The sequence below is a fragment of the Anomaloglossus baeobatrachus genome, chromosome 6 (assembly GCF_048569485.1).
Source record: "Anomaloglossus baeobatrachus isolate aAnoBae1 chromosome 6, aAnoBae1.hap1, whole genome shotgun sequence".
Lineage (NCBI taxonomy): Eukaryota > Metazoa > Chordata > Amphibia > Anura > Aromobatidae > Anomaloglossus > Anomaloglossus baeobatrachus.
Window position 1 is genome coordinate 134,166,383 of NC_134358.1, and position 129,927 is coordinate 134,296,309.

Consider the following 129,927-nt stretch of genomic DNA (forward strand, 5'->3'; position numbering starts at 1 on the left):
GACCGGACATCAGGCTGTGCTGGGCATATAGTGCACCATAACAGACATTCAGCAACAGGCATCAGACTGTCCACATATGCCTGTTATGATGCACCACTAAGTACAGTGCACCACTGAGCACAGAAGATGCCAGCGCGTGTGCATGACGTAGGACGCGTCATACACCCCGGCTTCAGAAGAAGGAGGACAAAAATGACCGAAAGAGGAGGCACCGTACCCGGAGAAATGAGACACCCATCTGACCCATGTGCACCAGACTGCCTGTTAGATGAGTATATAAAGTGATTTTTATGTTCTACACAGCGGCCTGGGATCTTATATACAGCATGTTAGAATGCTGTATATAAGAGCCCAAAGGTGGTGGCCACAGCTTATAGTCACCAAATCTGCGGACAGGTTCCATTTAATAGCCTGAACATATGCATAACAATTGGTTTTTACATAGAAATGCATATGTTCATTCTTTTGAGTGTTCTCTGATAGGTTTTTTGGGTGGTTTCCATGGCGGAATCCACCTGAAAAAGACATGTGCACATTCCCTAAGGGTTTGCTCACACTAAGGGATTTTTTTTTAAAGAATTTTAGAAGCAGAAACTTTCCAAATCCTCCTTGAAACTTGTCAAAAACTTGGAATTTCTGCCAAGTTTCCTCTCCAAAAACTAACTAAAAACACGTCCAAAGCTAGTATGGTCCACTACACCTGTGTGATATTGGCTCCATATAGAAACCTTATCTATGTTCAAGTACAATAGTAAACAGCCATCAACTCATGAATAGTAGGGCTATGAGTTAAGGGTGCTTTACACGATGCGACATCGCTAGCCATTGCTAGTGATGTCAAGCGCGATAGCACCCGCCCCCGTCGTATGTGCGACATGTGTTGCTCGCTGCCGTAGCGAACATTATCGCTACGGCAGCGTCACACACACATACCTGGTTAGCGACGTCGCTGTGACCGCCGAACAATCCCTCCTTCAAGAAGGAGGTGCGTTCGGCGTCATAGCAACATCACTGCGGCGTCACTAAGCGGACAGCCAATAGAAGCGGAGGGGCGGAGATGAGCGGGACGTAACATACCGCCCACCTACTTTCTTCCGCATTGCCGGTGGATACAGGTAAGGAGATGTTTGTTTCTCCTGTGGTGTCACGCATAGCGATGTGTGGTGCCGCAGGAACGACGAACAACATCGTACCAGCACCAGTAACGATATTAAGGAAAGGAGCGACGTGTCAACGATCATCGTTTTTGAACGATTTTGCGATTGTTGATCGTCGCTCATTTGTGTCACATGCTGCGATGTCACTACCGGCGCCGGATGTGCGTCACTAACGACGTGACCCCGACGATATATCGGTAGCGATGTCGCAGCGTGTAAAGCACCCTTAACTGTTGCCTTAATTGCCTTTTCTGTGATTCTTTTCTCTACTTATCCACGAGTGTGCATGAAATCTAATTCTTTCATTGCTATCAATAAACTATGTTTTTTTAGTAATTTCTCTAGCGTTTCTCTCCTGATGCCTCAATAATAATGAGTTTATAGACCCCTCAAATCTAAATTTTAACCGGTTCTTGATACATGATGAAAACGTACATCATGTTTAGCTGCCACCTGCTGCACCATTTGCGAAACTACGGATAAAAGCGCAGACAGGGTCTTACCAGATAAATTAAGTGAATTAATCAAGGAGACTGAACTCACCTATTAGGGTTGATTTTTCTTGATTGTCCTGATGGAGACTGAGCTATACGAAACGTGTAGACCTGAAGAAGTTATTAATACAATCAACATTTGTCATTCTGGCGACAGCACGGCATACACCCCGATTCTCTACTCTGGTACCGATTTCAGCTGCTGCACCCTGACATACATTTTTATTATGTGCATCTAACGGACACTGCCAGTGCACCCATGTGTTATACACATACATTGTAAGGTCCCCTTCACATGTCCGTGTCTCCAGTACGTGTTGTGTCCATTTTCACATGAATTAGGCACAGTCACAAGCATACATGTCTGATTTTTACCGACAGCACAAATGAAACACCTACGTACTGGAAAAAAGCGCATGATTCTGAAATGAATGGTTTTTTATGTGTTAAAGATGTGCAAAGAATAATTAAATGAAGAAATGGTGTGGGGACCACCCAATCTTTGATAACCTGCAGAGGTAAAGCAGACAGCTATGAACTGTAGCCATCAGCTGTTTGTTGTACCTTGGCTGGTTAGCAAAAATAGAGGTGGTCCCACGCTGGTTTGTTTTTGTTTTTTTGTTTTTTTTTTAAAAGATTTTAAATAATTTTTTAAAAAATGGGGTGGGGTTCCCCAATATTTTTGATAACTAGCCAAAGTAAAGCAGACAGCTGGGGGCCGTAATTATCAGGGTGTCCCATGGTTTATAGAGCACTTCACAGCCTAAGAAAAGCCCGCAGTCACCCCAGAAGTGGCACATCCATTAGATGTGCCATTTCTGGTGCTTTTCCGGATTGCCCTTGTGCAGTGGTAATAAGGTAATGGTTTATGGGGTTGACGTCAGCTGTGAATTGTCAGCGGTCCTCAAGCTAAAGGGATAGTAATGGAGAGATGTCTATCAGGCACCTCCATTACTAACTCAGTAGATGTAAAAAAATAAAAACACACGAAAAATCTTATTTGTCAAAAACACTACCCCCCCCCCATCCCCGGGCCCCGACTCTAGGCCTTTGTCACCAATTTATAAAAAAAAGCCATGAATATCCAACGTAGTCCAACCAATCCGAAGAGGTCCATAAAAGCGAACCTGAAAGACATAGAAAGAGAGAATTAAAAAAATAAATACACACAGTGCCTCATTCACCAATTTATTCCCAAAAGAACTCCCACGCAGCTCCGACATAGTCTACATGGAGGTCCTACGACATCCCTCAACTCAGTCGCCCAGCGTATGGAGATGGTTCAAAGAACGAAGACCTATAGACTGTAACAGCAGCCATTGTCGGGTCTCACACTGTGTTCAGCGAGAGCTGGCGAGTGTGGCGAGCAGTGACATCTTAAGGTTACTGCAGGTCACATAAAAGGTAGCGCAAGAGCTGGTGAATTACTTGTAGCTCTATACTGAACTGTAGAGAGTTGCTACTAGACAGCCTATAAGTCCATGCACTTTAATGATACTGCAGATCTGATTCTCCTACAATGTGTTGCACTGATTCAGGGAGATTTAAGGGGTTTTAATAATCATTTCCGCTACAGATCATCATTTCTTTGGCACAGTAAGGTGAATGTGGTTATAAGTTACAATGGCTCAGAGAATAATATCATATGTCAAAAATATTGTCACCTGAGGCCATGGTAACTATAGGCATCTCTGTATTATTAATATGTAACCGTTTGACTTGCCTAAATCAGAAGTTGGGTGTTAGGACTTCTGAGCCCTGACATGCACTTTGGGGGGTTACTGTACAGTAATTGTCTTAGCTTTCATAGACTTTTTCTCTTAAATAAGCCATTTAATCCATTTCTGACCTATAGACTTGAATAATGTATAAAGGCAGAAGGTCAGTACATTGTAGTCGTTGTACTTTTACTGCTTCACTCAGTGGCTTTTAATGAGCATTTTATAGTTTTCCTCTCTTACCATTAAAGGATGACCTCATTTACAAGTTTGGGAAGAAGGGAACCAAGCCGTGTGTCCTAGACGTAAATGGCTGTAAATTGCTTGTGGGTTATATTTATAAACCAGGAGTCCTTCATGGTAGTTGTGTCGGCTGCAGTGATGACTCACGTACTTCCTAACAATATCCTATATGTTTCTAATTGCAGCACTCAGCGCTCGTGAACTCCCCGCACACGGCTGCCTGGACTAAACGCTTTTTATGAATGAGTCAAGGAAATTGTTCTCGGGGACTATTCCAAGGAACAGAGAGAAGGTAGAAAGTAGCGTAAACTTCATGAGAACCAGATGTGCGGCCAGAGTTGTGCTGTTAATGATAAGCATAAAAAGAGTTCTAACAGCAAATGTAGAAAGCCAATTATTGGGAAGTCATAGACGTATTTGCTACATCTCTGTGCATTCAGTATTATTCAGTATCAAAGAGACTTGTTAATCAGAACAATGTGAGCAGAACAGAAAGGTTTTGTTTCAGCTCCAGTCACAGGAAATGATGGAGCAGCCAGTGGAATGTGTATGTTTAGTCAACCAAAGATAAACTCTGCAATTTGATGTCCATAAGAAAAAAGATGTAATGTAATGCTGGTACATGTACACTTTGAAGCGCTGCCCGGGCCACTACTTGCAGAATGTGTCTTGTACCAATAAATTCCACATGGTGCGTAAATCCAAGTGTGAATGCACTGAATGACCGTATCCAACACTGTGCCCATCATTCTAAATATCCAGAAACATATGGAACTTGTAAATGAAAAAAAAAAAAAAATGGAGTAACCAATGAAGTCATGGGGGCCAATTTATCAAAGCCTTTATGCCACAAAAAGTGGTGTAAAACCTTTGAAAAGTCTTTTGTAATGCTCACTCCAGTTTGAATCAGCTCCAGGGGAAATAGGTGCAGCTAGGGAGCAGCCATGCCCCCCCATATAATTTGTCAAAAAGACTGACGCTTTTAAGGCACAAATGGTAATTTCTGACTGGAGTAGCATTTTGTAGCGCCAGCATCCCTGCACTGCTCGCCCTACTCCCTGCAGGAACACCCACTCACTGCCGCGATAGTCTGCACCATGCTGCACAGCTTCCACACAGTCCTCCATGTGGGTGTTTCCTTCTTTTCTCTCCCAGTACCTGTTCATGCCGCACAGGCCCTTTGGGAGTGCTCATAGGGCGTGCACGTGCACCGCTGCTCTTCTTTTAAAAGGCCAGCACGTCATTCCCTGAAAGTGCCTCTCAGCCTATCGCTGAGAGGCACTGGGTACTTAAGGCACTCTCCAGTTAGGGGAGATTCAACGCTATTAGTTAATTAGTGTTACGTCCCCACCAGAGTCCGCTCCAGCGACTTCTACTTCGATCACCAGGCGACGCCGTGTTTCTGCCGTGGATAGTGCTGGTGATGGGAGAGGAGTTGATGCCAGCGGCGCTGGTTGGCGCAGGCTCCGCTCATCCACTGGGCTGGGTTTCCTTGGGATCTGCAATACTACTCGCTGACTGTAGGTGGCGTGTGTCTTCCAGCTGAGGTTACCATCATTCAGGTACAACCAATGGGAAGAAACCACACCCTTCTTATTTCCCCTCCTGTCTGCTGACCACTGCCAGAGATAGTTCTGCATTCCTGGTTTCTGTCCCACCCTGTTCTGTTTAGTGATTCTGATACCTCACTGCCCGATCCGGATTTAACCTCTGCTTTGTTTTCTGATTACATCCTGCCTGATGATTCCCTGTTTTGCATTTCCCAGTTTGACCCTGCCTGACCACTACTCTCATCGGACTGCAGCCTTTCACAGGTAGTGATCACCTTGGGTCCTGTGTAATTCCAAATCCCTGAATAGGGGTTAAAGGGTTTCAGGGTTCTAGAGGTCCTGCTTGGCGAGTGGCTTCCGTCTAGCCTGTCCATTACAGCCCGTCTGAGTCTGTGAATCCAGGCAGGCGTTACAATTAGTGGTTTGTTCCCTAGCTAGCTAGTTGTCAGGTCCCCTTGAACACTGCCAGTTCCATAACCAGTGTACATTCCTGTATCCTTACCCTGTTGGTACCCTGTACCTGTCTGTCCTAGCCATGCTATCCGCCTCAGCAGTACAGGTGTTTTCCTGTCTATACTAGTGACTCTACCTGGTCATCCTGGCTGTACTACTGGCCTCAGTCGGTGGTCCCTGTTTACACTAGAGACTATGTCTGTTAGCATCTGTGTCCGGCTTTACCCTGGGGGTCATATGCCTCTGTCCCGGTCACTCCCCTGGGAGTGGCACCTGGCGTCTGCCTTCTTCAAGTCCCTCCCACTAAAGGATAAGACCGGGGTCCCGCTGTGGTCCCCTGGGTCCATGCCTGTTCACCGCTTTACCATCTCCAGCGGCAAGCATTTCACATTTCTAGCACACTGCACGGAGGAGTACGCTACTTAGAAAAGGTGTCAAATTGATTAAGTGACATATGGTTCTTAACTAATTCAGAGCCTCTTGTACTCCATCAATATTGATGTAGCACAAGTGTGCACTATACTAACTAACAGAATAGCAATGTATCTGTTTTTTGTCTCGCACCCATAGACTTGCATTGGTGAGTCTCGGCAATTTTACGCGACCATACACAGCCATAATTTTTTCTCAGGCTGAATACACCTGAGGAAAAAAAATCACAGATCAGCCTTGACTCATTGAATATTATTTTTAATCATTATTTATCGGATTGCACATGTCATATTTATACGCTAGCGTGAGCGAACCCTAAGATGTTGACTGAAAAGCTGTGCCTGTAGCATCTTCAGCGTTATCACCTGAAACATACAATTGAGCCCTTACTACAAAGATTGGGATGGCAGTTAAGTCAAATACTGGTTGTTTTATCCTTAAGAAGCTACAGTCACTACAGAGTGTGGCACTTAAAGGGGTTGTCCACTACTTTTACATTGATGCCCTGTCCTTAGGATAGGTAATTAATGTCAGATTTCCAGAAGTCCAACACCCCGCACCCCTGATGATCATCTATTCTTCGAGGTGGCAGCCGACGGCCAGAAATGCTCAGTTCCGGAGCTGTCCTGTCTTCTAATAACGACCTCCTCCCAGTCAAATCAATGGGAGGAGGATGTGCAGTACCCGGCAGTGGCCGCTATCAGTTGAAGGGGCAGCTCTGGCCCTGATCATTTCCAGGTGGCTGCTGCCAGCGCCAGCCCCAAGAACAACTGACTGGCAGGGGTGCCAGGTGTTGGACCACGGCCGATCAGACATTGATGACTTATCCTAAGGGTAGGCCATCAACGTAAAAGTAGTGGCCAACCTCTTTAAGTTGTTCTACAGGGGAAATGGACTCCCTCATTGTGATCACAGTGTGCCATCAAGACTGCCTGGTGAATAAAAGCGCAACATAAGTTCCTAGATATCCCATGTACCGGAACCTGTTAGTTTCCACTTCAAGTTGGACTTCAGAACTTAAGAAGCATAATAGATGGCAACAAGTACTTCAATGTAATATTAAAGCTACCCTATATAAGATTCACAGGGGAAGTCTCTTAATAAGAGTACGAATGTAAAACTATTTCAATAGATTTTACAGGAGAATTTTTTTTTTTTTTACTCAGTTTATTGTTATAGAAATAAAATAAACAGATTAAAGAAATTACACCTAAGAGATGTTTAGCCCACATGGTCAATACCATGAAAGAAAACTAAAGAAAACGTACCAGAATAACTACTGTCCTTTGTTCTCACTAAAACAGAAATATAAGGTAACCAAAAAAAAATCCTACAGATTCCAAACTGGTATTAATGACTGCTAGGTATCCTGCAATAAGCAAACCCATATAAGCCTATATTGATGTAGAAAAAAAAATATATCACGAGTGTTGGAATGTTAGTCCGCAAAGTGAATGTCGTAAACACAAATTCAAGAAAATAATTGCAGTATTTCTTTTTCTCCTTCTCCACCCCCAAAAGAAAATTAACAAAAGTTTATCAATGTACCTAAAATGTTGCCATTAAAAAAAAAATCTATCTTCTCAACGGCATTGTTCACTACAATGTAACATAAGCCAATGTAAAATACTATAAAGAGTCTCATTTAGATGGCTTTAGTGTCGTCAATATTTTACAGAAATAATTTTAAGCCAAAATCAGTAATAAAGCCCATTGAGAGAAGGTATACTGGGAGGATTCACTGCTCGTCTGAGCTTTCATCCTGCACATGGTTTTGGCTTATAAAATTTGATGCAACATACTGAGTAAGATATAGATCTGTTCATGGTTGACATAAGACTCATTGTGACTGTCTTCGAAATACCGCCTTTATAGCATTTCCACAGATTTCTATATGTCTATCCTATACATCAGGGGTGCACAACTGTTTTGGGTGTTTGAGGGCCATTGTTGTCGATTGAACCAATTCCAAGGGCCACTGTATTACAACAGAATTATCTTCTAAGACATTTATTGTGTATTGAAATTACGTACTATAAATATCAAATAGGTGCTGGTTCCATTTTTAGGGTTCTCCCATTTTAGGATGGTAGAGATACCCATCTTATGTATGGCAAAAGGAAGAGACTGTACATTCAGCTCTCGCCTTTATAGTATATAACAGACGTTGAAACAGTTACGTGTAAAGGCCCATTTACACGCTACGATATCGCTAGAGATATCGCTAGCGAGCATACCCGCCCCCGTCGTTTGTGCATCACGGGCAAAGCGCTGCCCGTGGTGCACAAAATCGCTAACACCCGTCACACATACTTACCTTCCTAGTGACGTCGCTGTGGGCGGCGAAGAACCTCTTTGTTAAGGGGGAGGTTCGTGCGCCGTCACAGCGACGTCACACAGCGGCCGACCAATAGAAGCGGAGGGGCGGAGACCAGCCGCATTAACGACACGCCCACCTCGTTGCCGGAGGACGCAGGTAAGCTGTTGTTCGTCGTTCCCGGAGTGTCACACGTAGCGATGTGTGCTGCCTCAGGAACGATGAACAACCTATGTCCACAACGACCAACGAGATTTTGAAAATGAACGACGTGTCAACGATCAACGATTAGGTGAGTGTTTTTGATCGTTAACACTCGCTCTGAGCTGTTACACGCAACAACGTCGCTAACGACCCCGGATGTGCGTCACGAATTCCGTGACCCCGACGACATATCGTTAGCGATATCTTTATGTGTAAATTGGCCTTAACTCTTCACCTATAAACTACAAGGAATATATCAGTGGCTGCTTCTTTATCCCGTCTATTCATTTAATTGGTAAACGAGAGCCAGGACCATTCTGTCAAAATATGGCTGCCAAGATCTTCTCCACGACTTTGCAAATACATAGGACCACACACTATCATGACTGTGAGCAAATGGTTGAGGGCTGTGAATTGTGCACACCTGCCGTAAAGTATACCATGGTTTACCAGCAAACAAAAACTATGTTAAGTGATATCTACTGCTGTGGTGAGGTGGATCCTCTAGGGTCCAGGTGGGCACATTGGTGATGGATATTAGTACAGTAGGCAAGTGAAGGCACAGACAGCAGAACGACTGGAGAATGCAGACAGTTGAGATCCTGGAAATTGAATGCAGGCAGGAGACATCCTGGAGACCACAGAAAGGTACTGTAGGTCTGATACCAGAAACCTCAGGCAGGTAGGTAGATGTGGAAATGGAATCCACGGACAGGTTGTAGGTCTACTAGAAGCCACAGTTAAGCAGAAAATATCCTGAGAATTGCAGACAGGTTGCTGTACACAAACAAACTAAAAGTCTTAATACCTAAACCAAGGTGTGTGTCTTGGAAAGCCTTATATAAGCCCAGGAAATTCATTACATGATGGCACGTCGAGCCACTTCTAAAGACCAACGTGGAACCCAAGCAAGTTCAGTGGACCAGGTCAAAGAAAGCAGAGATCAGACCAGGGACATGGGTATAACATGCTGTAATACAGAGTTGTGATCCCCTAAAAGTACAGCATAAGTAATTATATAGTGTCTCTTCCAGGCACAGGGATTATCTACCTTAGGTCATGTATGGCTTTAAAATGTTTGCCTGCTCTTTAAAGGGAACCTGTCTCCAGGTTTTTCCCCTTATAAGCTGTGACCAACACCGGTAAGCTCTTATATAAAGCATTCCAGACTACTGGATATAAGAGCCCAGGTCTCTCTGAAGAAGATAAAAAACATCTTTATTGTACTAACCTAGAGGTCCGGTCCAATGGGCGTCAATGCTCTCGGTCCAGTGCCTCCTCCATCTTGTGCGATCACCATCATCCTGCCTGGTTCTATGTGCATGACGCATCCTGTGTCATTCAAACATAGAGGCCGCCATTGTGCTCCTGCGCATGTGCACTTTAATCTGCCCTACTGAGGGCACAGCAATGTACTGTAAGGTAGAGGTCCGAGAAAAGGTCAAAAACCGACCACAGGAATGCAATTTAGGCCTCTATGTGAATGACGCAAGACGCGTCATGCAGACGGGGCTGGGAAAAAGGACGGCGATTGCCCAATATGGAGGAGGCGCTGGACCGAGAGCAGCAACACCTATTGGACTGTAACGCCCCCTAGCTCAGTATAATAAAGGTGTTTTTTATGTTACACAGAGCAGTCTGGGCTCTTATATACAGTATTCTAGAATGCTGTATATAAGGGCTCACTGGTGGAGGCTGAAGCTCATAAGGAAAAACACATGGTGACAGGTTCTGTGGCACCCCTGACCTGGTCAGGAACCACTGAGTACTGTACCCACGCTGGGTGAGTGCAAACAGGTAATCCTAAAGGCTGAATAGGGTGTGTACGCACAGACATAGTAACCAGGTCTCACACACACCTTAGAGGGGACCCCCTGGGCAGACCCAGGAGGGGGTGTGGCCTCCACATCTCAGCTAGTGGTGAGGAGAGGGACTGGAAGCTAGAGAGTTGCAGTGGCAGTCAAGGGAAGAGGAGCTGGAGGTAGCCGAGTCTGAAGTGCAGACGCAGGAGAGCGAACACACTAGTCAGACCCTGCAAGTGAAGTGGCTGCTGGCGGGGGAGTACATTGCCACACAGTCAGCCTGAAAGACTCCTGCAGAAGAGAAAGGACATGCAGTTGAGTACGGGGACTCCTGGTAATGAAGCACGCACGGGGGACAGGTCCCTAGAGCCAGACATCCATTTAGTGGTCTGCTAAATCCTGGAGGTGGTGGGACTAGAGGTCCCACACCAACCAACACAGAGTCCGACCATCAGCAGCAACGAGGGGGCCCATAAGGAGGATCGAGCCTGAAGCTATCCACCTTGGTCCACGCTGCCAGCAAACGGGCGAGAAAGGCAAGCCAGCAGTCACCCCTATACCAGCCTGAAGGATACCTGGTTCTCTCTGGTCTATCTCATTATCGCCCGGGTTACCTCACATAACCAGCTGAACGTGAGTAAACAAGTTGAAAGACATTCTTGGACTGTGCTTGAGTTATTCTGCGACCTGTGGTTCCACACACACACACACCTGAGCCCCTGGGGCCAGCCTCACTCTCAGGAGGCCCCACCACCAGACTGCAGACACCATCAGCCCCAGACGCTCGTTAACTGCAGTGGCGGCCACCCATCACCCTGACCGCAAAACCGAGAGTGGTGCCACGACTCAGCAGTAAGCAAAATGACATACCTGTTGCCAGCGGTAATCAAGTGGAGCCCCTGTGGCATCCCGGAAGGTAGAGGGGAGTCCCCGGGGCGACCCCCGCAGCTGGCGGGCTCCACAACAGGTTCCCTGTAAAATATTTTTCAATGAAAAGCTACAAATCTGCCCAAAGTCACTGAGACTAATTAACGTATAATGGGTGTAGTCAAGAATATGTGGTGCACCTGAGGCTCAGTCGCCACAGGGCATTTCATTTCATTTGGGGTGCAATGCTTGGACTTGGGTGAGGAAGGGGTTAACCACTGGTGTTTGTTTCACTTACACAAAGCATCTAGCTATGAGTCACCACTTACACAGGAAGCTAGGCAATCTGGGGAAATCCAGGTTACCAGGGCAACAGTTACTAAGAGTCATCCCAAGGGTGGGGGCACAGAGTGAGGGAGTGAAACACACAACCAGTTTTTAGTCAGAAGAGTCTGAGACGCTGAACAACACGGTCGCAAGAGAGAGTGCTGCTTTGAGAGCTTCTCCTGCTAGAACCGGCCAGACTGTAAGAGGGCGAAAGGCAGCCGGTGGAGCTAGTGAGACAGAGGAGAACATGGTAGCTGGAGGTGGAGCCTAACCATTCCCAAAGTGTCAGCGCTGACAGGGTGCAAAAGCCCTAGGGCAGATTATACTGTATGTTATCTGCCAGAATCTGCAAGGTATTGTGTCATCTCTGTCTTTGTCGACACCATCGCCCCGCGCATTGGTGCTCCCGTGTACTACTGTCCTCATTACCCACCCGGGGCCTGCTCCACCTGTGAGGAGCGACACCATCCCGGCTGCCATAACAACTGCCCTTGTGAGGAATTCGCAGTGGCGGCTACTCCCTGGCCGCTTACCACAAGTGGCATCACGATCCTAAAAAGACTTTCCTAACCATCACTATCACCCTCATCCTCCCTCCAGTCCACCGCCATCCTTCCCTTCCTGTATGCCTCGGGGCAACAGAACCGGGCCAAGCCACCCCGTGACGACGCAGAGGATCTGCACCCCCGGCCCGGCAACGAGTAGGTTAAAACACCTGCCCCGTGGGGCACTACAAATACAGCTATTGAACCAATTAAGGCCTCCTTCACATATCCATGTCTCCGTAACGTGTGACGTCCATTTTCACATGTACCGGAGACACGGGCACACATAGACCCATTAAAATCACTGGGTTTGTGCACACGTGTGTGTTTTGCCATGAACCGTGTGGCAATGTGGCAAACGTGTCCGTGTGCTCCACATGTAGACATGTCCATTTTCCTCCTGCAGCACAGGTGTCGCATGGACCGCACGGACCGCACGGATGTGTTCCGTGTGACATCAATGTGGCACGTACCTGAGAAAACACACGTGTCTGTGAAATAAAATGAATTTCTACACTCACCTTCTCCAGCGCTGCTGTCTCTGCCGTTGCTGTCACTTGCTTCCGACCCCGCTCATAATGCTCATCGCATATGCACGGCAAAGAGAACCGGAAGCAGCAGCAGCGGGGAGTCGACCAGGCCGAAGACCGTAAATCAGCACCACAAACAGCAACGCCAGGGACAGGAGAGCAGAAAGTTCCTGTTCTCCGTGTGTTATCACATGGAGAACACACGTGTGCCAAAATCACGACACAGGGATGGCAATACGCACCTTTTACACATCCGTGCAAAACGTGCGTGGTTTTTACGAACGTGTGAAAGAGGCCTAAAAGAAATTTCACATGCCATAAATAAACAAGAATATTTAGCTTTATTATTAACATATAAAAAAAGTAAAACATGTACGACGTGGAGACAATCAATCATACAAATGCAAGAAAGAAGTAAGTGGTTATTCTTGTAATAAACCTATGAATAGAAAAATATCCAAAAGCAAGGCTCCAAAGTATGGCAATTGGTATATGGTGTTAAAAGGATAGAAAAAAAAATAATGGAATAGGCGAGGGATGAATCCCCTAAAAAATTGGGGCAATTCCTACAATATAGACTACTAGCTGTAGAACCCGGCGTTGTCCGGGATAGTATCTGTCGCTCTCTGTCTCTCTCCCTGTCTGTCTCTCTCTCTGTCTGTCTCTTTCCCTGTCTGTATGTCTCTTTCCCTGTCTGTCTCTTTCCCTGTCTGTCTCTTTGTCTTTGTCTCTGTGTCTGTCTGTCTCTCTCCCTGACTGTCTCTTTCTTTCCCTGTCTCTTTCTTTCCCTGTCTGTCTCTTTCTTTCCTTATCTGTCTCTTTCTTTCCCTGTTTGTCTCTTTCCCTGTCTGTCTGTCTCTTTCCCTGGCTGCATTGTGACACGCCAACATTCCATTTAAGGGCGTGGCTGCGCATTCTTCTGAAGTTTTGGCTGCATAATGACTCCCAGCTCCATTGACTTTAATGGAGGCAGGTTTTTTGGCGAATAACTGTAAAGCGCGGGGTTAAATAACACTATACAAATTTCAAATAAAGTACAGAGGGATAAAAAAAAGAGAATATACAAAAGGTAAGTGTATACATAAACCGTATTATTGATAATATGCTGCATACTACGGCATAAATAACCATGTCGCTCAATGATCATAAGTCCATAGTTGGTGACCCAAGTAAAATACCAGACCGATGGGACAAAAGATAAGAAACAGTAAACATAATAAGACTAGCACAAACCAACCACATTATCTTATGCACCCAAATGTCATAAATCTGTTGCATGAAGTGTGATTTGTTGTGGCCCATATGTTGGAGCTTTTCTCACCTGACTCTTCCATGTTTAGAATCGCTTCTGTTTTCTCTGTCAGAGAAGCGCTGCCAAAAATCTCTAGTGACGACTTATGTCGTAAAGAACAAAAGTATCTGAATTCAGACATGCTGTATCCTTCTTTTGTCGTTTGTTGAGGGCCCACATACACCATAGACTGTCGGATGATATTGAGATCAGCAGGTTCTCCGTACGTTAGCCTCATTGGGTGTCCTCCTCAAACCCCCAGATACTAGAAGTATTTAATTACCACATAAATATGTACCATTTATGTAGAAATGCATAGTGATTATCCAGAAATGGAAACACTTTCCAAGCTTTTCCCACTGTAATAAGGCTGGGAATCACTAGTGTGCATGGTGAAAAACCAGTGATAACTTTAGCACTCCACTAGATGGAGCTATGCCATTAAATAGAAAGTAGAGCGACATTATAGTCCTCATCCTCACCAGCCGTATAGTTAAGCATCACCAACATATAGTATAACTATATGTATCAACTCCATATAAATACTAATTCACTCAGTTATAGGATTTCCTCACAGGACATACAGATGCAATCAGAATTATTCCACTCCATTGTAAATTAGATTTATAAGTCAAATTTACCAAATTACTGCTGTTTGCAATAAAATAATGAAACAAGAATGATTTAAATATCTCAACACAACTAATATAACAAGTAGTTTCTCCAACTTAAACTCTAAAGGGGGCTTTACACGCAACGACATCGCTAACAAGATGTCGTTGGGGTCACGGAATTTGTGACGCACATCCGGCCTCGTTAGCGACGTCGTTGCGTGTGAAACGTACGAACGACCGCTAACGATCAAAATTACTCACCTAATCGTTGATCGTTGACACATTGTTCTAATCCCAATTATCGTTGCTGTCGCAGGACGCAGGTTGTTCGTCGTTCCTGAGGCAGCACACATCGCTATGTGTGACACTGCGGGAACTAGGAACATCACCGTACCTGCGTCCTCCGGCAACAAGGTGGGCGTCACTTTCTTTCGGCTGCTCTCCGCCCCTCCGCTTCTATTGGACGGCTGCCATGTGACATCGCTGTGACGCCGCACAAATCGCCCCCTTAGAAAGGAGGCGGTTTGCCGGCCACAGCAACGTCGTTAGGCAGGTAAGTACATGTGACGGGTCCTAGCGATGTTGTGTGACACGGGCAGCGATTAGCCCGTGACGCACAACCGATGGGGGTGGGTGCTTTCACAAGCGACATCGCTAGCGATGTCGATGCGTGTAAAGCAGCCTTAAATGCCACCATTACTGACTCAGAATTATTCAACCACTTCATACGCTAGTGTATCTATAGGGGGCAAGTAGGGGACGGCAGAGGGGTGGCTCACCTGGGACCATTCTTAAAGGGAACTTGTCAGGTCCAATATGTACCCAGAACCACGAGCAGTTCTGGGTGCATATTGCTAATCCCTGCCTAACTGTCAATGTATGCACTAGCATAGATAAAGGAATCTTTGGAAAAAATATTTCTAAAGATCTTTTATCGTATGCTAATGAGCTCGGGCACCAGTTCCAAGGGTGTTGTTTCCCTTGCTAGTTGACCCTATTAGCATGTTAGTACACCCCTGTGGGCATGCTAACATGCTAATAATTGCGCAGTGTCATAGGATGATCTCCGCTGCCATCCCCGCCTGACGCTAGATTTCGGCTCAATTCGCATGATCCCGGACTTTCGGTCATGCAGAGATGTGCAGAGATCACTGCCGGCTAACCGCGGCAGCCGACAGGGATTAACCTGACACGATCCATGATGTACTAAAGTCATGTGTCGTGAAGAGGTTAAAAGAAATCTGCTTCCTTCCTTTCCAGGACTAGAGATAAGTGAACCTGAGGTTCGGTGTTGATTTTCGACTTTTTTTAAATAAAACCCCAACAAAACAGAGTTCAGGTTTGGAGGTCAGATGTTTTACGCACGAACTTCACTTGCGCTATGCTGGGGTACGCTTCGTGCTCAGCCCAGTACGAGCTGCTTGCAGTGTTTGATCGGCTCACACTGGGGGTAACAATAGTGTTATTAGATGTAGTGTGCACAAAAATAAAATAAAAAAAATTTAAAAACATCACCCACTCTTTGAAGTGTTCTACTTATGACTGGATGCATGTAGGCGCGAACCCAAACTGCTAATCAGTGACTTCCATTGTGGTTCGGGCCAAGTCCAAACTAATGGAGGTACGGTTCAGCTGCACGCGCCAAACCAAACTTCACAGGTTCACTTATTTCTAGCAGGAGTGATCATTCATTTTCAAAATTCTCAATTCAGAGGTAAAATCTGTATTTAGTGAAAACAGATTATTACATTACTGATATACAACTCTGGCTTGATTCATGCGTCCTTCACAAAGTTTAATCTTCCCAATTCCAGCCTTGCTGAAGTATCCCCAGATCATCACCGATCCTCCACCAAATTTCACAGTGGGTGCAAGACACTGTGGCTTGTACGCCTCTCCAGGTCTCCATCTAACCATTAGATGACCAGGTGTTGGGCAAAGCTGAAAATTAGACTCATCAGAGAAGATTACCTTACTCTAGAAATTGGCCAGATTAAACTTTGAAAAGGACATATGAATCAAGCTGCATACAAGATTATCCATTTCAATTTAAACCTCCTCTCCTTACTATGCTTGGTCTTCTTTATTGGTGGTCAGAATGGGGTATGAAATTTGCTACTTTTTTTTATATGAAATATCTCTCAGAACCCTGGAAGCACGTATTCCGGTCAGCTTGTCTACATTGTTGGGTCTGGTGTCTCTCATCTTCCTCTTGACAATACCCCATAGATTCTCTATGGGGTTTAGGTCAGGCGAGTTTGCTGGCCAATCAAGCACAGTGATACTGTGGTTATTAAACCAGGTATTGGTACTTTTGGCAGTGTGGACAGGTGCCACGTTCTGCTGGAAAATGAAATTTCCATCTCCAAAAAGCTTGTCAGCAGAGGGAAACATGAAGTGCTCTAAAATTTCCTAGTTGACAGCTGCACTCACTTTGGTCTTGATAAAACACAGTGGACCTACACCAGCAAATGACATGGCTCCCCAAACCATCACTGATTGTGGAAACTTCACACTAGACCTCAAGCAGCTTGGATTGTGGCCTCTCCACTCTTGCTCCAGACTCTGGGACCTTGATTTCCAAATGAAATGCAACATTTACTTTCATCTGAAAACAAAACCTTGGACCGCTGAGCAGCAGTCCAGTTCTTTTTCTCCTTGGCCCACGTAACTTGTTTCTGGCGTTGTCTATTGGTCATGAGTGGCTTGACATAAGGAATGCGACACTTGTAGCCCATGTCCTGGACACGTCTGTGTGTGGTGGCTCTGACTCCAGCAGCAGTCCACTCCTTGTGAATCTCCCCCAAATTTTTGAATGGCCTTCTCTTAACAATTCTATTCCGGTTGCTTGTGAACTTTTTTCTACCACACTTTTTTCTTCCATTCAACCTTCCATTAATTTGCTTGGATACATTACTCTGTGAACAGCCAGCTTCTTTAGCAATTACCTTTTGTGGCTTACCCTCCTTGTAGAGTGTGTCAATGACTGCCTTCAGGACATCTGTCAAGTCAGCAGTCTTCCCCATGATTGTGTAGCCTACCGAACCAGACTAAGGGACCATTTTAAATGCTTAGGAAGCCTTTTCTGGTGTTTTGTGGTAATTATTCTAATTTTCTGAGATAAAGACTTTTGGGTTTTCTCTTGAAATAGATAACTCTGTGTGTAATGACTCTATATAATATATGTGTTTCCCTTTTTGCATTAAATTACTGAAATAAATGAACTTTTTGATGATATTCTAAGTTATTGAGATGCACTTGTAGCAATTTTACACATAGGCTTGAATAATCTTCCAGTGGTTCTGAGATGGTCTATCTCACATATTATAATAGCTGCTTGGCAGCCAAATGGAAAGATCCAAAGGCTCCGTCCCTTGAAGATATTGTAACTAAAATAATACTCATTTTCAAATGGTGACTTTAGATTCTACTGCTTATAAAAAAATCTTGCAGAATGAAGCAATGGGCCTCTTCCACATTGGCACATTAATTATTTAGTAAATCTGTATTTGTGCTATTCTCACGTGTTTTATATACCAGATGCCTGCCTTATAACCCTAACTAGTTCTTTCTGCATGCTATATTGGATGTTATTCAACGTGTTCCTCTTAAAGGTCTTACAAGGTTGCCCTGTGTGCCCCCCCCCATTATTCTTCATCTTTTTTCTTTAGGTTTTTTTGTTGTTTTGTTTCTGTGTAACATTTTGCTAAGCTCTGTATTTTCTTGGTTGGTGTATTGTTTGAGTTTATGTAATGTAAATTTGTATACAGTAGAAAAGCTATTGGATAAAATATGTCCCTCACACCTGCACATGGGGTGAATCAGCCATTTTTCGAGACTCCACCATAAATGTGCACATACTCCACATAAAATCAGCAACTTATCTCCCGTGGGAAATCCTTCATACCCAATCCCTCTTTGCTCAAATGTTAGGAATGGGCTTGAAAGTTTAATAACAAATATAGGTTAAAAAAAACCATCATATTGGTGAAGCTGCCTTCCTTGGGTCCCTTACATTTTTCCTAACTAATGTACAGTTAGGTCCAGAAATATTTGGACAGTGACACAAGTTTTGTTATTTTAGCTGTTTACAAAAACATGTTCAGAAATACAATTATATATATAATATGGGCTGAAAGTGCACACTCCCAGCTGCAATATGAGAGTTTTCACATCCAAATCGGAAAAAGGGTTTAGGAATCATAGCTCTGTAATGCATAGCCTCCTCTTTTTCAAGGGACCAAAAGTAATTGGACAAGGGACTCTAAGGGCTGCAACTAACTCTGAAGGTGTCTTCCTTGTTAACCTGTAATCAATGAAGTAGTTAAAAGGTCTGGGGTTGATTACAGGTGTGTGGTTTTGCATTTGGAAGCTGTTGCTGTGACCAGACAACATGCGGTCTAAGGAACTCTCAATTGAGGTGAAGCAGAACATCCTGAGGCTGAAAAAAAAGAAAAAATCCATCAGAGAGATAGCAGACATGCTTGGCGTAGCAAAATCAACAGTCGGGTACATTCTGAGAAAAAAGGAATTGACTGGTGAGCTTGGGGACTCAAAAAGGCCTGGGCGTCCACGGATGACAACAGTGGTGGATGATCGCCGCATACTTTCTTTGGTGAAGAAGAACCCGTTCACAACATCAACTGAAGTCCAGAACACTCTCAGTGAAGTAGGTGTATCTGTCTCTAAGTCAACTGTAAAGAGAAGACTCCATGAAAGTAAATACAAAGGGTTCACATCTAGATGCAAACCATTCATCAATTCCAAAAATAGGCAGGCCAGAGTTAAATTTGCTGAAAAACACCTCATGAAGCCAGCTCAGTTCTGGAAAAGTATTCTATGGACAGATGAGACAAAGATCAACCTGTACCAGAATGATGGGAAGAAAAAAGTTTGGGGAAGAAAGGGAACGGCACATGATCCAAGGCACACCACATCCTCTGTAAAACATGGTGGAGGCAACGTGATGGCATGGGCATGCATGGCTTTCAATGGCACTGGGTCACTTGTGTTTATTGATGACATAACAGCAGACAAGAGTAGCCGGATGAATTCTGAAGTGTACCGGGATATACTTTCAGCCCAGATTCAGCCAAATGCCGCAAAGTTGATCGGACGGCGCTTCATAGTACAGATGGACAATGACCCCAAGCATACAGCCAAAGCTACCCAGGAGTTCATGAGTGCAAAAAAGTGGAACATTCTGCAATGGCCAAGTCAATCACCAGATCTTAACCCAATTGAGCATGCATTTCACTTGCTCAAATCCAGACTTAAGACGGAAAGACCCACAAACAAGCAAGACCTGAAGGCTGCGGCTGTAAAGGCCTGGCAAAGCATTAAGAAGGAGGAAACCCAGCGTTTGGTGATGTCCATAGGTTCCAGACTTAAGGCAGTGATTGCCTCCAAAGGATTCGCAACAAAATATTGAAAATACAAATATTTTGTTTGGGTTTGGTTTATTTGTCCAATTACTTTTGACCTCCTAAAATGTGGAGTGTTTGTAAAGAAATGTGTACAATTCCTACAATTTCTATCAGATATTTTTGTTCAAACCTTCAAATTAAACGTTACAATCTGCACTTAAATTCTGTTGTAGAGATTTCATTTCAAATCCAATGTGGTGGCATGCAGAGCCCAACTCGCGAAAATTGTGTCACTGTCCAAATATTTCTGGACCTAACTGTAGGTTCCAGAGATTTCTGAATCCGGTCTACCAGCACCAGTGCTACCTACACAGCTGCTTTACAAGGCACATATGGATTTTTTTCTTATAGCATCAGCTTATTGGTGTCCCCCTCTCCTTCAGACCCTGAATTGCATTACTGGGTCCTACATTTATTTTCACTTAATAGAACTATTACAGTTACTATAAAATTGTAATTTATTTAAAGGGGTTTTCTGCTATAGAGAGTGATTGTATATTACTGGAGTAGCAGTTACTATGGTCTATCAGTTTCAACAGCAACTATCCCTGGAAGAAGCTGATAAAGAATTGTAACCTCAGTGCAACATATTTACTAATGACTAAACATTGGGCTGTGCTGTGTTTGTTCAGCTGAAGTTATCAACTGCAACCTTTCGCTTTTTGTTATGTTTAGTGAACTAGTAAGTAACTCTAGGAGTCTAGGGATTACTTAATATCAAAGATAACAGAAATAAGGAACCATGTTGCCCTCTAGTGGCTGATTAATAAAATGAACACTGCTTAGGGAACCTTTTTTTCTTCTTGATTCAATAACCTAAGAAAACTTTAGATAGATAGATAGATAGATAGATAGATAGATAGATAGATAGATAAAAAGAGTAAGCATTCGGTAACATCCGGGCAAAGAACCAGAAACGGCGCGTATAATGGATGTGCCTCTTCTGGGGCAGCTACAAACCAAGAAGCAAAGCAATGCAAAAAACGATGTGCACACCTATATATATATATATATATATATATATATATATATATATATATATATATATATATATATATACATACAGCACAGACCAAGTGTTGGGACACACCTTCTCATCTCTAGAACAACTGTTAAGAGGAGACTTTGTGCAGCAGGCCTTCATGGTAAAATAGCTGCTAGGAAACCACTGCTAAGGACAGGCAACAAGCAGGAGAGACTTGTTTGGGCTAAAGACCACAAGGAATGGACATTAGACCAGTGGAAATCTGTACTTTGGTCTGATGAGTCCAAATTTGAGATCTTTGGATCCAACAACCGTGTCTTTGTAGAAAAAGTGAACGGATGGACTCTACATGCCTGGTTCCCACCGTGAAGCATGGAGGAGGAGGTGTGATGGTGTGGGGGTGCTTTGCTGGTGACACTGTTGGGGATTTATTCAATATTGAAGGCATACTGAACCAGCATGGCTACCACAGCATCTTGCAGCGGCATGCTATTCCATCCGGTTTGCGTTTAGTTGGACCATCATTTATTTTTCAACAGGACAATGACCCCAAACACACCTCCAGGCTGTGTAAGGGCTATTTGACTAAGAAGGAGAGTGATGGGGTGCTACGCCAGATGACCTGGTCTCCACAGTCACCAGAGCTGAACCCAATCGAGATGGTATGGGGTGAGCTGGACCGCAGAGTGAAGGCAAAAGGGCCAACAAGTGCTAAGCATCTCTGGGAACTCCTTCAAGACTGTTGGAAGACCATTTCTGGTGACTACCTCTTGAAGCTCATCAAGAGAATGCCAAGAGTGTGCAAAGTAGTAATGAAAGCAAAAGGTGGCTACTTTGAAGAACCTAGAATATAAGACATATTTTCAGTTGTTTCACACTTTTTTAAATATTTCATTCCACATGTTTTAATTCATAGTTTTGATGCCTTCAATGTGAATCTACAATTTTCAGAGTCCTGAAAATAAAGAAAACTCTTTGAATGAGAAGGTGTGTCAAAACTTTTGGTCTGTAGTGTATATGTATATATTATATATATAACTACTTTTCAGTTTCTCAGATTTTTCTCTTTATAGGTATATTTTTGAGTAAAATGTAAATTGTTCTTTTATTCTATAAACTGCTGACAACGTCTTTGAATTTCCAAGCAGTTCATAATCTTTTAGACACAACAATACTAATGTTTTAACTCACGAAAAGTTCATAAATCAATATTTTGTGGTATAATCATGATTTTTAATCACAGCTTTCATGCGTCTTGGCTGCTTTCCACCAGTCTTTCACTCTGCTTTTGGGTGACCTTATGCCACTCCTGGTTCAAACAGTTAAGCAGTTCTTCTTTATTTGATGGCTTCTGACTATCCATCTTCCTCTTCATTACATTTCAGAGGTTTTCAATGGGGTTCAGGTCTGGAGATTGGGATGGCCATGACAGGGTTTTGATTTGATGGTCCTTCATCCACACATTGATTGACCTAGCTGTGTGGCATGGCGCATTGTCCTGCTGGAAAAAACAGTCCTCAGAGTTGGGGAACATTTGCCTGAGCAGAAAGCTACTGTTTTTCCAGGATAACCTTGTATGCGGCTTGACTCCTATGTCCTCCCCAAAGATTTATCTGCCCAATTTCTAGAGTAAAGGGTACTTTACACGCTGCGACATCGCTAACGATTTATCGTTGGGGTCATGGTGTTTGTGACGCACATCCGATGTCATTAGCGACATCGCAGCGAGTGACACGTACGAGTGACCTTAAACGATCGCAAAACAGACAAAAATCGTTGGTTTTGGAGAGGTCGTCCAAACACCAAATATCGTTGTCTGCTTAGTTGCGATGTTGTTCGTCGCTCCTGCGGCATCACACATCGCTATGTGTGACACCACAGCAGCGACGAACATCTCCTTACCTCCGTCCACCGGCAATGAGGAAGGAAGGAGGTGGGCGGCATTTTCCAGCTGCTCATCTCCGCCCCTCCTCTTCTATTGGATGGCTGCCGTGTGACGTCGCTATGACGCTTCACGAACCGCCGCCTTAGAAAGGAGGCGGTTCGCCGGCTAGAGCGACATCGCAGGGAAGGTAAGTCCGTGTGACAGGTGTTAGCGATGTTGTGGGCCATGGGCAGCGCTTTGCCAGTGCCGCACAACCGACGGGGGGCGGGTACGCTCGCTAGCGATATCGGTAACGATATCTCAGCGTGTAAAGTACCCTTTAGGTAATCTTCTCTGATGAGTCTAATTTTCAGCTTTGCCCAATACCTGGTTGTCTAATGGTTAGACGGAGACCTGGAGATGCGTACAAGACATGGTGTCTTGCACCCACTGTGAAATTTGGTGGAGGATTGGTGATGATCTGGGAAGGCTTCAGCAAGGCTGGAATTGGGCAGATTAAACCACTCTTCTTATAAGTTATTAGTTTTTGTATTTAGTTTCCCTGAATTATTTCTTAATTTGCTTGGTGTAATCATATGTTTAACAGTAGATCTTCAATGGAACTAAATACCTGCTCCTCCTAGAATAAGTTCCTTGAGAATAGGATTATTTTTAAAAACACATCAATATTTTTCAAGGATTTTTTGCATAGTTTGATTTTCCTTATTATAAGTGGTGATATAATTATATGTTTCATATTTTTTTGTTCTTTTTGGATTATTTTTACCATATTTTTTAGACTATAAAATGCACCGGACCATAAGACGCACCCTGGTTTTAGAGGAGGAAAATAGGAAAATAAAATTTTAAGCTAGAAATATGGTCATGACACACTGTTATGGGGCGAGGATCTGCTGCTGATGTGGCGCCCCTGACCTGGTCAGGCACCACTGAGTACTGCACCCCTGCTGGGTCAGTACAAGCAGGTTATCCTGATGGCTGAGTAAGGTGTGAACACACAGGCACCCTTTAACCAGAACACATATACACATTAGAGGGGACCCCTGGGCAGACCCAGGGAGAGGGCGTAACCCTTTAATCTCAGTTAGTGTGGTGCTGTAGTGTAGCTGGGAGGAGAGTTGTGCAGTGGCAGTCAGCCTACCCCAGACAAGCAGAAAGAAGAGGTGATAGCCCGAGATTTGGAGGAGACGCAGTCTCTCAGAAGAGCCAAGCACCAGGTTAGAGGTCCTCTCCACCACGGAGTGGTTGAGGAATTCAACCTGAAAACCGGCTACGGGTTTATAGTGGCGCCTGGCATCAAGGAGGGCATTTTTGTAAGCCGAAGAGATGTCCGGTCCCACCTGCGTAGAGGACACCCTGGTCGTGACCTAAGAATGGGAGACCTAGTGGAATTCACCAGGCAGAAAGGTGAAAGGGGCTGGTATGCTCTGGAAGTAGTGCCATGCCCGAAGAGCTCCAGCTACTGCCCTGCTACTCCCACTCAGTCCCCAAGGTTATCATCATCAGAGGAAGAACCACAGCTAGCACAGCAAGCTAAAGACACAGCTAAAGATACTGAAAATGAAGAAGCAGAAACCTCCAGGTGTCAGAGCCCTGCAAGTAAGAGCCCTGGTTGTGAGAGGAGAAAGTCTGTGTAACGTAGAGCCAGTAAGAAAGTTAGTTACCAGTTAAGCAACGTTTTAAGTTCAAGATAATGTGCCCACAAGTACTGTTGTGAGAAACCTTTGAAACAATTATTTGCACCTGGTTTGTGCATTTCTAAAGGACCATAAGGCTATGAACTGGCTATAGCCACAAACTCTCGCAGTGTTTATAGTTAGCCCAGCGGTACCAGCAACAGAGCACACCTGATTATGGGCCCTGGCTCGCCTACAACAAGGGAGCACGCCTGTTTATGGGGCCTGGCTCTCCACCACAAAGTGGGTACCCTGCTTGAAGTGACCCTGACCGTGAACGCCGCCTCTACATTCCTGCCAGAAGTGGCCGAAGACGCAGCTCGACAAGGGAAGCTTACCCTTTAACCACCATCCTGAGAAGATCAGAGGGTTTTGGGTGGGTTAAGGACTTGTGGGTGGAGGGTGGTGATGTATGGTACCTGGTTTGAAGTTTTATGATGTTTTATACTATTTGAAATGTTTTACAAGTTTGCACTTTAAAATGTTTTTGTCTTTACAGCCCGAAGATGTGCTGTTGATAACTAAGGGGGAATGTGGCGCCCTTGACCTGGTCAGGCACCACTGAGTACTGCACCCATGCTGGGTCAGTACAAGCAGATAATCCTGATGGCCGAGTAAGGTGTGAACACACAGGCACCCTTTAACCAGAACACACACACACATTAGAGAGGACCCCTGGACAGACCCAGGAAGGGGGCGTAGCCCTCGCATCTCAGTTAGTGTGGTGCTGTAGTGTAGCTGAGAGGAGAGTTGTGCAGTGGCAGTCAGAGGAGAAGGTGGTGAGGAGCCATGTCTGAAGTGCAGGGCCGAAGAGCGGAGCACTGTCAGACCCTGCACGTGCAGTGGCTGTTGATGGAGGAGAGCATCACCACAAAGTTGCTTTGAAAGACGCCTGAAAAGAGGGAGAAGTACGGATTCGAGTACGGGAACTCCTGGTGATGAACGCACACACGGGGTACAGGTCCCCAGAGCAGAAATGTATTTAGTGGAGCTGCTTAATCCTGTCGGTGGGGTGGATAAGAAGTCCCACACCAACCATACAGAACCCGCAGCACCAACAGCAACGAGGGGGCCCATAAGGAGGATCAAGCCTGGAGCCATCTATCCTTGGTCCACGCTGTCAGCAAACGGGTCAGAAAGGGGAGAACGGCAGCAGCGACTTCCCTGGACGCATCCCACGATACACTTCAAGTCAGGGGTGATCAGAAACAAAGGTGCAGGAAGGCGAGTCAGCAGTCATCCTTATCTCAGCCTGAGGGAAACCTGGTTCCACCTGGTTCATCATAGCATCGCCCGGGTATCTCCCATCTACCACCAGAAAAGTGAGTAAAAACCCTGAAAGACATTGCTGCCTGTGTGTGAGTTCTTCTGCGACCTGTGGTACTACACACACTGAGCCCCTGGGGCCAGCCTCACTCTCGGGAGGCCATAACATCAAACTGCATTTACCATCAGCCCCAGAAGCTCCCTAAACTGCAGTGGCGGTCACCCACTGACCGTAAATACCGAGAGTGGCGTCACGATTCCCATTGAAGTTAACCTGACTTACCTGTGGCCAGAAGATTCCCAACACGTGAAGTCCCTGAAGACCCGGAGGCGACCTGAAGGTAATGGGGCTTCACACTGACACATTATGGGGGTAATTTCCACAAATTCCCTACTAAGGTACCCCATCCTGGTAATGATCCTCCTGCCTTGTATATTATTCCCATCCTTGTATATATGTCCCCATCACATAAAAACATAAACGTTTAGGCTATGTGCGCACGCTGCGTTTTTTGCCGTGCTTTTATGCATTTTTTGGGTGCAGTTTTGGCCTCAAAACTGCATGAATTTTCTTCCCCAGCAAAGTCTATGAGATTTCATTTTTGTTGTTCGCACATTGCAGGTTTTTTTTTAGCTGCGTCTTTGTAGTGACCACAAAGATGCAGCATGTTAATTCTTTTTGCGTTTTGTCCCTGCATTTCGGAGGGCTGGTATTTGTCCAGATACTGCTCCCCATATAAAGTCTATGGGGACCAAAATCAGGCGCAAAGGGGTAGGAGCAAGTGCTTCATACTCACTGATCACCAGTCGGTTGTGACACTGCTGCCGCGACAGCTCTTTCACCTTCCAGTCAGCCGCTCATTAGGCTCATAAGATATTCACTCCTTCCCTGCTCACCGGTGGCTGTGATTGGTTGCAGGCAGACCCGCCCCCATGCTGAGTGACAGACTGAGTCTGACTACAGCTAATCACAGCCGCTGGTGGGTGGGTCTATATTGTACAGTAAATTAAATAAATAATTAAAATAAAAAACACGTGCGGTCCCCCCAATTTTGATAATCAGCCAAAATGAAGTCTCACAGCCTTTTCCTGGCTCATCCCTATTGCTCTGGTGCGGTGGCAATCGGGGTAATAGGGAGTTAATGGCAGCAGCCCATAGCTGCCACTAAGTCCTAGCTTAGTGATGGCAGGCGCCTATGAGACATCCCCTCATCACTAAGCTGTAAGTGAAAGTAAATAAACACAATCACCCAAAAAATCCTTTACTTGAAATAAAACACAAAAAAGCCCCCTCTTTCACCACTTTATTAACCCCTAAAACACACCTCCAGTTCCGAGTAATCCACACTAGGTCCCTGTGCGCTTCGCACTCCCCACACATCATCGGGCCGGCAGACAGGAGGTCATCGTGATGCTGCAGGGAACGGTGACCGGTGGGTATACTTATTCACTGCCCCCCGCACTGATGAAGATACGCGGGGGGCAGTGAATAAAGCCAAACATGTTCACTTAAGGCTGTAGGAGCCAGGGATGATCACGCGGATCGGCTGTTTAGTATGCGCACACCACTGCCCATCATCCCGCCCACCTATCAGCGCCGGCTTCAGGGCTGAGAGATGATGGGCGTCGGGATGCAGTGCATATGAAATGAGGGTAATGAGTGGGCTCATGTGGTCACGATAGGCGCTGCTACAGCCTGCTCCTGCCTGTGATGACCCGCTCCACCACCACCGTGTGGCATCCCAGGGTGTTCAGTTGCCACAGATATACCTGTAAATGAGGCATGGAAGGATCTCCGCATCAGGTAATCCCACAAACAACACCTTCCACTCCAAGCCTGGAGGGGGAACTCTACAAGCTGAACTCAGGTGAAATCCCCTTTAAATCCAGGTCTGAAGGCAGAGTCAGAGAGTAACAGTTGACAGTTGAGCTCAAGTGAGGACTGTGATGACATTGAGATGGAGAGGGCTGTGCTAAGCCCGTACGAGTATCTGTGAGACAGACTGAGGGATCCAGGCGAGAGAGGCAAAAGAGGAGTGACCGGGGAGGTGGAGCCCGACCGGTTCATCCCCGAGGAACAGTGCTGACTACCGGACACTGGCGTCCGAGATTGTGAGGGATCTAATCTGCTGAGCAACAAAGACCGGAGGCCAGGGAGACTACAGATCTCCTGGCCGCAGCAGCACCTGAAGGCAAAGCTGCTTCACAGAGCTTAGGGACCGCAGTGAGTACAGCAGTGCCACTTAGAGGAGCTCCCGCCACCTGCCATACAGGTGAAGAGAGAAAGAGGGGGTCAAGGTATAGCTCTAGGCAGCCTAGGACCAAGGAGAGACACAGAGCAGCAGGGAGGCCTCACAACTCACCTGGTGTAGAGATCCTGAACTGTTCCTGTACCGCCCTCGTGCCAGCGGCCGAGCCGCTCGGATCCGGAGCCGCGGTGGCTCCAGGGGTCTCCAGACCCCGAGGGGGGTCTGCGCGGAGACTCGAATTAAAAGAAGAGGGGTAGTATGTACAGGGGATTAGGAAGTTTGTGACGCCACCCACGGTGTGTGGTAATGTAGGAGACCACCGCTGCTGTTGGGGGATCCCGGTGGTGATGGTGTAGCAGCAGGATATTTAACCCCTCCGTGGGTAGGGGGTTTGTGCCCCGGGGCCCGTTGGGTGTTGGGGTTTGGGGGGCCATTGGGTAGAGGTAAAGGGCTTTTTAGCGTACTCACTCAATCCAGGAATAATAACACCGACAGCTTGTAAACCAGAATTCTGAGCACCACTGTAGCATGGAGGGAGCACGCTGGGATCAGTGCCATTGGTGTTGCTGTTAGCCTGTGGCCTTTTCCGTGGCACCTTCTCACTAGTTGGACCCTCAACCTTGAAACTTTTCGGGTCCCGCTCACCCGTATGGCTAACGGAGTGAGCTTGCTCTCAGGGTTCACACGTCGGATTTCTTTGGACTGTATTTGGGAAAGTCCTATCCCATCGGTGCACTAGTACCCCAATTTTGGAGCGGGTTGGGGATGAATCTTGAAGTCTTCACCCAAGGCCCAAGGCCACCGGCTGCCCTCCTCAGCAGTCCGTGCCCCTTAACATGCTACCCTGCGACCGGGGTTCCAGCTCCTACCAGGCCCAGACCAACGTCTGTCACCTAGTAAACTCCAGGAGCCCTGCTTCGGACCGGTGACCTCTCTCTCCCAGAGAGTCACATTCCCACCTCCTATTCCTTTCACTCTTGTTTCACTTCTCTGTCACTTTCTCACTTTCCCATACCAACCCCCCATGTGGGCGGCCCTATTCCCTTCAGGCCCACCAATGGTGTGTCTGGTGGGTTCGGTGCAAAGCGTTCCTAGGATTTTGACTGGCTAAGCTGTTAGCAACACCAAAGGACCAGGATCCGTAACCAAGGAGGAGTGGATACTGTGCAGAAGGGCAGATTGCACAATACCCTGTGACGACCTGATAGGCCAGGGCGTCACATTCCCAGATCACCAAAAATGGTCACATCAGAAACTGTACCCTGAATAATACCTGAATAATACCTGCAAGTAAAACCTGGTCAGCGTTAATGAATTGTTGTGACATACTTTATTTCTTTCATCTGAGGAGCCATAGGCTGCTGCACTAAAGTGACAGTTGAAAAGGCTGTGAAGAAAAACTGCCATATCTATGTAAAGACTACTAAAACCCTGGGGATTCCACTTCACCTACAGGAAGCGTAAACAACTGGCTGCCTAACCATCACCCCGGAGGTCTGACCTGCAGCCCCAGTAACCATACTGGAACCGTAGGTGGCGCCACAAAATACTTTTATTTTATTTATTTAATATTTACTAACTTTCAGCAACCACCAGGGCCACGGGACCGGGCACAGGCCTCCGTGACATTATCCCATTAACCAACGCCCGAAACCTAGTACACCATGGCCCTGGTGCGGGTCAGCTGCACCCCCCTTCACCGCAGCCATTGGACTATAAGATGCACCCCCCACTTTCCCCAAAAAATTTGGGGGAAAAATATGCATCTTACAGTCCAAAAAATACGGCAGTTTATTTTGTAGTCAGTTCAAGATTGTTTTCAAAAAGCTGTCTCCCTTTAGGATACTTTTCCTAAAAACCTTTTCTTTAGCAATTCAGATTGGTTGACATAGTCTTCTGTTAATGAACAATTCCTCCTGATACAGCGAAATTTACTGAGAGGTATATTTTTCTTCCATGTAGGAAAATGTGCAGTTTGATCATCTAAAATAGGCATTTCCATCAAGTGGATTAAAATGTGTTTTTGTTCTGTTTGTTTTCTCCAAAAAATGATCTTATCATTAGCGATATGTGCAGTGAAGATGAAGAATAAACGCCACTTGATGTGATTTAGGAATTTGATAACTATATGAATTTCCGGAACAGTGCTATAACAAATTACAAAGAGATCGGCTATATAAACACAATAATATTTTATATATTTGTTATAGGTATTGGATGAAATAGGGGACAAGAACGCTAATAATATACCATTATATAGTTCTAAAAAATAAGAGGGAGTGAAATCTACTCTACCATTATTTTATAGAACTCTCCTGTATACCCATCTGGGCCAGGAGCCTTGTGATTGTGCACTGACTTGATTATACCCACTATGTCTTCTTCTGTAATTTTAGCATTTAAGAAGGTTCAGTGTTTTTCCGTGAGCTTTGGTAGTGATATTTTAGTTAAGATATTATTTTCAGCGCCTCACATGTCTGACGAGTAGAGATTTTTGTAATATAAACCCAATATCTCGATTATTGTGAACCCCTCCCTCTGTTCTCTTATTTGCATGGGACCTTGTGCTATGATCTTATTTTTTACCAGATTGACCATTATTTTCCCAGACTTGTTCCGAACCGATGGAGCGTTGCGCTTCTTGAGCTGATCTGAAAAACTGTTCTCTTTTTTTCCGGCCTTGTGTTGAAGGCCCTTTGTTCTATTATCCATTTTTCTTTATGTTCCCTATCTGTATTGTTCTGAAAGGACGTATATGCCTGCCATAACTTGTGTTACGCTTCATTAAATTTAGTTTGGACCTTTTTTTTCAGCAAGGAGACATACGCTATAACCTTGCCCCTTATTACTGCCTTTACTGTATCTCAGAATTGCATGGGTATATCTTTATGTTGTTCATTGCATAGAATATACTCCACCCAGCATTCCTTAATTCACAAAGAGAAATCCTGGGGTGAATATCCGCCAGGTCCAACATCACCGGAGCATGGTCCGATATCACCATGTCACACATTGTTGCAGAGCAAAATGCTCACATCAGATTTCTGGAGATAAAAAAAGTAATCGATACGGGACCAGAAGTTATTTGCATGAGAATAGTGTGTGAAGTCCCTGTCTTATGGATGTAATACTCTCCATGCCTCTTAATAATAGAATCATAGAATGGTAGTATTGGAAGGGACCTCAAGGGCCATCGGGTCCAATTCCCTGCGAGAACAAGTTTTCCTAAATCACCCCAGCTATATGTTTATCCAGTTTCCATTTGAAGATTTCCAGTAATGAAGAGCTCACCACCTCCCACAGTAGCCTGTTTCACTGCCTGTCTGCCCTCACTGTCATAAAGTTTTTCCTAATATCTAATCTCAATTGCTTCGTGTGCTTCCCTGTAGTAATGAAAATAGGGTGGTTCCCTCTGCACTGTGACTACCTTTCAGATATTTGTAGACCGCTATTAAGTCTCCTCTCAGCCTTCTCTTTTTCAAACTAAACATTCTTAGTTCTTTTAGCCGGTCTTCATATAACTTGGTTTGCAGACCTTCTACCATTTTGTTGTTTCTTTTCTGGACTTGCTTCCATATATTAATGTCTTTCTTGAATTGGGGCACCCAGAACTGTACCGTATTCCAGATGGGGTCTGACCAGGGCAGAGCACAGGGGAATAATTAACTCTCTCGATCTAGATTCAATGCTTGTCTTGACACAGCCCAGAATTTTGTTGGAATTTTTAGCTGCAGCTCTGCACTGTTGGCTCATGTTGAATCTGGGATTCACTATTATGTCCAAGTCCTTTTCCCCGGTACTATCACCTAGTTCTATTCCTCCCATACTATATATGCTTTTTACAATTCTTTTACCCAGATGTAGGACTTTGCATTTGTCCCTGTTAAATACCATCTAGATCCTTTTGAATACGCTCTCTTTCCTCTCTAGTGTTGCATACTCCTCCTATCTTGGTATCATCTGCAAATTCTGAGTTTCCCAATAATTCCGTTATCCAGATCATTTATAAAGATATTAAACAGCACTGGCCCCAGGACAGAGCCTTGCGGCACCCCACGTTTTACTTTCCTCCAGGTCGATGTGTATCCATTTAGTATTATTTGTGCCCGATCATTAAATCAGTTTTGAATCCATCTAACTGATTTTTTTGTCAATTCCATAATTGATCCATTTTTTCAATGAGGATGTCATGTGATACTTTATCGAATGCCTTAATGAAGTCAAGGTATACTATATCCACAGCATTCCCCTGATCCAACCATTCAGTGTCTTTGTTATAATAGAAAATCAGGTTGGTCTGACAAGATTTATTGGTCATAAGGCTGTGCTGGGTTTGGTTAATTAATGTCTTCCCATCCAGGTATCTAAGTAAATGTTCTTTGACAATTTGCTTCAAGATTCTTCCTGCTATGGAAGTCAGGCTTACTGGCCTGTAATTACCTGGATCCTCTTTTTTTCCCTTTTTGTGGCTAGGAACTATATTTGCCCTGTTCCAATCTAGCGGGATCTATTCTGTTTCCCATGACTTATTGAAGATTATGGCAAGCGGTACTATTATTTCCTCAACTATCTCTTTCAGGACTCTAGAGTGTAAATCGTCTGGACCTGGGGACCTGCTTTCTTTTAACTTGGCTAAGTGCTCGAATATCAATTCTTTGCTTATTGTCAACCTTGATTCCTCCTGACCATCATTTATGTCATGATTATTGTTGATGCTTGCATTAGTTTTTTGGGAGAAGAGATACAAAATACGAATTTAGCAGCTCCACCTGCTGTTCCACCTTGTTGACGGTTTCACCTTTTTGATTGTGCAGAACTCCAATAGTCTCATTCACTTTTCGTTTGCTTTTAACATAAGCCCAAAATCCATTTACCTTACTCTTGGCATCTTTTGCAAGCCTCAATTCGTGTTCGGCCTTAGCTCCTTTGACGCTTGTCTTGCAGAGTCTGCAAACTGCCATGTATTCTTCCCTAGGTATAACCCCTATCTTCCATTTGATGTACGTTTAATTTTTCTTTTTACTTGTAAGGCTGTGGCGTGCAGCACAGGGCGTACAACCGTATCCTGACTACGCAGTAATTTTGGTGGGACAGCAGAAATCCCCCTGTCCTCTGATACAACTGAGTTAAAGCCCACTCCTACTATTATATTGTTGTACGTGTGCTCTAAAATGTTGTCTTCAAGTTGGTGGAAGAATGATTTGCTATTTTCATTTGGGGCATAGATGTTAAAGATTTTGTAGACTCCTCCTGGTACCTCCAGTGTAATCATCTGGATCAAACCCTCCAGATCTGTGTGTTTCTAAAACTTGATGTTGTAGCTTGTTACTTACTAGCGTGATGACCCCCACCTTCTTTTTAACCGAGGGGGAGCCATAAACGCCACCAACCCAAAACCAATACATCCTTTGCATGTCAGACCCTTCAAGGTGTGTCTCTTGCAGGAGTACCACATCTGGTTTGAAGCAATTTAGGTGGAGCAAGACATTAAGCCATTTTTGGGGGAAACGCCATCCCAATTCCAGGTGACTACCCGCATAAGTTACCCACAGATAAATTGTACTCCTGCCATGAATTAACATTATCCCTGCTGCCAATCCTTGCTGAACCGCAAGCTAAAAAGATTAAAGCAAAAAAATATGCAACATATATGTTGTAACCCAAAATGACCGAACATTTGACATTCGCTTTTCTCCTTTGAACAAAAAACAGTGGCAAATGTCTCTCTCCAACTCCTACAGCGCTTTTCCCAAATATTTGGACTCCACTTCTTCCTGGTCATTACTCCGAGCTTGGTCAAACCCCTCCATAAATACATTATAACTTTTAAGAAAGAGGAAAGTCTTCCAAGATGGGAAGGGGGAAGGGGGAGGGCACGAAAGAGGGGGGGGGTTAGAAACCTCAGAACGTTTTTCTTCTCTTCTCCTTTCCTTAGGGGGGTAGGGATCCCTCTCGGCAATCCACAGCATTGCTTCCACTCTTTTCCAAAAAATCTTCTCATACGTTCCAACGATGGGCGATAATAAATCATAACAATGTGCCCACTCTTGGCATAACATTTTAAGGTGTGGTATCCTTTAAGGCGGCTTTAAACTGCTTGTGGTTTTGCCTTGGTTCTTTCGGGGTAGCTGGGGAAAACCTTCCGGAACCTCCATTAGCTCCTCTCAGGTCTAGCGAGAGGTTACGGCCTGGTTTTGGAGATTTTCTAGCTTCACAGGGACTGGCAATTGTCTCGACAAAGGCCTCCACCTCTTTCAAATTCTAAAAGGTGTTAGATGATTCATCCTTGTGGAGGATGATCAACGTCACTGGGTATTTTAGCTGGAAGCAAATGTTTTTAAATTGACATTTTTAGTGATACCATTTTTTTTTTCTATACAGCTTCTTATCACTTTTAAAAAAAAATTGTAATTTATTTTAGATTTTTAAATTGCGTGTGGAGATAACAAATGTATACTTTGTTTATTTTAATGTATGTATGTTCCTGCAGTACACCAGGTCGGCTGACAAACCATTTCCAGTGTTGTGCCTTTGTCAGCACAACCATCTCAAGTGAGGATTTATGTCAGTTCTCACCTGTTGAGGTTACTAACCTATATAACTACTATGATCAGGTAGCACCACTTTTCCTCCAATTCTCTAGGAATTGCCCCTCGTTTTATATATGCTGTCATGCCAGGCCAGCTAATAAGAGGCAGTACTCTCACTCTCCCATCCAGTGGCCACAGTCCACTGTCATAGCTAAAGCAATGGTATGTGGGGGAAAAATAACCATCAACTATTACCGCCTCTCCATTTCATCCTTCATATACAGATTACTAGCTTTACTCATTTTGTAGTGTATTTTTAAATTGTTAAACTCTTACTCTCTTTAAAAACAGCGCAAAAACGTGTGCTCATTTATCATGAATAATGATCCCTTTAAATGAGCCAATCTAGAATGTGAAATAACCCACAATTGGCTATATACAAACCAATGCGTCGTTTTGTGACCCATTTAAGATGGGATAAATAGACACGTGGTAATTTGGGATCGTACTTTACGTAAGTCTGCCTGGTTATAATAAATATAAAAGAGGACCTCAAGTTGTTTGTAAGATTATTTAAATAAATATTTTCCCCACAAAAAATAGCTTGAGCTCCACCCTATGTTTACTAACCAGCTAAGGTATAGCAGACAGCTGGGGGCCGGTATTATCAGGCTGGGAAGGTCCATTGTTATTTGGCACCTGTCAGCCTAAAAAGAGCAGGCCACAGGCGCCACAGAAGTGGCACATCCATTAGATTCTGGTGCTTTTCTCGCCTCTTACTGAATGCCCTGGTGCAGTGGCAATCAGGGCAATACTTTTGGGGTTGATGTCAGCAGTGAATTAACAGCTGGCAACAAGTCCAAGGAGTAGAAATAATGTAGTCTAACCCCCCAATTAGCAAACTGGCAAATGTAAAAAAAAAAAAAAAAACATTATTCGCAGGAGAAAAATACATATGGTTTTATTCACATTAATTCACACTCCACCAATTTATTTAATAATAGAAAGAAAAAAAAAATCCTCGAAATTCCGATGGAATGTGGGGGGAGTCTTCACCAATTAGATTATCTTATTCACCAATTTATAAATTAAAAATAATTCCTATAGGTTCCAACATAATACAATAGAGTAATGTCCCACGACGCCCATCGATTTCTATGGAGCTTCGTTCTCAGAACAAAGGTCTATAGGTCACTGCCTGTCAGCGGCAACCAAGAATTTCTCATGAACAGCGACATCAGAGAGTTGCTGATGTCACCGTCCATGAGTAATTCCAGGTCTGCCGCTGAATAGCAGTGACCAATGGAAACTTGTTCTCAGAACGAAGCTCCATAGGAATCGATGAGCATTCATGAGACATTACGCCATTGTATTACATCGGAACTTCCAGGATTTATTAATTAATAAATTGGTGAACAAAGAGTGTGGGGGAATGTTTATTCACCCATTTGATTATGGTGGAAGAGAATTTTTTTTTTTTATTTCATAAATTGGTGAATGAGTGTGTATGGTTGGTGGTTTTTTGTTTGTTTTTTTTTTTCCTCTACACTTACAGGGTTAGTAATGGGGGTGCCTGATAGACGCCTATCGATTACTAACACCTGGGCTTGATGCCAGTTGTCAATCCACAGCTAACATCAATCCCAGAAGTCTTACCCCAATTGCCATCGCACCAGAGCAATGGAGAAGAGCTGGGCAAAGAAACATAATTGGTGTATCTAACGGATGTGCCACTTCTTGGGTAGCTGTAGGCTGCTATTTTTAGGTTGGGAAGGGCGAAACAAAGATGGGACTTCATAGCCTGATAATAACAACCCCCCAGCTGTCTGCTTCTGCGATGTGGGATCCCCTTTATTTTGATAATCAGCCAAGGTAAAGCTGATAATTGAGGGCTGCAGTTTACAGTTGTCTGGTTTACCTTGGCTGAATATAAAAAATAGGCAAGAGCCCCCCCCCCCTTTTTTTTTCTCCATTATTGTTCACAGCAGCGTACAGACATCTTCCGCACAAAATAAAGCTTGCTGACTGGTTGTACTGCACCCTCTCACTAAACTTTAAAAACAGTACCCGAACAAAACATGGACTTTTTTTTTTTTTTTTTAAGTCCATGTTTGAGTTTGAGATCGGGACACCTGGTGCTGGTGTCTAGTACGAAACCCAAACTTTACCATTCGGGTTCGATAATCCCTAGATGCAATGAATATAGCTGGTGTCACACACAGCGACGTCGCTGCTACGTCACCATTTTCTGTGACGTTGCAGCAACGTCCCGTCACTGTCGCTGTGTGTGACATCCAGCAACGACCTGGCCCCTGCTGTGAGGTCGCCGGTCGTTGCTGAATGTCCAGCTTCATTTTTTGGTCGTCACTCTCCTGCTGTGACACACACATCGCTGTGTGTGACAGCAAGAGAGCGACGAAATGAAGCGAGCAGGGAGCAGGAGCCGGCGTCTGGCAGCTGCGGTAAGCTGTAACCAGCGTAAACATCGGGTAACCAAGGGAAGGCCTTTCCCTGGTTATCCGATATTTACCTTCGTTACCAGCCTCCGCCGCTCTTGCTGCCAGTGCCGGCTCCTGCTCTGTGCACATGTAGCTGCAGTACACATCGGGTAATTAACCCGATGTGTACTGTAGCAAGGAGAGCAAGGAGCCAGCGCTAAGCAGTGTGCGCGGCTCCCTGCTCTCTGCACTGTGACATGTAGCTGCAGTACACATCGGGTTAATTAACCCGATGTGTACTGTATCTAGGAGAGCAAGGAGCCAGCGCTAAGCGCGGCTCCCTGCTCTCTGCACATGTAGCACAGCGACGTTATGATCGCTGCTTCTGCTGTGTTTGACAGCTAAGCAGCGATCATAACAGCGACTTACAAGGTCGCTGTTACGTCACAGAAAATGGTGACGTAACAGCGACGTCGTTGTCGCTGTCGCTTAGTGTGAACCCAGCTTAAGTTCAGCAAAAAAAAAAAGATCATTAATACAATTGTTCTGTGCGCTTAGCATATAGTTCTGAGCAGTACATCTCCTGTTTACACAGGACGATGTGCAGCCCAGAACAATGAATTTAATCTTACAAATCTTCACATCCATTAATTGAGTATCTTGCTCGTTTCTCAGGTGATTGTTGGCCTGTTTAGACAAGTAGATACTCAGGTAAGAGAAAATTTAGTTATACAAGAGGGATAAGTGACTTTGCATTAAGGCCCCGTCACACTAAGCAACATCGCTAGGAACATCGCTGCTAACGAACAACTTTTGTGGCGTTGCTAGCGATGTTGCTGTGTGTGACATCCAGCAACAACCTGGCCCCTGCTGTGAGGTCGTTGGTTGTTGCTGAATGTCCTGGACCATTTTTTAGTTGTTGCTGTCCCGCTGTGAAGCACAGATCGCTGTGTGTGACAGCGAAACAGCAACAACTAAATGTGCAGGCAGTAGGAGCCGGCTTCTGCGGAGGCTGGTAACCAATGTAAACATCGGGTAACCAAGAAGCCCTGTCCTTGGTTACCCGATATTTACCTTTGTTACCAGCCTCAGCCGCTCTCACTGTCAGTGCCGGCTCCTGCTCTGTGCACATGTAGCTGCAGGACACATCGGGTTAATTAACCCGATGTGTGCTGTAGCTAGGAGAGCAAGGAGCCAGCGCTAAGCAGTGTGCGCTGCTCCCTGCTCTGTGCACATGTAGCTGCAGCACACATCGGGTAATTAACCCGATGTATTACCCGATGTGTGCTGTAACTAGGAGAGCAGGGAGCCAGCGCTCAGTGTGCACTGCTCCCTGCTCTCTGCACGTGTGGCTGGTCACTGGTTGCTGGTGAGCTCACCAGCAACTCGTGTAGCGACGCTCCAGCGATCCCTGCCAGGTCAGGTTGCTGGTGGGATCGCTGGAGCGTCGCAGTGTGACATCTCACCAGCAACCTCCTAGCAACTTACCAGCGATCCCTATCGTTGTTGGGATCGCTGGTAAGTTGCTTAGTGTGACTGGACCTTTAGGCTACATTCACACATTCAACATTATACATCAGTATTTGTAAGGCAGAACAGGAGTGGAAAAATCAGAGAAAAAGTATAATCGAAACACGGGCACCACTTCTGCATTTTTCAGCCACTCCTGGTATTGGTTTACAAATATTGGAGGTAAAAAAAAAAACAAAAACCCTCACCAAATACTGAATGGCGAGCGTGAACTTTTAAGGTCAAATTGGTCCCTCTGTCTCTAGTGCATGATGCCTGAAGTAGTTACACGAAGCCAAGGGGAAGGTTTTCACTTACCCCCTCCTGCCTTATGCTTTGATCCTGTATGTTTTATATATGTAATGCCTATTACCAATGCTGCAAGTAATTAAGCTCACATGACTGTATTTTATTGTATTTTTACTGTTTTTAAAAGGTGTTAGAGTCTATATGAAATAGGATCCTACCACCCCCTCATTAGACTTTGACCATGCATTGCCTCCTTTTTCATGTGTTTATAACTCTTTAGATTTATTATTTTAGCAGCACTTTTAGATTTCCAGATTTTTGTTTTATTATTCCTACATAGTCAGACCAGACGGCTGTCAAACAACCTAGATTTTGATGACAGCAGCAGGTGAGATTTCACAATACACGCTGCACATCTATGCAATGCAATTATCCTACCCTACAAGTACTACTCCTATCACATCACCTCTTATAAGGGAACCTGTCATCAGAAATTTCGCCTAAAACCTAACAGATTCCCCCTCTGCAGCTCCTGGGCTGCATTCTATAAAGGTCCCTGTTATGATTGTGCCCACTTTCTGACCGAAAAAAAGTGTTTATAAAGTTGTACCTTTTTGGCTTCTGATTCTGTAAATCCGTCACGGGGGCGGGCTGCCTGATGGCCGTTATTCTGCCCCCTGGTTCTGTATGCCGCCCCCATCGCTGATTTCAATACTTCTGGACGCCGCCCACTGCTCCATAGGATAGTGTAGACATCTCGACTACTAAGTTTTAAGGCCACGTCTCACTAAGCGACATCGCTAGCGACATTGCTGCCGATTCACGGTTTTTGTGTTTTGTGACGCAAAAGCGATCCTGCTAGCGATGTCGCTGTGTGTGACATTCAGCAACGATCTGGCCACTGCTGTGAGGTCGCCGGTCGTTGCTGAATGTCCTAGACCATTTTTTGGTAGTTGCTCTCCCGCTGTGAAGCACACATCGCTGTGTTTGACAGCAAGAGAGCAACGATCTGAATGTGCAGGGAGCCGGCTTCTGCGGGCGCTGGTAACCAAAGTACACATCGGGTAACCAAGCAAAGCGCTTTGCTTGGTTACCCGATATTTACATTGGTTACCAGCGTCCGCAGCTTCTAGAAGCCGGCTCCCTGCACACGTAGCCAAGGTACACATCGGGTAACTATAAGTAAAGCGCTTTGCTTAGTAACCCGATGTGTACTATGGTTACCAAGCACAGCGTCGTTACACGGGTCGCTGGTGGCTGATCTCTGAACGCTGTGGAGATCTGCCTGATTGAGAGCTCACCAGCGACCATGTAGCGACGCTTCAGCGATCCCTGCCAGGTCAGATCGCTGGTGGGATCGCTGGAGCGTTGCTAAGTGTGACGGTACCTTTATACCTGTCCTGTGTGGCTTGATTGATGTCCCTAACCATGCGGTGTGACCAAGCCTCTTGTCCTGGGGACTTTAATGATGTTGTAGTGTGGTCAGCCACTATGGGCAGGAAAGATAATTACTTACCGGTAATTTTATTTTCCAGAATCATAACAGCACCATACATAGAGCGTGTCCGGTCCCCAGAATAGGAAACCTACAGAATAAAAAAGGCAAAACCTCTCCGTAAGCCTCAATGTGTTTACAGAGCACAATAGGTAGCCATAAACATTCATACCTGAACCTAAGACTAGAGCTATTTTTTTTATACACCCAGTGAATATGGAGAAGATATTCCACCACCTGAAATGTAAGGGGGAAATGAGCATAGTGTGCTCATGGTTTGGGATAATCCAGTTACTGGTAAGTAATTATCTTTTCCCCACGCCCTGACAACACCATACAGAGAGATTAAAATAGCAAAAATCCATAGGGGAGGACCATCCGCTTAAAGAACCCTTCTTACAAAAGGAGAGGTAAGAGCATGCCAGATCCAACCTGCAGTGTTTAATGAAGGTAGTGGGAGACGAGTGACCAGACTGCAGCTTGCAGCTTTGCAGATTTGATCAACGGAAGCATTAGCTCTTTCTGCCCAGGAGGTAGCCATGACTCTTGGAGAAGGAGCCTTAATATTCTGGAGGAATCTGACCCAAGAGAGTAAGCCAAGGTTATGGACTTTCTGACCCATTTAGCTATGGTGGATTTAGTAGCCTCCTTACAATTCAGACCCCGAAACAATACAAACGTGGATAAAGACTTTTGCCAGGGGCCCGTGTCTTTGAGGTATTTAATCAGGCACCTCCTGATAAAGGAATTAAGCACTGCCTCTCCCTGAGATTAAATATTCTCACAGGAAAAGGGAGGATCATTTCCTGGGATCTATGAAATCTGGAGATAACTTTTGGGAGCAAAACTGGGTCAAGCTTTAAAGATTTCTGTCTACCAGACAGGTTGTGAAGGGTGGATAAACTAAGATGGCCTGTAATTCACCCACACACTTACCAAAGGTTAAGGCCACTAAAAGGACAGTATTCAGAGTGAGTACCCTAATGTTGGTAGACAAAATTGCCTCAAAAGGGACCTCGCGTAAGGGCATTAAATGATAGATTCAGATCCCGGGGAGCTAATCTAGGACCACTTACTGGCCTAGAAGCACAGTGAGCTGTTTAAATCTATGCACCCAAAGGATGGGCAATGATCTTTCGGTCACACAAACACAGCCTCCAGGGCAGAAACATGAACCTTTATTGTACTGATGGAAAGGCCCTTCTGATGAAACTCCAATACTTGTAGTTGATTGTCTCCACCCAGAGAACTGTAGGAATTTACCCCAAACTTTAGCATTTTTTTAAAGAGGTAATTTTTTTTTCCTGCTTAAAAAGTCTCGGGAAAACCACCTGAATGATAACAATCCCCTTTCAAATTTTTCCAAGGAGCCAGATGTAGGTTGCAAACCTGAGGATGGAGGGCTGGGCCGTGTGACAGAAGATTGGGAATGTCGGACAGCATTCAAGGGTCTAAAACAGACAACTCTCAGCCAAGTAAATCATGCCCTTCTGGGCAAAAAAAAGGGCAATTACTATGACTCTTTTCTCCCAGATTTTGAACACAATTGCAATTGGAGTAAAGAGTGGAAAAGCATAGGCTAGGCGAAAGTACTACTTCTGCAGTAGGAAATCCACCACACTCGGGGATTCCCCTGGATTCAGAGAAATAAATTTGTTTCCATGAGACCCCACAAGCCACAAATCTGGCTGGAGGCCTCTTGATTCAAAGTTAATTCTGCTTGGTTGAGTGAATAATGACTTAGGTAGTCGGCTATGACATTTCTGACTCTTAAGTGATGGGGATGAAATATTTTTTTTTTCCTTTCCGCCAGCCAAAAGGTCATCTCTATCGGTTATTAGATTACCTGACCTGGTCCTCCCTTGACTTGCTTTTGTTCACTATGCAACCTAAAGCGGATAAGATAGCTATGACCTATTTGACTGCTTTTGGAGTTGTCCTTTGAATTTTGTATTAAGACATTACCCAAAAATACAGAACTATTAAACGGACCTTTTTCCTTATGAAAATTACATTTCTGCTACTATTTTGGTGAAATTCCTGGGTGCTACAGGAACACCAAACGGAAGACATTGGTATTACAGCTGAAGTAGGTCTTCTCTGATTTTTACTGCTACCCTGAGATATTGCTGCTTACCTGGGTGCATTGTGATGTGGTAATAAGCATCCTTTAGGTCTAATCAGTAACATGAAACAAAATGGGCATAATGGTTTTACTGTAGGTTTACGGAATTTCCATTTTGAATTTTGTGGCTGGCAGTGAGGCCCACTGATATGAAAAGAACTTTAGCCTTCCCCCAACCCAAGCTGGGTGTGATGATTGTTTGCATCTTCCCTTAATGCAGTTAGGCTTCCTGAACAATGTTTTGGTCATTATCCTTTCTTTTTCCACAAATACATCCTTCCAGCTTTCTTCTCTCTGGATTCTCCCAGAACGCCAAAAGGATTCTTTGCATTTAGAAAAAAAGGAAGAAAAATAGCTTCAGATAAGAAAAGGTTTCTCCAAGATTCCATACAAAGCAGAGCTAGAACAAATAAACATCAATTTTAGCGGATTTTTCCCAAACCTCATACAAATTTTCTTGAAACAGGTATTTCTTCTTAAGTGTGTTAGGAGCAGAGACCTTCCTTATGGGTTTTTATATCCCTTCTTAAATTAAAGTAAACTCTTATGAAAGTAATTACTCAATGTCTACGCCTCTCTAACCCACTAAAAAAAAAAAAAAAAAAAGTCCTGAAGAGACATGGGTTATCTTGGAAATTCAACTCCCATGGAAGATCTGATCTCTTTAAGCAATTTTCCCGTATCTTCAACAGGGAAGCATGGATGCTCATATTTATCATCATCAGAAGATGATATAGAAGAATGATCAACTATTTCCCCGGTATCCTTTACTTCTTCATCAGAAATAGTCAGATGGAACATAACGTTTACTTCAGGAGGAAGAAGGAACATTGGTTTGACGTTTTTTTCCTTCTGACTACTCAATTTAGTCTTCAAATTATCGATTCTATCTCCTAAAACAGGGATGAGATTCTTCCACCACTATTTATCTATATAGGAGTGATAGAGCTCTTAAGTATACCAGTTGGGCAACTTTTCTCTATATAAGGCATATTCCTTGTACTTACTCTTTGAAAAAGCCTTCCTAATGAATATACCAATAACAATCAGCAAGCTTGACACCTACTCCTTTTTAGTACTCACCCCATCCTATATTTTGGAAACTACCATGCTAGAAGGTTTTGGCTTATTTGCAGTATCATCGCTAGGCATCACTAGATCATCCATTCTGCCACCATTTTCACCATAGCTGGAAAACCACTGCCAGCAGGAGGGAGTAACTGCAGATTATGCGATGTGGTGGGGCAAGAGTACTATCCATCGTGGGGGCACTAAGTCAGTTAGGGTTTCAGGGCTCACCAAGGTGACCCCAAATCACTCTTAATCCTGTCCAGTCTTCCAAACTCTAAAGCAGCCAGTTCGACTGTGTGCATGCGCTTCCAGAAACACCACCATTTGCAGAGCAAGCAAGCGTCGGCATACCACATCACATCCGGCTATAACTGCGGATTCTGGAAGGAGCCTGCCAGAAGCAGTATGGCATCCCTTCCCTATTCCAGCAATTGCCTGGAAAGACAGCAGACCACCACCTCCCAGGTAGCTGGGATTACAGGCACACATTACTGCAGACGGTGTGTCAACAGAACCCATCAACTACACCTCCTGGGGACGTCTGCTGCAACCCTAAATAAATTTCTAAAAGGTACAGTACATTAACTTTTCATCCCGCAGGAGTGTAGGTCTCCTCTCACAGGAACAATAAACAACACTGAGGGGTATGGAGAGGTTCAGACTTTTTATTTTGAAGGTTTCTTGTGGCAGATATCCTCTCTGTATGGTGCTATTAGGGTGTAGAGAAAAATCAATTTTGATAAATCTTCCCCAAGAAATCTGAATAAATCTGCTGGGTTATAGGAATGGATTCTACTAGAATTATTTGGCACTCTTGATCAGTAATTACTATAAAACCATCAACTGTGCTACTCACATATAGACTGATAGTTTGGGAACATTTCAACATTATTGCCTACAATTATTGTAGAAAATTCACCATGTAAGTGCAGCTGTAAGTAAAATTAAAACAATATGACAGACATTTATGGGCCATGAATACAAGAATCGCTCAGTATGTAAAATCACATATAACGACGTAGTACCCTCAACACATTAGAACTTTCTTCATACAAAAAAAAAAAAATAAAATAAAAATTAAATGAACTTTTGAAGGGCAAATAAAATGCAAGGAAAAAAAAAAGGCAAATGGTTCTTCAGTATGGCAGCTGATGCAGAGATGCCAGAATTTGCTTTCTTTCTTCGGCAGTGGGCATCGCAGGGCTCACACCATCTCCTCTTCTTTTCATCATAATCGTGTGCTGCAATAACAGATGTCAAATATTAATATTCCTACAATGTATAGCACGAGTATAGGTAGTCCGCCATCATCGAGCCTCAGGCCACACATTGACATACTGTGGTCAATATATTACCTTAGTATTTGTAAACCATAGACAAGAAGTGAATCTCTAATATACTTTAACTTTGTAAAACCAAAGCCTGGTTTAGGTTTTCAAATTCTGATGCAAAATAAAAAATAAAAAAAAAAAAAAAGTGTACAAAAAAAATCCCTAAACACCCATTTACAAAAGGTAAATGCTGAAAATTGACAATCAGTGCTCCTTCATCTGGCAATTGTATCATTCATTCAGGTCATTTCATGACTGTTGCTGGCGGCACATCCCAATGTGTGTCGGACAGTGTGTTCAGCCCACTAACTGAGCGCTGCATGAATTGTATATAAACAACAAAAATATTATCACAGCTCACCTAGACCTATATGTTTCCCAAATGGTGGACGGTTCCATGAATTGTATATAGTTGGTGTTTGTTTAGGAGCAGAAATCAGACCCTTTAAGTGGGCCTATACTGTACTTTCACCTGACTGTAATAAGGATGAATGTTAGGGTCCATATTACAGTCACAATACCTGCTGTTTTACTAAACCAAACATATCACCTAATGACCATATTGTTTAGACTGGAAATTTGGGTCCCATTGAATTCTGAACAAATTCTCCCACTACCCCAGAGTGCTGAATTGAGTTTTTTCTAAGTGGACTTAATGGTTCAGTAAGAAATTATCTTAGGTTTATTTCACATATGGAAGAAAAAAAAAGAAAAAGAAAAAAAAAAACACAACAATTCGACCATTATTTATTAGTGTCATGGGTCAGATTTTCATAAGTGTGTCAGTTTAGGCCACCAGTGAGAAGCTTTAAGAAATCTCACATAACAGTTTAAATTGGACAGCTTGATGATGCCGCTAGGATGCCATCAGTATGCGGTCCAAGTTTTTCATACACTTGTATTGACCCATGGCTATAAAAAAAAAAGATAAGCCACTTATTTTAAAAATAAATGGGCACATGTTCTATTAATGAAAACTAGGAATGAGACCAGGAAGCATGGATATCATAATAAGGCTTTACGGATGTATATTAGTTATATCCTGACTAGTAATGGGCAAACTCGCAGATAACCAGGACCTGCAGCTCTACCCGATTTAAAAAAAAAAAAAATCCAGTTCCAGTCTTGACCTGATCACAGATATTTGTTTGGATGCTGATGCCCATATAAGTCTATGGGGACAAAAATCTGGCGTGTAAAAAATGGTGGTAGAAGGGATAGTGGAATTGGAGCAGGCGCTTCATACTTCCAGTCTCACATGTGGCTGTACACTGCTCCTACTCTTTTCACTTCCGGGGCTGCTCATTATCGATAATCCATATTCCCTGCTTCCCCCACCCACCGGCAGTCCCCGCATCTGTGATTGGTTGCAGTCAGATGTGCCCCCATCCTGTGAGACAGCGTCTGACTGCAATCAATAACAGACCCTGTCTACGGCTCACTGTAAATTGAAATAAAAACAATTGGGTGGTTTTTGAATTTTATTTCAAATAAAGGATTTTTTCGGTGTTTGTGATTATTTTTTTTCACTTACAAATTAGTAATTGGTGTCGTCTCATAGACTTCCATTACTAATCTGTGAATAACCCCTTATTACCCCGATTACCACCGTACCAGGCAATTGGGAAGAGCCGAGTAAAGTTCCAGGAATGTCCCATCTAATGGTTACAGCAATCTTAGCAATGCAGGCTGCCATTTTTTTGTTTTAGGTTGGGGGTTGGGGGCCAATAAGCATGTGTCTCCCCAGCGTGAGAATACCAGCCCCCAGCTGTCGGACTTTATAATGGCTGGGTATCAAAACTGAGCGGACTGCACTCATTTTTTAAAATTTATTTAAATAATTAAAAAAAGCCGCATGTGGTTCCTCTTATTTTGATACAAAGCCAAAATAAGTGCGCGGCTGGGGCCTGCAGCCTGTAACCATATGCTTTATCTGTGCTGGGTATCATAATATGGGGGGACCCTACGCCAATTTTTTATTTATTTATTTTAATGAAGTTACTTTTACACCGGCAGACAAGGTCTGTGATTGGTTGTAGTCAGATGCGCCCCCAGCCGGTGTGACGGCATCTGACTGCAACCAAATATATACGCCACTGCTGGTGGGCGGGGAAAGCAGTGCATATGGATTAGCAATAATGAGTGGCCCTGGAAGAACAATGAGCAGCCTGGAAGCAGTTACAGCTGCACCGGAGTCTCAGTAAGTATGAAGCACTTTTTATTTTCTTTATTTTTTTTATATTTCCCGAGAGCCGGACCCGGATCATTAGCCAGAATTCCTTGAGAATTCTGGGCGTGGGTTCGGCACTCAGGTATGTTTGATACCACGCAGATCCAGACTGTTACAGTCCAGGAATACCCATCACTAATCCTGGCACAATGGACAAAGTGAGTGAATTTAGAAATTGAGGGAAAAAAAAAAAAAAAAATAATATTAAATTATTAATAATAATTGGCACATTTTCAATATGAAGCTCTGAAAAAGAACATTGGAGTGTAACACCTAACCAGGCCACTGACTGTAGAGAGTCACTTTCTGAAAAAATGATTAATTATCCTGATTCGTAAAAACTGTAAAAGCGGAAAAAAAAAAAGTTTTTTTTTTTGTTGGTTGCATCAATTCCACAAAAAATGCTGTGACAAAACATCAAAATGTTATATCAATTCCAAAATGTTAATAAAAACATTGTTTCGCCCCACAAAGAAAATAAACTCTTATTAGGCTCAGTCAGCTATTAAAAAAAAAAAAAAAAAAAAAAAAAAAAAGTTACAAGTCTCAAAAATTGCGACAATCCCAAAAAAATTTTTTCACCACTGAAAATAAATAAAAAGCAAACCAAACCTGGACAAGTTTAGAATCACTGTAATCATACTGATGGAGGACATTCATATCACCATGTCATTTTTACCACACAATGTAAGGCTGAGAATACAGAAATAGCATTTCAGGAGTATAGAATTGTCACTAGGAAATGTAAAAGAAATCAAGCAAGCAAAATTAGCTACTGAAACAAAAGTCGCCAAAGACATTAAAATAAACCCCAATATTTTTTTTTTATAAATACATCAATGTCAAAAAAAAAAAAAAAAAGTTATAGCTCTTGAAGGGAGGGGAGGAAAAAAGAAAAAAAATTGAAACTAGCCATGTCGTGATGGGCTTGAAGTCAAAACCCCCCCCCATCAAGGGTTACGCTGGAATCCTGCTTTTGGAGTGCTACTGACAGAAGCCCCAAAGAAGCATGTACGAAACCTGTATCAAAAATGCAATGTGGAGACAGACGAGCACTACAAAAATGGTCATGTCTTTTTAATTTAGCACAAAAAAAAAAAAAAACAAAAAAAAAGAGAGAAACCTCAAACCCCCAACAAGCATATATTGTATTCATATAGGATTTTTTTGTTTTTGTAAACCTAAAGAACGTTTTATAGTGACATACGTACGTACACACAAACACACGTTTTGTTATTCACGTTTTGGGGAAAAAAAAAAAGAAGGCGGCAAATATAACAAATTTCACAAAGCTCCAAAAATGGCCCGGAAAAAAAAAAACAAAAAAAAGTGTTGGCACAACCTTTGGAAGACATAACTGCAATCAATCACTTCCAATAACCACCAACAAGCTTCTTACATCTATCAACTGGACTACTGAGCTTTTGCAAACTGTTTGAAGGGCTCTCATATTTGAAGGGTGCCTTCTCTCAAGAGCAATTTCAAGATCTTTACACGGGTGTTCAATAGGATTTAGATCAAGACTCATTGCTGGCCAACTTTTTATCAATTTTGCTCTGCCATCCACTGCCAGGGAGATTAACTTCACTGCCAAGGGATTATGTTGTGCACCATGGAAAAAAACATCAAGATCTCTGGAAGTGGACTTGTAGCCTTAAATTGTTAATACATTTGGGTCCTCAAGTCCTAAGACTGTTCTCTTCTCCTCTTTCTGTTCTCCATGCTTAGTGTTGTACACACTGACATGGAATGATTGAGTCAACTTCTCCACTTTTTATCTGGTCTCAGGTGTGATTTTCATAGTGCCCACACCTGTTACTTAACACAGGTGAGTTTGAACGAGCATCACATGCTTCAAATAAAGTTGTTTACCCACATTTTGGAAAGGTGCCAACAAATTTGTCCAGTCCATTTCTGGTGGTTTTGTGTGAAATGTCTACTTTGCCTTTTTTTCTTACTTTCAAGAGTGCCAACACTTTCGGCCATGACTGTATGTATGTATGTATGTATGTATGTATGTATGTATACATACACTCAAAACAAAACTTTTACACTTGCCCCTCCCAAAAAAAAATAAATTTTATAATTTTTATTAATATCATGTTAAATTATAAACTTTGAAAGAAATATTCTATATTACCTTTAAAAGATCTGAACTTACCCAAAACTTTCTGCACTGTCTATATCGGTGAAAATACAAAACACACATTTCTCTCTGGTAGTTGTTCTGATCCATGCACTTTGATGAAGCATTGCTTTCCTTTCGGAGAAATTAAAAATTATTTTGTTATCCACATTCATAGGTCTTTATTTTTCCATCATTAGTGCTTTAAATACAGAAAAAATCCTTTAAAAACACACCGATCAGATGAGTGCGATCAAACAGTAAAGAGTATTCCAGGTCAACTCACTTCTGCATCGAAATGTGAGTGTTCCCATTTATGTCACATCCAGTTATACGCACCGAGTTGTGTGTGAGACCGGCTGGTATCACGTACGTTCATCAACCTGAGACAAATACCTGACATACAGTGCCTTGCACAAGTATTTGGCTCCCTTAAATGTATCCTTTTCCCACATTTCAGGCTTTAAAACAAAGATAAAATTAATGTTATGGTGAAGAATCAACAAACAATCAAATCAGATGGGACAATTGTGAAGTTGAACGAAATATATTGCTTATTTTAAACTTTTAAAGTTTTTTTAAAAAATAAATAACTGAAAAGTGGGGCGTGCAATATTATTCATCCTCTTTAAGATAATACTTTGTAGCGCCACCTTTTGCTGCGATTACAGCTGCAAGTCGCTTGGGGTATGTGTCTATCAGTTTTGCACATTGAGAGACTGAAATTCTTGCCCATTCTTCCTTTGCAAATAGCTGGAGCTGACTGAGGCTGGATGGAGAGCGTTTGAACAGCAGTTTTCAGCTCTCTCCACGGATTCTCGATTGGATTCAGGTCTGGACTGACTTGGCCATTCTAATACCTGGATACGTTTATTTGTGAACCATTCCATTGTAGATTTCGCTTTATGTTTGGGATCATTGTCTTGTTGGAAGACAAATCTCCATCCCAGTCTCAGGTCTTTTGCAGACTCCAACAGGTTTTCCTCAAGAATGGTCGTGTTTGGCTCCATCCATCTTCCCATCGATTTTAACCATCTTCCCTGTCCCTGCTGGAGAAAAGCAGGCCCAAACCATGATGCTGCCACCACGTTTGACAGTGGGGATGGTGTGTTTAGGGTGATGAGCTGTGTTGCTTTTACGCCAAACATATCATTTGGCATTGTGCCCAAATAGTTCGATTTTTTTTGGTTTCATCTGACCAGAGCACCTTCTTCCACATGTTTGGTGTGTCTCCCAGGTGCCTTGTGGAAAACTTTAAACAACATTTTTTATAGATATCTTTGAGAAATGGCTGTCTCCTTGCCACTCTTCCATAAAGGCCAGATTTGTGCAGTGTATGACTGATTGTGGTCCTACGGACAGACTCTACCATTTCATCCGGAGATCTCTGCAGTTCATCCAGAATGATCATGGGCCTCTTGGCTGCATATCTGATCAGTCTTCTCCTTGCTTGAGATGAAACTTTGGATAGACGGCCAGGTCTTGGTAGATTTGCAGTGGTAGGATACTCCTTCCATTTCAATATGATCGCTTGCACAGTGCTCCTTGGGATGTTTAAAGTTTTGGAAATCTTTTTGTAACCAAATCTGGCTTTAAACTTCTCCACAACAGTATCACAGACCTGCCTGTTGTGTTCCTTGGTCTTCATGATGCTATCTGCACTTTAAAGAACACAGACTATCACAGAGCAGGTGCATTTTTACGAGACTTGATTACACACAGGTGGCTTATATTTATCATCAGTCATTTCGGACAACACTGGATCATTCAGAGATCCTCAATGAACTTCTGGAGTGAGTTTGCTGCACTTAAAGTAAAGGGGACGAAAAATATTGCACGCCCTACTTTTCAGTTATTTTTTAAAAAAGTTTAAAATAAGCAATATATTTCATTCAACATCACAATTGTGTCCCACTTCTTGTTGATTCTTCACCATAACATTAAATTTTTAGCTTTATGTTTGAAGCCTGAAATGTGGGTAAAAGTTGAAAAATTCAAGGGAGCCTAATACTTTCGCAAGGCACTGTATATAGTAGACGTGTCATCAATGGCTCCGCTCGCCTGTCGATGTGGAAGTGAGGGAATCCGAAAGTAATACTCCAAGGTGAACAGAAAAATAACTATTAGAGTTCAAAACGTGAATATTCTCATTGTTGGAGGAATATACGTAGACGACTATTTACTACCTCGTGAGTCACAACATAAACATTTTAATACAAAGATCTCAACAAACCTCCAAACATGGATTGATATCAGCAGCTCTCACGTTTCGTTGTGAAGACATCTTGTTCAAGAACTATAACAAAGTAAATAAAAAAAACCCCTCAAATTTCAAATCACATCAGTACTTATAAAAAGTGCCACAAAATTACCCGGCCCCATAAAAAAAAAAAAAACCCTATCAAAAGATTAAGGATACAAAATTATGCAAATATGAGAAACTCCCACACATTTCACTCAGAGAGGGTATGTGCGCACGTTGCTTTTTACCTGCTTTTTACCTGCTTTTTTGCTGCTTTTTCTTCTGCGCTGTTTAATGCCAAAATGGATGTGTTCTTCTATTCAAGCAAAGTCTATGGGAATTTGGGTTTCTTGTTCACACTATGTTGTTCAAAATGCTGCCTTTTTGTGGCAGAACTTTGGTCAAAAACTCAGCTTTTCAAAGAAGCAACATGTCAATTGTTTTTGCCATTTGGGTTTTGCACTGCAAAGCTGAGTTTTTGACCAAAGTTCTGCCACAAAAAGGCAGCATTTTGAACAACATAGTGTGAACAAGAAACCCAAATTCCCATAGACTTTGCTTGAATAGAAGAACACATCCATTTTGGCATTAAACAGCGCAGAAGAAAAAGCAGCAAAAAAGCAGGTAAAAAGCAGGTAAAAAGCAACGTGCGCACATACCCTAAGCGTAGCTGACACATTGGACTTTGAAAATCGGCAAGAATAAAAATGAATCTCTATTTCTAATGTTGCTAAAGATATGGAGCAGTAGGCCTGGATGACAACTCCTCCTGCCGTCCTGTAGCCGCTACCTCTGTCAGAGGTTCTTTTTCTTTAGTGAGCTGATTATTTATCAATATACGATGACTTGGGCCGACAAACAGCTGCCAGAAGACTTTTATTTTCTAGTAACGTCTCTCTCAATTTCATTGAAGCAACAATGCAATCTGATTAAACCTCCTCTTTGGGACAGGCAAAACAGCAAGTTCCTCCACTCTTATGAAAATGCCAGGAGTTAAATCCACAGCTTGTAATTTTTTAGCCACTGTAAAAGGGTGATGAAGCAATTCCTTCAATTTAGCCACCTGTGTCCATTGACTTTCATTTACTGTTACCTGAGGGTTGGCCATGTCTACAAGAAAGGGTTTCAGCACAACAATCGCTCAATCATTAAATAAGTGGTGCCCAACCGAGTGGCTAGATGGACAATTGCCCCTTTTCCAGCATGTCTCCAAGATGGAATGAATGTTAGGGATTCTGGCAGCAATAATCAGTTTACTCACCTTCCCAATCAGAGTTCCAGCCCGTCTCACTTGTAGACTATCTTATTGCTGGCTGCAGCATGTGCACAACACAGCGCATGTGCTGAATAAGAGAGATTAAAAGCACCTTCAACAAGATCATATCATTCTAAAGTATCATTTTGCTGTTCTTCTGTAGTAATATCTGTTTGTTTAACAGGTACAGGACTGTGGCTTCATCTCAACATACTGAATCTGCAGTTTTCTTCTAGCTTGTGCCTCTGGAAATCTGCACCCCGTAAGTTAAGTGGGCACTCCTCACTACAACAATGCCAAACATGAAGACGCTAACTGTGGTTTTGGCACATTGTAAGGCATTTGGATTTGGGAGTGTAGATTTTGCTGGATTTCTTTTTTGGGGGAGCCATATCGTTTTTCCAGAACCTTTGTGTTACCAGTAATGTGGAAGAATTCAGAAATATTCCGTTAAAAGACCTGAGTGAGGACGTGTGTGTTTGTGGGTTGAGTCGAATGCCATTTGTGTCAAGTTGGGTACAGAACATTTTGGATCAATTCACATTTATCCTGTGCTCTATGCTGACCACTTACATCGGAGTTTCCATCTACATCTCCGGAATTCTTGATTCCTGTGAAACCCCCAATGGATTAATTTACTAATGAGGCAGCAGAGTTACTCCAGACTCCTTTTGGTTTATGTTCAGCTATGTCCATCTTTTCAAAGATGACCAAATCTTTTGACGATCGCACTTTTGTGCATGCGTAAGAAGATGGACACCGCCGCACCACAGGCCAGATGGTAGTTCAACGTGTCCCCCTCTGTCTCATTACAGTGAGTTTTCCATTGGGAATTATGTCCGAACCACTTTAGTTCAGAGATTAACATGTAGACCCCATGTAAGAACTCAGCATAGAGCACAGGATAAATATGAGCCCCGCCATACTGCAATCTTTGGAAGACAGAATGAACAAATCAACAGCAATTAAAGAATTGGCTTTACTTTTTTACGCCGTTCATTGTGGTGTATAAATGATTAGATGTCTTTATTCCTCTGGTCTGTATAATTACAGTGATATCAAGTTGATAGAGTTTTTTCTGTTATTTTGTTTTTAGGATTGACTGCTATTACACTAAAAAAAAAAAAAATTGTTGTTTTTTTTTTTCCAAAATAAAGGTTTGTGCGTCACTGAATTTTGAAGGCTATAGTTTGGGGTTTTTTTGTTTTCTACCACCAAAATCATGAGGTCTTTATTTTTTTTGTGGGATGAGTTGGAGTTTTTATTGGTACTATTTGGGGCCACAATATTTTTTGATTGCTCTCTATTCTCCTTTTTGTGAGGCAAAAACAGCAATTCAGGAATAGTTTAGGTTTTTTTTACGCTGTTCGCCATGCCGTGAGACGATAACACATTTTATTCTTCAGGTCATTACAGTTACAGTAATACTATATATGTTTTTCTTTGTTGACACTTTTACACCATTAAAACAAATTTTAAAGAAAAAAAATAAATGTTTTTGCATTGCTGTATTCTGAGAGCTATAACTTTTTTTTCCTGATGGAGCTGTGTGTGGCAGCTTGTTTTTTTGCGGGACAAGATGGTGTTTTCAGCGATACAATTTATTTATATTTGACCTTTTGATTGGGTTTAATGCTACTTTTTTGTCAGCTCTATGATGAAACGAGTTTTTGCTACTTTTTTTTTTTACATAATTTTATTGGATTTTGTTTTCTTTATTTTCAGATTTTTTTTTATAACTGTAGTCTTTATTGAATTATATAATGTTCAACAGATTATATCCATTAACATAACCCAAACGCAATCATAGACTAATAAAAAAGTATATCAATGCAAGAAGAAAATATTGAAGCTTATCCATAAAACTTTAGACCCTCTAACAGCTTAATTTTTTTTACTTTGTCCCTTTATGGAACACTACCTTTCAGTGGTCTTTCACTTCAGAATGCAATCAATGCTGCTCTTGGCTGCAATATCGAGTAACAGGTGACTTCTTTTTAATCGAGTAGCACTCCAGTATTATTTTTTTTTTTTTTTATTACCCCACTGGAGCAGTGAGTTAAATCTAAGCCTCCTGTCCTATACTCACCTGCCACCATCTTTCATTGTTTTACAGCATTGCTCTGGTTGGTATGCAGCAATTTGTGACCTGCCAGCAGCTCCAGCATTTCATGGAGTGCATCGGAGGTCACAGTTCAGTAACAGTCTATGACAGCCTCGTTCTCACTTCCATAGAGACGTATTGAGAGTTTGTGACGCAAGTTCTGACTTCCGGCAAGTGAGAAGATATGGGCACAAAAAAGAAAAAAAAATGAAAATGCCAGAGGGTGAGTATATGACAGGGAACTTGTATTGTTTCTTCAGCCCTGGAGTAGTGCTGTAAATATAACATTGGAGTGGTGCTTTAAGTCAATTTCCTAAATACCACAGGAGCTGCCTGAACAGCGATACCTTCCATACATTGGCTTCCTGATCATGGGCATTTAGAGAGATACAAGAGTTAATGGTTTAGTCTTAAAATCAATGGTTGCCCGCAAGACCATTTAGGACATATGGACATCATTAAGGGGTAAAGAGATCAGTGGGATTCTCCTCTATGACAAAGGCAGAATTAAAGTTCAAAGGGAAAAAAAATTACGGTGCTGGGTCGCGCTGCTAAAGGAGGAGATGATGGTTATTTTAGATGCTGAAATCATTTATTATTCTGAAGCCACAACGCGTTTCAGGGGCATGTCCTCCCCCCTTCTTCAGGTTGCAATAAAATGAACTTTATATATGGACATATATAGATAGAGATTCAAATCAATAAATAAAACTTCACCCCAAATTCCCAGATAATTGATAATTAACCCCCAATTGACCAAAGGGGAACAGTGAATCTAAGGGAAAATAAAATTAAATAAAAAACATTAAATAGAATAAAATTTAGTAATATTAGACTAAATAAATAATTTATATATTCATTTATAAAATCGTTCATGAAATTAAATATATATACTGAAAATACACAGGAATATGACCAAGAATATATAAACCCCAACTGTAATTTTAACCAGGGCTGTGGAGTCGGAGTCGGAGTCGTGGAGTCGGAGCTCATTTTGGTGGAGTCGGAGTCGGAGTCGGTATAAAATGCACAGACTCCGACTCCTAAAATATATAATAAATTGGGGACAGGAGTGCAATGCAGAATGTGCTGAATATTTTACTAAATAATAACATTTAGTATAATGCTTATATTTAAGTGAAAAATTTATTGTAGTACAATGTGAACATCAGACATTTAATTGTTTTTATGATACAATAATCAAGATATTTGGATAGAACATAAAATATTTATTGGAATACAACTTTAGAACACAAAAAACTAATAAATTGTAAATATGTAAAATATATATATATATATATATATATATATATATACAGTGTATATACACACACACAAGATATATATGTAATCTACTGTATATTACATAGTGTATTACATATTTACAATTTATTACAGTTTTTTGTGTTCTAAAGTTGTATTCCAATAAATATATTTTATGTTCTATCCAAATATCTTGATTATTGTATCATAAAAATTATTAAATGTCTGATGTTCACATACACATATTCATGTACTACAATAAATTTTTCACCTAACTATAAGCAATATATGTAGGAGTCGGAGTCGGAGCCGGAGTCGGAGTCGGAGCCGGAGTCGGTGCAAGAGAATTTGAGGAGTCGGAGTCGGAGTCTGAGTCGAAGGTTTGGCTTACCGACTCCACAGCCCTGATTTTAACCCCTAAATACCCTTCAGTTCAACAAAAGAGAAGAGGAGCATAGACATAATCCAATTATAAATATAAAAAATTGGAGAGGACTAAATTAAAATTCTTAAACTTGAAAGTAACCCGAACATCTTCTGGGCTCTGAAACCAATGGTAAGGGCTTGAATATAAATTTTAATTTATTTTTATACAGCCCAAGAAGACTATTTTGTCCCCTGTCTTTTCTTATAGAATTGAATAGGCATTATTAAAAACCTGGAGCCTCATTTGATCAGTCATAATATTTAGTCCCTCTGGATGGAGTGTACCCAGTTTAAAAATCCAAACGGATTCTTGTTCCACCAGTGTCCAGTACCTTTCTCTATCATCTACCGTTATTTACTCAATAATGACAGTTTTAAAAGGTGTCCCTATCTGTTTCGTGTTCAAATTAAAAATGCTAAAGATGGGCTATGAGTGATTGTGCCATGCCGAATAGGGACACCTTTAAAACATGTCCTTATTCGGCATGGCACAATCACTCATAGCCCATCTTATTTATTTAGTCCAATTTTACTACATTTTATTGTATTTAATGTTTTTTATTTAATTTTATTTTCCCTTAGATTCACTGTTCCCCCTTTGGTCAATTGGGGGTTAATTATCAATTATTTGGGAATTAATTAATTTGGGGTGAAGTTTTATCTATTGATTTGAATTGCCATTACTCTCCTCTCACATACACATATATACACAGTCATATGAAAAAGTTTGGGCACCCCTATTAATGTTAACCTTTTTTCTTTATAACAATTTGGGTTTTTGCAACAGCTATTTCAGTTTCATATATCTAATAACTGATGGACTGAGTAATATTTCTGGAATGAAATGAGGTTTATTGTACTAACAGAAAATGTGCAATCCGCATTTAAACAAAATTTGGCCGGTGCTAAAGTATGGGCACCCTTATCAATTTCTTGATTTGAACACTCCTAACTACTTTTTACTCACAAAAGCACTAAATTGGTTTTGTAACCTCATTGAGCTTTGAACTTCATAGGCAGGTGTATCCAATCATGAGAAAAGGTATTTAAGGTGGCCACTTGCAAAGTTGTTCTCCTATTTGAATCTCCTATGAAGAGTGGTATCATGGGCTCCTCAAAACAACTCTCAAATGATCTGAAAACAAAGATTATTCAACATAGTTGTTCAGGGAAGGATACAAAAAGTTGTCTCAGAGATTTAAACTGTCAGTTTCCACTGTGAGGAACATAGTAAGGAAATGGAAGAACACAGGTACAGTTCTTGTTAAGCCCAGAAGTGGCAGGGCAAGAAAAATATCAGAAAGACAGAGAAAAAGAATGGTGAGAACAGTCAAGGACAATCCACAGACCACCTCCAAAGACCTGCAGCATCATCTTGCTGCAGATGGTGTCAATGTGCATCGGTCAACAATACAGCGCATGTTGCACAAGGAGAAGCTGTATGGGAGAGTGATGCGAAAGAAGCCGTTTCTGCAAGCACGCCACAAACAGAGCCGACCTGAGGTATGCAAAAGCACATTTGGACAAGCCAGTTACATTTTGGAAGAAGGTCCTGTGGACTGATGAAACAAAGATTGAGTTGTTTGGTCATACAAAAAGGCGTTATGCATGGAGGCAAAAAAACACGACATTCCAAGAAAAGCACTTGCTACCCACAATAATATTTGGCGGAGGTTCCATCATGCTTTGGGGCTGTGTGGCCAATGCCGACACCGGGAATCTTGTTAATGTTGCGAGTCGCATGGATTCAACTCAGTATCAGCAGATTCTTGACAATAATGTGCAAGAATCAGTAACGAAGTTGAAGTTACGCAGGGGATGGATATTTCAGCAAGACAATGATCCAAAACACCGCACCAAATCTACTCATTCATTCATGCAGAGGAACAATGTCCTGGAATGGCCATCCCAGTCCCCAGACCTGAAGATCATTGAAAATCTGTGGGATGATTTAAAGCGTGCTGTCCATGCTCGGCAACCATCAAACTTAACTGAACTGGAATTGTTTTGTAAACAGGAATGGTTAAATATACCTTCATCCAGGAACTCATTAAAAGCTACAGGAAGCGACTAGAGGCTGGTATTTTTGCAAAAGGAGGATCTACAAAATATTAATGTCACTTTTATGTTCAGGTGCCCATACTTTTGCACCGGTCAAATTTTGTTTAAATGCGGATTTCACATTTTCTCTTAGTACAATAAACCTCATTTCAATCCAGAAATATTACTCAGTCCATCAATTATTAGATATATGAAACTGAAATAGCTGTTGCAAAAACCCAAATTATTATAAAGAAAAAAGGTTAACATTAATAGGGGTGCCCAAACTTTTTCATATGACTGTATATGTCCATATGTTAAGTTCATTTTATTGCTACCTGAGGAAGGGGGAGGACATGCCCCCAAAACGTGTTGTGCCTTTAGAATAATAAATGATTTCAGCATCTAAAATAACCATCATATCCTCCTTTAGCAGCGCGATCCAGCAACGTGATTTTTTTCCCCTTTGAACTTTAATTCTGTATCTCCATTTGGGGCTCACGGGGTTGCTGCAGCCAAAGTGGGAGTTACTGACCCCTTTGACATTCCACCATGGGATTGGCCTGACACCAACACCAACATCCAAGGTGATCTTCCGGTACCGGAGCAGGAGCTACAGTGTGGCGCTGGAACGCTGGATATACACGTACCCTTGGAAAGTGACAGCACGAGCGGCGGCACATGTGAGAGCCCTGCAGGGACGTCAGGACAGGATCATTGGCGGTGTGAACGTGGTGTTCAGAACCCTCCGGCAGCGTAATCTACGGTGTTGTACCTGGAGTACAACATCTTTAGGCAAGTGTATACATTACATCTTTTTATTATTAATAATTGTTTGCACACAGGAGCACCCTCTTTCCCCCTTTTTTCTATGACAAAGGCAGCTAGCTCTGTAAACACGTCGCTCACATATCACCTCTGATAACAGCGGATCATGGCAGGACTGCAGTTTTAAAGTTACACCTTTGGGGCCTTATTCAGACATTTATTTTTTATTTCTCTTACATGGAAATTAAAAAAAAAAAAAAAAAAAAAAAAAAAAAAAAAAAAAAAGACTATTTTCCTTTAGTAAACTAGATCAGACTTTCATCACTGTTAGTTCTGTATTTTTTTTTGGGTGGGGAGGGGGGGGGGCATTGTAAATGTGAAACATTTAAAAAGAATAAAAAAAAAAAATGAGAATAAATGTTCAGTGTTTCTGTACGCCTAAGATCTGGACAATAAGGGTCAGGACACACGGTGAGAAAAACGGAGAGTGGAATGCGATAAAAAACAAAAAATCACATTCCACACGTACCAATTTTACTCTATGGGGCCGCTTCCATGAGTGATTGTTTTCTCGATCCGATTAGGGCTGAGAAAGAAATCGCAGCATGCAGTGGGTGGAATCCAATTAGTTTTCACTTGCACCCATACAAATCTATGGGTGTGAGAGAAACATTGCACTGCACTCGCATTACACCAGAGTGCCGTCTGATATACAAAAAAGAAAATGGAAGAGCTAGGGAGATTAGTCCCTCCCTCTCATCGGCACCGAGCGCCCCCTCCTCCCCGGCTGTGCTGTAATCACATCAAAGTGGCATGACACTGCTTACACTCCTGCAGAGTAGGAGTGTCATTCGTTGCACTCGCAGTAATGCTTGTGTGGCCCCAGCCTAACTGTCCACCCTGTTGGCTGCCCCTATGCGGTATGATTGTGATGAGCGTGGCACGTACGCAGAGTCTGCACAGTATGTTTTTGATGTGCATGGTATGTATGCCGATCAGCAACAACATTACCAGCTGCCTAATATGTCCTACGTGTGTACAGTGAAATTTTTATCACAGCCAGATGTAGCTTTCGATGCTACACTAGCTCTTCTAGTATCAGAATGGATAAGCTCGCCTTCTCTCCCCAAGCACAAACCATGGTGCCCTGACTCACTGACTGATCTTCCTCTGACAATTTTTGGTAGCTACTAACCATTGTAAACCAGGACCACCTCACAAGAGGTGCTGTGACCCAATCTACCCACCACAATTTGGCCTTTGTCAAATTGGCTCAGATACTGGTCAGAGTGTGCTCTGTCTCTGCACATGCTGCTCTGTCTGGGTGTCCGTCTGCAGAAGGCGTATACGCCCAAAAATGGTGCAAGACAGAACACGCTGACTCAGTCTGCCCCTTTATAGTCAATGGCCCCATGGGTCCAAAACCCGTTTTGCTGGGGGTGTTCGGACAGAAGCTCCAACGGGACCACTGAACATAGGTAAAAAAAAAAAATGTAAAATTAGCCTTACACTTGCCAATTTTTCCTCTTTTTAACATAACAACCGTAAAGGGACAACTAAGCTCAGCTCTCTTCCGTATCATGAGCAGTCCTCGTGACTAGTGATGAGTGAACACTACCGTGCTCGGGTGCTTGGTACTAGTAAGGAGCAGTTGGATGATCAGATGGGCGTAACTTGAGTACCCAGGTATAATGGAAGTCAATGGGGAACACAGAGTGTCCAGAAAAATGATAGAGTTCCTCTTGACTTCCATTATACACGGGTATACAAATATCACCCGTCTAACTGCTCCTTTCGAATACAGAGCTCCCGAGCATGGTAATGTTCGCTCATCACTAACTGCGGCAAGTAGATATAGGCGAGCACCAAAATGCTCGGGTGCTAGACTCATGCAGGTTAGACGCTCTGAAAGGGCTCAACTCGAGTATATTGGAAGTCAATGATTGGCCAGTTCAGCTCTAGTCATTATGAGTACTGAGCACCCGAGCATGGTAGTGCTCGCTCATCACTAGTCATTACGAGTACAGAGCATCCGAGCAGGGTAGTGCTCGCCCATCACTAGTCACTAAGAGTACTGAGCACCCGAGCAGGGTAGTGCTCGCTCATCACTAGTCATTACGAGTACTGAGCACCCGAGCAGGGTAGTGCTCGCCCATCACTAGTCATTACGAGTACTGAGCACCCGAGCAGGGTAGTGCTCGCTCATCACTAGTCATTACGAGTACTGAGCACCCGAGCATGGTAGTGCTCGCTCATCACTAGTCATTACGAGTACTGAGCATCCGAGCAGGGTAGTGCTCGCTCATCACTAGTCATTACGAGTACTGAGCATCCGAGCAGGGTAGTGCTCACTCATCACTAGTCATTACGAGTACAGAGCATCCAAGCATGGTAGTGCTCGCCCATCACTAGTCATTACGAGTACAGAGCATCCAAGCATGGTAGTGCTCGCCCATCACTAGTCATTACGAGTACTGAGCACCTGAGCGTTAACTTGATTCCGCAAATGTTCCAAAACTGCCATAGTCAGAGGGTAATGACGTGCGCTCACTTCTGCGCCAGCGATTTAGTGTCTGTAGGGAGGGCGCTGTCAGGATGGGCATAGGGAGCGCCATTTAACATCATTGGCTCTTGGGGGCCAAACTAGATGCAGCCATAGTACAGAGCGTCTCCACAGCGCAATAAACTGCGCACCAACACCGCCTCTGATCCAGGAGAACAAAACACGGCGCAAAAACTGCTCCACACACACAAGGGGCCTCCAACCTGGCGCAAAAATGGCCAAATAAAACAAATATCAGTCCACACCAATAAAGAAGGATCTTCCAAAAACGATGAAGACCTGGAGCAGCCATAATGTGAGCAGCACCTGCACCTCGTGTGCTCAGCTCTGATGTGTGGGGAGGGTGAGTGACCCCTGCACCACGGCCCAGCATGGAGCTCCATGGGCGGCCGGGCACCACCGCCATGTGCAGCTCCAGGAGTCATGACCCTGACAGGCAGCAAGGGCAGAGTGTGACTGAAGGAGACATGTGGGCAGGCGGCGCACGGTGCGGGCTGAGGAGCCGTGCAGAGGAGGAGCGTCCGCACTCACCTCCCTGCTGTGTCCCAGCAGCCCCGGTGGCCGTGAGGCTGCTGACTATACGCCGCCGGCCGGGAAGGTGACAACTGCACCCTCTCACAAGCCGGACAACTCCAATTCGAAATACGTCAACTTTTAGCCTCGCAAGCCATTAAGTAGTAGCACATACTAACCTGCTGGATAAACCCCGCCCATGAAGCATTGACATCTCAGATAGCCTATCAACTAACAGCAATTTTAAACTGACAGCTACTTCATCCAATTATACAAAGTACCGCCTCCTCCAGGTCTCCGCCTCAGCACCGCCTCAAAACAGAACTCACAGATGACTGACGTCCGTCGTAACCAATCACAGACAGAGACGGTGACAGCACTGCAATTGGGATTGGTGGAGGCTCGGATGGCATCAAGCAGAGGGGCGTGACGTGAAGGGAGAAAGAGGCGGGGCTAGCGGTGGGCGCGTCTCTCGCGGCAAGTTGGGCTGCATCGCAGCGCATACACTACAATGGCTGCTGGAGAGAGGGGAAAGCAAACAATTTCCAGGCCCGCAGCGTCCAGGCAAAAATATGGGAAAAAAATTATTAAAAAATCGGAAAGGCACCTAAACCCCGGAAATCGACCGCAGGAAGGATGTTAAGGCTCCCGCGGTGAGTTTGCAGGGGGTTTGGGCTGGCGCAGCCGCCTCTGAAGCATCAAAAATCAGGGTTATTTAAATTATGGGAAAGGGGGGACGAGAAAAGGAGGAGGAGGGGGGAGAAGAGAGAGGAGGAAAAAAGTTATTGGAAGGCGCCCCCTGCTCTGCCCCGGGAGCACGGGCTGTGCGGAGAACCGAGTGTGCGGGGAGAAGTCGGAGTGTGCGTCTCCCCGGAATGAGTGCAGTGCCCGGGGCTCGGTCATCCCGGTGTGCGGGTCATCCCCGGCTCGGGGGTCCGGCTCCTCCGGGGGCTGCAGACAATCACCGCAACTTCTGGGAACTCACAAGAAAAAGGAAAAAAACCCCTTTGTGGGAACTTTGTAGTTCTTGTTTCTTTTCCTTAATATTGTGACAGGAGCAGAGTGGGGAGGGGAGAAATCCGCGAGAAAATCCGCAAAAATCCCCACACCTCCCACAGAGCCGCCCCCCACCCGGGGCAGTGTGCGGTCCCCGGGGGTCTCCCCGGTCCTGTGCGGATCCCGGCAGCGGGGCTGGAGGACGGCTTACGGGACAGCCTGTTGTCAGGATCATAAACAACCAAAATGGAGGGAGAATAGAGGCAGAAACCCAAGAAAAATCGCAAAAAATACTTAAAAATCCCCAGTCGGGTCCTGGACGCGGTTTTTGTCCGCGGCTGCAGCTCCGGAGGGTCCCCTGCGGTTTACAGCTCGTTTTTTCATAAAAAATATTTATTTGCATTTTTTTTAAAGTTTTCCGGAGTTTCCAGCTGACAGCAGAGGGCTGGTATTGGCTGTGCCGGGGATTTGTGGGTTAAATCTGAGGAGCTCTGTTTGGGTCTTATGTTTTTACTACTCCGGACCCAGAGCTCCTCGGATTGGGCACGGTCCAGCAGAGGAGGAATCGCAAGAAGTGTTTCAGGGGAGATGGAAATTATCTCCCTTGTCACTATTCTACAGGCTAAAAAAAACTTATCTCTGCAAAGCATGAAAGCCCGAGCTCCCCACCCCCTGCCGAGGACTGCAGCGGCACCTCCAGCCCGAGCTCCCCACCCCCTGCCGAGGACTGCAGCGGCACCTCCAGCCCGAGCTCCCCACCCCCTGCCGAGGACTGCAGCGGCACCTCCAGCCCGAGCTCCCCACCCCCTGCCGAGGACTGCAGCGGCACCTCCAGCCCGAGCTCCCCACCCCCTGCCGAGGACTGCAGCGGCACCTCCAGCCCGAGCTCCCCACCCCCTGCCGAGGACTGCAGCGGCACCTCCAGCCCGAGCTCCCCACCCCCTGCCGAGGACTGCAGCGGCACCTCCAGCCCGAGCTCCCCACCCCCTGCCGAGGACTGCAGCGGCACCTCCAGCCCGAGCTCCCCACCCCCTGCCGAGGACTGCAGCGGCACCTCCAGCCCGAGCTCCCCACCCCCTGCCGAGGACTGCAGCGGCACCTCCAGCCCGAGCTCCCCACCCCCTGCCGAGGACTGCAGCGGCACCTCCAGCCCGAGCTCCCCACCCCCTGCCGAGGACTGCAGCGGCACCTCCAGCCCGAGCTCCCCACCCCCTGCCGAGGACTGCAGCGGCACCTCCAGCCCGAGCTCCCCACCCCCTGCCGAGGACTGCAGCGGCACCTCCAGCCCGAGCTCCCCACCCCCTGCCGAGGACTGCAGCGGCACCTCCAGCCCGAGCTCCCCACCCCCTGCCGAGGACTGCAGCGGCACCTCCAGCCCGAGCTCCCCACCCCCTGCCGAGGACTGCAGCGGCACCTCCAGCCCGAGCTCCCCACCCCCTGCCGAGGACTGCAGCGGCACCTCCAGCCCGAGCTCCCCACCCCCTGCCGAGGACTGCAGCGGCACCTCCAGCCCGAGCTCCCCACCCCCTGCCGAGCACTGCAGCGGCACCTCCAGCCCGAGCTCCCCACCCCCTGCCGAGGACTGCAGCGGCACCTCCAGCCCGAGCTCCCCACCCCCTGCCGAGGACTGCAGCGGCACCTCCAGCCCGAGCTCCCCACCCCCTGCCGAGGACTGCAGCGGCACCTCCAGCCCGAGCTCCCCACCCCCTGCCGAGGACTGCAGCGGCACCTCCGACTGCTGCATTCCACCTGCTGCAGCCTACAGGGGGGTGCACCGGGGAGTGCACAGGGGGGTGCACAGGGGAGTGCACAGGGGGGTGCACAGGGGAGTGCACAGGGGGGTGCACCGGGGAGTGCACAGGGGGGTGCACCGGGGAGTTCACCGGGGAGTTCACCGGGGAGTTCACCGGGGAGTTCACCGGGGAGTTCACCGGGGAGTTCACCGGGGGGTGCACCGGGGAGTGCACCGGGGAGTGCACAGGGGAGTGCTGCTGATGCTGCTCCCACTGGGGGGGGGGGGGATCCTGTCCACATTCTGGAACCTCTGCACTTACAGGTTCCTGTGTGACCCCAGACTGCAAGTGCTGCCTTGTGAGCACCCCCATAATGATGCCAATGTGAATACTGCCATAATAATGGCAAGGTGACTACCCCCATAATGATGCCAATGATGTACCAATATGAATACCCCCATATTAATGCTAATGATGTGCCAATGTGAATACCGCCGTAATAATGGCAAGGTGACTGCCCCCATAATGATGCCAATGTATGATATGCCAATGTGAATACCCCCATATTAATGCCAATGTGAATACCACCATAATAATGCCAATGATATACCAATATGAATACCCCCATATTAATGCCAATGTGAATACCCCCATATTAATGCTAATGATGTGCCAATGTGAATACCACCATAATAATGGCAAGGTGACTGCCCCCATAATGATGCCAATGTATGATATGCCAATGTGAATACCACCATAATAATGCCAGTGTATGATGTACCAATGTGAATACTGCCATAATAATGCTAATGATGTGCCAATGTCAATACCGCCATAATCATGCCAGTGTACCATGTGTCAATGGGAATACTGCCATAATAATGGCAATGTGACTGCCCCATAATAATGCCAATGTATGATATGCCAATGTGAATACTCCCATATTAATGCTAATGATGTGCCAATGTGAATACCGCCATGATAATGGCAATGTGAATGCCCCCATAATAATGCCAGTGTATTATGTACCAATGCAAATACTACCTTAATAATGCCAATGTGAGGGAGTATGCCCATAATAATGCAAATGTGAATAACCCCATAATAATGCCACTGTACGATGTGCCATTGTGTGTACCCCCATAATTATAATTATTTGTAGCAATGGGAATACCCCCATAATATTACCAATGTGATGTGCCAATGTGAATTTCCCCATAATAAAGCTAATGTATGATGTGCCAATGGGAATACTGCCGAAATAATGCCTATGTATTATGTGCTGATGTGAATACCGCCATAATAATGCCAAAGTATGATGTGCTAATGCCTCCATAATAAAGCCAATGTATCACGCGCAATGTGAATGCCCCCTTAATAATGCCAGTGTATTGGCGCTTCCAGTATCTCCTTGCCCTATTGTTCCCTTTGCATATTGTACTTGTGTTGCATTAATCCGGATTCGCTGTAAACCGTTTCATGTTCTTCGCTTGTGGGATTCTCGGTTCTTACAAAGATCGCGATTACCTTCTGTGTTTTGGTGGGAATCTAAGACAGGAATATGACCCCCATGTTCTAGAGAGAGGCATGGAAAACAGGTCAGATGTGCGGCTTATAATATTTCAAAGTAAAAAATGCTGAAATATGACCCTGTAAAGTGCATAAGAGTCATTGTTTTGGCAATGCTGCCCTGGTGACCTCAATCACCAATGTGTCGTACTGTCTCTTTAAATGGCTTGTAAACATTCGCACCGTGGTATGGAACGTGGTAAAATGTGTAGTGTAAGGTCAGAGGCTGAGTGAGATCATTCAGAGGGGTTCTAAAATGTCCAGTTTATTACCATAAATCCCAGGCTTTCTATCCCTGGAGAGCGAATTCGTCATGTCTGATATCAAAGGTGTCTTATTAATACGTTTAATATGTATTAAGGGTTATGAATTAACTTGAATAATTCCATCCAATGAGGATAGGAATCAGCCTTGGTCAGATAGGATTTCCAATATCAGCCATGTATCTGTGAGCAATGTTCCTTCCTCTGACTTTGGTGATGTCACAGCTCAGCATTGAGGTTTTTCAGCCTTTGTGTGGTAATGTGCACATTTGTGTCTGGGCTTTGTATGGCCTGAGTGACATGTTTGAAATATCCATGTGAAGTTGGGCCTGTTCCAATACCTTTAATTGCAACCATTTATAGGTGACCTGCATTTCAGGCTCCATGACTAAACGCTCCTCATATGCCCGGGCGGGAAGCATTGCATCCTGACAATTGATTCAAGCAAAAAGGATATACAGTGGAACCTTGGTATATGAGCATAATTGGTTCCGGGAGTGAGCTCTTAAACCAAGTTACTCTTATATCAAAGCGAATTTTCCCATAGGAAATAATTGAAACACGGACAATTCGTTCCACAACCCAAAAATATTTACTGTATTTATACAAACTTATTACAGTAATACAATATAATGTACTGTATTCATATAAAATTATTACAGTACACTCATACAAAATACTGTACAGTGAAAACAAATTAAACTGCACATTACCTTACAATAAAATTGTTGGTGTGCGGGAGGTACAGTATAAGCAATGTGCTGTACTGGTTATCAATAAAAAGTACAATACTGTATCTACAAATGCAAATTAAGACATGCTATATAGTATATACTATACAATGGTATACTGTATACAGTATATAGTACATATGTACAGAAAGTTACCTCCAGGGCGGGTCAGAGTTCGGTGAAAGAACAGAACCGGCAGTGTGCACTGTGAGTATTTGCTCTTCTTGCAAAGCATTGCTCTTAAACCCAGTTACAAATTTGTAAAAAGCTTTGCTTGTCTTGCAAAACGCTCTCAAACCAAGGTGCTACTGTATTCAGTATATCCTTACCTTATCTGTGATGAATAAAGGACGGTTTATTGAAATGATCTCGTGTTATATTGTATTTTTAAATTTAAATTCACCAACTTGCTGGAAGTTTGTAAACCCAATTGTTTGGAATAGTAAAAGAATAGTAGAAAGGAACTTTTATTTTCTTTATTTTTAGTCTATTACGATATAAACCACAAACACGCACTATAGATTTGGATAATATGGCAGATTAGGCTAACAATTTATTTGCACTATTGGGGGCAGTTTACACTGATTTTTGAGATGTGTACAGTTCGCCCCACTTACTATACAAAGGTTTATGGTAAGATTATTGGTTTGAGTATGTTTGTGGTTAAATATATAGAGATCAGGTGAATATTATTGGTCTTTTGGTATGTTTGTGAGTAAATATATAAATTTTGCCCACTTGCTATGAACATTTATCCATTAATATTATTGGTTTTGTGATTGAATATACTGTATACATTTTGCCCACTTGCCATAGACAGGGTTAGGTTAATATTATTGGTTTTGTGATTGAATATATACATTTTGCCCACTTGCTTTACACAAGTTTACATTCCTATTATTGTTTTGAAAATGTTTATGATTAAATATATACAATTTATGTAAATATTATTGGTTTTCTGATGTTTGTGATTAAATATTGGGTACAGTTTGTCCACTTGCTATTTACACGGTTAGGGAAATATTGGTTTTGGGATATTTGTGATTGAATATGCACAGTTTGCCCACTTGGTATGGACACTGTTAGGTTAATATTATTGGTTTAGGGAGATTTGTGATTGTATAGATACATTTTGCCCACTTGGTATGGACAGGCTTGCATAAATATATTTGGTTTTGGGATGTTTGTGAGGGAATATATACAGTTTGCCCATTTGCTGTACACAGGTTTATGTTAATATTGGTTTTGCCATGTTTGTGATTAAATATGCACAGTTTGTCCACTTGCTATGGACTGGTTTATGCAAATATTTGTGATTGAATATATATAGTTTGCCCACTTGCTATACACAGGTTTTACGTAAATATTATTGGTTTTGGGATATTTGTGATTAAATATACAGTGGAACCTTGGATTAAGAGTATAATTGGTTCTGGGAGTGAACTCTTAAACCAAGTTACTCTTATATCAAAGCAAATTTTCCCATAGGAAATAATTGAAATGCAGACAATTCATTCCACAACCCAAAAATATTTACTGTATTTATAAAAACTTATTACAGTAATATAATGTACTGTGTTCATATAAAATTATTACAGTACACTAATACAAAATACTGTACAGTATAAAAAACATATAAAACAAATTAAACTGCACATTAGCTTACAATAGAATTGTTGGTGTGCGAGAGGTACAGTATAAGCAATGTGCTGCACTGGTTAGCAGAAAGTACAATACTGTATCCACAAATGCAAATTGATCGAAATGATATATAGTATACACTGTACTGTGCAATGGTATACTGTACATATTTACAGAAAGTTACCTCCAGAGCGATCAGAGCTCGGTGAAAGGACAGAACCGGAAGTGTGCACGGTGGGAATTTGCTCTTATTGCAAAGCATTGCTCTTAAACCAAGTTACAAATGTTTAGAAAGCTTTGCTTGTCTTGCAAAACGCTCTCAAATCAAGTTACTCTTAATCCAAGGTTTACAGTTTGCCCACTTGCTACGCACAGGGTTAGGTTAATATTGATCTTGAGATTTTTGTGATTAAATATATACATTTTACTTACAGTTTTAAGTTAATATAATCAGTATCCTGAACAGAGATTAACTCCTTGCTAAAGTTATATATATATAAATCTCAAGAAGATATTTTATTAAGTTATCCTTTAACTTTTTGAATCTTGATATTTTTAGCCCAATTATTCAAATTGAAATAGAAGGAATAGTTAAACAATTTCAATGTGTCATACCAAATAAGTGCATTGTGTTTACCTCTAAATTGGTCAGATGGTGATTAATATAAGTATTTCCAGGATGATATAGAAAGTATAGAAATGTATATTAATCTTATTATTTTGTTTGTTAGAATGCTAAAGGAATTTCTATGAACACATTGTAAACCTGTTGAATAACATCAGGCATTGTTTGTAATCCCAGCAGTGGTGGACATTGATCTCTGGTGTTCTCTGATACATTTTGTGCCTTTTCCCTGTGTATTCCGCTTGTTCAGCTTCTGAGGAGCCGACTTTAGGTCCACGCTGGCATCTGGTTGGTGGATTTTAGTGTCCCTCAGATGGGAATCCTGTGACATTAGCAGCCAATCGGATGGGGGTGTGAGTTTGGTAATCTGACACTGCTGCAAACATGGTAGAGCGAGAGCAGTGCAGGCAGAGACTCAGCATCATTGTACTCGGGGGAAGCAGGGGCTGGAAACCACATATGTGACCATGTGACGCTTGTAATTGTCACTTAATGTCCTTTTTGCTTTAAATGTTCTAATTCCATAATTTTTACCAATAAACATCGCAGTCTCCTTCTGTACACTGTCATTATTCTGTGGTAGAGCAGCAATCATCTCATTATTGAGGCATATAACACATTCTTGTAAAGGAGACTAGTTGATCATTTATTGCCCTGTAAAATGTCTCCGTGGCTTGTGCAGCATTGATCGCTCATTATTAAGTCCTATATAGTTCATGTCCATTCCCCTCCTTATCATCTGCAGTCCTATTAATTTAAGAATCTAATGTAAATAACCATTTCTGACTTATTACATTGACTTGCTATACTCCATGAACCATTGTAATGTAAAAAAAAAAAAATTTTTACATTGGAACCTTGGATTAAGAGTAACTTGGTTTGAAAGCATTTTGCAAGACAAGCAAAGCCTTGTATAAATTTGTAACTTGGTTTAAGAGCAATGTTTTTGAATAAGAGCAAATATTCTCCATGCACATTGCCAGTTTCTTCCTTTCACCGCGTTCTGACCCGCTCTGGAGGTATTTTTTTGTACATATGTACTTTATATAGCATACCATTGTACAGTATATACTATATAGCATGTCTATCAATTTGAATTTGTGGATACAGTATTTTAGTTATTGATAACCAGTACAGCACATTGCTTATACTGTACCTCCTGCACACCAACAATTCTATTGTAAGCGAACGTGCAGTTTAGTTTGTTTTATATGCTTTTACTGTACTGTACAGTATCATGTATTAGTGTACTGTAATAACATATGAATACAGGACATTACTTTGTATTACTGTAATAAGTTTGTATAAATACAGTAAATATGTTTGGGTTGTGGAACGAATTGTTTCATTTATTTCTTATGGGAAAATTCGCTTTGATATAAGAGTAACTTGGTTTAAGAGCACAGTTCCAGAACCAAATGTGCTCGTAATCCAAGGTTCCACTGTATGTATGTGTGTGTGTGTGTGTATATATATATATATATATATATATATACTTCCTATATTTCATGAACCTTTGTAATGTAAAAAAAATAAATATGTATATATATAATATATATATATATATATTACACACATATTTTACTTAAGCGATAGATTTTATATAATTTACATGGAGATAACTTCTTAAAATTTGCCTCCTTTAACTGTAATATATATGCAAAAGTGGCTTAGATCTTAGCTGTAAATGTTCTTTATATTAATATGTTGCACAAGTGTTTACTGCAAATTGTTCTTTTTGCTATTTTCTATGTTTATTGTTTTGCCATTGTCTATGCATCTGGCTGTAGTGGTCATGATTGTATCCCATACTATTAGTTATTCTCTTTTCACTTCCCTCTAAATAAGTGTGCCTCTTTAGACTAGACACAAATGAGCACATATTTGTGTTTTAAATGACACATTTGTAAATTATATAGGTATATTGTACCTTTCTGTAATGAGAACTTGTTTCCCCTCCTTCCTAAGTTAAAGAATTTTATAGCATGCAAGTGCCCTCAATGGGAGGGCTGATACACTGCACATATTTAGTATTCCCCAGACAGGGAAAACAAACACAATTTTGAGCCTTTTAAAGCTTATAAAGGTGTAGTAGACTGTGTGTCTATGTGAAATGCTGAAAATGATTTCCTCTGGCAGAAACAAGCATCTTCTCTATAATTAGGGCTAAAAATACAATATATGCAAGTGAAAAAGTCGGTTCGGAAACATATTAAAGAATAGAAGTTTATCCTAGGAGGCTTCTTTATTGATGACCATGTTTTCTATAGAATAATGTGGGTTTTATGTTGTTTTTTTCCACCTCTTTACAATGGGTGCCATGTCCTTGAAAGAGAACCTAGTAAGAATAGGGGGTTTGCATATGGTGCCCAAAAGATTAATTAATTATTCTTTAAATGTATATTTCTCTCTAATAGTAGAGAAATCAGTGCGCTCTAAAGCCACAAACTGCAAAATGCAGAATTTCTTCAGTCTTTTAAGAAGACTGATTATATAAAAAAAATGAATTTATTAAACAATGAGGTGTGTGTATATATACATATATTAGTGTTTCTGTGTGTGTGTGTCTGTATGTATGTCAGTTTGTGTGTATGTATATGTGTGTATATGTATAATATATAATATATATATCATGTTGTCTGTTCAGCACTTAGCCCTTTAATGTGTGATTTTATTTCTATTGGAGGGTATATAGCTAATGCTTCCCAAGCCTCATATGCTGTATGTTGATAAACTGGTGGCAATGTAGTATTGTTTAAAAGTAGAAAAAAAAAATTGGACACAAAATTTTAGAGGTTTCCAACATATGAACCAGGGATTCTAATAATAAGAAATGTATCAATGAAGTGAGTGAATGATTGTTGTATTGTATGTGCATATTTAGTGGGAAGAAAATGTAATGTATAAAAGCATTGGTGAGACAGTGCAAATAATTGCCACGCCAAATAATAAAATTTATCGCCATAAACTATAGTCTGTAGAGAAATGTCACAGCCTTTTGCTCTTGTTTAGAACACTTTGTTGTGTTTTTTGCTACTTTCCTAGTACTGTTTTTAGTTAAAATGCTAGGTAAGTTACTTCGTCACCCCATGAAAACACTTTTATTCCTATGCAAATGCAGTTTTAGACACTTTAAAAATAAGAAATAATAATAAAAAAATACACAATCTCGCTTACAAGGAGGTCGATCTTTATCTTTGTTCTGCTCTTTGTTCCAGAAGATTCAAAAATCTGATTTACTATTGAGAGTTGGTTAAGGACACAATAGCTAAAGTATTAGGAACCTCTATGGGGACAAAGCTAATTCAACAGATGCCATTTCAGTGAGCTCTGATTTATGTAGAAAAATGTTTATTTTCTCTATTATGACCCTGGTAGAATTATTTCTTTTAATATCTAAGGGATATATGATTTCTTTCTCTACTTCCAGACTTAAGCCAGTATGTTAGATATTATAGGATTGTTACTGACAGTGCGCTCTATTATTTGTGCTTCTAATAAAATTACAATTTCTGATTCTTTCTACCTGTAAATTAGTTCTGAAGCATGGCAATGAGGGCTGCAATTTTCTGCAATTACCTATAAACTTTACTGAAAGTTTCCTTCTTTATAAAAAAAAAAACATTTATTGCTCGGGACACTTGTCAGGACGGGCTCATCATTTAGTTAGTCTTTGTTTCGGGGTTTTATTAGGGCCAAGGGAGGTTTTACTGATTTGTTAAGTATCCATTGATCCATTCATTGATTTCTTAACTGCTCAGCAGGATTGAAAGGCAAAACTTAATTGCAAATTTTGCTAATTTCTTAAAAGACTGTATATTTTGATATTGTATAGAAGTTTATTATGAAGATGTAAGGTTTGATTTAAGAATCAAACTTTCGAGTTTTATTATAAGATTGTTTTACAAACTTTTGCTATTTTGTGATAATTTAAAGTGTAAGACTAAGGGGTTGAAATTCCAAAATAATCCAAACTAAGGTATTGAATAATTGCAGATAGTCCATAGTCTTCATCTTAGGTGCGACTGATGTATTTTTGAATGCAGGTCTTGCTGTAAATAGACTTGTACCTCTGAGTTAAGCCCACACAATGCTGTAAATGCTGATTGGAAATGGACTTTCTATGGTTAGGATTTATATTAGTTTCCTTATTATATGTATAATCCACACTTTTTTACAAATAAAGATTTAGCTTTGCTTAGAAAGAGAAGCTAGCATAAAGTTAACTTATATTGGATATATAAGAAAAAGACATTCTACCTTTCTAATGTGAACATGAAAGATAGTAACAAAAAGGAGACAGTTGCACTCTGTAGTGCTATATGTGTAACAATGAATATAGGAATATAAACATGCATTACTGCTATGAACAACATGTAAAAATTGAAATACTAAGCACACAAAAATGGCCAGTTTTATGTGAGTCCAACAGCCTATGGCACGGTGACTGCTGTTAGGTGGGTCCCTAGCAAACTAATGCCTCTCATTGGGTTAAAAAACCTACAGCTTACAGGCGGACATGTTTTTTTACATGATTTTCATAGCAGTAATGCATGTCTATATTCATTGTTACACATATCTTGGCACTCCAGAGTGTAACTGTCTCCTTTTTATTATCGTGGATATATATCCCCACCTTGTGTGGGCACACTTTTTACTCTGATCACTTGAATCATTTTTGTATAATTAAAGGGATTTTGGGTTGCTGAAATGCTTTCTCTCCCTACTGTGCTCATGTATTTTGAGCAGGAACAGACAAATACTGAATCAGAAAGCCTATACACTTAGATAATGGCTACTGATTAGAGATGATCAAATCAGTTTGTTGGAAATAGAATTTGTGTCTAATTTGTAGGAGTTTGTTGAAACCATTGAATCTTAGCAATTTGCCATTTTATTTTGTGAATTGCTAATATAAACACTGCCATCTTAACCATTGCAGAACATTGTATCAGCCGGAGAAGGCTCACATGACCTCAGGTGTGGCTTGTCAGACTTCCCCAATAATGTAATGAAGCGGTCACATCACATGCTGTAGGAGAGCCAATCAGTTGGGACTATTTAGTCTTTATAAAAGCAGAAGCAGGGAATGCAGCTGACATTTTGTGGTGAATCTAGATGGAGAGAAGATAACAAAGATCATGGAGTAGAGAGCCGTAAAACACTTAAAACAAACAAACTACAGAGTGAGTGTGTGTGTGTGTGTGTGTGTGTGTATGTGGCAGCAAAATAGGTAAGATTAGCATGTGAGGAACAGGCTGTTGTTTACCATTGGCTACCTTCTGTTTCCTCATATCCAGAAATGTTGATGTCACTTTGAGAATACTTAGGCATCAAAGCGCTTGGAATGGGGTTTGATAAAGTCCTAGAAGACCTCAGAGTGTTAATATTGTCTTTTCAGGGCAATTAAAGACTTGGCAGTACTTGCGTTTTGCATTGGAACAATCCTTCTTTTCGAAAGTGTTCTTTGAAGCTTCCACATTCGAATTTCAAAAGATCATCTCTACTGTTGGGTTCTTAGAATAGAATTATTTTGCTTGGACTGATAAAATTTATCGGAGCAGGTACAAATTTGTTAGCCTTTAGTATTTTGTCCACCATTTGGTTTCTCATAAGTTATGACCTAAAAATGTTAGACTCCGTAACAAGGGCTATTGATACTTTTTGACTTTTTATTTTTTTAAGTTTGAATTATGGCAACTCTGACAAGTACAATATATAATACATCAATGGAGAACGGGTGTTAAACATTTTACAGTTCAGTCATTCCTGCAAATACGATAACTCATGATGGCGGACCTTCATACTGTCACTCTACTACCTGTGTACATAGTGTAACTCTCTAAAATATAAACAAAAAACTATAGTCAGCTCACACCTCTTCACTCTCAGACTCCAACCGATGCAGGGAACGCCCAGGCCCGGGCGGAAAGACAACTTCAAGAAAGGCAGATATCCAGCATCAAGGAGAGCAGTATATTAAAACTTGCTTTTATTTAGACGAGTAAAAACAGAATGTAGTCCAGTAAGCACAGAGGCACAAGTTTTAAGCGTGTAAACCAACGCGTTTCGACCAGAGCGTCTTATTCATGGCATGTGAATTACCCCAAAACTGATACCATATAAAGGAGGCACACATTATACGTCATTGGCAAGGCTGAGTGCTTAATTAAAATTAAAACAGGTGCAAGTCCCGGTGCAATATAGACATATGGGACTGGAGTAAAAGCATATGGGTGGAAAACCGCAATTTGAAGAAACATATACATTAACATATAAATGAAAAAGTAAAATACAGATCAAAATTAAAGTTTACAGAGGATTAAACTGAAAACAAAAAAGTGGGTATGCATGTATGCAAATATATGCTTCATTTAAAGAAATTGTAATGAAGCATTAAGTAAAGAAAAAAAAAAAAAAAAAAAAAGAGAATTTTTTATATTTCAACATGTTGTGGGAATGAAACCTGCTGGACATTCGGACTGTGCGGTATTGTAACCCTAGATCCGAAAATCCAGCATGATTCCTTCATCAATATGTTTGCTCTGATGATCCAGTCACTGACTTAGCCGGTCACAATGAATGTACGTAGGTCCAAAAAAATTGCAATGGACATTCATGAAAGTACTGTGAAACGATCATGATGTTCTGTACACTGGCAATCAAGGCGTCCGGTAAAAACCATGCAAATCTCATAGGTAACATATTAATAATATTTTATGTATAATGAATTTGACCTGAGATAATTTCTCTTTGGTAAATCACAAGCCGTAAGTGGCATTTGATACAAATTTAAATGCCATATGTGAAATTTATATGGATGACAGATGACTTTCTCAATTGTTTTTTGGCAGGTGTATACCCCGTGCAATAATTATATATGTAACAGGAGGATCAATCGCAGGACAGCAAAATTTCAAATCATCCACAAATAAGCCCATAAATATCTGCAGAGCTCTTGGTACATGTAGCAAAAAGCTTTTCATTCCACGTGATTATTGTATATTGGAAAAACTTTCGGTGACATATAGTAGCATTAAGTAGGGACGCAAAGAATTTTTTATATTTCAACATATAGTGGGGATGGAACTTGCTGGACATTCAGACTGTGCGGTATTGTAGCACTAGATCCGAAAATCCAGCATGATTCCTTCATTGATATGTTTGCTCTGATGATTCAGTCAGTGACTTAGCCGATCGCAATGAAAGTAGATAGGTCCAAAAAGTTACAAAGGACATTCATAAAAGTACTGTGAAACGGTCATGATGTTATATACACTGGCTATCAAGGCATCCGGCAAAAGCCCAGCAAATCTCATAAGCAACTTAATTATGATATTTTGTGTATAATGAATTTGACCTGAGATGATTTCTCTTTGGTAGATCACAGGCCATAAGTGGCATTCAATACAAATTTAAACGCCATATATGAAATTTATGTGGATGACAAATAACTTTCTCAATTGTAAACTTGCTAAAAAACAATTGAGAAAGTTATTTGTCATCCACATAAATTTCATATATGGCGTTTAAATTTGTATTGAATGCCACTTATGGCCTGTGATCTACCAAAGAGAAATCATCTCAGGTCAAATTCATTATACACAAAATATCATAATTAAGTTGCTTATGAGATTTGCTGGGCTTTTGCCGGATGCCTTGATAGCCAGTGTATATAACATCATGACCGTTTCACAGTACTTTTATGAATGTCCTTTGTAACTTTTTGGACCTATCTACTTTCATTGCGATCGGCTAAGTCACTGACTGAATCATCAGAGCAAACATATCAATGAAGGAATCATGCTGGATTTTCGGATCTAGTGCTACAATACCGCACAGTCTGAATGTCCAGCAAGTTCCATCCCCACTATATGTTGAAATATAAAAAATTCTTTGCGTCCCTACTTAATGCTACTATATGTCACCGAAAGTTTTTCCAATATACAATAATCACGTGGAATGAAAAGCTTTTTGCTACATGTACCAAGAGCTCTGCAGATATTTATGGGCTTATTTGTGGATGATTTTAAATTTTGCTGTCCTGCGATTGATCCTCCTGTTACATATATAATTATTGCACGGGGTATAAACCTGCCAAAAAACAATTGAGAAAGTCATCTGTCATCCATATAAATTTCACATATGGCATTTAAATTTGTATCAAATGCCACTTACGGCTTGTGATTTACCAAAGAGAAATTATCTCAGGTCAAATTCATTATACATAAAATATTATTAATATGTTACCTATGAGATTTGCATGGTTTTTACCGGACGCCTTGATTGCCAGTGTACAGAACATCATGATCGTTTCACAGTACTTTCATGAATGTCCATTGCAATTTTTTTGGACCTACGTACATTCATTGTGACCGGCTAAGTCAGTGACTGGATCATCAGAGCAAACATATTGATGAAGGAATCATGCTGGATTTTCGGATCTAGGGTTACAATACCGCACAGTCCGAATGTCCAGCAGGTTTCATTCCCACAACATGTTGAAATATAAAAAATTCTCTTTTTTTTTTTTTTTTTTTTTTTCTTTACCTAATGCTTCATTACAATTTCTTTAAATGAAGCATATATTTGCATACATGCATACCCACTTTTTTGTTTTCAGTTTAATCCTCTGTAAACTTTAATTTTGATCTGTATTTTACTTTTTCATTTATATGTTAATGTATATGTTTCTTCAAATTGCGGTTTTCCACCCATATGCTTTTACTCCAGTCCCATATGTCTATATTGCACCGGGACTTGCACCTGTTTTAATTTTAATTAAGCACTCAGCCTTGCCAATGACGTATAATGTGTGCCTCCTTTATATGGTATCAGTTTTGGGGTAATTCACATGCCATGAATAAGACGCTCTGGTCGAAACGCGTTGGTTTACACGCTTAAAACTTGTGCCTCTGTGCTTACTGGACTACATTCTGTTTTTACTCGTCTAAATAAAAGCAAGTTTTAATATACTGCTCTCCTTGATGCTGGATATCTGCCTTTCTTGAAGTTCTCTAAAATATAACTGCTGGAAACACAAGTCGGTTGATTGTTCTCTCCAATGTAGTTGTTGTTGAGTTGCCGTATGGCACCCAATACAGAGCCCGCTTGAGTTGTCGCCCAGTGTTTCCTAGATGACTTAGAAATTTGCATTGTTCTGAAATGTGATGGCTCATCGTTACACTTCTCTCTATGAAATGATTCTTAATTCTGGTCACTGTCCAATGAAATGATCATACCGAGCTAAAGATGGCGGCTAGAAACGTAGGTTGTCAGGGCTCTGGACATGTTTTTCTGCTGTAACAGATTTAATATGTTTAGTTGTAGATCAGCTGTCCAGATATTTGGATAGGATTCAGGTCTAGGTGGCCGTCTATGTGGAATGCTAAAGCTGTATCTAACAATGTAAAGTGGTTAATGTTGGATAGATATAGTAGAGATGTTCATATATTAAAAAACAAATGTTTGCTTGTTAATACGTAGTTATTGAAATTTGCATGCATTTACGCAAAGTTATTTTTGTTCTGCTCCATTTCGCCTCTAATTCACTTGATTAATTGCAGAAAAATGTTCAGCGGGTTTGGATTAAAAAACAATTTATTCTTGAAATGTGTTTATAAATGAATGTAGCATAAATAAAGCTTCAGTGGTGATTAAAAAAGATAAAATTGAAATTGGGCACGAGTAAGTCTTGCATCCAGGCTAGAAGATCTTTCTGTTTTGTGCAGGTCCGGCTGCTAATGTGAATATAGGTGTAAATGTTGTTTAGCTTTTGTATATAGTGATTGCTCTACTTTAGCATTAAGATCCCGACCTTTTAAAATATGCCTAAAAATCGTGCTTACATGATTGTTCATCAGCACCCGAGGTGTCTGGCAGCCTCTCACCCTTCCTTCTCCAGGAAGGTTAATATCCTCGTTTTGCTGAATGTGTTAATGGAGTGAGAGGTGATTTAAGTAAGGGAATTTGTAGCCAAAAAAACTTATGTCTGGCAATTACTTCTAATGTAATGTTTTTACTAAAATGTAAAAAAAAAAAAAGTCAATTAGAAATTATAATGCTATAAAAATAAAAATTGTTACGCATATCCACGGCTCATGGACGTAAAATTGTTGTGGTAGGCTGTGGCTTACTAGTCCTTTTTTTAACATTACTTGACACAGCATTTATATCAGATTAGGATAGAAGGGTTAATCATTTTTAGTTCTGTTTATTTGTAAAGTTACACTGTAAAAGGAATGTCATTAGAAAATGATCTATTGTTTGTCACCTTTTTTTGTTTTACTTTTTTTTACCATTGCCTTTTCTGTAGATCTCTTGCAATTTTCACACTTAACACTGGGGCTATTTTATACTGTATCTTACTGTTCTTTCCTTATGTACATTAGCAGCAATGAAGAGACTGACCGTAGTTTTTGTAATTATTGAGCATTTGCAAAGATCGTTGTGAAGGAAGGGGGAGCAGGTCAGCTGTGACATCCCCTACTCTGATTGGTGGATCCTGAGTTTTAGCTCCGTTAGTTACCTGTCATTGTAATTCGGTGTCTTGTTAGGAAACTGCTGTAAACTTTCCGAAAAGACAAAATATCAGTCTAAAATGGCCCCAGTGGTCAGTGTGAAAATTGCAACACTAATATTTTTTTTTTATGCATTTCATGATAAGAAAATAAAACACCAAATATTCAATGTGTGCAAAGTTTTGGCAGTGAGGGTTTTTTTTTTTTTCTTGTACCTCCGTATTTGTAAGTCAAAACCAGGATATCTATACAATCTTTTGACTTTTTTTTTTTTTCCTCCTTTCCTTATGCCATGGGGAAGCATGATCACCAGAGATCTGAAACATCTAGAAATAAACCCTACAGCAGGCCCTTCCGCATTTGAAACCTCAGTCAGAAAACCGGTTGGTTTGTAGAAGAGAATTGAAACCTGGTCTGTGGCAAGGTGGGGAAAGTAGATGAGCTTTTCCCTTCATTTGCTGCCTACAGGGGAACCATGTTCTCTCAACCTGGAGGGGTTATCTTTCACTGTAAGGCCAGGGTCACACTGGTGTTTAACATATGCTAATTTCATTTGGCTCAAACTGTGCTGTAAGCGTGAACCGAGAGTCGTTCTCCGTGCCGATTCTCTTACTTGTGAGAATCCGACCACAAGTGAGAAGGAGAGGGTAATTTCTCCATTGCCTGACTCTGCCTATATCGGACTGATGTCATCAGAGTGCAGTCCGATGTTTCACACTCACTCCAAAACTTGTATGGGTGCGCTTGATCCGACTTGCAAAGGCACTCGCAGCAGGGCTGTAGAGTTGGAGTCAGTGTCCATTTTGGTGGAGTTGGTATAAAATGGACCGACTCCTAAAATGTATAAATTGGGTACAGCGGTTCAATGCAGTATGTGATGAATATTTTATTCATAAGCATTTGGGAAAGTAATGAAATGTCCTATAAATGTCTGTTCTATTCCTGATCAAAGAATCCAGGCTTTTAGTTGAGATGAATCTGTGCTGCACTTCAGCTGAATGATATAAATAGTGATGTTACCATTTTACTACAGTAAATTTATCACAAAGATAAGGCATGTACAGTTGAAATCTGCAGTTTACATACACTATCTAAAAATACACTTGCATGTTTTTCTCGCTATCTGACATGAAAGCAGAATAAACCTTTCCCGCTTTAGGTCAATTAGGATTTCCAAAATTATTTATATTTGCCACATGCCAGAATAATGAGAGAGATAATGTTTTAAGACATATTTTTGTTTCTGCAAAGTCAAAAGTTTACATACACTAAACATACTATGCCTTAATCATATGGGCTGTCCCATATTGTTTAATCATGTCTTTGGAAACTTCTGATAGGTTTATTGGCAACAACTGAATTTATTAGACACACCTGTGGATGTATTTTAATGCACACCTGAAACATACTGCTTCTTTGCATACCTTTCATGGGAAAGTCAAAAGAAGTCAGCCAAGATCTTACAAAGAGAATTGTGGACTTGCACAAGTCTGGTTCATCCTTGAGTGCAATAATAGATACCTGAAGGTCTCATCTGTACAAACAATTATACGCAAGCACAAACAAGATGGGAATGTCCAGCCATCATACCACTCAGGAAGGAGACGGGTTCCGTGTACCAGAGATGAACGTGCTTTAGTCAGACATGTGCATATCAACCCAAGAATAAAAGCAAAATACCTTGTGAAGATGCTGGCAGAAGCTGGTAAAATTGTGTCCTTACCAACAGTGAAACGAGTAATGTATCAACGTGGGCTGAAAGGTCACTCTGCCAGGAAGAAGCCATTACTCCAAAAGAAACATAAAAAAGCCAAGTTAATATTTGCAAATGCACACAGGAACAAAGACCTTAATTTTTGGAGACATGTCCTGGGGTCTGATGAAACTAAAATTGAACTGTTTAGCCATAATAACTGTCGTTACAGTTGGAGGAAAAGGAGAGAAGCTTTAAAGCCTAAGAGCACCATCCTAACTGTGACACACGGGGGTGGCAGCATCATGTTGTGGGGTTGTTTTGCTGCAGGAGGGATTTCACAAAATAGATGGCATCTTGATGAAAGAAGATTATGTGGCATTACTGAAGCAAAATCTCAAGACATCAGCCAGGAACTTAAAGCTTGGGCGAAATGGGTTTTCCAAATGAACAATGACCCAAATCATACTGCCGAACCGGTTACAAAGGGGCTTAAGGATAACAATATCAATGTTTTGGAGTGGCCATCACAGACCTTGATCTCAATCCTATTGAAAATTTATAGGCAATGCTGAAAAGGCTGGTACGAGTAAGGCGACCTACAAACATGGCTCAGAGAAACCAGTTCTGTCAGGAGGAATGAGTCCAAATTCCTAGCCGCTGTTGTGAGAAGCTTGTGGAAGGATATCCAAAATGTTTGACCCAAGTCATACAGTTTAAAGGGAACCTGTCACCTAAAATATGCGTTCTGAGCTATCAGCAGACGCATATGTGTCCTAATAGCACCTCTCTACCCATCCCTGTGTTTATAAAATTGTATAATATGAAAGTAATAAAAAATGTTTTATTACCTTCATATCTTGTAAGAAAATAGCAGGGAATGTAGACACAGGGGCGGCGCCTTGCCCTATGGACGTCTGTATATTTCCGTGGTATCACGCATGTGCACTGCGTGTCTGAAGCCGGCAATTGAACACCCGAAAGAGAAGCCTGCTGCAATGCGCGCAGGATATTCTGTCGTCCCTCTATGGTGTCACGCCCACAGGGGCATGATACCACGGAAATATGCAGACGTCCATAGGGCAAGGCGCCACCCCTGTGTCCACATTCCCTGCTATTTACATACGAGATATGAAGGTAATAAAACGTTTTATAATACTTTCATGTTATACAATTTTATAACACAGGGATGGGTAGAGAGGTGCTATTAGGTCACATATGCGTCTGCTGTTAGCTTAGAACGCATATTTTAGGTGACAGGTTCCCTTTAAGGGCAATAGTACCAAATACTAATGAAATGTATGGAAACTTTGCAAGAAAACTGCGAAGCAGACTTCTTGAACCGTAATCGCCTGAAAAGGGGAGAGTGGAGTCTAAATCAATTTTCAGTTAAATTATGGTCTTATGGGGTCTGCCAGAAATAGACCTTTTAGAACAGACAAAACAGAAAAGTAGTAAGGTTTTGTTTCCCTGAACCCCATCCTTAAGCGGTGGACTCTTTTTCTAATCAAATAAGATTTCAGCCTGGCGTATGCTTTTCCACTAGTGATTCTGATGTCAGCAGTACCAGGGAAAATCAGGGAGGATCAGGTAAAGGTCATCCTAATAGCACCTGTTTGGCCCAAAAGATCATGGTTTTCATTGCTAAAGAAAATGTCTATAACTGACCCATGGGTGCTTCCAGAGATCCCGGATCTACTCTCACAGGTGCAAATCCAACATCCTTAAGTAGCCAGCCTACATTTAACGGCATGGAATTTGAGAGGCCATTGTTAGAAGAGAAGGGATTTTCTCCCTACCTTGCACCAGAGTAGGAAGCCAGTTACGGCAAATTTTTCTGAGAGGACTTGGAAAAAATTCTTAGCCACTTCTAAGCTGGCTGATGAGGTTCCAGTCAGGTCTATTTTAGGGTTCTTGCAGAAATAGTTGGCTTTAGGTCTCTACCAACACTCCTAATAGAACCAGGTTTCAGTGTTAGAGCCCTCTATAACTATGAACTGGCAGGTAACCATTGGGTGTCTCGGTTTATTAATGGCTGCTGTAGATCAGTATCTGTTTCTAGACCAAGATTTGCTTCTGTGTGATTTGAATATCGTGTTGACAGCTCTGACCGAACCTCCCTTTTGAACCCATTGAGGCTATATCACGTAAGCTGCTCTCACTTAACACCATTCTCCTGGAAGCCTTTAACCTAAACCTGTAGGGTGAGTGAAATTCAGGCCTTATCAGTTTATCCTCCTTTCACTCAGATTCTAGACTATAGAATCATCTTGAGACCAGATTCAGCATATCTCCCTAAGGTTTCATAGAACTCAGGAGGTGTTTCTTTCATCCTTTTGTAGCAACCCTAAAAATCAGAAGGAGGAGAAACTACATACTCTAGATATTCGGAGATGCCTTATAAAGTACTTAGAGGTCATGAGGTCATGGAGAATGAATAGATCTTTATTTATTAGCCTTCGAGGTCAGAGCAAGGGGCTTAAAGCTCCTAAAGGTACACTTGCCAGATGGATTAGGGAGGCCATTAGTTTAGCCTATTCTGTGATAGACGAGAAGATCACAGAGGGGTTGAAAGCACACTCCACAAGAGCCATGGCTACCTCCTGGGCGGAGAAGTCCGTTGTATCCATCAACCAAATTTGTATGGTGGCAACATTGTCTTTTACCTTATATAAGCACTAGAGACTGGATTTGTCTTCCTCCTCTGATCTCACTTTGGGTAGAAGGGTTATACAGGCTGTGGTGCCTCCCTAAAAATACTTATTCTCTCTGTGGTGCTGTCATGGGTGATAGAAAAATACGTAATTACTTACCGGTAATTTGTTTTTTCAGAACCCATGACAGCACCCTTATATTCCCTCCCTTCACATGTTGAGTGTTTGTATAGAAAAAAAAATGTATCTGGAGTTATTTTGGGTGTTTGGTGGTATTGCTATGTATATAGGTTAAGCTATAAGGTTAACAATGTCTTCCTGGAGGTCCCTCATGCTCTGTTATCTAACTGATGTGTGGGAGAGGTACACTGCCCTTTTATTCAGTAGGTTTCCTGTCCTTGAAGGGCGGATCCCCTCTCGCTCTCCATGGTGCTATCATGGGTTCTGAAAAACATATTACCTGTAAGTAATTATGTATTTCCGGCTGCTTGCTACCACTGCCGGCACCGAGAACTGCTGGTCAGCGGGGTGTTGTATCTGGCAGATAAGACATTGATTACCTATTCTAAGGATAGGCCATCAGTGTAAAAGTGAATATCCCCCCTACCCCTTTAACTTCAGTTCTTGACTCTTGAATTTAATAAATTAGAAGTGCAAGCAACTTTGTCAAAGGGTATTGTACTGATTTGTATGAATATGTTGCAACCTCTCCAAAATATCAGCTTCTATAGGGGTGATCCTATTGGTGCTTAGTAGCTACCAAAAGTAGTGCAAGGATGAAAACTAGTGAACTGATAAGTGATGGTTTCCTAAGGTTTCTGTTCCAAATGGGATGTGAATAGTAGACCAAGCCCATCTGGTGTGACTCCTACAGAAAAACAAATTGTACAAAAAGTTAATACTGGCTATTACTGAAAAATTTCAGAACACACAGCCTAATATGTATGTTACCGTGTATCTGCAGACTGGTGAAAAGGACAATGCTACTCTTTGCCCACCACGAAAGCGCCTCAAATGGACATAAAACTGGCCACAATAAGAAATTAAGGTGGCCCAGTTTGATGAACCACAATGTTACATCGTGTGTGTGTGTGTGTGTGTGTGTGTGTGTGTGTGTGTGTGTGTTTAAGGGGTAAAACATTTTACAAGCATGCATTATGGGGAAAGGCAGTGTGATGCCCTAGGCTGTCACACTGGGAAGCATTGGGTCCTGACAATCACACAGATGATATTTTAATATATAAAACATATGTAAACGTTGCAGACATGTTACACAAGGATCATGTTATGACCTAATGTTAGTAGTCTCCTTCAACAGGATAATGACACACTGCAGAAACATGAGAGGTCAAGGTATTGATCTGGATTTCAAATTCTCCAGATTTTTAGTCTGATCAGTCCATGGGATGTTCTGGTAAACCTGTCCAATCCATTGAGGTCCTACTTGGCAACTTTCAGGGCTTAAAATGGTGGCCGAGATTAAACAAAACCTTGCCACCCAGCTTGAATTATCTGAAAATAACAAAATGTGCTGTACTCACCTGCTGTCACCCCCTTCATGGATCCAGTGCAGAGCATTCTTTGGTGTCCACCATTACGGGAAGTGATGTCACCTGTGACAATTTATAGGACTAAAATATGTTCTAGTCCTACTTAATAATTTTTCAGTCCTATAAATATTGCTTTATTATTTAACACACAGAGGTTTCTGACTATTCATTTTACCTACATTCTATCCCGCTTTTCTATAGCACACCAGGCTTAGCTACCTCGTTTAGGTTTATACTTCTTCTCCTATGGTTCTAACTCTCTAGACTGCATTTTTTTCATACGGCATAAGGAATCTTTCTATAAGCAACATATGGCTCCATGATTACATGATATTTTGTTGTTCAATGTTTTTTAACCCCTTTACCCCCAAATCTGGTTTTCACTTTAATGACGAGGCCATTTTTTTGCAATTCTGACCAGTTTTCACTTTGACAAGTTATAACTCTGGAACGCTTCAACAGATCCCAGTGATCCTGACATTTTTTTCATGACACGTTGTACTTCATGATAGTGGTAAATCGTCCTATTTTTTGCTTTTTGTTTGTGAAAATATCGAACATTTCGCCATTTTCAAACTTTTAATTTTTATGCCTTTTAGGAGTCCTGTGACACAAAATAGTTACTAAATAACATTTCCCACATGTCTACTTTACATCAATGCAATTTTTGAAACCTAAGTTTGTTTAGTTAGGAAGTTAGAAGAGTTCAAAGTTCATTGACAATTTCTCATTTTTATAACTAAATTTCCAAAACCATTTATTTTAGGGACCACATCACATTTGAAGTGACTTTGAGAGGCCTAGGTGACAGAAAATACTAAAGTTACACCATTCTAAAAACTGCACCCCTCACACTGCTCAAAACCACATCAAAGAAGTTTATTAACCCTTCAGGTGTCTCACAAGAACTAAAGCAATGTGGAAGGAAAAAGTGAAAATATAACTTTTTCCCTCAAATGGTACTTTATCCCCATATTTTGCATTTTCACAAGAGTAACAGGAAAAAACGAACCCCAAATATTTTTGAGCAATCTCTCCTGAGTACATTAATACCTCATATATGGTGGAAATCTGATGTCTGGGTGTACGACAGGGCTGGTATCATTATCAGATGCTATGTCCTGTTTGGAGAGCCTCTGATGTGCCTAAACAGTGGAAACCCCCATCCCCCCCACAAGTGATCCTATTTTGGGAACTAGACCCCTCAAGTAATTTTTCAAGATGTGTGGTAAGCACCTTAAACCCCCAGGTGAGTCACAGTTTGGCCATAAAAATTCAAAACCACGTTTTTTTTTCCACAAAAATGATCTTTGACCTCAATTTTTTTTATTTTCACAAGGGTATTAGGGGAAAATGGACGCCATAATTTGTTGAGCAATATGTCCTGAGTAAGCTGATACACCATATGTTGTGGAAAACAACTGTTTGGGCGAATGACAGGGCTTGGAAGGGGAGTCATTTGACTTTTCAAACACAAAATTTGCTAAAATTGGTAGCACATGCCTAGTCGCTTTGGAGAGCCCCTGATGTACCCAAACCATAAAAACCCTTGTGAGTGACAGTATTTTGGAAACTAGACTTCCCAAGGACCTTATCTTGATGTGTGGTGAGCACCTTGAACCCCCAGGTGCTTCACAGGATTTTAGAATGTCAAGCCATAAAAATGAAAGTTTTGTTTATCCTACAAAAATGTTGCTTGAGCCCCAAAATATTTCATTTTTATAAGGGTAGCAAGAGAAAATGGACCACTAAGTGTGTTGTGCTATTCCTCCTGATTACGTCAATACCTTTTTATATGTGGTGGAAAACTACTGTCTGCGGTGCGTATGTCAGAGCTCCAAAAGGAAAGAGCGCAAACTGATGGAATAGTCTGCGGGTGTCATGGAACTGATCTACGGTTTCCTGGTATGCGCTGGCATATGTGAGTTGTATAGAGTACATCAGGTTTACAAATGTGACTTGGGTAGAAATAAATTCAGTAGGACATGAATGTGTGGTACAGTCTGAAGCAGCCGTTTACGCACAGGCCAGGTTTGTCGGGGCAGGTGTCACATTGCCAAATTATTTCCTTCCTTCCCTATTTTGTAGCACACTCGGCACCTCTTTTTGACCTTCCCTTCTTTGCTATTTGAGGAACCTCACCTGGGAAATGTTGCCCTGGTACAACACTAGCACCTACAGTTCCAGAGGTACTGGGGCCCGCCCTTCCTCTCTTCCAAATATCAGGGCCTTGATCACCAACTGCTGGAACTGAAGGAAGGCACCGATCTGGCCAGCACATTGTGATAGTCCGAAAGAGTTGTTTAGTGCCATCTGTATGATGTGCACAGCCAGAATTCTTGTACCATACCTTTTAGCCTTTCTCAAGCCATTGCAGTGCTGGAGGACTTGATCAGAGAGATCAATCGCCCCCCATGTTTTTATTGTATCCCAGGACATAGTCTGGTTTGTTGACCTGTGCAGTGGTACCTCATACAGTGGTGGGTGTGCTGCCATCACCATGGATTTTGGTCAAGAAAAAGATGTCCCTTTTTGTCTTTGTACTTAAGCACAAGCAGGTGGTTGCTACATTGGGCTCTGCTCCCGCTCTTTCCAAGCAGATGCCCAATTAGCGTCTTAGAGAGGTCCCTCGTGTTTTTCCGTACAGCACCCCAAGCTGTGGTAGCCTTTGGCAGAAAGTGATTTGAACAGTGACATGCTGGTGTAATAGTTTTCTACGTAGAGGTGATAGCCCTTATCCAGCAGTGGATGCACCAAATCCCACATAATTTTCTAACTCACACCCAGGACATAGGGGCATTCAGGGGGATGAAACCATGAGTCCTTCACTTCGTAAACTCTAAACCTGAAGGTGTACCCTGAGGTACTCTGGCACAGCTTATAGAGTTTGATTTACCTGGCCCTCTTGTTAGGCAGGTACTGCCGGAAATTAGAGCCTCCACTTGAAGTGGATGAGGGACTCCTCCATGTAGATCTCTCTTTGCGGAATGTACAATTCAGCAAACTTGTTGCTGAAGTGATTGATGTCCGGCCTAACTTTGAAAAGTCAGTCAAAGTTTGGGTCATGTCGAAGAGGACGTTGTATATTACAAAAATTTGGTTATGACCTCAAAGCATGTCCGGGACATAACCATGCAGAGTACTATAGTGTTATACAAAACATCAACACTCTCTAATATTGGTGAACTTCCGGATTCTTCACTAATCCCATGTGAAGAACCAGGCCCCAAAACTTTATCATTTCCACTGCATCTATGGGATTCTAGTTAGTAAATTTATAAAGCGGGATTTTGGGCAAGAAATTGTTGGGTGTAAAAATGTCTAGACCACCATAAGATTTACAAAATCCTCAGAAAAAAAGACTTTGAAAAAGTCAAATTGGACTCCTGATTGCATCACAAAACCAGGAATCTGTGGCTCATATTCTTCCGGGGCTGAGGTCGAGCGGGACATTTTATTTTTGTGTGTCCAAATATCAAAATTTTATTCAGGTGTGTTTTCTTTAGTGTAAACTTTTATTAGAATAGAAGAAAGAGAAAATTTAAAAAGATGAAGAAAAAATAAAAACGAACATTAAAAATCTGGTAAAGTAAAAACTAAGGCTGGTTTCACATCAGCGGTTTTTTTGCCGGTCGGCAAAAAAAAACGCAAAACGCATCTCACAGGATCCGTTGTCTGCTCAATGCAATGTCAATGGACTTGTGGCAACATGCGTTTGCGTGCGGTATTGTCAGGATCTGGTGAGTTTCAGTTTTTTACCCTTTTATTTAAAATTGCAACTTGTTGCAATTTTCACCTCCGTCCAAAAATTTCAACACACTAGATCCTGTACATTGCGGAAGTAGCTGCAATGTATTTCAATCGGCGCCGGATCCGGTTTTAACAGTTGCGCTTGTATGCTGCAGGAAGGATCTTGTTTTCTGTACAGAACATGGCCTGAATATCACTCTCTCACTCACACACACTCACTCTCACTCCCACACTCACCGCACGCATCATCACCGCACAAACACCGGCACTACCGCACGCATCATCACCTCATACACAGGCACTACCTCAGTGATGTCCCCGCTGACAGAGCGACTCCCTTCAGTTGCTGCATGGAGCGGATAGAGAGCGGCGGTGTTCTACTGCCGCTCCTGTCAGCTTCATGTAGCAGAGCTGAAATCGTCGTGGGACCTCTGTGGATTACTTCGGACCTGGAGGGGTATTTGGGGATTTTAATAAAATGGTAAAAAAGGGTGGGTTTTTTTTGTCTTTTATTCCAAATAAAGTATTTTTTTGGGTGTGTGTTTATTTACTTTCACTTACAGGTTAATAATTGGGGGTGTCTCATAGACTCCTGCCATGATTAACCCCTTATTACCCCGATTGCCACCGCACCAGGGCAATTCGGGATGAGCCGGGTAGAGTCCCGGGACTGTCGCATCTAATGGATGCGGCAATTCCAGGCGGCTGCTGGCTGATATTTTTAGGCTGGATTAGATTAAATTACAAAGTATTGTCATGTGTACTATTTTTAATTTAGGAAATATAATTTTAAACAACGGTTATGCTTTAAAGGCAATCTGTCAGGCGCTTTTTGTTTATCATACTAACAGTATCCTGAAATAGGGCGTGGGCAGCCCTTTCAGGATACGTAACTTTTTTTTATTAATGTTCGTTGCCCCATTGTGTTGCTATAAGATCTTCACATGTTGTCTCCTGCAGACTAATCAAGTGTATGTAAATGCTTCAATGATATTCACCCCCTTCTCTCTGCCCACCATCAGTGATTGGTGCAGACGGTCAGTATTTATTTGTTAAAGAAAATGAAACTAATCTTGCAGCGGTGACACTCCTCCCTTAGCAGCACACTATAATGTATTCGTTTCACTTTCTGTAACAAATGAATATTGACAGTCTGCACCAATCACTGACTCTGCACAGAGGGGTGGGCAGGGGGTGAATATGCATGAGGCATTTGCATACATGTAACGTACCAGGGAATGGGCAGTCCTGTTTGAGGGTTGCAGTCCTCAATGCACCCCAGCACGCTACAAACTTCGGGGGCAGAGTGGTGTATGGCGTGGTACCTGCTTGAAGCTGCTTATCTGGGGTTTCGTCCAGCTTCTCTGGATCCCATTCATGCTGACCAAACTCACGCCGCACTATCAGTAACGAGTCCACCACCGGTCAATACCGTAATAACTTTACTGTAGAACACAGCTTCCAATTCATAAAGGCAGTTTTTACACCAAGATCTTTCACAGCTATTACTTTCTTTCCAGAACCTGGCTCTTTCGTTAAGGCCATCAAGGAGGGGAGGGATGGCCGCTTTTTTTTTTTTTCTTTCTTTCCTGACCCAACCATTTGGCACGATGGTGAATCTGATGGTCGGGCTCCGTAAAAGCGAGAGGACTCTTACAGCTTATGACCCCACAGGCAATCTGTCTGCACTACTTACAGCTGCCGGCATAGAAAGGGATGCTTTCCTCTCTTTCTGCCTTTACTTTCCATAACGAAGGGAGGGGGGCTCTCACTTCACTTCAGTCTCCTTGACTCTTTCTCTCCTGTCTCCTTTCTCTGCCTGACTCCTCCACACGACACTACTCCACTCCGCTGCAGTCCTTTCACTTCTTGTCACTTGTTGCTTATCTGCCTTAACCAGGAAGCACTCTTCCCTATATTCTCTTGTGCTGGGACTGTCCTCTCCCTATTAACCCATCCATCCTGTCACTCCCGCTACACTCCCTACACTAAGGGACCAGGGACCCAGTGACACCTAGTGGTGGACGGCCAAATTACACAGGATGCACATACATGCCCACACATGAATACATTACTTTAAAACATCTTCACTTGTACTAAACCTCTTTAGGGGGCTGCAGGGTACTGGACACCCTCTCACGTACACTTGACTAGTCTGCAGGAGACCACAACACTTCAAGAGCCTTTAGCAACACAATGGGGTTCGTACAGGAATAAAAGTTTTCAAGTTCCATATTTTACATCCCATTGGGACTTGCGTTGTTTGAGAGCAGCATTATATAGAGACCCTTATTCCATCAATGTGTCACTTACTGAGCTGTTTGCTGTTATTTTGATAAAACATTGTTTTATCTGCTTTAACTCTCGCAGTTATTTGAATATTGAGCTCCATAACCCTGACCACACCACTGATTGGCAGATTTCTGCCAATATACACTGTACACAGAAATCTGCAATCAGTCGTAAGGGGCATCGGGGGTTTATACAGAGCTGTTGAATATGCTTGACTACTTAGCAGGAGGCCAAGTAGTCCTCTAATAATATTCTCCTGCTGATTAAACAGTGATTTTTTTACAACTGCAATAACTATCCCAGTAAGTGAAACATCACTGGAATCAGGATCTCTGTCTATACATTATTATGCTCTCAGAGATTGTGGCAAAAAAACAGATTCCCTTTGAGGTCTAATACTGTAGCTTGCTTTATTATCCATTGAGCTAATGTAATGGAGTTTGTCACATAGATTGACATGTATCCTTGGATAAATATTGTGTGCTACATAGTTTCTGGCTCCTAGGTTTTTGAGTAGGGTCCTTGGCTTAAGTCAAGTTTTATTTTTTTATTTTATTTTTTTTCTACACTAAAGACCTGGTTCTTTCCATTTTTGTAAAACATTTCCTGATGAGAAATGTGAGATGGCTACCTCAATCTATTCATAGCAAACTAGTACTGAAGAATTACCCTGGAAGGGCATTGTCACATTACGAAAACAATGTACACTTTAAAAGTTCCTGTATTTCCAGACATTTTAAGATATGCACATACTTTAAGAAGTGCTAACTGTAGGGCTCTAGTAAACATGGCCAGTAATGACAAATGAATAGTAGTTTGTCAACCTGACGTTAAATTGACTGATTTTGTTCTTTTTTTTTAGTGATGACCGATCTCAAGTCGTGCAAAGTTCTTTGCGACTTGCATTTCATTTGGCAGACATTTTTAAATATTACTGCATGGGTCTTGATTTTGGCTGCGATTCAAAATCTTCATATGTTAGCATACAATTTATTTGCTGGGGATTTGATAGATTGGACCCTTTGTATTGCAAATTTGCTACATAATAGGCATGATGGGAATTGAAAGTCTGCAGTATGACATCAAAGCTACAGTGCAAAAATCCACTACATTTTTCAAACCATTATATACTATCAATGTATTATAAATGTGAATACTTTTGATTATGAATTTATACTCTTAAAGGGAACCTGTCAGGTCCAATATGCACCCAGAACCACGAGCAGTTCTGGGTGCATATTGCTAATCCCTGCCTAACTGTCCCTGTGTAAGGGGGGTGCAGGGCTCAGCCCACCCCAGACCTGCAAACCAGCAATATACTGTATGTTGTTCTGGTATAGTGTGTATTATTGGTAAACGGCCACTAGGTGGCCACAGTGTGTAAGCTGCTTCCCTGGTACTCCCGGGCCGGAGGGAGTTAGTGAAGGGGAGGTGTTTAATTTGAAAATGAGAGGTTAGAAAGTCAGTTAGGCTGAGGAGAGTCCCTGAGGGAGAGGAACAGACTGCGTCTGTGAGAGGCGTGGTGAAGGAAAACCCCAATAACTTTGTTTTGGAGTGACCTTTTGGGTCAAATCCTGGTGTCATACACACAGTGGGGCCCGGGTGGTGGCCATTCCCTGGTGGAACCCCCTCAGCCAGGAGAAGTTAAGTGAGCCCTTGAGCGAAAAATAGGGCCTGAATGACCCAAAAAACTGTTGTTTCTGCCGTGATTCATGAAGATGGAGAGGACGAGAAGCTTAGTCATCCCAACGGGGGCCCGAGTACCAGGGAAGTGGCTGGCCGGTAAATTGAATGTAGCCCCGGTTGCTAATAGCAACAATGGTAGTAGAGGACCGGGTGTATAGCAAAGACCGTATTACAAATGTCTGATGTGACCCCTGTAACCAAGCAAGAGTGTGTCCAACCAAAGGCAAGATGGAAGATGTAGTTATGTTAACAGTAAAGAGCATTCGTTGGTTTTAAAGAAGACCTGTGTCTGTGTGTGGTGTTTGGGGACACTGAGGCCTAACACCTGTATACACTAGCATAGATAAAGTATTTCTAAAGATCTTTTATCGTATGCAAATGAGCTTGGGGACTAGTCCCCTGGGCGTTGCTTCCCTTGTTAGTCTGCTCAATTGGCATGTTAGTACGCCCCTATGGGCGTGCTAACATGCTACTGAATACGCAGAGTCACAGGATGATCTCCCTCACCTCTCCGCCACCATCGCATCCGACGCTGAATTTCGGCTCAGTGCGCATAACCCCGGAGTTTCGGTCATGCACACTATGAAGCCGGGTGTATGCATCACGACTTCAAACTCATGTAGTGTGCATAACCGTACGTCCAGGATCATGCGCACTGAGCTGAAGTCCAAGAGTCAGATGCGATTGCGGCGGAGAGGTGAGTGATATCATCCTCTGACGCTGCCCATTCATTAGCATGTTAGTATGCCCCTGTGGGCGTGCTATCATGCTAACATGCTAATGGGACCGACTACCACATGGACTTCAGCTCAGTGCGCATGATCCTGGAGGTCCATTATGCGCATTACATGAGTTTGAACTTGAAGCAGTGGTGCACACAGGCGCGTACTAACATGCCAATTGAGCCGACTAGCAAGGGAAGCGACACCCAGGGGACTTGTCCCCACGCTCATCAGCATACGGTAAAAGATCTTTAGAAATGCTTTTCTAAAAATCTCTTTATCTATGCTAGTGTATACAGGGACGGTTAGACAGGGATTAGTTCATATTGCACCTGACAGGGTCCCTTTTAAAGGGTTATTCCCATCTCCAAGATCCTATCCCAATATGTAGTAAATGTAATAATACTAAAAAATATTCACAAATACCTCCAATTAGAAATATATTTTAATTCTCCTGATATAGCCATATCTCTTACCTTATGTGCAGGGCATTGCACCTTCAGTATCCATGTTTACGTCCACTCCTATAGTGACAGTTAGTTGCTCAGAGTCGTAACCATAGATACCTAAGCTGCAATGCCCTGCACACGAGGTAAAATACATGGCTATATCAAGAAAATTATACTACATTTTTTTTATGGAGGTATTTGCTAATATTATTTTTTAATAACAATAATTTTATTATTATTATTCCTACTACATATTGAGGTAAAATATTGGACATTGGAATACTCCTTTTAAGTTCACAAATCTACAACGTTATACCCTTACACGTAGTGATGTACCAGCGATCCCGACAACAATACGACCTGGTCTGGATCGCTGGTACGTCACTAGTAAAGGTCAAAGTCGACGCAGCAATGATACGATGATCCGTATAATGACCTCGGCGGTCGTTAGGACCCTGTCACACAGTAGCTATTCTGACGACTCAGACTCGATAGAGGCGTAGTGTTTCCACCCAGGCATGCCAACAAGCTCGCTCGTCGTTATGGCGTCAAACACCGCGATGCATGCTGCCCAGCGAGACACAAACAATCAGAAAATGAACAAGGACGTTCAGGTATGATCGGCGATATCGCAGCGGGGCGCCGGTCGCTGCTATGTGTCACATGTACCAAGGTCGCTGTTGCATCACAAAACTTGTGGCGTTTCAGCGATCTCGCTAACGACATCGGTATGCCTTAACTCTGTCTACTCAATAGAAAGATTGAAAGATCAAGCCTGTTGTTACATGAAAAGACTAGTAAGATTTGTGCAGGCTTACATCAACAGGAGATCTGTGGTTAGTTCTCCAAGATGTTTGGAACAACATCCCTGCCAAGCTCCTTCAAAAACTGTTTCCTAAAAATATTTGCCTAAAATGTATTCAATTTCATATACAGTTGAGTGCAAATGTGTACAGAGGTGCTTGAAAGTTTGTGAATCCTTCAGAATTTTCCAGTTTTGTTTTTTTTTCATAAATTTGAGTCGAAATACATCAGCTAGCTTTTCACAGATGTTCAAAAAGTAAGCGAACCACATAAAATAAATGAGTCAAACATTTTAGATGGTCATTTCTTAAATGAGGAAAGTTATCCAATACACATGCCTGTGAGTGACAAAAGTATATAAACAGCAAGAATTAGCGGATAATTTGAAGGTGAAAGTTTACTGGTGTTTTTGTAAATGGGAGGTATGTACCACGGAAATGGTGTAAACCTGAAGGTCTGCCTGGTACATGTAGTCCCACATATTTGCTATGTTCATTGGGACAGGTTTACAGGTAACTAGAGATATGGGTGGGTCTAGTTATCTACATACCCCACCCATGGGTGTGTTTGACATGTGTCTGACAGGTCACAAGAAGTTTAATGAGTCAGTGTGTGTTTGACATGTTTAGAGTCTGCAGCCAGTAGAAGTGCTGGGCTGTGGAAAGGAGCCTCTTGGAAAAATCCTGTGTAGACACTTGTAGGAGTCCATGTCTGGAGGCTGTCTGGACGCGCGTGTGACATGTACTAGAAGTGCAGTTTATGTTGTGTTTTAATAAACTGCTGGACCTTTTAAGTACTTTGCTGCAATGCATGGTGGCACAGGAACACCAAAGTGAGTGAGCCTCATCACGTAAAGAAAATTTCAGAATGGGTTGACAATAGTGTGTGAGTGAGTGACTGTTTATTAGTGATAAGCGAGTGTGCTCACCACAGCTCATTACTCGATTGAGCCTCAAGCATTTGAGTTTGTAAATGCTCAAGTTTCCCATTGACTTCAACTATATTTGATATTTTGGACGCATCGGAGAAACCTGATGCTCGATCAAGTCGAGCAGTGATGAGCACGCTTGCTCATCACTATTATTTATAGATCAGGGATCTATCAAAGACGCATCTTGACAACACCTGTTTGTGCAAGTGTATCATGGCCCTAACACAGATTTGTGAGGACCTCAGAAGATTTGTTTTTGTTCCTCAGGCTAGAAAAGACAAAACCTTCTCTAAAGAGTTTGGACTTATCCACACTCATATTGTGTACAAATGGAGATATTCAAGTTCATTATAACCCTCCCCAGAAGCTGTCAACTAACAAACATCACTCCAAGAGCTAGGCAAAAAATGTTCCAAGGTAACCTCTAAACAACAAACTGCTTCTGTCAACATTATTCAATTTTTAATGTTTATGAGGCCACCATTAGGAGGACATTGAACAACAATGGTGCACATGTCAGGATTGCAAGGAAAGCCTCTGCTTTTATTAAAGAAAAAAATCCTGCCCGTCTGCAGTTTGCTAAAGATAAGGTTATTAAAACAATCTTTTGAGGACGATTGAGCCCAAAATTTAGTTTTTCGTTTTAAATGAAGAGTGTTATGTTTGGAGAAAGGAGAAACACTGTTGCAGCATATGTTAGTAGGTAAGAAAATGTGGACCCGTGGAAGCCTAATTAACAGGCGAAACGGCCGTTGTCCATAGCAGGAGCTGACATATGGATTACCTCCAGCCTTTTTACCATGCACCGTTTTAAATAAAAGATCCCAGCACAAGCGAAGGACTGCGGTTCCTTTTACTTACCTCCTACCATCCTTGGATTCTATTCTACAACGCGCACCCCGCGCTGGACTGAATCGCTGGCAAGTGAATACCCCAGGCATACGCGGTACCGCAGGTGACAGGCAGTGGTGCACGACCATTCTTCCTCTGTGCTTGCACTGTTGCAGCATATAAACCGCATACAGTCTTTGAAATACCATGGTGGTAATGTCACGTGATTGTGGGTTAGGCTGCTCGCTATCATTGGTGGACAATAATTTCTGAATTTTCCCAACCAATTCTATAGGAAAATTTTAAGAACCTCTGTACATGAGGTGAATGTCAAGAGAATGCAGCAAGACAAAGACCCAAAGCACGAGGGAGCACACAAGTCTTTCTACAAAAGAATAGTTTAAAAAAAAAATTATGTTTTGAAATGTCAAAATCCCACTAATATAATAGAATTGAAGCTGTTTTATAGGGAGAATGGAGAAGGTCCTCCAAATATATTTGCAGCAGTAATCAACAATTACTACAAATGTTTAGATGCAATTATTGCTGCACAAGGGGGTCACGCAGGATACTGAAAGCAAAGGTTCACATACAAGTGCATCTCAATAAATTAGAATATCAAAAAGTTAATTTATTTCAGTAATTCAATACACAAAGAGAAATGCATATATTATATAGACATTACACACACAGTGATCTATTTCAAGTTTTTTATTTCTGTTAATGTTGATGATTATGGCTTACAGCCAATGAAAACCCAAAAATCATTATTTCAGACAAATAGAATATTATATAAGACCAACTGAAAAAATGATTTTAAGCTCAGAAATGGCGCCTACTGAAAGGTCTGTACAGTAAATGGACTCAATACTTGGTCGGGGCACCTTTTACATGAATTAGTGCATCAATGCGGTGTGGCATGGAGGCGATCAGCCTGTGGCACTGCTGAGGTGTTATGGAAGCCCAGGTTGCTTTGATAGTAGCCTTCAGCTCCTCTGCATTGTTGAGTCTGGTGTCTCATCTTCCTCTTGACAATACCCCATAGATTCTCAATGGGGTTTATAAAGGTCAGGTGAGTTTGCTGGCCAATCAAGCACAGTGATACTGTGATTACTAAACCAGGTATTGGTACTTTGGCAGTGTGGACAGGTGCCACGTCCTGCTGGAAAATGAAATTTCCATCTCCAAAAAGCTTGTCGGCAGAGGGAAGCATGAAGTGCTCTAAAATTTCCTGGCAGATGGCTGCGCTGACTTTGGTCCTGATAAAACACAGAGGACCTACACCAGCAGATGACATGGCTCCCCAAACCATCACTGATTGTGGAAACTTCACACTAGACCTCAAGCAGCTTGGGTCGTGGCCTCTCCACTCTTCCTCCAGACTCTGGGACCGTGATTTCCAAATGAAATGCAAAATTTACTTTAATCTGAAAACAACACCTTGGACCACTGAGCAACAGTCCAGTTCTTTTTCTCCTTGGCCCAGGAAAGACGCTTCTGGTGTTGTCTATTGGTCATGAGTGACTTGACACAAGGAATGCAACACTTGTAGCCCATGCCCTGGATACATCTGTGTGTGGTGGCTCTTGAAGCACGGACTCCAGCAGTCCACTCTTTGTAAATCGCCCCCAAATTTTTGAATGGCCTTTTCTTAACAATCCTATCAAGGCTGCGGTTATCCCGGTTGCTTTTGCACCTTTTCCTTCCACTCAACTTCCAAGTAATATGCTTGGATGCAGCTCTCTGTGAACAGCCAGCTTCTTTAGCAATGAGCTTTTGTGGCTTACCCTCCTTGTTGAGTGTGTCAATGACTGCCTTCTGGACATCTATCAAGTCAGCAGTCTTCCCCATGATTGTGTAGCCTACTGAACCAGACTAAGGGACCATATTAAATGCTTAGTAAGCCTTTGCAGATGTTTTGTGGTAATTATTCTAATGTTTATGATTACCAGAATACCTTAATGGTACAGTAGTATTAGAAAGGGTCTAATGGCTGAGGACGTTACATCAGTAGGTTCCTGCCAGGATGGGTCTGAGTGTCCAAATTTGATCAATGGTTGCCTGATTGTTCTGAGTGTTGCCTTTTTTATGTATTTTATATACAATTACTTTTAGATTTCTACTACATGACTGCTAAATGAGAAAATATTACTTTTAAATTTATTTTCAGACAATTTGATCATAGCTTTGTTGCTGGTAAAAATTGTGTTCCTGCTCGAAGGTTAACCCCTCCACCACCAGGTGATTTTTTTTTTTTTAGGTTTTTTTGTTTTTTTTTTCTCTCCAAGAGCCATAACTTTTATTTATTTTTTTTTTATTCTTGTTCTAGCCATATAACAGTCTGAGGGCATGCTTTTTGTGGCGTGTTCTATTTTTCAATGACCCCAATCATTCTGCCACATAGTGTACTGTGGATATAAGTGGTTGTAGAGGAAACCAGGTTTTATGCCAGGTTATTCTAGGTTCTTCAAAGTAGCCACCTTTTGCTTTGATTACTGCTTTGCACTTTCTTGGCATTCTCTTGATGAGTTTCAAGAGGTAGTCAGCGGAAATGGTTTTCCAACAGTCTTGAAGGAGTTCCCAGAAATGCTTAGCACTTGTTGGCCCTTTGCCTTCACTCTGCGGTCAAGCCCAACCCAAACCATCTCAATTGGGTTCAGGTCTGGTGACTGTGGAGGCCAGGTCATCTGGCGTAGCACCCCATCACTCTCCTTCTTAGTCAAATAGCCCTTACACAGCCTGGAGGTGTGTTTGGGGTCATTATGAAAAATAAATGATGGTCCAACTAAACGCAAACCAGATGGAATACCATGCTGCTGCAAGATGCTGTGGTAGCCATGCTGGTTTAGTATGCCTTCAATTTTGAATAAATCTCCAACAGTGTCACCAGCAAAGCACCTCCACACCATCACACTTCCTCCTCCATGCTTCACGGTGGGAACCAGCCATGTCCATCCGTTCACTTTTTGTACAAAGACACGGTGGTTGGATCCAAAGATCTCAAATTTGGACTCATCAGACCAAAGCACAGATTTCCATTGGTCTAAAATATATATATATATAATATATATATATATATATATATATATATATATATATATATATATATATATATATATATATAATATGTGTGTGTGTGTATATATATATATGAATGTATGTATGTATACAACAGTACGGTCACTGCCAAGCTCAAAGATAACAGAAGAAAAACTGCTAGCTGCCATTACCATTTCTTTATACAGGTCAATTGGGCCTGTTACAGTGTTAGCTTATGGCTTCAGAGATGCGGTTTATTGAACAAGCACTTTTAAGCTATTTAAACTATTACATTTTATATGTTCAATCCAAAAAGTATACTGTGTTTATAAAAATATACAAAAGATGGTAACCTCAGATGGGTTTGTTTATGGGATGTGACTCTAGCCTCTAGAAAATGATGAGACTTATGAGATCAAGATCACCTAATTCACAATATCTTTGCCCCTGGAGGTCCCAGGCGGAAGTTATCGTGGTCATGTTTCCTATCACGATTTTACCTTTCTATAGAGTTGAAACATTGCATGGATAGCAAAAATCCACCTGACCAATATTTAATTTGGGGCTGATGCTCAGATCTCACAATTATGTAAAATTATACATGTTCTTCCCCTCGGGATCACAATACTGAAAATATATCTACCATAACGATGCCTGCCATAAGAACCCAAATATTCATAAATTTGCCGTGGCTTTGAAAGTCTGGCTTCAGTCCTTTTTGAAGTCCAGCAGAGCTGACTCCAGAGGTAATACATGTGACATGTGGTCTGGGCTCTATGTATACAGAGCTTGAGCAGTATCGCATGTATTACCTCTGGAGTCAGCTCTGCTGGACTTCAAAAGGACTGCATCCAGAGTTTCAAAGCCACGCCAAATTTATGAATATTTGGGTTCTCATGGCAGGCATTGTTATGGTAGACATATTTAATAGACTGTTCCTCCCATACCGTTACCTTATGACATCGCCATTTTCCAAGTCCTTTAACGTTGTCATTTTTTGGGATCTGGGGCGGATGGCGTGTTTTTGCACCCTGAGATGATGTTATTACTGATGCCATTTTGGGCCAGATATGATATTTTGATCATTTTTTTTTATTGCAATGTTGCCGCAACTAAAAAAACAATTCTGTCGTTTTGATTTTTTTTTCTCGTTACATAGTTTACTGAATAGATTAGATTAATTTATTTAATATTTTGGTTGGATATTTCTGAACCGTGTGATACCAAATGTTTATTTGATACCAAATGTGTATTTTTTAATTTTTATTGTTAGTAGGGCAAAAGTTGGATCATTTGATCTTGTGGTGTTTTTTTTATTTTTTAATATTTTGTAACTTTATTTTTTTTTTTACTTTAATAGTTCCCTTAGACTTGAAGCTGCGATCATCCGTGCTATACAGAGCAGTTGCTACAGTACTGCTCTGTATAGCAAAAATCACAATCACCTATAAATTCCATCCATGGACTGGCGTTCACAGGCGGATCATAACGACAGGCATGTTGGTCTTCAGCAGGGCCCCAACTGTTTTAACAACCCTTCGGCACCCCACAATCATGTGTGGGCATGCCAATGAGCACGGTCCGGGATAGTTTCCTTTCTGGGTGTGTTAAGTGCCTTTGTCAATGATGGTCAGCGGCATTTAACTCGTTAACAGCCACAGGTGGATCACTGATAGAGAAGCACTTGATAGCTGATCAAATCAGCCATCAAGTGTGGGGAAAGACTCGGTCTCAGCATGTGAGCCCATATCAAAGTCGGGGACACGACCGATGATTTCAAAATATGTAATTGGTCATGATGGGGTTAAAAAAAAATTAGAAGGGGGTAACTTGTTTTGATGTACAATATGGTTTTACATTCGTCCGATTACCTAATTGTGACAGGGCTTGAAATGGCCTCTCTTATTTATTTTTTATATATGGTTGGTAGATGATAAACAATATTCTCCATTTTGTAGGTTTTTCTTTAATGACTATTTTCGTAAAGATTTATAAAGTGTTGTTATTCTCCTTTACAGATCCAAGAAAATGGAAACTTCTACCATATGGTCTCCTCCAAGAAGTACTAGCGGGACAGGTTAAGACCAGAAACAAGCTAAAGTGAATCCAGGTGTGAATGCATCGGAATTTATCCAAAAACAAAATTTTAAGTATGATTTTTAATTCTCTTAATAGGATAGTAATTCATAACAATGGAAGACTGTGTTGCGATCATAAGGGTTAAAAAAATGTACTAAACCAAATGCTATAGAAAAACTGATGCAAAGTTCTCTTATGAGATCCAAAAATCAACAAATTAAAGTGAAACTGAAAGTCACTTCTCCACATGTCTGTTTTAGTAAATGCTTGTATTCCACTCATAATATAACAATCCTGAAGTAACAGTTCATTAGATCACTTTATGCTGTTCCTCTGTTATTGCCCTAGAAATGTATGGATATATTGACAATGAGGTGGTACTAGACATGAGCCACTGATGTGATTCAAAGTCAGCAAATCGCACAGATTCTAACCTGAATTTCTATTTGCACCAACATTTTTCTTGGTAAATTTGAATGTCCCATATTATGTGCTGGGGTCTGAAGAGACCCCACGGCATAATAAACATAACAGGTAGGCAAAAAAAAGAGAATACCTCACAGCTCACCCCTCAGGGCATTCTCGTTGTTACGTGTATGGTCCTAGGCACCTTTTCTTAACACCACTGCATACTGAAATCGTGGGCGACTTCACGCTAGGCCAGGACTTCTACCCATGACCAGACGCTTGGTGTCCCTGCTCATGCTTTGTTGTATGGTCATGACAACGTACATGCCGGAAGACATCATTGCCGGAAGTACCAGCCTAGCGTGAAGAGGCCTGAGGATTCAGTACACAGCAGCGGTATGATCAAGCGGCAACGACCATATGGGGGACATAAAACAACAGACGTAGCCGAAGAGGTGAGCACTGAGGTGGGAGTTTCTTTTTTTCTTTAACTACTTGTCAGCCCTTTATAGTTCACCAAAATGAAGGCCAGTCATTTTGCTAAATATGGGGAAAGTGAATAACTATTGGTATTCTGTAGAACACGGATTATTTTTTATTTATTTTTTTTTTCCTAAATTTAAGTTGAAATCAATTTTCCTCAAATAAATACCCACGTCTCTTGGTGGTACCAATTTGGGTATGTGCTTAAATACTTTGACAGCATCCAGTTAAGGCTGACTGTAGGGGCATTCCCTTTTTTGTCAAGATGAATTGTAACACCCAGTTGTCAATTTATTCCGAAGGATTCAACAAATGAGCTGCCCAATGCAAAGTTAGGAAAACAGATCATTCCAAATTGATATATGATGAGAAGTGCAAGTATTTTATTTTTTTTGCGGGGGGGGAGGAGGCTAACTGTTTTCTTCATTGCAGGTTTTTCATTCACTTTTTGAAGCCAAACTCGGGGGGTGCATCCTAAAATAAAAGAAAGTATAAAAGACAAATACTTCTATTTTTTAATTCACTTCTATATTTTGTGAGAAAATCTTCATCAAGAAACTTGAATCAAAATCTGTGTCCATACGGGAATCCTAATAGTTAATCTATTATAGATTTATTTCACATTTGCATCAGGACTTTTCATTCTGCGTTATTTCATATTGCATTCAATATTACATAAGTAGTATATGGCTTACAAAAAATGCCCAAAAATTACAATTGCAGGTTAATGCACATGATGTCGGAAGCATCTTTTTATATGTACTTGGATGCCCCTACAAGCAGTGGAGGTGTGATACACAGCCAAAAATCTGCTCTAGAAACCACTGCCAACCACTTGTTATGCTGCTTTTGCCCACACAGCACACCAACACTGCATGTTGAAGCGTCCTTTATCTATTTACATCATATTGCTGGGGTTTTTACACTTTGATCTTTTTGACATACCAGAGCGTTTTATTGGGAGTTCAGATCATGGTCAGTAAGCGTTAGTACTTCTGCTGATTTACAAAACTGTACAGCTCTGACTCCTGGGAGTGCTTTGAGATTTTTTTTTTATAATCTGTTAGCTCTGTTAATTTTTAATGACAATTTGCTTTTTTTTAAGATGGTTTCAAAGGCCTACAGTAAATGAATGTTGCTGAATTGCATTTTGGGTATCAAACCTAGCCTTAGATTGGTTTAATTTTGGCCATACCCATTTTGGCAGGATCATCCAACGCTCTAATGTCTATAAGGCCACATGCACACGCTGAGTATTTGGGGAGTTTTTACCTCATGGTTTGTAAGCCAAAACCAGGAGTGGAGCAGTCAGAGCATAAAATATAATAGAATCACTGCTCCACTTCTGGTTTTGGCTTACAAATACTGAGGTAAAAAATACCCAGGGGAGAAAACTGTGCGATTATGCTCAATTCTTCTATGTTCAATGGACGAAGAGTCTGCCATCGCCTCACTCTGCCCCCCCCAAATCAATGTATGTTTCCCATACGGAGTCGTCCAGTGGGTGGTGGTTAGAAAGAAAGATGTCTAACAAACAAGCTTTCGGCTGATAACTATCCACTTTGTATGGGCGGCCTATGGTGTAGGCTTAAAGAAATCCAATAACAGACATTGCACTAGTCGTGGGGTTTTTTAGCAATATATTTAAGTCTACATTTATAATATATAAAGTGGTATTATTTTTTTCTGCATTGTATTCACGTGAGGTAATATCCTGCCATACGCTTCATTAATTTATTTACAATGGCCATTTTGCTGGGTTAAACAAACGCTGGTCAGCTACATGTTTGTGGATCGCAAGACCTTTTAGCTGCCTGTTTAGACAGACCAACCACTCTTCCAATGCACACAGAACGATCAGTAATAGATTGCTCTTTGCGCATAGGCTTTCATTATAGGTCCTGTTTACATAGTTTTTGGCAGCACATATTCCTATTTATTTTTAAGGTGGCTCAAAAATTATTTCACCTCAATAAGGAGTGTTTTGCTCACATGTCGGATGATTGGCAGCCAGTTTACAATGGCCGATTATCTTAGGAAGACTCATTTATGATCAGCTAGAGTAAGCGCACCTTAAAGGTGATTTTCCATGGACAAAATCCATTTTAAAGTTGATTTTAATCAATAGATCTTAGAATAGTAATCATTTATACAATTGGATGTATGTAAAAAAAAAAAAAAAAAAGGTTTTTGTGCCGAGATAATTGATAAATATATATAATTTGTGCCCCTGCTTCTGTACTGTGTAATAAATGTGTCTGACCGTACAGGGACATGATCCGATCATAACACAGCTACTGGGCCGGTGACGAAGTAATAAAATATACCGACATTTACAGCATGGGATCGCAAATAATTTTTTCTATGAGGTAAAATATTTTTGAAAAACAGGCAGAGATATGCTTTACCTTACAAAAAAAGAAACCAATAAGATCCCAAGCTGTGCTATTTGTATACGGTTTTTCTTCCTCTTTTGCCCAGGAGATGTGGTATGATCAGACAATGTCCTTGTACGGTCAGACACAGCCATTACACAGTACACAGCAGGGACACATATAAAAGATTATCTCCGCACCGGAACATTTTTTTTTTTTTAAACCTATCCAATTGTGGAAATTTATTATTATTATTATTATTATTATTATTATTATTATTATTATTATTATTAATAATAATATTACTAGTATAAGATCTATTTATTTATTTAAAATCAACATTGAAATTAACTTTTGTTCATGGGGAAACCCCTTTAAGTCAACAGTTTTTCCACACTGAGATAAGCATACACATTAATGGTGGAGTCTGATAAAATAGCTCTTGCTCGATGCCTAGATAGATTCAACATAGCTGTATCTTATTTGCTATATTTAATGTCTGCTGATAACTAAAAATACTGTATATGTTGTATTATAGGTCTGTGTATTTATAACAATCAACATTACAACACTTGTGTAGTGTCTTAATCATGAATACATTACTAGGTTTTCATTGGAACCAAATATTCTGCTTTGTGTGTGTTGTGCATTTTTTTTCTTTTATTTTGATTTCTTTATTTTTTCTTCTAATGCTTACAGCAGCATTGCTTAGATTTCAAGTCCATTATATCATAGTTATTTTATATCATTTTTCTTTTTTCAGTCCCAATTTGTTTTGTTTTTTCGACCACATGGAACTTGCGAAGCCACCAAAAACGCTGTCACTTAGTGGAGTTGGGCAGTTGCCAGTTGTCCAACAAGAAGGCCTGGTTTAGGCTGCGATGGCCACTGTCATTCCCGGTGATTTGTCAGAAGTAAGAGATACCCAGAAAATCCCTTCAGGGAAGCGTAAACGTGGTGAAACAAAACCAAGAAAAAACTTCCCTTGCCAACTGTGTGACAAGGCATTTAACAGTGTTGAAAAATTAAAAGTCCATTCATACACTCACACAGGAGAGAGGCCCTACAAGTGCACGCAACAAGACTGCACCAAGGCCTTTGTTTCTAAATACAAATTATTAAGGTATACATTCTTATTTCTCTTTCTGCTTACATTAAAGAATAAAGTGTTGGGAACTCATTGTATCTCTGAACCACTATCTCATTTGGGTGCTTTTTATTGATATACTGGAAAGTAGTGCTTGTAGTTGACTCGGATGCCTACTAGTCATGTGCCTATAGTCAGGGGTGTCCCTAATTAGAGTCTAGTGCGAGCAGGTTTACTTTGGCTTTGGTACCGAAGGTCCAAAAGCCACTCTGCCGCATAAGAAGATATGTAAGTATTAAAAACCGGAGCTAAAATAATATTATGGCTCAACTATGTACAGTATGAGTTTGTTAAAGCAACCATCCATACATTTCTCATGCATAGTCACATTGCCTGGTTCCCTCCGTTTGCCTCCTGCTGGCTCCCTCATTGAGACTGGTGGTATAGCGAGCAGTGAAAGGTCTAAACCATGCCTCCACAGTACCTGAAATAAAGGGGCGGTGTGGTTCAGATCTACCACTGCTTTCCCCATGCCACTGCGACTTCAGTCTTGGATGCAGGAAGATCGGAATGTCAACAGAGGAGACAGTGGGAGATACAGGGCTCCAGGTGTTGACCAATGTACTGTCACTTTTTAGTGTCAGGATGGAGAGTTGCTTTACGTTTCACACATACTATGTCTTGAGCAGTGCTTAACACAAGGCCTGAGGAGATAAGTATTGTATCGGGATATTTAGCAACATATGAACCTGGTACAACTTTAAAACTCAATACCAGAATGAGTCGGTGTTTGGAGGTAGGGAGAAACAAAATACTCTTGGCACAATGACATATTTTATTTTATTTTTTAGTATTGTATGATATTTTTAACTTGTTTCTGCCCATTTGCAGCCTTTATAGTTGTGCATTGAATTATCTTTCAAATGTTAATATATTCAGATTTTATCAAGAAAAACAGGATGCTGAAGGGTAAAAGTATCTGCCTTTAAGGGAAACCTGCCAGGTCCCCTGACTGTCCCCAATAGCTAACATGGTGATATGTTTGCTGATTTCTTTAATCTGACAAGGCTTTTTATGTGCAATATTAATGCTTTAGTGTATGAAGAATGTAAATTGAATCTACAGAATCGCATACACAAATGAAGTACCATTAGTCTAGCGGGAATCTTTTTCACCAGACTATTCCTGCCGTGAGCATGATTCACAGTCTGCATACAATTCTTGGCAAGTTGGCAATCAAATTCAGGAAGCTGTGATTAGACGATCAGGTACAGGACTAGTCCATCTACATCTGTAAAATAAAAGTACTTTTTACAGCACTACAGCATTACTAGTGCACATAAAGCATATTCTTACAATAAAGAGATCTGCACCCATACTTCTATAGTAGGTTCCCGTTAAAAAGTTTGTGTATTACTTGATGTTTTTCTCTTTCTTTTTGATTAGTTGTTTATGTATTTTTCTCTGTTTTAAAGGCATATGGCTACACATTCTCCAGAGAAGACCCACAAGTGTAATTATTGTGAGAAAATGTTTCACCGGAAAGATCATCTAAAGAATCACCTTCATACACATGATCCCAATAAAGAGGCATTTAAGTGTGAGGAATGTGGAAAGAACTACAATACAAAGCTGGGGTTTAAACGTCACTTGGCCTTGCACGCTGCTACAAGTGGAGACCTCACATGTAAAGTATGTCTGCAGACTTTTGAAAGCACAGTGGTGCTGCTGGAGCACCTGAAGACCCATGCAGGCAAATCTTCCAGTGGTGTTAAGGAGAAAAAACACCAATGCGAGCATTGTGATCGTCGCTTTTACACCCGCAAAGACGTCCGCAGACACATGGTAGTGCACACTGGGAGAAAAGACTTCCTATGTCAGTATTGTGCACAGAGGTTTGGGCGTAAGGATCATCTGACCCGTCATATGAAGAAAAGTCACAATCAAGAACTGCTGAAAGTGAAAACAGAACCTATGGATCTGTTGGATCATTTCACCTGCAGTGTTCCTATAAAAGATGAGCTGCTTCCCGTGATGTCCTTATCTTCCAGTGAGCTGACATCAAAGCCATTTACAAACAGTTTGCAGTTGAACCTCTATAACACACAGATTCAGTCCATGCAGAGTTCTGCAACAACACACCAAATGGTCGCTCCACCAATGTCTTTGGGCATGCCATGCCCTATAGATATGGATCCTGTCCATCCTTCTCACCAGCTTTCGCTGAAGTACCCACTCAATTCTACCTCATATGCAGTTTCAATGCCTGATAAGGAACAACCATTGAAAGTGGAGATTGAAAGTTACCTTATGGAATTGCAAAGTGGCATGACACCCTCCTCCCAGGAGTCTCCGTCATCATCCAAGTTAGGTTTGGCTCAAGTAGGGCCATTAGATGATGGTGCTGATGGAGTATCCCTCTCTAAAAGTTCTGCATCAATTAGCGAACCCCTCAACACCTCTTCATTGGACTTTAATCAGCTGTTTAATTTCATACCAGCCAATGGTCCTCCTTACAATACACCAGTATCCATTGGGAGTTTAGGAATGGGATACTCGCAAGAGGAGGCCAGTTCATCAATGGCCCAGCTGCCCCCACAAGCACAGGATCCTCAAGACCCGAGCAATAATATATGTTTTGGATCTTTACACTCACTATCCTCTGCTTTTACAAGCAATCTGAATACAACCACGACATTGCCACGATTTCATCAAGCTTTCCAGTAGGACTAAATACAATGGATTGCTGTTTATCTTAGTGCCAATGAAATGGCTTTTGAAACACCTCTCATAGTCTACTCATTAACAATCTCGTTAAGCCAGTACATTGTCTTAATTGTTTACTTTGGTATTAGACGCCTTACTATATGTGGTTGTATTTTTTTTTTTTTACTGCCAGCTGTGTCTTGGTTTAATTTTTTCTTATTACCTGTAGAAATATAGATCTTTTTAGCTCAACTTCCTAGCGGAGAAATTCCAAGTGAAGAACCAATGGCTGAAAATTCAGTGGTTTTAGGTGAACACCTACCATACTTACGATCAGCGGTGATGAGTCCAATCCATCTCCTTTTCAATTGGCAAGATGTATGGGATGATAGGCATCCGACCGGCAAGCAACTTCAGTATTATGCAATCGTTTTGTAAAATGTTGGTTGCACTTTTTCACGAAACAGATTTTGGAATTTAATTCATCACCAAAAAGTTTTCTTCATCCCCTTGTTTGGCATTTAAATTGTTGTGTGCCTTGTTTAAATTGTTAAAATTCCAATTTTTGCCCGAAGATTGTATAGGAATGCCTCAACCTGTAGTATTTTGACTACTACATATGTGCCTTCAATAAGCCAGTGTCCTATATACTTATATATGTTTTATTCTATGCGACTATCCTTTTGAATGGTACTGTACTGCCATTCATCAGATATACGCTGCCAGCACTTGCAAATATATAAATATATATGTATATTATTTTTCTCATTACCAAGATTACAAATCAGGACTCTATGGAGTTGCGTAAAAGCATATTGCTTACACCACTTTGCTTGGTAACTGTTATATCTTGCCCCATCAACATGCTCCGCTATCTGTTAGGCATTAGGAAGAAAAACAGAGTCTATAGCCGAAGAGTTACATGGTTAATATATATAAATATATATATAAAAAAATAAATTAGATATAATAATGCATACCAGATGAAATGTGGCAGGGCATAAATATAAACATTATGGAAATTAAAGATTTCCATTTTATTTTCTTAGTAAGACGTTTTAGCTATATATTTTTTTTCTGTAACTGTAAATATTCAGTGTATGTCTAACAGTATTTTCTTTTTAAAGGCATTATATAGTAGGAATAGTATTTTTAAAAATGCAAATTTGCTTTTTTGTGTGTTTTCAGAGTTTAAAGCAAAACTTTAAGAAAATAAAATAAAAAGACAAAAATAAGAAATCTGTGCTTATGAATTGCACACACTGCTCTGATTTAAAACTTCCTCCTATAGTTTCTATGAAACAAATTTAACGGCCTTCATTGAGCATTGTAGTGTTCAACGTTGCCTTTCTTTTTTTTTTTTCTTCTCAAAGTAAAAATAAAATATAGAAGGGAATATCTGAAATATTTGTTAGTAACCATTTTGCAGGAAGGTTAATTTTTTTTTCTAGTGGTAATACGTGCTCATGTTACCTACTGCCCGTACTTTAAATTTTGTATAGTACACTTTGTGATATGTGCTTGGTATTTTAGGTTGAAATTAATAATAATTGTTTGGGGTTTTTTTCTGTGCACAAGATGGTTTAGATTACAACAAATGTTTCCCAGTTTTAATTTTTTTTTTCCCATTTGCATCCAATTATTCAGAACTACAAAAAAAACAAATATATATACATATATATACAGGAAAATTGCGTATTATGATCCAAAAAATACGGTTGGGAGATATATAGATATATATGTATGTGTGTATATATATATATATATATATATATATATATATATATATATATATATATATATATATATATATATATATTTATATTTTTTGGATTATAATACGAAATTTTCCTCCCAAAATGTTGGGAGGAAAATAAAAGGTGTCTTAAAATCCGAATATAGCTTACCAGGAGGTGGGAGATAGGCGCAGGTGGCCGGCTGCCTCTCTGTGCGTGGCGGCAGGTGGCCGGCTGCCTCTCTGTGCGTGGCGGCAGGTGGCCGGCTGCCTCTCTGTGCGTGGCGGCAGGTGGCCGGCTGCCTCTCTGTGCGTGGCGGCAGGTGGCCGGCTGCCTCTCTGTGCGTGGCGGCAGGTGGCCGGCTGCCTCTCTGTGCGTGGCGGCGGGTGGCTGTCTCTCTGCACAGGCAGCTGCCTCTCTGGGCGGCTGGCTGGCTGCCTGCCTTTCTTGGCGGGCAGGCTGTGCGGGTTGCGGTGGCTGTGCGGCAGGTGTCCCAGATGCTTTGGCTTCAAATAATGGTGCCAACCACCCTTTCCTCCTGTGACTCCACTCCACCACCACCCCCCCCCCCCCCTCTGGTAAGACAACACTAGAGTATTAGGTGGACCCCATTTTTATTTTTTCACCTTTTTTGTATCTATAAATTTGGGTGCATCTTATAATCCGGTGCGTCTTTATAAAACGAAAAATACGGTATATATGTGCCACCTTTGTGTGGCCTAAATTCAAAATGTTGCCACGAGTTGTGTCATGGCCTTTTTATATTTGATTATGTGGAGGGTCAAAAAAGAAAAAAAGTGCCATATATTTGTTATAATAGTATACTATGTCTCAGTTACTATTTGGATATAGAACCTTTTTATGTATTTTTGTATAAATATATACAGTATGTATATATTTTTATATATATATATATATATATATATATATATATTAAAACTTTGCGCCAATGCCCTTAAAGGAATAAATAGCCAAATTGTTGCGTTTTTATTTAAAGAATGTTTTTTTTTTTTCTTTCAAAGAATTTGATATCATTCAGAAAAAGAAAACAGACAGACAATATGTTGAACCTTTTATAGGTCATCATGGCTTCAGGTGGGCTATGTAACAGTTGTCTTACCCTAAATGAAAAATATATAAGCAATTAATTTCTTAATGCCTTAATAATTAGCCCCACTCTGCATAATACCCGTATTTTATTTTCCGATACCTTTTGGCCACTTACGCCTCTAAGTAGCGGACATGCATTCTAATACTTATAGGATCACTGGATGAGTCCATTACTGAAAGAGTTAATCACCATTATCTATTCTATGCTTACTACATTCTGTATGTTTGTTGCATATCCAAGCCCTATTTTGTGGATTACAATGACTTAATTAATTTAGCCAGTACTTTTTGTTTTTTTTTTGCATCATCATATGCTGACTGATTACATGAGCCAGAGCTGTTTTGCATTGAGGATATGAATGTTAAGAAGACCTAATTTCATAATCATTTTACTAGTTAGCTTAATGTGTGTCATAGGCCAAAATTCTGTAAAAAACATCGAGAAAAAAAAATTAAGCTTGGTTGACCTCCTGTTACACATATTTTGAGATATAGCACTTTTTGGGAAAATGTAAAAAAAAAAAAAAACTAAAAAAAATCCTTTTTTGTTGAGAAAATTGGGGTAATGCTTTTTATTATAGACTTTCTTAATAATGTGTTCAATTTCCAATAGATGAAAAGTACGTAGGACTTTAGTAATAATGCTTTGTGTACAAAATTATAAACCCTAGTTTTGAACAGGTACAACTTTATTTACAGTGTTTGCTTGTCAGTTTGCTATATTGCACAAACCAATGTCTCTAATTTTTTTTTTCATTTTTTTTTTTTTTATTTTTTTTTTTGCTGCCAGAGATACTTGTGGAGCGTTGCAGAATTTCTCACTGGATTCCAACCAGACAAGTGTTCTCGCTCTTTTCAGTGGTTACGGATAACTTTTACACATTTCAAGACACTCTGCCTTCTTCAGTACAATACAAGCGTGCGCAAGCAATTTTAGGATAGTCTTGTTTTGGATCTATAACACTTTTCTAAATGCAGCCGCTGCATGTTGCCGGCTAATTGCTGCTGAACTACAATTTTGCCTGGGCTTTAGCCCCCAACCCACAATACAATTGTATAGACCATGAAATTCTTAGTAGATCATTTTTGGTCTTTGTTTGAGAAACTTTTGCAGAAAGAAAAACAAAAAACAACAGATTTTCAAACTGTAAAAGACCAATATTTGCCCTCTTTCGAGTAGGTTAAATCACAAAAAAACTTAATAAAATCAGCTGTAGAACGCTGTATGTAGCCCGTACTATGTAAGTTATCTCATCTGAGGCATAGTGGGAGACTTGAACTTTTTTTAATAATAAGAAAGCCTATTCATTACAAGGGTTTTTTAAAGTTTATTTTTTTAAATATATAAAACTTCCTTGTGCAACAGAAGCTTCTGATATTCGCAAGCGATATCTTCCCCAACATCTGCATTACATAGCGTGCTTAAAAGAAATCGTGCTATTGTATTCTTTTCTCTAAATAACCAACTTACCTATACATACCCAACTTTTATGTCCTATAAACACTCATATATTATTACCTTCCCCATAAATATTCATGTTTTTCTGAAAGGCTTGCATAGAAAATGGGCGATAAGCTGGTGTCAGACACCTTTGTCCATATCACCCATTAACAAAAATTAGCCTCGTTGAAATTCAACAGTTTTCCCACCAGTTGTAACTGTCAGAAAATAGCCCTGCTGACCTTAAACCCATTAGATTTTAGGAGGCACTTACTGACGTTATTGTAGGGGCTGGGGAAATGAAAACTAGTTAGTAGTGATGAGCGAGCGTGCTTGCCAAAGCCCTTTACTCGATCAAACCTCAAGCATCTGAGTTTCAAAATGCTGGCGTTTCCCTTTCACTTACATTATACTCTGTACTCTATTCGCGCTTGAAAACCCCAATACTCGATTGAATAAGAGCATGCTCTTCTATTGGCCGTTCTCTAATGACAATGTTCACATTGTTGGGGAACCTATCAGAGAATGTTAGAGGTTTTCTTAACCAGACAATCCCTTTAAATCATAGTTATAATCTTAAAGGGAATCTATCACCAGGTTTTTGGTACCTCATTTTAGAGCAGTATAATATAGAGACCGAGACCCTGATTCCAACAATGTATCACTTAGTTTACAGGGTGAAGCAGTTGTGACACAAAGTTCTTAGATGTTGCAGAGCTCAGAAAGTCAATATATCACAACTCTGTCTGTACATTGTATAGTGACAGTGAGATCCTTATCAGAGGAGGGGGCGTGGTTGGCCAACTGCTAACCATGTGTTCTAGGCAGTGGTAATCTGATGATAGAATCTTCATTGTGGGGAAACAATAGCACCCAGCCTAATAAGTAACATCCCTGAATTCAGTTTTTTAACCCCTATCCTCAAATGTCATAGCTAAAACCTGCTGACCTGTTCCCTTTAACTATTTACGTAAGCATTTGCTTTAACCAAATTGACACTCAAAGATCAATCTACTATCCTCGAGCCTTACCTTTTTGTATGCACTTATTTTTAGCATGAACTATTAAAAATATAAAATATTTAAAGTTCCTAAGTTACTGTGCACAAGAATTCTCCCTTTATAAAGGATTTAGGCTATGTGCGCACTTACCGGATTTTGCCGCGGATTTTCCGCGGATTTGCTGCATGTTTCGCTGCAGAAAATGTCCATAACATCTCTGCAGTGAATCACCAGCAAATCCTATGGAGAAAAAAAATCCTGTGCGCACTGGGCGGAATTTGACAGCTGCATGTTTTGCTGCGGGATTCCCGCAGCAAAAACAAGTGCATGTCACTTCTTTTCCGCACATCGCTGCGGGATTTCACTCCATTGACTCCAATGTTAATCATGAAATCCCGCAGGGAATAACGCAGGCAGCAAATTCTGTGCGGTTCACTGCGTTTTCCTGCGTTATTCCCTGCGGTATTTCGCGGTTTACCTCCATTAATGTACATCGCCTGTCTGCGGTTTTGCAGGGAAGTGATGTCATTACAGGAAGAGGAAGCCGTGCAGAGTAAACACACACACATCACAGACACAGACATCACAGACATAGAACACATCACAGACACATAGAACACACATAGAAAGAAAACGGAAATATAGAAAACAAAGAACGTGGGCTCCGCTGCATATTTACCTTCCAGCCGAGGTAAGCACACAGCGGCAGCCCGGTATTCTCAGGCTGGGGAGGGAGAGGGGAAGGGATAATGTCCCCTGCCTCACTCCCCCTCCCGCAGCCGAGAATATGAGCCGCAGCTGCCCCGGCACTGTCGCATGCATTATGCGGCACTACCGGAGTGTCCTCGGCTCTTCTTGCCACCGTGTAGCAGTGGTGGCAAGGTAATACAAGGGGTTAATGGTGGTGGATCACCGCCATTAACTCCAGGCTTGATCATGGCAGCGTCTATGAGACAGCTGACATGATCAACCCGTAAGTAAAGTGAAAAAAACACAGACACCGAAAAATCCTTTATTTTAAATAAAACCAACAAGCCTCGTTCACCATTTTATTAACCCCTCCCGCACCAAAGCTCCGGCGTAATCCACAGCTCCAGCATAATCCACAGCTCCTGCGCTGCTTACATCCAGCCGCGACTGACACAGACACTGCTGAATGAATGCAGCCTCGCAGCGAGACAGCAGAGGTAATTACCGGTCATTTCCCACGGCCGGTAATGTGAACTCAGTGCCAACCGTGGGAAATGCAGCGATCTGTCCTCTATCTATCTATCCCTCTATCTATCTGTCTGTCTATCTATCTATCCCTCTATCTATTCTTCTGTCTATCTACTATCAGAATTAAATGTATTTTTTTTTCTTTTTTTTTCTTCAATGTGCTTTATTGCATTGAATGCAATAAAGCACATCCCAACCCGCACGCGGCAAAACCGCGGCAATACCGCGAATAATACCGCGGTAAAACCGCGGCAAACCGCATGCGGTTTTCGGGTGCGGTTTCCCGCGTTTTTTTACCGCGGGTGCGGTAATCTTTCAGAGGATGCGGAATTTTCTCAAGAAAATTCCATTTCCCAGTGCGCACATAGCCTTAACCTGTTTTTCCCGCAGAATGTATTTATAAACCATGTCTTCATCACTTAAGAACGTATTACCACTTTACCTCAAACAGTAGTACCAACTTTTTGTTTCCTACAAAGTATATTTTTCAACTATGTGAATTATTTCACATCACCCTAGTATCTAATGGACAATTGCCATCATGTGTTAATGCATTCGCTTTATGTTAGGTATCAGTTCAATAAATTGCTTGTTCATTATTCTTGAGACCGATTGACCTTTTTATTGATAAAAATCAGGCAAACCTCATGTAACAAAGAGTGGCCTTTAAAAGGCTGCTGCTCTTTTTTTCTCGCCGAGGTCGAAGGCAATGTGTCTTGATATGCTTTCTTGCCATGGAAGAGTGACCATACTGTTACTAATCATGTGTAAACATTTTCAGTATAAGCTTCATTGGTACAATGCAACCAGAATGAATGTTTATCTTCTCAAAAACACTCCTGCAATATTGTTCTATCGGATCATCATGCTGCTAATGTAACTAGGGAAACCGTTCTTTAATGGTGCTACAACCTTCCTTTCACTTACAGATGTATTTTTACCATAGAAAAAGGACTATTTTATTATAGCAATAGTTGTATGATATATTTTTATACTGTGATCTAGTTTACCCTTTTATTGAACTTTGTACACCACAGCGTATTAATATGCACTTGCAGAAAAAAAAGTTTTTTTAAAAAAAAAAAAGGCGGTGGACATGCCGATTTTTATATTTTTCTTCAAACACACCCAGATTTTAGTTCATTTTAAGTAAATATACAAATAAATAAAATGGACAGAATATATAGTGTAGAGTGAAGATCACACTGTATATTAGGAATTGCCATTTACATTTCTGTATTACTTTTGACAACTTTTTGGAACAGAGAAATCTCTTCCGACGTCTTGATGAAATGTATATTTTCTACTCGGTGGAGAAAAATATGTTTTGGATTTACAAGTGCTAAAAAAAAATAGTTTATACAATAAAAGGTTTTAATTGTCAAAGTGGATGAAATTGCATTCCAGACTGAATTTTATTGTATCTTCTTGCATTTAAAAAAAAAAAAGTTATCAAGAGATTTGGGAATTTGTGTTGCTTATCATGTAAATGTACTTACAATGTATTCACAAACTACTGTTGTATTTGTATAAATATAGACAAAGATTGCATATATATTTTTGTGTATAAGCTCTGTAAAATAGCAATCACAATAGGAAGCTGCAGCAGGTTGACATGTTGAGCATTGACATCCAAAGAGACAGACTATTTATTGTCCAGATTCTCTGATATTAAAAGATACCTTGCTGCTATTTTAAACAATAGAGCTGCAGCTTCCCGAGGCCTACAGTGTTTGCTGTACAAAATATGTGAACTCCACAAAATCAATAAAATTACAGAATGGTTTAGATAACATACACGTGTGCCTGACTGTTGTTTTACTTTTGTGTGTGCGTTGTTTTTTGGCTTTTTTTTTTTATTGTCCTATAGCTATGAACACATCAGGATATAGCTTAAATTTATAACACTATGACGTATCTGCCAACCAACAGATCAAAAAAGACCCATTAACTTTAATAGGGTTCATCAGGGTCTTGTAATTTTAACTGCGAGAATACTATTGCATGCCACACTTTTCTTGCTTGGCAATAAGGGTGGACTCTCAGAGTAACCAAACTAATTTTGTATTATTATTATTATTATTATTCAGCATGTAAAGTTAAAGTGTCCAGGTCTTAGTTTTTAGACACATAGCAACAATATGCCTGTTTTGGGTTTTTTTTTACTAACAGAGGCAACTACCTGCCTGTTGTACCCGGCACAGAGCAATCTTTGACCACTCCTGCCAGCAAGTCAACTGTTCCACACTAACAGAGAAGCTTTTCTTTTGGGCTGCTCTATTGACTGGCGTGACTGTCCATATCATGCTGATTGACAGCCAGCTTACTGAGGTTGAGGAGCTGGCTGTCAATCAGCATGACGTCCGCAGTCATGCCCCATCAACAGGGCAATGTGGAAAAGAAGCTGCTGCTCTGTAGATGTGATGTCAGCAGAAGCAGTTGAGTCACTAACAGGAGCGGTCTGTGACTGCTCTGCCGGTGGAGAATGTCGCCGGACACAACAGGCAGCTAGTTCGTAACTACCTGCCTGTTTGTTCTTAGGTGCATTAGAAAAAAAAAAAAAAAAGTACTGATGTATGTAAAGCGCTATGGAATTAATGGCGCTATTACAAGTTAATACATATATTATTACTAGGGCAGATCGAACGCCCAAAAAACCGGGACCGGCGGATCACTACCAGATATTAAAGAGTCCGATCCGCTCCGGAATCCGGAGCCCATATAATACGAAGATTAAAAACATTTGTGGCGGGGATAGGGGGGTAGGAGCGAGCGCGGTGTACTCACCGAGGAGCTGTAATGGCACACTCCTTCCGGGTCACGCTTTTAGCTTCCGAAGCCGACAATTCAATATTCATTGTTTTGCCCGCTCACTGGCGCGTGTAATTGGTTGCAGCTAGACGCTCCCCCACCCTGTGGCAGCTGACTGCAACCAAACACAGGCGCCAGGATGGCCGGTGGGTAGGGAAAGCAGTGCAAGTGTCTGTGTGTCAGTAAAAATAAACAATCAGCAGCACAGATATAGCTCGCGCTGCAGCCCCAGCTGTCGGGCTGTATCTGTGCTGTGTATCCAGTCGCACGTGCAAAGCTTTGCCGGGTTATGCCATGGCAGACTCGCACGAGTCCCTCGCAAGTGTGATTCCGGTCTAAGAGAAACTGCATGCGGCTTTTTTTTTTTATTTAGATTAAAAAAAAAAATGCGGTTCCCCCTAATTTTCATCCCCAGCCAAGATACTGCCTACTGAGGGCTGGTATTCTCAGCCGCCCAGTATTGCCGCATCTATTGGATGTGACAATCCTGGTGCAATACCGGCCCTTCCCGGTGGCCTAGTGCGGTACCAAATGGGGTAATAGAAGGGGTTAATAACAGCACACAGCTGCTACTAAGCTCTAGGTTTGTGATGGCACAGGCATCTATCAGATACCTACATCACAAACCTGTAAATAAACAGACACACATAAAAATCCTTTATTTGGAATAAAGTACAAAACGTGCCCTCCTTCACCACTTTATTAACCCCCCAACACAGCCCTCCATAGAATGAATGAGCTGCGCAGTGAGTGGTGAGTCCTTCACAGACCTGCATCTCCTAGCAGAAAATCATTTTTTTTTTTTTTTTTTGCCAAGAGATGCAGATTTTGTGCTGAAATGTTTACAGCATATTCCTGCATCCAATCTACACCTCCTGTCAAAAAAAAACCAAAAAAAATTTGGTGCTGAAATTTTACACCATATTCCTGCATCCAATCTATACCACCTGGAAAAAAAACAGTGTTGATGCATGTTTTGCTGCGTTTTTTTCCCGTGGTTTTTTTTCTGCGGTTTTTTAAATAGTTTTAAAAAGAAAACACATGCGGTCCCCCCAATTTTCATCCCCAGCCATGATAACGCCGGCTGGGGGCTGGTATATTTTCAGCCTGCAGCTGCCCGGTATTGCAGCATCTATTAGGTGTGACAATCCCGGTGCATTACTGGCCCTTCCCGGTGATGTGATGCGGTGACAATCGGGGTAATAGCAGGGGTTAATAGCGGCACACAGCTGCTATTAAACCCTAGGTTGTGATGGCACAGGCGTCTATCAGATACCTGCATCACACAAACCTGTAAATAACAGTAAATAAACACAGACACAGAAAAATCCTTTATTTGAAATAAAGTACAAAACGCTCCCTCCTTCACCACTTTATTAACCTCCAACACAGCCCTCCAGGTCCGGCATAATCCACACAAGGTCCCACGACGACACATCCAGCCCTGCTACATCTCAGAGTGAGCAGCCATAGAGAAGACTGCCAGCTCTGAGTGTAGCCTGAGCCGCGATAAGCAATGACTGCAGCAGAGACTGTCACAGGTTGTGGGCGCGTCAGCCTGTAACCAATCACAGATGAGAGGATGGCCGGTGGGCGGGGATGTGAATGCGCGACCCGGAAGCAGTGTGTCGCCATGACAGAGTCTCTGTAAGTATGAAACTGACGCTTATTTTTTGTTCTGTTTATTTTTACTTTGTTTGCAGAATCCGGATCGAGCACCCGGAATCCCGGGCCTGGGTCTGGCACCTAGATGTCATTGAAATTGCGCGGATCCGGACTTTTTAAGTGTAATATGTTTTTTTTTTCCACTGATACTATACATACTAGTGTTGAGCGAGTAGTTGACTCGCATATTCATTACGAGTAGCAGGCACAATGTAAGTCAATTGGAAATACTTTCTAAGCAAAGAGTAACCTGAAAGCCGTACTTTTCGTGCGACTAGCGAATAGTACGGCTTTCGGGTTACTTGATACTTAGTGAGTATTTTCCATTGACTTACATTGCGTCTGCTACTCATAAGGAATATGCGAGTAGCGGACAGTAATTGCTAACAGCATAGCAAGTACAAATAATTAACTACTTGCTCAACACTAATACGTACCCATTATAACCTATGGTGCTTTTCACACGTCCATGTTGTTACATGGACCTGTGTCCTTGCAAAACAGATGGAGACGTACAGTTTTTTCCTGCATCAAGGATGACCAGGACCAATGTAAGTCTTTGGGTCCATGAAATACACGTACTCCATCTCTATGTACATGGAGAACAGATCAAATAAGTTTAGGAGTGTTGGCACCTTAAGTGTGTACGCTTTAGAATGCTTACAAAATGTTTATTTTTTTACCAAATAACATAATGCAAAGTGAATGAATAACAGAGCAATCTAAATCAAATCAATATTTGTTGGGATCATTCTTTGTCTTCAAACCAGCAGCCGTTCATCTAGATACACTTGCATGCAGGGTTTTTTGTTTTTTGTTTTTTTATCAATTCTTACAATGAAGTTGTTCCAAACATCTTGGAGAGGTCACCACACATCTTCTTTTGATATAGTCTTACACACCTCCACTCTTCATGTACCCCAGACAAACACAATGATGTTGAAAGCAGAACTCTGTCGTGGTCATACCATCACTTTCCGGACTCCTTGTTCTTTATATTGAAGATTGTTCTTAATGATATTCGCTGTATATTTTACTAACTGCTGAGCCATTCATCGACTGACGGCAATCTATTGTGAATGGGGGATGGGGTGGCTTTAGAATGCAGCATTTTTCCACACCTGCCTTAAATGTTTGCACAGTACTGTATATTGTGGGTCTGTAATTGAGTATTTTAAAAAAAATATATAGCATTATATTGTGGTTTTACACAATAACATAATACAATTTTCGGTGACTGCATTTAGAAAATTTAATTTAAAGTCAATTTTGCATAAGTAGAAAATAAAACTTGTACATAACACAGCACTTCTGATGTCAGCGCACCACTACTGATGCTAGAATTTCTCCCATGCACAGAAACCCCAAACCAGGACCACAAACAATGTTTTTTTTGACACTGGCAAGATTACACATCTAACCTAAGCGTCCAGCTTGTGAGGTGCTGATGGGTTGGTTATGACAGTCGGTAGTCTATTGAAAACCCCATGTCTGCCATCATGGAGCTCTGTTGAAACTCTGGCTGTGGCTGGGCTTTAAAGAAGACTGTGATTTTTCTTATATATAGTTGAAAGTTTGTCTCCTGAAAGGACAAACAATTAGAAGTAGAGATGAGTGGACCCGTGGAAGTTCAGTTAGCCAGGTATAGCCGGACTTTTAAAAAAAAGTTTGGTTGGAACCTGGGCTTGACCTAAACCCCAATGGGAGTCATTAATTGGACAGTTCGAGTCTCTTCCGCCCACATGCAGTCAGCGATAGACAGAACACTTCCGGAGGCAGGTGGGCGGGGTATTTTTTCTTTTTTGTGGGGAGGGGGGGTGTACACTACATCCGATCATGCTTGCATGCTGTTACCCCTAGCGCAAGCTGATCAAACACTGCAAGTGGCTCTCACTGGACTGAGCACTGAATGTGCCCAAGCACAGCGATGCTCACGTGAGTGGTTTGCAGACGTAAAGCACCCAAACTCTGTTTTTATGTAAAGTTTGTATTCAATATGAACACCAAACCCTCAACCTCAGATTCACATATCTCTACTTAGAAGTAAAAAAAAACATGCAATCCCCAAATATAAAGATATTTTAATAAATACATGATATCACCATGTCAATAAAAGTCTGTTCTCAAAATATACCCAATCGGTAAACGCCGTAAACGTATGAAAAATTTAAACTCTCAAAATCGTGTGTTTTTTGGGTTGCCACAAAACTGTAAAAAAAATGCAGTAAGAAATGTTTAAAATATCATACTCATCCGAAAATTATATAAATAAAAGCATTGTATTGCCCCCATAAAAAAAAAATAAAGCCCTCAACTCCATTGACTGAAAAATGAAAACATTAGAAAATGTACAGATTAAATAAATTGTATTGTTTTTTGGTTTGTTTTTTTGAGTTTTTTCAGATTTTTTTTTCATGCCACAAATAAAATATAAAAATGGACAAGTTTGGTATTGCTGTAATTCTAATGACTTGAACAATTATGAAGCCAGGTTATGTCTACAAGACAATATATGCAGTAATACCAATTCCCAAAAACAATGTCAAAATTGTGGAGAGGGATTTTTTTTTTTTTTTTGCAATTTCACTACATTTTAATTTTTTTTTTTTTTTTCAGTTTTCATACACACTATGTAGTAAAATGAAGCATAATTCAAAAGTAGAACTTGTCCAGAAAAAACAAGCCCTCTAACGTCTGTGTGTGGAAAAATAGAATAGTTATGGCCCTTGGAAGAAAGGGAGGAAAGAATTAGAACGTAAAAATGGAAATTGACCATGTCGGGAAGAGGTTAGTGTGGTTGAGTAAAACTAACTTTTAATGAAGAGCACCCTGGTTGCTGGATTATTTTGTGATGCTCTAACTCAGGGGTCTCAAACTCGGCTGGGTGTATGGGCCGCACAGAGGAGAAAAATAATTTGGGGGGCCGCATTCTTTGCGGGACAAAGTGACTTTTTTTGGTACCATATATATTTTTTTTACACACCTTTTGGACCACTGATTTTCAACATTTTTCACTTGTTTATTATAACAAATGTGCACATTCTTTGGTTAAATATAAAAAAAAAAATTTGATGGTAAAAAAAAGTCATGTTTTATTTTGGTTTTTTGTTTTTTTTTTACATTGTATCCCTTTCTTGTAACTAATAGTCTTACAATTAGCACTATAGAAACATTTTGGCCAACATTTTTTAGTAATGTTCCCCATCCTATTGTAATGTTCCCACCTTGTCCCCATCCTATAGTAATGACCACAAGCTTGTCCCTATTCTATAGTAATGTCCCCATCCAATAGTATTATGCCCATCCTTGTAATGTCCCCATCTTTTAGTAATGTCCCAAGCCTTGTCCCCATCCTATAGTCATGTGCCCACCTTGTCCCCATCCTATAGACATGTGCCCACCTTGTTCCTATTCTATAGTAAGGTGCCCACCTTGTCCCCATCCTATAGTCATGTGCCCACCTTGTCCCTATTCTATAGTAAGGTGCCCACCTTGTCCCCATCCTATAGACATGTGCCCACCTTGTCCCTATTCTATAGTAAGGTGCCCACCTTGTCCCTATTCTATAGTAATGTGCCCACCTTGTCCCTATTCTATAGTAATGTGCCCACCTTGTCCCCATCCTATAGACATGTGCCCACCTTGTCCCCATCCTATAGACATGTGCCCACCTTGTTCCTATTCTATAGTAATGTGCCCACCTTGTCCCCATCCTATAGACATGTGCCGACCTTGTTCCTATTTTATAGTAAGGTGCTTACCTTGTCCCCATCCTATAGACATGTGCCCACCTTGTCCCCATCCTATAGACATGTGCCCACCTTGTCCCCATCCTTTAGACATGTGCCCACCTTGTCGCCATCCTATAGACATGTGCCCACCTTGTTCCTATTCTATAGTCATGTCCCCATCCTGTAGTAATGGGTGGTGGGGGCAGTGGCGGTGGCCTGTGAAAGGGGGCGCTATAATTTACCGATCGCTCTCGGCTTCCACCCACGGACGCTGGAGTGAAGCTGAGGGAGCGGTCTCCAGCCCCAGATCCACAGTGATTGGAGAGAACGGCCTTGTGACCGATCTCTCCAATCAGAGCTGGGGGCGGGTGAAACTGAGGTCACCCAGCTCCAGCCAATGATCGGTGCTACAGCTGCACTGATCAGGGCTGGATTTCAATGTTACAGCCATTTTCAATCGGTGAAACATTACAGTGGCTGTGATTGGCTGACGAACGCCGCACAGCCAATCACAGCCTCCGTAGGTCCGGGGAGGAGACACCACCCCTCCTGAGGCTCCCTCCTCCCCGAATCTAAGGTATATTTGCGATTTGCAATGCAAACAGCGATCGCAGCTACCGGGGCTGCGATTTCACCATGACATACTGGGTATGTCATGGGTCCTTAAGTACCAGGGAGCCATAACGTACCCAGTATGTCATAGGTCGCTAAGGGCTTAATGTGCCGTCCTTCACATACACAAAAAATAAAAAAACACCATTCTTCTCACCTGTCCCGCGTTCCCTCGGCTCCTCATCTCTGCTTCTTGATGTCTGCAGGCCGTGCCCCCGGTGACTATCGCGGCCGGTGCAGGGGCCGCAGCCACTGGCAGCGATTTATGTCAGATCAGATGGTTGTTTTGCCGGCGCTGCGCGCGCACAGTCCTTGCCTCTGAGAACGCAGCGTCGGCAAAACACTCATCTGACAAAGTGCAGACAGTGGCTGCGGCCCCTGCACCGGCCGCGATAGTGACCAGGGGCACGGGCCCGGGGCCGCACGAAGCAGCCTGACGGGCCGCGCGTTTGAGACCCCTGCTCTAACTCAAGGTTTAGTTACAACAATCCAAAAGACACAACTGTAGCATTTCATTCCTTAATCAGACAATCGGATATAGCAAGTAGATAAGATAAATGGGATATATACATCTATAAATAAACCCCATATCCATGAAAAATGGACATGGGCTCTCCTGTTGCCACTCAGGACTTATCGTTTAACTCACACCCAAGACACACTGATACAGAGAGCCCCAAGATGCCTAAATGTAGGGGGGGGAAAACAAACGTATAATTATATAGAACTCGTCATAGAATTGCTGTTAACCAAAATTCAACATGATATACTCAAAATATCAGAGGAAATCTGACACTGTCATGGATGAAAGGAAACCGTTTTTATTATCAGAAAAACATCAAAACCGAAAAGAATAAAAAATATCTTATTGAATGGGGCATTCCAGCTTTTGGCCTCCAAAGTGAATCACATATAATGAGTACGTGATAGTGTCTGTGGAAAGAAAAAAAAAAATATATTTTTTATTTTATTCAAAATGTATAATACCAGCACAAAGCTACACTGTGGGACGAAGCCCATACAGAAAGCGCACGAAGGGGCAAGCCAATTCCTATACAACCCTGAATGTAAGCTCAACATTAAGACAGTGGGGTCTTTCCTTTTGAGGATACATTCTCTACCACCCCCTCTTCTCAAAGAGAGTACATGATCTATGATAAAATTTTTAATTCAACAGGCTGAAAAGGAACAGTGCAATAGGGTCTTATCCATGGAAAAATTATGGATTCAATTGTGTGAATCAGCTCACCGTACAAAGGCTCAATCCCGATTCCGTCCTGGAGCGCGGACAGGCACTGCCACGGCCCGGTATAATGTAAGAAGTCCAGCTCTTTCAGGCAAAGAATCACGTCTTTATTTCATCATGCAGACACAGGGAATAACATGACCAGCACTACGCGTTTCAGGTGAAAATACTCACCCTTAATCATGATGCTGGGAAGACGGTGCTACAGAGTTTATATGCAAATGCTAATTAGTGGAACAGATGTTTAAATCACTCGAGCACCTTACATATTTGAGAATAAAGTTACCATGAAAATTATTACATACATACAAGATAAAATACAATACAGGTATCAATGGTTTTCTGGATTAAGTTAGGAATGTGTATAGATTCCAATACAATAGTTATGGTGCACCAATGTGCATGTGCAGGTATAGCATTTACAAATGGATGTGCATAAAATATGCGCAAGTACATTACCTTACATATATAAATAAATCTGCACATATATGAAGATGCACTCAAGAATTTTTATGTTATTTTTTTATTTATTTATTTTGCATATTGTATTTTTATTATTTTTATTTTTTTATTCTTTTTTTGTTTATTTATTTCTATGTATATATGCACGTATATGTGTGCACATATGCATACATTTTTCTTCCTCATTTATGTTCGATTGTAATACAATATGCAATGTTTCCAATAAAACATGACAGTTTATTTAGAATTATATGTTTATATTCCCCCCATGTGCTATTAAAAAATTCATGCTACCTTTGAGCAAAATTTTTTTTAGTGCAAGTGATTAGGGTTACCTAAAATAACCCGCATTTTATGCCAATACTATATTCACATGAATTTATTTTCCAGATAGAAAGACTGATTTTTAATTTTATAGGAAAGACTTCATTGTTTATTCAATGAAATCCTCTCTTCTCTGCCCCCCGGTCCATTACTAGGCTATACTCAAGTGAGCAAACTGAGATGTAGGCTATATTAAAGCGGAGGCCACCTAATCATGTTGTAAGTTTATGGCTATCTGCTTGTTAATACTGATAAAATGACCAAACTCTGAAAGTGCCACAATACGTTCATTTCTAATTTCGGCATTGTAGAATTAAATTCAAATAATTTTAAAAGGGAACTTAAACACATTCTGCGGCTAACATGCATTCCTATCAATATGAGAGAATCCATGCGCCACAGACAAAGCAAAGAAAATCGCATCATGGCTGAACGGATAAAGCAAACAGAAATCACATAAGCCGCACATAATGTGAGCTGAGGTTGTAGGTCACAATGTTTGGGGATGAGTTCTTATATTGCAGATGGTTAATTATCAATAGATATTTTTCAGATTTAGTGCGCATGCATTAAATCAGTATTGATAAGAGTTGTAAATACCAGTGAATATTATGAGGTGCAAAGATTTTTTCGTCACAGTGTAGCACCAAAACAAGTCTTCACTGTTTATTATTAATAAAAAATCATGAGATCTCTGCGGAGATTCACAGATCAATCATGAGATTCTGCGAGTTACCCCCTCTATGCGACCTGTGTACCCTCTCTATACCATATACCTGTAGGGTGTCAAACGTGCCCTGATGTTTATTAATGAAATGTTTAGATAACTGGGATATACCTCCAGAAGTTTTTTTTATGTGCTATATCATATAAATGTTCTTTTATACGTATGTGAAGTTCCCGTTTTGTGCTTCCAATATATTTTAATTTGCAGGTTGTGCATTCTGCCAGGTAAACTATGTATGTACTTTTGCAGTTAATAAAAGTTTTTATTGCATAGCTACTACTAGTATTGCTGTTAGCAAAAGATGTGGTTTTTCTAGGAGTCAGTGGACATAGTTTACACTGTTTTCTCGCACATTGATAAGAACCCTTTAAGGACAACCAATTGGTGCCTGGGAGATTTGGTTTCTTATTGTTAATGTCACTCGGGGATAGTTTGTCACCCAGTGATTTTGCTCTTTTTGCAACTACTCTGCAATTGTTTTTAAGAATTTTTTACAACCTGCAAATTAAAATATATTGGAAGCACAAAACGGGAACTTCACATACGTATAAAAGAACATTTATATGATATAGCACATAAAAAAACTTCTGGAGGTATATCCCAGTTATCTAAACATTTCATTAATAAACATCAGGGCACGTTTGACACCCTCCAGGTATATGGTATAGAGAGGGTATACAGGTCGCATAGAGGGGGTAACTCGCAGAATCTCATGATTGATCTGTGAATCTCCGCAGAGATCTCATGATTTTTTATTAATGATAAACAGTGAAGACTTGTTTTGGTGCTACACTGTGACGAAAAAATCTTTGCACCTCATAATATTCACTGGTATTTACAACTCTTATCAATACTGATTTAATGCATGCGCACTAAATCTGAAAAATATCTATTGATAATTAACCATCTGCAATATAAGAACTCATCCCCAAACATTGTGACCTACAACCTCAGCTCACATTATGTGCGGCTTATGTGATTTCTGTTTGCTTTATCCGTTCAGCCATGATGCGATTTTCTTTGCTTTGTCTGTGGCGCATGGATTCTCTCATATTGATAGGAATGCATGTTAGCCGCAGAATGTGTTTAAGTTCCCTTTTAAAATTATTTGAATTTAATTCTACAATGCCGAAATTAGAAATGAACGTATTGCAGATTAAACTGTGGCACTTTCAGAGTTTGGTCATTTTATCAGTATTAACAAGCAGATAGCCATAAACTTACAACATGATTAGGTGGCCTCCGCTTTAATATAGCCTACATCTCAGTTTGCTCACTTGAGTATAGCCTAGTAATGGACCGGGGGGCAGAGAAGAGAGGATTTCATTGAATAAACAATGAAGTCTTTCCTATAAAATTAAAAATCAGTCTTTCTATCTGGAAAATAAATTCATGTGAATATAGTATTGGCATAAAATGCGGGTTATTTTAGGTAACCCTAATCACTTGCACTAAAAAAAATTTTGCTCAAAGGTAGCATGAATTTTTTAATAGCACATGGGGGGAATATAAACATATAATTCTAAATAAACTGTCATGTTTTATTGGAAACATTGCATATTGTATTACAATCGAACATAAATGAGGAAGAAAAATGTATGCATATGTGCACACATATACGTGCATATATACATATAATAAATAAATAAACAAATAATAAAAAAATAAAAATAATAACAAAAATACAATATGCAAAATAAATAAATAAAAAAATAACATAAAAATTCTTGAGTGCATCTTCATATATGTGCAGATTTATTTATATATGTAAGGTAATGTACTACATTTGTAAATGCTATACCTGCACATGCACATTGGTGCACCATAACTATTGTATTAGAATCTATACACATTCCTAACTTAATCCAGAAAACCATTGATACCTGTATTGTATTTTATCTTGTATGTATGTAATAAT

At 41.4% G+C, this 129,927-nt stretch overlaps 2 protein-coding genes across 3 annotated transcripts; one reads left to right on the forward strand and one right to left on the reverse strand.

The window, feature by feature from the left end:
- Positions 1–44,099: 44,099 nt before the first annotated feature.
- CHCHD7 (coiled-coil-helix-coiled-coil-helix domain containing 7) lies at positions 44,100–62,452 on the reverse strand. The gene is made up of 4 exons (XM_075353256.1): positions 62,327–62,452; positions 51,368–51,430; positions 49,171–49,269; positions 44,100–44,689 (listed from the first exon to the last, which is right to left on the reverse strand). Exons 2-4 carry the CDS (start codon positions 51,416–51,418, stop codon positions 44,585–44,587), a joined length of 255 nt encoding a protein of 84 aa, XP_075209371.1. The 5' UTR covers positions 51,419–51,430; positions 62,327–62,452; the 3' UTR covers positions 44,100–44,584.
- Positions 62,453–62,841: 389 nt separating this feature from the next.
- PLAG1 (PLAG1 zinc finger) lies at positions 62,842–111,645 on the forward strand. 2 transcript variants are annotated; one of them, XM_075316341.1, is made up of 4 exons: positions 62,842–62,961; positions 102,806–102,937; positions 106,896–107,255; positions 108,695–111,645. In XM_075316341.1, the coding sequence occupies exons 3-4, from the start codon at positions 107,014–107,016 to the stop codon at positions 109,944–109,946; spliced, it is 1,494 nt and encodes a 497-aa protein (XP_075172456.1). In that variant the 5' UTR covers positions 62,842–62,961; positions 102,806–102,937; positions 106,896–107,013; the 3' UTR covers positions 109,947–111,645. The 2 variants fall into 2 exon arrangements, with proteins under 2 accessions (XP_075172456.1, XP_075172455.1); XM_075316340.1 differs by having other exon boundaries at positions 102,806–102,897.
- The last annotated feature ends 18,282 nt before the right edge of the window (positions 111,646–129,927 follow it).

Coding starts and splice junctions, on each gene's coding strand:
- CHCHD7 (XM_075353256.1), bottom strand. CDS start 51,418: ATGTCTTCACAACGAAACGTGAGAGCTGCTGATATCAATCCATGTTTG. Junction 49,270..51,367: donor ATATCAATCCATGTTTGGAG/GTTTGTTGAGAT, acceptor TTTCTCCGAAAG/GAAAGCAATGCTTCATCAAA. Junction 44,690..49,170: donor GACAGTGCAGAAAGTTTTGG/GTAAGTTCAGAT, acceptor CTGTTATTGCAG/CACACGATTATGATGAAAAG.
- PLAG1 (XM_075316341.1), top strand. CDS start 107,014: ATGGCCACTGTCATTCCCGGTGATTTGTCAGAAGTAAGAGATACCCAG. Junction 107,256..108,694: donor TCTAAATACAAATTATTAAG/GTATACATTCTT, acceptor TCTGTTTTAAAG/GCATATGGCTACACATTCTC.